We start from the raw sequence: 104,939 nt of genomic DNA on the forward strand, positions 1-104,939 counted from the left end.
ATAGAGACCTAAAAAATGATCACTATCATTATTGTGAATAGGTTTGTTTAAATGAATACAACCCTTTTTAACTTTTATAAATACCATTTATAAAAGTAAATTTATTTTTTTATTTAAAATCAAAATCATGTCTTGTTTTCCCATTCTTTAAAATTTTTCACAATTATAAATAAGATTCAATTTTGTTTCCGAACATGTATTATACCGTGTTATTTTGTTTTCTGTAAATTCATTTGTATATCTTTCTGGTAAATTTAACATATATTCATCGTTTAATACAACACTTATTCTTTTTCCAAACTTTGTATCAATCATTATGAACTTATTTACTTTGTATGGTTTTCCTTGTTCCAAATCATTAAATTTTATAAATGTATATCCATTGTTCATTTTATTTAAAGCATCTTTAAAGTTTTCCATTTCCATTTCTTATTTATATTAGAAAATATAATTTTTTTTATTTTCAATAATTTTTTTTAAAAATTTTCTATTTAAAAATTTTTTTTCAATATAAATATAAAAAATGAACGAAACTATATATTGTCTTAAATGTAAAATTCAAACAAAAAATATTAATGCAAATAAAATTCAAACAGTTAATGGTAGATGGAGAATTTCATCAATATGTTTTAAATGTAACACAAATAAAAGTAAATTTATAAAAAATCCTACAATTGGACATAATATTTCCAATAAAAAATTAAATGACCCAGATAAAATGATATTAGCTAAAGAACTTCATAAACCAGTTAGAAAAAAATTTCCTAAACGAAGAATAATTACTAAAGGTATTGATGATTTATGGGCTGCTGATTTAGTTATAATGAGAAATTATTCTGATGAAAATGAGGGTTATTCTTATATAATAACTGTTATAGATACGTTTTCAAAATTTTCTTGGGCTTTAGAACTCAAAAAGAAAGATGGAATTAATGTTTCAGAAACATTTCAAAAAATAATAAAACAAGCTATATCACAAAATCATCAAGCACCAAAATTACTCCACGCAGATAAAGGTTTGGAATTTGAAAATAAACATTTTAAAAAAGTTTTGCAAGAATATGGAATTAAAATGTATCACACCCAAAATGAAGAAAAATCGTCAATTATTGAAAGATTTAACAGAACATTAAACAGTAAAATGAGATTACATTTTGAAGTTACAAATTCTAAAAAATGGATTAAAATTTTAAAAAGTTTAATATATGAATATAATTTCAAAGACATACATCGATCTATTGGTATGAGACCTTGTGAAGTAAATAAATCTAACGAAGATGAAGTTTTTCATAAATTATTTTCTACAAAAAACAAACCTAAACCAAAAATTAAATTTAGTGTAGGTGATAGAGTAAGAATAACAGCTTCTAAAAAAACATTTGGTAATAAATATAGTAATAATTGGACAAAAGAAATATTTATAGTTAATGAAATTTTATACACAAATCCTATTACTTATAAAATTATAGATTTAAACAATGAAGAGATTATAGGGAGTTTTTATAACCAAGAGTTACAAAAAACAAAATTTTAAATGATATTTTTTAATAGAAATTATTCTATTAAAAAATTGAATGTAAAAAAAAAATAATATTTTATATAATAAAGAATGGATGGATTAAATAAAATTGAACCTTTAGTTAAAGAAATTGATATCAATAATAAAATGGATGTATTAAATAAAATTGAATCTTTAGTTAAAGAAAATGATAACAATAATAAAAAAATATATCCTGCTAAAACTTGTGATAAATGTAATTTAACAGTTAAATACAGCAGTTGGTCTACTCATTTAAAATCTTATAATCATCAAAAAAATGATATAGATCAAACAGTTTTACCTTTTAGATTTAATAAAACATACAAGGGTATATCAATTAATCAATATAGACTAAAAAATTTTAATTATTTGAAATTAATGCGAAATAATATAAAAAGAAGTATAACAAAAAATAAATGTTATGTGAAATTTTGTGCTTTTGAATACTATGAAAATTCTGTGAATGTTAAATATAATCTAAATAAAATTCCAATTGATGGAAATATTTTCATTATTAGTCAAGGAGATGTTGATTTTGGAAATGGAAAGCCTTATGTTTCTAAACTATTACATTCACCAACTTGGTTAGAACTTTGTAAAATAGCTAATGAGCAAATTATTACAACAGGTGATTATACTCACCTTTTTCTAGATGATATTAAGTTTATTCAAGATTTAGGAAATATTAAAATATGTGAATTTTTTATGGGATCTTAATATTATTTAAATGTTATTTTTAATAAAAATTATTTTTATTAAAATATTGAATGTTAAAAAAAATAATATTCTATATAATAAATGGAATATATAAATAAAATTGAACCTTTAGTTAAAAGAAATGTTAACAATAATAAAATGGTTAACAAAACTTGTGAAAAATGTAACTTAACAGTTAATTACAAAAATTGGTCTAGACATTTGAAATCTATTCGACATCAAAACAATGATCCAGATCAAACAATTATACCTCGATTTAGACGAACATACAGAGGTACAACAACAACAAATGTAAGAACAAGACAAGAGAGCATACAAAGACCTGCAGATAAAACTTGTGATATTTGTAAGATAACTGTTAAATACAACAGTTGGTCTAAACATTTGCAGTCTATTCGTCATCAAAATAATGGTATAAGACCAAGAATATCAAGAGAGCCCAAAGCACATAGAGTTTTTAATTTTACTGAAGAAATGTTTGAAAAAAACAACACGATTCGACCTATTTTAAAAAATGAAGAAACAGCATTTCAAAGTAGATTAAAAACTTATATTATTAAAAATAATATGGGTATTAAAGATATACAAACATTTTTAAATCGTTTAGATAATCCAGTAATAGGACGACTTAAACAAGAATTAAAAATAAAAATAATAAAACAAACAAATTTAAAAGTAAATATTTGGTTGTATGCTATATATAAGAGAGGTACTAATAAAGAAAATATGGAATATGAGGAAAAAAGTTTTAAAACATCAAATAAAATTTTAACAAAAAATTCTAACTTAAATGATTTTTATACAAATACAAAAATTAAAATTGTAAAAGAAGAAGAAGATTTTATAATGAAAAAATCTCAATGGAGACTTCATGAAATTTTAAGTTTGGGAATAAATATAAATAAATATGTTCCTTTTAAGGGTTCTTCATATATTCCATTACCTAAAAACATTGGAAATAAAAAAGCTATTATAAATGTTAAAAATAAAGATGATAAATGTTTTCTTTGGGCAATACTCTCTGCTTTACACCCTGTTGAAAAAGATGGACAAAGAGTAACTAAATATAAAAAATGGGAACATGAATTTGATAAAGAATTTAAAGATATTGAATTTCCAGTAAAAATCACAGACGTTCCGAAATTTGTTAAAAGAACAAAAGATATTTCTATTAATATGTTTTGTTTAGATAACAAAGTAATTGTACCTTTAGAAACGAATGAAATCGAAAAAACTAATCATATAGATTTATTATATTTGACAGTGGATGATAAGGATAATAAAGGACATTATTGTTGGATTAAAGATTTAGGGAAACTAGTAGGAAGACAAAACACTAAAAATACTAAAAAAAGATTTTACTGTAAAATGTGTTTAAATAGTTTTGGTACAGAAAATATGTTAAATGAACATAAACATTATTGTACTAATAATAAAGCAGCTAAAATAATTCTACCAGAACCCTATAATAAAACTTTAGAATTTGAAAATTATAATCATTCATTAAGAGTCCCTTTTGTGATTTATGCTGACTTTGAATGTACACTTCAACCAATATATACTTGTCAACCAAATGATACAGAGTCTTTTACAAAATGTTATCAGAAACATATACCTAATAATTTTTGTTATTATATTAAATATAGTAATGGTGATTATAAACCACCTGTAAAATATTCTGGTCCAAACGTAACTAAAGAATTTTATGAATGTATGAAAAATGAAGAAATACTTATTTCTGAAATATATGATAAAATAGTTCCTATGAAATCATTGAATGTAGAACAATTAAATAATTATAATAAATCTAATAAATGTCATATTTGTGAAAGATATTTATCAGATTTACCACCAATGTTAGAGAAAAAATTTAAAATAATTAAAGACACTATTGAATATTATAAAAATACTGATGATGTTAAAAATTTTAAATTGTATGAAGATAAACTTAAAATAATTAAAGACACTATTGAATATTATAAAAATACTGATTATGTTAAAAAATTTAAATTGTATGAAGATAAACTTAAAATAATTAAAGACGCTATTGAATATTATAAATTATTAAATATTATAAAATATTGTAAATTTAACAAATTTATTTTGAAACAAAAAAGTAAAATAAAAAATCTTATAAAACAAGTTCTTTGTCCTCAAACGGTTAAATTGTATGAAGATAAACTTAAAATAATTAAAGACACTATTGATTATTATAAAAATACTGATGATGTTAAAAAATTTAAATTGTATGAAGATAAACTTAAAATAATTAAAGACGATATTGAATCTTATAAAAATACTGATGATGTTAAAAAATTTAAATTGTATGAAGATAAACTTAAAAACGAAATAGAAAATAAAAATAAAAATATGAGAAAAGTTCGGGATCATGACCACTTAACTGGAGAATATAGAGGAGCAGCACATTCTATATTATGTAATCTTAATTACCAAAATCCTCGTTTTATTCCAATTGTTTTTCATAATCTTTCAGGTTATGATGCCCATCTATTTATAAAAGAATTTGGGAACGATACTGAAAAAATAAAATTGCTCGCAAATAATGAGGAAAAATATATTTCTTTTTCAAAAGTGATATCACGTGTAGTAACTAGGAATGGTAAAGACATAAAATTATCTACAGAATTAAGATTTATAGATTCATTCAAATTTTTACCTAGTTCTTTAGACAAATTAACAAATAATTTAAGAAATGATTCGAAATTAAATTTAAAAAATAAATTTAAAGAACTTAGTAAATATTTTCCTGAAGAACATTTAGATTTAGTTACTAGAAAGTTAGCTTATCCCTATGAGTATATGGATAGTAAAGAAAAATTTAATGAAACATGTTTACCTCCTATTGAAAAATGTTATAGTTCTCTTACTGATAAAAATATAACTAAAAAGGAATATGAAAACTCACAAAAAATTTGGAAAGTGTTTAATATACAAAATATGTGTGAATTCACAAGTTTATATAATATGATTGATGTTTTATTGTTAACAGATATAATAGAAAATTTTAGAGATATTTCTTTAAAAAATTATAAATTAGATCCTATGTGGTATTTTACAACACCAGGATTTGCGTGGAATAGTATGTTAAGAATGACAAAAGTAAAATTAGATTTATTAACAGATGTCGATCAATTGTTGATGTTTGAAAATGGAATAAGAGGTGGTTTATCTCAATGTAGTCAAAGGTATTCAAAAGCAAACAATAAATACACGGGAGATATATTTAAAAAAAAAGAGGAATCAATATTTTTAGAATACTTGGATGCAAATAATCTTTATGGGTGGGCAATGAGTAAATATTTACCTACTGGAGATTTCAAATGGGTTGATAATCTGAATGATTTTAATGTAATGAATATTTCTGATGAATCATGTAAAGGTTATATTTTAGAAGTCGATTTAACTTACCCTAAAGATCTTCATGATCTACATTCAGATTTCCCTTAAGCACCGGAAAGACGTTTTGATGACAAAAAACTCCCAAAATTATTAACAACTTTGTATGACAAGAAAAAATATATAATACATTATGAAACACTAAAATTATATATTAATTTAGGTTTAAAAATAGAGAAAATTCACAGAGTGTTAGAATTTAGTCAATCTCCTTGATTAAAAGTGTATATTAATTTTAATACTAATCTCAGATCAGAAGCTAAGAATGAGTTTGAAAAAGAATATTTCAAATTAATGAACAACAGTGTTTATGGACGTACTATGATGAATGTTCGAAATCATGTTGATATAAGATTATGTTCTAATGCAGTCCAACTAGAAAAATTAATTGCAAAACCAAATTTTGATCGAAGAACAATTTTTACAGAAAATTTAGCTGCAGTTCATATGAAAAGATGTAAAATAACTTTCGAACAACCAATATATGTAGGAATGTGTATTTTAGATTTATCTAAAATGTTAATGTATGAATTTTATTATAATATTATAAAGAAAAAATATGGAAATAGAGTTAGATTGTTATATACAGATACAGATTCACTTATATTAGAAATAAAAACTAATGATTTTTATCAAGATATGAAAATTATGTTAGATCATTTTGACACTTCAGATTATCCAAAAGATAATATTTATGGTTTACCTTTAGTTAACAAAAAAGTCTTAGGCAAGTTCAAAGATGAATTGAATGGAAAAATTATGACTGAATTTATAGGTTTAAGATCTAAATTATATTCACATCGAATCTTAGATACTGAAAAAGAAATTAAAAAAGCTAAAGGTGTTAAAAAAAATGTTGTAGAAAATAAAATATGTTTTAATGATTTTGAAAATTGTTTACTAACAAAAAAATCAAAATATATTAAACAAAATTTATTTAGAACTAAGAAACATGATATTTTTACTGTAGAACAAAACAAAAAAGCTTTAAGTGTTTATGATGATAAAAGATTTATTTTAGAAAATGGTATTGATACATTAGCTTGGGGACATTATAAAACAAAAATAGACAGAAATGATTTTGTAGACCATCTCAATACACTAATTAGAAATCAAAATCAAAAAGATTAGAAAAATATATAATAATAACGTGTGCCCCATTTGGGTGAGTGTTAAATATAAATTTCTTTTTAATACATTTTTGCATTTAGATTTTTATTTTTAATATAACAATTATATTAAAAAATATTTTAATTATTATTGCATTTAGATTTTCTTAAAAATATTTTGGGGGATCATGGCATTTCAATTTTTAATTATTAATAACATAAGTTTTGAGAAAAATATTTTAATTATTATTGCATTTCGATTTTCTGATCTTTTTGCACATTGCTTTCTTTGTGATCTTTTATTGATATATAAGACACTGCGTCAGAACATACATATATATACTACTAATATTAATGCCAAAAAAGGTTGAATGGGATACAAATGGGCTGTTATTTTGGTTCAATCCAAATAAATAATAATTAGAGCCAAATAATATGAATACCCCACAGAATTGACAGCAATACTATAATATACATAATAATTATCAGTAAAAACGTAATGAAGCTGTTTGAGCTCGTTTAACAATATAAGAACAAATGAATAATAATTTTATAGTTACTCACAATATGTTGATGCGTTGACTTTCCAGTTAATACCTGTTGATCTTAATACAAGTATACAAGCTGACAAGACAGTGTTATAAAGCCAATATAATTTAACATCACAATAAAATAAAAACAACATATTTTATAATAAATAAACTTTACGCTTACGCATGTTAATAATTAATTAAGTTGGCGAATCGCAACTGCGATTTAATAAAGAGCCGTGGTGACTTTCACACATTTGAAATAATAAAATATTAATACCTTTTGATCGGCATGTACCAGTTGCCCTTAAAAGTTTTTTTTTTTATACCAATTCCATCCAAATAACCAAGAGCAAAATGTACCAGTGGCCCTCATATGTTAATATATACACGATTACAATATATAGCCCTTAAAATAGGGGAGGTAAATATACAAATAATAAATACAATTATATATAAAAATAAAGTAAAATAAAGAGTTTTTTTCTTCTTTTTAAATTATTATTTAAATAAAATTGGCGCAAATCAAAACATTTAATATTTTATCATTTCAAATGTGTGAAAGTCACCACGGCTCATTATTAAATCCACTCCACAGCTCATTATTAAATCGCACCACGACTCATTATTAAATCATACCACGGCTCATTATTAAATCTCAGTTGTGATTCGCCAATCTAATTAAATATGATCATGCGTAAGCACAAAGTTTATTATTATAAAATATGAAAAGAGTTTTTAATCTTGTTAAATTATTATTTAAATAAAATGGGCGCAAATCAAAAGGGTTGTTGACCAGTTGCCCCCCCTCCCCCCACGATAATTATCGGTGTTTTTAAAAATATACCAGTTCCCTCAACCAAATAAACTAGTTGCCCCCAACCGAATGTACCAGTTGCCCTTATATGTTAATATGTACAAGATTACAATATATAGCCCGTAAAATAGGGGATGTAAATTTACAAAAATAAATACAATTATGTATAAAAATAAAGTAAAATAGTATAAAATGATAAAATTAAATTTTGATTTTTGCAATAAATATAATGATATATTATACAAATTATATGGATAAAATGAAAATTGTAATAATAATAATTGCTTACTTGGTGCAAAGCGAGATGAGGTGAAGATTTCATCCAACTCAGAGCGTAACTTGGTGGAAACGCATACAATTAGGATTAAAGCCGGATTATATGGATCCAAATTCAGAAATTGGAAAATGGCTTCACTTAATTTTCGGTCATTAAAATTATATTATTCAATTTCTGAATATTTGGATCCATATAATCTGGATTTAATCCTAATTGTATGGGTTTCCACCAAGTCATCACTCTGAGTTAGATGAAATCTGCACCTCAAACGCTATTATTTTTATTAAAATTTTCATTTTATCCATATTATTTGTAGAATATATCATTATATATATTGCAAAAATCAAAGTTTAATTTTATCATTTAATAATATTTTACTTTATTTTTATACATAGTTTTATTTATTATTTGTAAATTTACCGCCCCTATTTTACGGGCTATATATTGTAATCGTGTATATATTAACATGTAAGGGCAACTGGTATATTTGTACAACACCGATAATAGTCGTGGGGGGTGGGGGGCAACTGGTCAACAATCCTTTTGATTTGCGCCCATTTTATTTAAATAATAGTTTAACAAGATTAAAAACTCTTTTCATATTTTATAATAATATACTTTGTGCTTACGCATGATCATAATTAATTAGGTTGGCGAATCACAACTGAGATTTAATAATGAGCCGTGGTGACTTTCATACATTTGAAATAATAAAATATTAAATGTTTTGATTTGCGCCCATTTTATTTAAATAATAATTTAACAAGAAGAAAAAAACTCTTCACTTTGAACGCAAATGCGTCTAGAAAAATATAATGATAAAATACCCTTGCACATACGTTGGCTAACAAAATGAACAAGACAAACGTATATAAATATAATAATATAGAAACAACTATATTATAATCATTTAGTTTTCTATGGACCTAAAAATAAGAAGAACGCTTCAAACAAATAAGCAATTGCTTAAGGAGGTTTGAAAAAACAAGGATTATAACCTTAATTGAACATAGTAAATAAATGAATATGAGTTATTGGGTTAATGATGATAATATGTTAATGTTAATAATGATCGAAAAATACTAGCATATAAATTACCGAATACGGTTAAATTATAAAATATTATGTTTGGCTTGATGACGGTGCGCTAGAAATACGAAGACTAATATTTTAATCCTTGGTCCTACAACCGTGATATTATATTATAAATGTACTTATTTCGCGTAACGACCAACTTTTAACTCGTCGCAATTGCCCACATTTCGACACACCAATGACTCTAAGCTTGAAGATTTGACCAAGTCAAAAAATTCGACTCCACCGAACGTGTCCGGTGCCCACATGTGTTTGGAGGTGAGACTATTCGTCAATATTGCGTTAACGATAAAGCAGTTAGACAGGACTTTGGCCGTGGGTAGAACTCCGAAACTGGATTTTTCCGTCAACACGCCGGTTAACAACTCCACTTTCTCCACGGTACTATACAATTTTTCCAATTCAATCGCGGTTTCGACGTTGCCGGTCAGATCGAAAAAGCTGTTATAAGCAGGCAGCCCTAACCGTCTTCTGTAGTTATTGAAACCCTGTAAACATTGTTCTCTCGAGAGTGTCATTAGTGTCTTGGTAAGCTGTCCAGTCAAGGAGCCGTCATCGTGAGCCGTGGCTATGCGCATCTTTGAACTCATCATTAATTGCAGGGCGTCTTTTAAACCAGCTTCCGAAACTTGACTAAAAGTATAGTAAAATCGAATCGTATACACGTATAATGATATAATAATATGTGAGTGTTGTTGAAATCGCTTATTTTCTGAAACTATAGTTCTCCGGGGACTAGAACAGTTTCCCACATATTTAGTTTCACTTCCCTAGCGTAACTTATAGTTTCTGGTCACCATCTAGGGTTGTATAATACGGGTAGCTATACTAGTTGGTGATTATAATTTATAATATCATAGTTTGAAGCGTATTATATTTTTATAAATCATAATGCATTCTTTAAAAAACATATTAAATGTATCATTAGTTACAACAATGTGGCTATATATTATGCAGGTACAACAGACGTATAGTACCCACGAATAAAAAGATATCTAAGATTGCGTAGAGTCAAGTTTAGTCGATTTAGAGCGTCTATGATATGCTTGTCATTATTTAATTAAATGTCTTATGGGGATTGAAGGCGGTGATTTAATAAGGGGTCACGTATAGGCAATTCGATGTCTTATCTCATTACGCAGTGTGGTTGTGTGCGAAGTAAATGATCATTAGTGTGCGTAGATACGTTCGGAATCCGTCGTATGTCACTCTCGCACGCACACACACATATCAATAAATCGAGAAAAACGAAATATATTCTACTATGCATCACCTATAAAAACTACCAAAAGCGGTAGTAAATTAAACATACTTCCTGAAGTTTGATTGTAATTTCAAAAAAAGGGTCGAATTCATAAGCTCCTAGACTATGCTTTGTAGGAACCACTTTTTTGATATAAAACCCAAAAAATCCAAAATAAATATAAATGTAATGCAATTATTTCATGAGATTTTTTAAAAAAATGTCCAAATTTTATGGTCCTTTAAAATTGAAAATTGAAAATCGACTTCCTAGAAAGCCTAGTTATTTTGCTAAAGAATTCATACATATATTAAAAATTAATATAATGTGTGATTTACCATCGCTTATCGGTGTAAAACGTACGAAAATACGTGACATGCGGTCCCCTTAAGGATGTAAGTGCTGGTTTTTGCAATTTTTCGCAGTGTAATAAAAATTAAAAATGATATATTTTAGTCGCTATTTTAATAATTATAATATCAGCAAAATTTACTTCACGGGAAAAAATCTCACGCATTATTGATACGTCGAAATTTGATAGTTTGTTTTTTATCTGAAAGATAATTTTATCTAGGATCAAATCCCGAATTTTAATTTTACTTTAAACATTGCTGGACAAACACGTTTGAAAAGTAACAAATATTGTGCATTATTCAAATGCTTATTTTAGCTTCTATAATAATATTACAGTTTTGAAAATCGGGTTTTGATCGGAAATCCAAAATGTTCTATTCTTTTAAATAATAAACAAAATATTAACGAAATCCAAACAGGGAGGGAGAGTTTTGCCCATAAGACATGTTTTTGTATACTAAAAATGCATCCGCTCCGAAGTTCTAAATGTAAATCATTAACTACCGTGTTTTGGTACATGCAAATAGTTTTTTATACATTATATTATATACCCCTGTTCGGGCGGCTCTGTAAATCACTGATCAAACATAATATTCGTAAAGGCCAAAATGTCAAGTGGACGTTTCTTAAGTTATTATTGATGTATCCATAAAAAGTCTCAGGCTGACCTGGTGTTACTGTACGATGTCAAATTCGTTGAGCTGTATTGAAATTTTTCTGGCAGATTTGATACAGCCATCATAAAGTACAGTTCAATAGGTTTTCCGGAACCACGGATGTTTTCTATTTGACAGTCGTACATTTCCGGTCTGAGTTCCAAATTTAAGATTTCGGTCATCATTATGTTCATCATTTGACCGGTTACAATCTTCCTGGCCTTAGTATACAGCTCTTCGTGTGTCCACAATGGCCACTTCTGTGACAACTCGTCGCACAATCGGTTGTGTTCACGTACCCAGAGGGTCGACAGTACGTGAAGCATTGTGCTTGTGTTCAACATCTCGGCCCGTTTGAATATCCGGGCGATCATTCTGCTGAGCTGTTTCACAAATCGTCCATGTTATTAATTGAAATCATTGCAAAACACAACATTTTTGAAGAAATAGTATTTATTATCGTTACTTTTTTTTTTAAACTAATTTACTTTCATGAACGACGGCATACAAAAAATATTTTTACCGAGCATTTCGATGTATTACAATTAAATTACGAACGAGTACCTACAGACGTACAGTTAATTTGTTTAAAGTATATTAATAGTTAAATTATCGGATTAGCAGTTACACATGTAGTTCCGTCCATTAAATAGACATTAAAATATACTCATAGGTATAATAAGTGCAGAACTATAGTTCAGCTTCGGTATTATAATTTAAAACGTACCTATATGTATATGTTGTCATTCAGAAAAGTAAAAATTTAACTTTTATCCAACAATTTTGTTTTGTATAAAATAAAAGCCTTGCTCACCCACGACCTGTTGGTCGAAATGCCTTGTGTCAACGCTTTTAAGTAAACGTCTGAGTATGGTGCGAACGCATGGTTCGTCGCATAATGTTTGTAATTATTAAATTTCCGTGTTTTGAGCTTACCGCCAGAGAACGATCTCATCGATCTCTCCGACGCAGCGTCACTGCCATACAATTGGGAAGCCGTTACCTATAATATTAAGTGCGGACAATACATTATTATTAATATTCAATGTGAGTTTTTTAGTGGTAAGGACGTTACATCGCTTTAAACGAGCTCGTGTCATAATGTATTATTGTAATTTATAGGTATTAGCTACTAACCGTCAAGTTAGAATTTACGTCGGAAAATTGTAATACAAAATATTGATAGAACGCGTCCAACAGCAAATGTCTGGACTTCCGATCCGGTATGGACTGACCGGAATTCCGTCTGAGAATTTTGCTGTACAGTGTTTTCACCGGCGGTAAAGTTTCTGAAAAAATTAATTTTCTGAATTTCCTTTTAACAAGTGTTAATAACTGAGCGTTACTATACGACGATACATTTCGTCAATAACAGACAATACGCAGTTTTACGTTGTTTGTGCGAATATGTATTTTATTTTATATTATTATAATAAAATAATGATAATATATAATATAATAGTGAGGCATAAATATTTACTGTCGTTTGCACAACATTCCAGTGGACATGCTGGAGGCAATATTCTGGCGGAATATACACTGGTGTTGGCACCAGCGAACACGTTTTCTAATCTGTTCACAACTGTTTGATGGACTAATCAAAATTATATATATATTATATCATGCTATTATAGTACGGTTAATATTATTATGTAACATGTATACGTAAAACTGAAATAATCTATAAAACATATTTTAACTTCTTAATACACTCAATCAATCGCTGCAAGCTAAATTATAGATCTTGTTTAATTTGCATTACTTATGCATTAAAAGTTACAGAACAACGTTAATTAGGTACATTTTGTGAGGATAATATAGAATTATTTTCTAGATTAATGATTGTAAACCCTAGTCTTGGAAAAGAACCAATATTAACAAAGTGGACAATGTTATAAAATGTACAACTGCTGAAATGTATACAAACATTAAAAAATATCGCTAATCATAATATATAATATTTAAAAATTATATAGAGTTCCTGTAGGGTTTTGTTTTTAATTTAGGTTGTTAAAATATAATATCATACTATATTAAAATTTTAATAAATTAAAGGGCAACCACTTAGCAAGGCTGGGAGAGTTAACGATTTTTTTAACTCGTTAAATTAAAAGTTACTCGTATTTTTTTTCGTTACCTCGTTAAGTTAAGAGTTAACTTTGAAAAAAAGTAACTTAACTTAGTGTAAAGATAAAATTTGCTATTTTGCAAAAATAAAAAATTCCAGACACATAATATGGTTTATTAGATAGTTTTTCTTTACGCTCAAGAAAATTACTGGGGAAATTTAAAATGATACATCAAAGCAAAAACCCATTCAAAAATGTGCATTATTCTTCGGACGAATATTAACTTAATATAGATACGTTTGAAATAAAATTAACTTAAAGTTAACACGTTAATCTTGAAAAAAGTGACTTGTTGAGTTAAAAGTTAACTTGGAAAAAAAAGTAACGAGTAATTAACTTAACGTTTTAACTTAATTTTAACTTTTAACTCGTTAATGCCCAGCCTTGCTACTTAGTATATTTAATATTATATAAGTACAGTGAAACCCCTGAAAATTTGTTGTCCACTTGTAGAAAGTTTGTTCCAAAATAAAACTGAACTATTTAGGAGGATGGGTGGGGTAGTGTTCATTAAGGAAGAATTTACTGTCTATATATTTCATTAAAGAAAATAACCTTAACTTGTTATATTGTAACTGTAACTTACAAGCGTAATTGCTTTTTAGCTGGCGTCCCAAAGTGAACGGTAAAATGCTCCACCACATCGTCGGCCTGCCTCTACTGACGTCCAAGTGTCCAAAGCGAAACAGTGTTACCGCACGTGACATAAACGACACGGGTTCCTCTGAGGTTAGGAATAAAATGTTATGACAAATATAATTAAGGTTTACACTACTATTAAGCATTATATTATATCATATTAGTAAAATTATCTATACGAATTATCTATACATCGCCAAATTTATATTGTAAAGGTAAACTGGTACACGGTTCAATATTAATTATGTAATTACGCCACCTGACTCAGTCACGAAATCTAGTTCTAGGCAAGAAAAAGCACTCGATATTTTAGCAGATTTAACGAAAAAATTAATGGGGCTTTCATAGTTTATCAAATGTAATTGCTAAAGTAATAAATAAACTGTACATTTTTTTCATTCTTTTATTTTTATATGTGTATAATATGTTATATAAACATTAAATAAATAATTTGCTAAAATTCTTAACGCTTTTTTTTACGTATTTCATGATTGCTTTTTTGTTGTGTAGGTTTTCGAGTGTAATTTTTTCCATCCTTACAGGCTACAGAGTTTAATATTAACTATATTTTTTTTACCAATATAAGTAAATACCGATAGGTACCTACTTTGTTGCAATATTTTGTAGGCAACGATATTTATTAGTTTTCTATTCGATACCCAGTAAATCAGTAAAATTATCGGTACAAATGTTGCGATAATATAACAAACCTACCCGAGTGTATAATAATAATATGTAATTTAATAAACCACTGCGCTATAAAACTCACGGCAGCGTTCGCCGACGTAGTCTGAAGTGCACCAGCACGATAATCCATTTTCCTCGGTGTACATCCTGATTCCGCCGTTTTCACACTTAAAACCGTCTATCTCTTTGCAATATCCAAGTTGTCTCTGGTAATCTAATTTTTTATTTTATTTATTTATTTCGTCTCCTTAGAACGGTTGGGAAAACTCACTTATTTTATTATTTTCCAGATGAACGACTATCACAAGTAAAATCATGAAGATAATGGACTTCACAGCATATGGGATATCTAAAAACAAAGAAACGTATTAAGTTTTACATAATATTACAACGGAGACAATACTGCGCGGTCTCGGTCACGCGGCATTTAAAACACCCCATCATTAACCCATATCATTATGAAGATGTCACTATGTTAGCACACTATTGGTTTTCTTTGTCTCTGATCCACACGCAACATAGCAAATATTTTACGTTAAGCAGAACGATCTCTGTTTTATTACATTTAATATTATAGTGAATTCACCTGTTGCCAAATTTTAAGTTAAGAACAACAGTTGTGTCCATATGGCATTGGCTATTTTATGATATTTTAGTTTATATAATATTATGCGAGTTATGACCGTTCAAATTGTTTAAGAATTACAACACCGATGAAAAGCCAACGCAGGGACACGGGTAATGTTCTTAGCTAAGAGTTTGATAATAGGTGAAGTCACTCCAATATTATATGTACTTATTTGCTGTGTTGCGCATGGGTCAGCGAGAGAAAACCAATAGTGTGCTAACATAGTGACATCTTCATAATGATATGGGTTAATGATGGGGTGTTTTAAATGCCGCGTGACCGAGACCTCGCAGTCTTTCGGCGTGCAGCACTTGAAACACCCCGTATACGAGAGCTTTGTTCAAATAACGGCGATACCGCGGTCGTAGCTGTACATGCGTATTATGCTCGCGAATACATAATATAATATTAATGGCCTGCAGCCAAACTCGTGACTACCTACTATATTATTATCACAGTTGCGCTCCGGTATCGCCACATATTGAGTAATGGTTACACCTATTATGCATTTAGGTTTCCAGGACTTAAAAAATGGTTATTGTCTTATAGTGAGACTTTAATAACTCGTAACAATATTGTAAGGGTAATTTGAAAGCCTACATTTTAAAACAAATACGCCAGCAGGTTTTTTAGTAAACGCGTTTATTTTATGCACACAAATACAATTAATACAAATGGAATACAAATTATTACATGGTTCAACTGAACATAACTAATACATTACTAAGGCCGGACGGGAAGGTCATGTCAACGTACCTACTACCTACTGCATATTATACAGATAACGGAAGAGATTCTCAAGTCCGCCGCGCTACAGGCTTGAGGACGACGGACTTCAAAATCTCGGGCGTATGTAATTTATGCCAAAAACAACCTCTCCAACAAAATATTTATGTAATTTGCGCCACATCTAAAAATTAATTTTGGTAATTTGTGCAATTTTTTAAGGTTGTAGTTTACGCCACACAAAACTTAATAAAAGGGCATTAAGTAATCGGCGCTATCGTTAACTTATAAAAATTGTAATTTGTGCCACTAAATAATCAAGTTCATTTTAATAGAAAATCAGTAATAATATAATAATTATAAATAAATGTATATAAGTACTCTATGTATATTATATAAATATATTTTTAATATTTGACTACTGTAAATATCATAATATACTCAAGCCTGGGCAAGTTCATGATAATTTTTTACTGAGTTAAGTTTAATTGATAGTAAACATTTAAAAAAGTTTAAAGTTAAAAGTAAAAGTAAAAGTAAATTATGAACATTTTCAATTAACTTATCTTAAGTATTATTATTATTTTTTTTTTAAATATATTTATAAATACCCATTCATATGGTTTAAAATAATAAAAATCATAAATATTGTTGGATACATGAAATAACCAATATATGAGCTCATATATATATTTGTTATACATTATATGAGCATAACCTAATTGATTTTAATTAAGAAATAACTTATTTATGGCGAAAATATTTAATGATATTATGTTCTTAATAATTGTACATTTGTGATTAAATTTAAATTTAACTTTTAACTTAACTATAACTTTTTAATTCGTTTATGCCCAGGCTTGGATATACTACTGTTCAATATTGTTCGATAATTTGACAGTTGATATTGTTTATTAGATTAGACGTATTCGATCTCTCCTCTACTTATATTATTAGTAGAACACAACAATTATATTATGTCCAGCACGCATTGGTATTATCGTATTTTCGATGCAATGGCAGTAAATTTACCTGCTGGTAAATTCCGACAATTAAAATTGAAAGTGTGTCGCAGATTACATATTCCATTTCGTTTTCCGTCGTAGCACAAATTACCAAAATAAATATTTAGAGGTGGCGCAAATTACATACGCGCTTAAAATTTTGGCTCAAATTACATACGCGCTTAAATGTACCTATTGGTGGTGCAAATTATAAGTAATGGCGCAAAATACCATCGCTGAAAAAATCCTCAATTTTGGGTATACGGCGGCAGAAGGTTTTCACCGCTTTCCTCACGGCTCCCCGAGCTCCGGCCACCTCGGGAGTGCGCGGCTTCTGCACGGGGTTACTGGGGAACACCGCCGTGCCGGTCGTCATCGGTGGAGGTGACCCGAAATATGCAGGAGGAGAGGGCGGTAGCCTCGGGACCGGAAGTACCGGTGGCGGCCCTGAAGCTGGTGTAAAGCCGGACGTCGGCGCGGTAGGTTGGTGGCATAACGCATTCGGCGTGTTTCGCTCGAAACTGTTTACCCCAGCCGACGTCACAGCAGCGGCGGCCGTCGCACCCGAGACCAAGCTCCGTAACATCATCGTGTTGTTCATTCCAACAATTTCTGATGAGTGTTTTGTCACATCTCCTACACGGGCACACGGCATTAGTAATTTTTATTATCTATTAACCGATATTTTTCTATATTTTACTTTCGAGAATTGAGACCCGTATTTTCAGTCTGCGAAGCTTGCAGCCGTCTGTTTTTTCCTCTGAGTTGTCTGTGTTTCCTAAACGATCGGAAGCGACTTATGTGTTACACTGTTATGGATATAGTCAGGTCGGTATATTATATAATATTACTTTCTGCGGACGTCGTCTCTGCGTTTTTCATCTGGTCGACGCTTTCTATCAAATGGTTTAAACCTTTTTTAACGTGAGATACTTCCAATCTCAAGCTGTTGAAAGATAGGCGCTGCTCGTCGACTGTTTGTTTCAAGGTGTATATGGCGTCAGCCACGTGATGTTTTAATGCCAGGCAATTCATTTCACATACTTTGAATTTATGCTGAAAATCAATTCAAAACCGTTTATCAGTACCGCGATATTAATCGATTGTTATTAAGTCGTTATTCGTTTCATACTTCTATATCTTTGAATGCCTTTTTATCTACAGCGTTCATAGACAGTTCTAGAAAGAATGGAATTATATGAAATATTTAAAAAATAATACTCAACAATATAATTTAATTATGTGCAAGACTATACCTTCTATTGATTTCGTTTGTGTCGTTTTATTCAAGCTTTCATTCCTAGTAGAATTACTAGTTTCTGAATAGAAAAACTCATCATTTTCGTCCTATTAATATAAATAAGTATTTTTATAATATAATACGTACTACTTAGTTTGTATTACAACTTACAAATTATAAAATACGGAAAGTACTATTTGAACAAAAAATAAATAATTTTTTTATTTAATACTGAATCATAATATATTATAATACAGATTTAAAGAAATTTAACCACCCTCGTATCCGCTCTACCTGCAGCTTGCCTCTAACTTGGCTACGCTAAGTAGGTAAGATACGCCGAGCTATTTCATTATTATAATATTAACCTACATAATATGTATTATATTTTGTTTACCTCCAAAACTTCTTCCATATTTCTTGGATCACGTTTATTGGTGGTTGGGTTTGTCCATCTTGATAAAAAGAATGACATTGCAGCTAAATTGATGCAAGAAAAAGATATTCCGTACGAAAATTCTTTTAAGCAATATATTTTTCAGCGAAAGTTCAACAAAATGAAGGTTCAACGTTCAAAAAAATATTATGAGCATTTTGTTTATATGTAATCCGTAGTCATGTATAATTTATATCATGTTATGTTTTGATGTTTAAAAAATTAAACCAGATAATATATTATTATAACAAACGATATTATCGCTTAATTTATAAAGTCTTTGTTTTTTATAGAACTGCATTCACAAATTATTGTTATGAAAATCTCAATATGTATAAATTACGTCCATGCAGTTTCAGACTGGTAATTGATACCGGGATGCAATCGAATCCCGAGCCCCGGCTTAGCTGGGCCCCATAGGGCCCCTGGGGGGGGAGGGTGTATGTCAAGTATTTGTCGACTGAAATATTATAATTTATGCCGACTGTAAAAATGTCGACCCGTAATAAATTTCTTAAAATAAACTATGTGAAGTACCTATAAAAATTCCTGGTTTTTCTGTATAATAGGTTATAATATATCTGTATAATTTCCCTTAATAATTAAAATTTGATAAATATTGTATTAAAATCATTATAAAAAAAATTTAAAAAAATTGAACTAAAACATTTTGAACAGTTCTATGCACATAGTTATGTTAGTAAAATAAAATAGCTGATATTTTGTTTTCCATAGCCAACAGGGCCGGGGGCAATGGGTCGTCACCCCCCCTCCCCCCCTTTGAATTTTTCGTAATTATCAGTCGGCATTTTCTTAATAACTGAGAGCTGTCAGAAATTATACGATTTGTTAAAAGCTGTTTTCCTAGATTTTCTTAGGTTATAATTTTGATAGTAAAAAAAAAACGAGAACGGGTCCTCGTCAGTCTGCAGTATTAAATTTGATTTCTAAATCAGTAATTACAGATGATGACACTATTAATAGTTTTCTATGTTATGAAAAATTTAAAATATAAGTGGATAAGTAAGTAAGTAAGGAAAAGTATAACTCCTTGTTTTCCTTATTTTCATTGACTTCGATTATATAGGTACGCACTTGACAATATTTAAGAGTTTACTGATTTAGAAATCAAAATACTGCCGATTGTTATACATATTATATAATACCTATAGTAACTTTTTTAGTACCGTCGTCTATGGAAAACAAAATATCAGCTTAGCAAAACGTCTTGAACCTACAGTTTCATCGACGCATAAGTAACGCCATACTTTAAGGCAGGGGTCGCCAAACTTTTCCACCAAGTGAGCTACATTAAAAATGTCAAGTACCCGATAAGCTACCACTATTCGTTTACATATACTATTTATATTATTACGTGCAGCATAATGTTATTGTCCATCGGAAAATCGTATGTTCTTCTTCGCTTTCAAATACTATATTTACTGAGTATACACATCGTAAAGGTGTGTTTAAGTCATAGACCTTATACTAGTGGACGGTGTATACATGGTTGTAGGGTAGTGTAGTTTGCGTTACAGTGATATAATATATTATATTATTATATATACAGTTATAGGCTATACATAGAGTATTGTAACATCTAGTGTGCGTGTGCGGTGTACGGTGACTACTTTGCAGTGGCGGCGTGAAGCAAATATAAATGCTCGACCACTACCATCTAAATTTTATCACAAAGCCCCGTGGGTCTTACAACAACTAAAATCATTCTAATACAGAGCCAAGTGATGTGACTAATAATCAAACGAATGCAGGGGTCTGTAGAATTTTTTTTTAAATATAGATAAATGTAGAAAATTAAAAAAGAACGGTCAATATTATTTTATTTTAATAAACCAAAAATTGGTTTGTTAAAATATTTTCTTGTTTCCTTAACACAATCAATCCACCTCAGTGTTACCACAATACCACGTTATAACCTATACACTATACAAAATATGTTAGTATCTTGAGGGATGTTATATCCGTTCCACGGTTCCCGCGAGATGTACCACCACCTAATCGGTCGTGAAGCAATTGCCTCAAGAAACACCCTGTCACGCCGCCACTGTATATTGTACACGCATTAATTATATTAATTAAATTTATAAAATATGTATGTATACATTTATAATGTGTTCATTTCATACTAAATAAAAAACTAATTTTCGAATCTCTACTACCATCATAATAGTTACGCTTCTAGGGAGTAGATATCAATATTTAAAATTGTAATTAATTAATTAAGTTAAAAGTAATTGTTTTATCAATATGAATGTTTTGATGTTAAATAAATTAAATAAATAAATAAATAATGAATATACAATATGTTGTTATATGATATTATACTAATTATTTTTGCAGCATATAATATAATCAAGTTCAAAGCGAGCTTGTAATCAGTCATCACTTTTTCATTGCCACCTATCTACGTAATTTGACCATTAATCGACCATGTGATCACATATAGTACAAAATAACACATCCACTGCATACAGCGTTTAGCGATAGTAGCTTATACTTTTTGAAGACCAGACATTATGTGTCTAAAACTTTAGTGTTGTAAAGTTGTACTGGAATTATCGTTTATTGCATAGTGTTATTTGAGTAACTATACAGTGGCTTACATTTAGCATAATTTATGCTTAACATTTATTGATTATATTTTTTAAATATATTTTCTTTATAGTCTCAGCTCACTGTTGACAATGAAGGTACGTATTCCTGGATCATATTCATGTTTAGTTTTCGTTACGTAAACAATTTATTAAATATTAATAAACAGGTACATGAAAAAATAAAACATGTTTTTAAGACATTATTATTATAATTAAATATAAAATATACTCAAAAAGTTAAATAAATATGGTATACATCTAAAGTTAAGAGGTGTGAACTGTGAATACAATGTTAAACTATATGAAAAAGTAATTTAATCAAAACAATAATCTGACATTTTGATAACAATATTTTTCAAACTGTTTAATTTAAATTGAACTTTTTTTTTTTTGCGGCCATACTAATGATTATGTAAGTAACAAACGGTATTTAGTTTACATAACAAACACATTTTTTTTGATCACTTTACTTTATAATTAGTTATACTTAAATATATTATAATTTTCTAAACATTATGAAATATTCAGAAAATGTTGATTAATTATATTATGTGCGATTTATAAAAATATAAATTAAGGAAAATTATCACTGAATTAACAATTAGTATACAATATACCAATTACTAATACTTAAATATATTATAAGTTTCTGTATATAATGAAATATTCAATAAAAAATGTTATAAAAATATAAATAAATATATTATAATAATAATAAATAATTATAAAATAATACAATTTATTTTTGTTTTATAGATTTTTTTAGGCTTGGTCAAAAATCTTAAAAATGTATTACAATTTACAAAGTTACTCTTAAATTACACTTATAGAGATTTTAAAATATTGAAAATGCTAATGGTAAAATTTTTATAATAGTTTGAAGTTAAAACTTTGTCAAAATTTGTAAAAATCACGAACATTTTAATAATTGTTTTGTAGCTAAAAACTCAATTAATTTTTAATTTTATTAGCTAGTTAACTGTGTCACAAGATTCTAATTCTAGTGCTCGGTTGGATTACTTATCGCTTGACAGAAACATTGTATATTCGTATCTCCTAGTATACCTATATTTTATCATTAAAAACGTAGAAAAAAATCTAAAACTAAAAATCAATAAAATTAAAATCAGTTAACATTAGAAAAAAATGTATGTTATCTATTAATTCGACTTCAATAATATATAATATTATCACTGACCTTTGGCATTCGGGTTTTCCTATTTCTTGACTGACGTTCTGTGGCGGACGTTATATCTGAAGCAAATCACAGCTAATATAATGGACTTCGTCATTCAAAATGAATAAAACAAATACAAATGTAATGTGAAATAAAAATAATGTGTACTAAACAATTATATACGAATTTCAAGAAAAAATAGACACTTACTTTCGACTTTTTCGATATTTTTACAATAAATTTATCCATTTTAGCAAGTTGTCGAAACCCTTAATTTTGAATCGTTCGCGGATAAGAAATAAAATAATACAAGTGTCAAAAATAAATGCATGTATAAAACAAACAAATAATAATTTTAAACTTTTTTTTTTCCGAGTATAATCACTACATGGGAACCGAACTGTTTACACATTGCTTAACTCCCATGCAGCATCGTTTATTTAATAAAAAATGTACACAGCTTTGTTTTGGGCTCGCATGAGTCGTGATTTTATAGTACCCCCCGAGCCATGATGCCTCACGATGTTTTTTTTTATTTATTTTTAACAAACGGACACAGGAACATAGCCAGGTCGAGCCCATGCTATGCTCCCACCTTATTAACATGAATCGCTAACGCTAGGATGGGTCCTCTTCGCGAGCCGGCCGGAGCCCGTCGCTCTCATTTCCCGTACTGAGCTTCACCCATTAGCCACATTTTCCGCAGCTTGTCGAACTCTCTCCTCTGTCTCCTTTAGCGTTAGGATGTTTTCCACCATTTTGTAGAAGAGTCTAATAATTTTAAACTATGAAACACGTTTTCACTATCAGGTGCCATTGAGATTCGAGTCCGCCGATCACAATAAAATATAAATATAGGTACACTAGCCAACTCGTCACAGCTTCGCCCGTGATTGGTTGTTTATTTTGCCTCCGGAGGATGATATGTATAACTTTTTATTCAAATTTTACGTTTAATGTGATCGGCAAGTAAATATAAAAAATGGTTAATGAAAACGTATTGAAATGTTTCTAGCGGTATTAATGATAAATATATTTTTATCAAAAATAGCTGATCCCGTGCACTACGTTGCCAGTTAAATGTACCAACTCTATATGACTCAAACTTTGTTCAATCCGTTATTTAATATTCGGTGTATGGTGTTCAAAATTTATCTTAACTTTTCTGTTGCCTGGAATAAAAATTCTGATTTACAGCCGTAGATAATCAGGTAGGCAATCTGCGGACCCAGTGCTGTTTGTACGTAAATATATGATTTAACTCTAAAGTATCAAAGTTATACAAAGTTTGTCGTTTTAACTTAATTCCACTTACGGTAGATTAATATAATCAATTAATACAATATCCTAACCTAACCTAACCGTACTAAAATCCGATGAATAAAAATAAACCAAATTTAACTCTTTTTAAATTAATCTATCTTCTTCCCAGAGGTCTAATCTACACACAAAAATTCATTTATATATATCTATATATATAAATATATTGACGAAAAATAATAATACAAATCAACAAAAATGCAGGATTAACCAATAGCAACCAATATGTAGTATACTATTATTATTTTAATCTCCGACAATAAACTAAATTTTTTATTATTTAGTTTATTTTTTTCTGAAAAGATGGCGCCACTTGTATTTTTGACATCCCTATTTTCTACTTTTCTGGTGGATTTTCCTAAAGTGTTCTTTCATAAGAACCTTATCCTGACAATTACGAACACAACAAAAAAAGAATCAACCAAATCGGTTCAGTAGTTTCGGAGTTCATCCCGAACAAAAAAAAAACCGACTTCATTTTATATAGTAGTATAGATAGGAGTATTGGTGTACGCCCCCCCAATGCAAGAGATTATTTTTATCGATAAAATTCTCGGAACAATTTTATTCTCGGAACCATTATTATTATCTACACGACGACGACGACGAACAAAAAGGATAGGTTGCTGGTAGCTGGAAACCCGCGGGACGCCGTCCCGCACAATACGTATTGACAGTGAATAATTATAATCGTTAATTACTCCACTAAAACGCAACATTTTTGAAAATCCTTTCTTATTGTACGGTGAAAATATAAGAAGAACCTCTATTCCAAATTTCAAGTCCGTACGTTGAGTAGTTTTTGAGATACAGCGATCAGTGAGTTAGTAGTATTTTGATTTTATATGTATACATAACTAATTATTGACTAACATTATCGGACTTTATTTATGCCTAAAACCTACTCCGTGATATCCTTTTTGATTTAAAAAAAACTGCATGACAATTGGATAAGAAGTTTCGAAGCCAAACCGTAACAAAGATTTCCTCTTTTGCTTGATTTCAGTTTTATATATAAAGATATTGGTATAATAATAGAAAATGTTAAAGGCCCCTGCAAACCCTATTAATTTTTCGTCAAAACGACCTTTAGCGACTGACAAAATTAAAGTACTTCTAGTGGTTTAATTTTACAAATGTAAAGATGTTTTAATTGGTCAACAAGTCTACTTTGCATCGGTTGGAGCATATTTTTTAATATATTCAATATTAAAAATTTATAAAATATAAAATATTTATTCTCGTCAAGAATTTACTAAAATTGAAAAAGTGCTCCTACCGATGCAAAGTAAACTTGTTTACCAACACAAACATCTTTACATTTTTTAAATCAAACCACTAGAAGTACCTTAATTTTTGTCAGTGTGACGGCTATTTTACGTCCATAAATTTGTTTTCTAATGACTTAAAATGACTTGTGCATGTGCGTGCGTGCGACCATAAACCAGATAATAAATAACAATGAAGTGTAAATTGATGCGGGTCGCGGGTGATAGTAGGGGAGTATACACACACTAATGATCATTTACTACACACACAAAGACGATCAGTAATCGTAGGAACGAAATAATTGCCTAAACACATCTCCTTAATAATGACACATTTGCAGGGGCCTTAATAACAAAACTATAAATAAACGTGGAAAGGATATAATATTATAATAATTCCAGTGCTTCTCAAAATATAAATTAGTTAATTTATTATTATATTGATATTTCAATTTTTTGAAAACTGAAATCATGATATTTCGAAATCACAAAAAGATACTCTTGCAACCCTATGAACGTCAGTTACTCTCTGACGTTTGTCGAGTTTAGACCTATATTGAAACGTTCGGTCTCTTATCTTTCCGTATCTCTTTCTAAATTTGTTTTATTCAGTTTATTGTGTTTTGTTCAATATTCATCTAATGGCTACTACCTTATCTTGTTTTGTGTGTGATTCTTGCTTCGGTGATTTGGATTCTCCAATCTACTGTGACAGCTGCTCTCAACCTGCTCATACCAAATGTACTGGCCTTTCTGCGACCGAAATAAAGTGTCTTGCACTTAAGAACAGAAATTTAAAATATTTTTGTATTTCATGTGATAAAGGTTTGAAAGAATTGCCCGATTTAAAACAACTTATAAAAATGCTTATCACTGATGTTGAAGACTTGAAAGTTAAACTACAGAAAACTGGTACGACCACATCATTTGACAATGATTTTATAATTAATGAAATTGCTGATCGAAACGCTCGAGCCTCCAATCTAATCTTTTATAATGTTACTGAAAATGTATCTAACCAGGTCGAAGTCCGTATAACTCACGATCTAGAACAGGTAAATAGTTGTATTCGTTCAATTATCTCTGAAGCTGATGCTAGACCGGTGCCAGTGAAGGCCATTCGTCTCGGACGTTATCGTAATGATAACAAACCACGACCATTAAAAATAATCTTCTCTTCGCCAGCTGATGCGTTTGATGTTATCAAGTGTAAGCATAAGCTTTCACGTCAAAATTTGCCATCTCAAATTACTATCAGCTCGGACCGTACTCAACTTCAAAGAGACTCCATGAATAAACTACGTAATGAACTAAATCAACGCCTTCCAAGTGAGCCTGATTTAACTATTAAATTTATTAGAGGTGTTCCTAAAATTGTACTAAAAGAAAAAAAGAACAAAATTTTTAAGGTTGCATGTTATTTATCAAAATGTAAGGGGCCTTAGGACTAAATTAGATTTTTTTCGTAATTCAGTATACAATTGTAATTCTGATGTTATATTTTTATCTGAAACCTGGTTAAATAGTTGTATAAGTAATAATGAATTAGGTATTAGTAATTATAACATTTTCAGATCTGATAGATTAACTGACAACTTTGTAAGAGGGGGTGGAGTTTTGTTAGCAGTTTGTAATACTTATAAATGTGAGCTTATTCCCACGGATGACATACCAAATATTGAACATATTTTTGTCTTATTAATTGTTGGCAATACTAAGTTCATATTATGCTGTGTTTACATCCCTCCTAATTCTCCTTATCATATTTATGCTCAATTCTGTGAACTTGTTGAAAATACTATACATTTACATCCTAATACTAATATTTTACTTATAGGTGATTTTAATTTATCGAACTTCACTTCCCAAGATAATGAATTATCCCATAACCCAGCTATTAATATTATTAAAAACAGTTTTATCAATTATTTGGATCTTGACCAATATAATAATGTACTTAATTTTCGAAATGAAACTCTTGATTTGATATTCTCAAACTTACAAATACACACTGTGCGGATTGGAACCTCATTAACACCTCTACCGGATGCTTATCATCCAATACTTGATTTCATTTGTGAGGATCGTACTACTACTGGTATCTCAATCTCAACCAATCCTATCATTTATAATTTTAAAGCCTGTAACTTTAATAATATTTGTTCTTTCCTTGATAACTTAGATTTTATATCGAGTCTTAATTCAATTGATTTGGATTCATCTGTTCTAAAGTTTCATGAAATGATACTTCATTCTTTTGATGTTTTTGTTCCAAAAATTCAGTTGAATACCAACAATGTACAAAATACTATCTGGTCGAATAAATCGTTGAGAAACTTAATAAAATTGAAAAAATTAGCTCACAAAAAATATAAACTAACTAATTCTAATATTGATTATGTCACTTTTTCAGATCTGCGTAAAAAATGTAAAAACTTATCGGTACTAGCTCATAATCAATTCATTTCTAATTTAGAGCTTAACATTAATTACAACATAAAATCATTTTGGAAATACATTAAATCACTTAGATCAAATTCAAATAATATTCCTGAAATAGTCTTCCTTGATAATAACAAATCGAATACCATTGAAGAAACCTTAAGCTTATTCGCTACCTACTTCTCATCTGTCTTTGTTGATTCAAATTCAAACACCGACTACTTTGACATCGAAGCTCCAAATGATTTTAATCTTAACATTAACTCTTGGAATATTTCAGAAGTAGAAATCTTGGAAGCGCTTGGTACTCTAAATGCACATTCAGGTGTAGGACCAGATGGGATACCACCTTCGTTTTTGAAATCATGTAAACATTCTCTTATTAAACCGCTACATATTTTATTTAACCGGTCACTTAATCAAGGTATTTTTCCAAAACTATGGAAAAAATCTTTTGTCACCCCCATTTTAAAATCTGGTAGTAAAAATAATGTTCGTAATTACAGACCAATAACTAAAATGTCCTTAATACCAAAAATGTTTGAAGCAATTATCACAAAGAAGTTATCATCATTACTTTCGAATTTAATAAGTCCTTCTCAACATGGCTTCTTAGCGAAACACTCTATCTCTACTAATCTATTAACATATCAGTCTGATCTCATACAATCCTCTGAAAATGGTCACCAAGTTGACACCATCTATACCGATTTCCAAAAAGCTTTCGATAAAATAAATCATTCACTTCTTTTATACAAGTTAAATTTTTTTGGTAAAATTTTTTGGTATTTCTGGATCGTTTTGGAAATGGATTGCCTCATATCTGCACGATCGAACACAAGCTGTAAAAATTTCCTTTCAAATTTCAAAAGAGTTTCAAGTGTTATATGGTGTACCTCAGGGCTCTCACTTAGGACCTCTTCTTTTTTTATTGTTTATAAATGATTTGCCACAAATTTTCAGTAATGACGTAAAAGTTCTTCTTTTTGCTGATTATGCTAAATTTTATACCCAAATCAATTCAATTAATGATTCAATCAATTTACAAAATAACATGCTTAAATTTTCAATTTGGTCAAAAAATAATTTTCTTCCGTTAAATATTGAGAAATGTAAAGTTGTCTCTTTTACTCGTTGTAAACATCCTATTGCTTACAATTACTCTTTAGATAATATAGTGTTAAATAGAGCTTATTCAATAAAAGATCTGGGTGTTCTCTTTAGTTCAGATTTATCCTTTAAACTAAATCATGAGCATATGCTCAGCAGATCTTATAAAATGTTAGGATTCATAAATAGGAACACTCAAAAATTTAAAAACCCTACTACAATAAAAACAATTTATTGCTCCCTTGTACGATCTGTTCTTGAATATGCATCAATAATTTGGAGTCAATCGTTATCCAGTCATATTCATGATCTAGATAATATTCAATTTAAATTCTTAAAAAGAATCGCCCATATGAAAAACATACCCATTTCTAAAAATTCTATTACGCCAGTTCAAAAATTAGTAAACTTAGACTCCCTCCAACTAAGACGTCAACTATTTGATATCATGTTTGTATACGACTTGCTTAACTATAATGTTGTAAGCCCTGAGCTTCTAGCTCAGGTCAATTTCCGTATTCCCTCCTTCCACTCGAGAAATCATGATCTTTTTGCAATCCCATTCTTTAAATCCAATTCAAGTAATGATTCATTCTTTGTTAGAGCTCTGAAACTTGCTAATTTAGTCTCCATCTCCTTAGATTTTTTCAATACTCCTCGTGATACCTTTAGATTTAAGTCAATTATGTTTTTACAAGAAACCTTACAATCTTAATATTAGTACTCGTAGATCAGTGATTTTTTATTCTTTATTGTTTCTTTATTGTTTTTATGTATTTTATATTTTTAATCATTTGTATACCTACTTTATATTTATATACGTTTTATTATTACTTAGTGCTATGCTTAATAATTATTATTTTCTGTAAAATTTTTTTTTTTTCTATACATTATTGGTCTATATACCACTTTAAATTTTGTAAAAGGGCTAGTCCCGTTGAATTCTAAATAAATAAATAAATAAATAAATAAATAAATATTTTCAGGGGTCGCAAGTGCGACTCCGTGCGACCCCCAGTTTACGCCACTAGGTGAAAGGCACAGGGTATGGGCGAATCTTGATCGGTATATCTTCGGACACGGTAAAGCGGCACATATATAGCTGGTTAAGTCCAGGCCACTGAAAATGTGAGTGAATTCCTGTAGAAGCCAAAATAGACCTTGTCGTTGTTCAACCGTAATCTCGGCACCATTCGGACATAAATTCGTTGAGACGATTTGGTCCATCTCTGGGACATGCGTGGTTGTTAATACAGTTAATTAAAAATTTTAAAGGTGGTGATGAAAACCTGTCCAAACTATCCATACATCAATATGAAGAATAATAACCAATATGGCATAATGAATAATAATATAAAGTAGGTACAGGAATACCGGTCACGATGTTCAAAATATATAGCTACAAAAAGAGTACATTACCCATTACCGCTATGCCCTCCTATTGTGTCACCCGATAGCACAACGGTGAAAAGAGGCTCTACTCCTCCATGTTCGGGAAACGACGTATAAAAATGAAGTGTCGTCCGTCGGCTTAGTCAGTCGCAACGCACAAAAATATGACAGGTGACGGTGCCAGTGGGAGTATATGGAGATAGAGAGAGAGAGAGAGAGAGAGATTGAGTGAGTGAGAGGGAGAGATAGCATTGGAGTAATTATTTAAATGAATCGGCCTATATTCTTATATAGTATTCAGAAAAATTATACACGGTATCATTCGGGTGTGGCCCAGACCATGGAGACGATAGCGGGGAAAGAGTGTTTGGTCGTCGATCGGCGGACTTCGACCCACGGGACAAGAAACGCTATCGCATGCACACGAAAACAATATTTTAAAATAACTGCCTAATATATAAAATCAATATGTTAAAATGGTCACCTAACTCTGGTCGTCACAGAACGTAAACGGAAAATGATAAATCAAACTTTGGAATACCGATACCCACCATTCACGGTAAGGCATTTTCTATTTTTGCTTCTTTTGGAGGTGAATATGGGAAACCAAAACAATATTTAAGCCAATTCCCAATATTTGTATTTCTGTTATTGTACTCAACTACTCGAGTAATAGGTAATTGATTATTTGTTTGAATGTGTCCAAACTAATTTTGTGCCGAGCAAAAAGTACAAGTCATAATTTTACGATCAGGATAAAAATGATACCCCCATACTATTAAATTTTTTGAACTGTGTTACAATAATAAAGAGATGATTATTAATTCATAATATTTATCATCCTTAATAATCAATGGATTTGTATAGTATCAAGGAACATACTTTCTACAGTTATTGTACTATTATAGTATAATAGAAATGTATTGTTTTGTAGTAATCATAAATTTATATAAATAATATTTGTTTTGTATTTGTCCTGGTTTTAGTTGTATGTATTGTTGTCTGTTACATTGCTGTTACAAGTGACATCGACTTTAGTTTTTGGCGAAGAAGAAAATATTACAAGTCAAAAACACCTTAGTGAAATTGGTGAAGTGTTTCCTAAACCTCCAACTCGACCATCGCCGACGGTTTTTTGTATATGTGTACCATACCATTTGTGCAGAAACAAGACGATTGTTCGCAGGATATCAATAGATATTAGGTATGTCTTATCACTATAATTTTATATTTATAGGACTAGGATGACATAGAATGCATTGAGTGCATTATTTGTTCTGTATGGCATAAATGAATATCATTACATTTAATCTACAGACCTAACGAAGAACCGTGTCCTAACTCCTTAGACGTGTGCTGCTACGATCAAATAAAACCAAAAGATACTCCAAATATATCTTACTATGAACATCGTACATTCTGTGGCCATTGGAACTCTGCTGGCGTAGGATTAGGAATAAATGGACACTCCAATGACGATGCACAATTCGGCGAATTCCCCTGGATGATGGCAATTCTTAAATTAGGAGCTAACAATTCTAAAACTCACCTGTGCGGTGGTTCATTGATTCACCCAAAAGTCGTGTTGACAGCAGCCCATTGCGTGATTAGGTACAAATTTTAACTTATTATTATTATTTATTGTATTTAAAAAGTTATACTGAAACTTGCAAAAACTATATTATTGCTACCTTACGAATTTTAAACTGTGGACTGTAACAGTGGACTTAGTTTTAGATATACAAATATAGAAGTAAGGTTTTTCTTCAACTTTAACTTTTTATTTATGCGGTGTTTGGCAGTCGAACGCATACTGACAATAATTTAGATTAGATTAATACACAACCGCTCTTTCCAAGCGATAATAAGCGACAAGAATTGTCAATTCAGTTTACAATTAAAAGGTCAAATATACGCGTCAACCATATTATATTGGTTGTTATTGTTAATGCATACATTGTTTAAACCGATTTGTACCTTTTAAACGTATGTGGACAAAAGTTGGTATAGTACCGTCGATATTTTATAAACATTTAATACATCTATACTAATAAACAGTGATGTAGTCGTAATTTTTTTACTGAGTATACGTTTTAATGTGCTTGATATGTAAACGTGGGGGCTTCTCCCCTCCCCCCCCCCCCAACCACTATATATACTACGCTATTACTAATGATATATTTATAATTACATACACTTTACTACTACCTTACCGCAATTGAGTCTCTATAGTTTACAATCATACTCCTAAAATATATGATTATACATTTAAATTGCTTATGATTACCTATGTTAATTTCTTAACCCCCCTATCCCCACTTCTTTTTAAGTCAAAAAACCTAAATATTTATTAATATTTATAGCCTTAAATGTATACTCGGTAGTATATAAATTAGGTATCACAACTTTGAATGACTAAAAATAAATGAAAATATCATTTTTTGTAGATCAATTGTTATATTTATGTAATTATTGTGTGACACAGTGTAGGTACATAAAATAATATTTTTTGACAAAATTATTTTCAGTAATGCATGTGACCGTGAATCTCAGCGTCGGCTATCGTTATCGATAAGCTTATAATTTTAGACGTATAATATATATATATAATAAATAGAAATCAATGCAATGAAGTTAAAAATAGATGTGTAAAATGTAAAAATAATAACAGTTCCTAATGAACATGATAACAAGGAAATATGTTTGGTATTATTGATTATTCGTTAATACTATTTATATTATTGATTTATAGCTATACAGTATACCCGTATACCTGCGTATCACAAATTATATTATAAGTATACGCATCAACCAAAAACTGGAGAAGTCGTTATACGCCGTATACCCGCGTATACGCCCCACTACACCACTGCTAATAAATAAAATGATAGCGTTTGTTTGTATGTTCGGGATAAACTCCGAAACTACTTATTCAATCGTTGTGCAGTTTTTTTTAAATTAAAGAGGACATCACAGAGAAGGTTTTAGCTATAAATTTAGTCCGATAAAATTAATAAATAATTAACTGTAAATAATTAGTTGTTATTAATTAAAATAAACGTGTAAATTGTATACCTATATATATTAATATTATACATATTGTGCGGCACGGCGGCCTGGGGGTTTCCAACTACCTGCAACCTGACCTTTTTTCTTTGTATTAATATTTTTCGTCAATATATTTATATATATAAGGTATATATAAATTAATGTTTGTGATTAGATTAGACCTCTGTGAAGAAGATAGATTAATTTAAAAAGGGTTAAATTTGGTTTTTTTTTATTCATTGGATTTCAGTATGGTTAGATTACGTTAGTATTGTATATTAATTGATTATATTAATCCACTATAGGTGGAATTAAGTAAAAACGACAATTTTGGTATAACTTTGATACTCTAGAGCTAAATCATACACTTACGTACAAACTGCAGGGGGTCCACAATCTACCGTAGGTAGATTGCCTACTTGATAATATAATGCTGCGAATATGAATTTTTATTCTGGGCACAACGGAAAAGTTAAGATAAGTATTAAACACCATACACCGAATATTAAATAACGAATTTAACAAAGTTTGAGTCATATAGAGTTGGTACATTTAACGGGCAACGAAATACACAGGATCGGTTTTTTTGTAATGAAAATATATTTATCATTAATACCGCTAGAAACATTTCAATACGTTTTCATTAACTATTTTTATATTTACTTGCCGATCACATTAAACGATAAAATTTGAATAAACAATTATACATATTATCATCGTCCGGACGCAAAATAAACAACCAATCACGAGCAAAGCTGTGACGGGTCGGCTAGTTATTTTATAATATAATTCTTTAACGAATATTCTAAAAGTTATATTTTATAGAGCTTTATCTTCTTGTTATTTTTATTATTTTAAAATTTTAAATAAGATGAACATAATGTAATTTATTTGTAATTGATTATTTAAAAGATTTATTTTATAGTTGATATAACTATACTATATCAATAATAAATAATGTACAATTTTAAATTGCGTTTTCACACTTATTTATCAACTTTCTGTTAAATTAAAACAGTACTGTTTTTATAGTTATTACAGTTATTATAATAGCTGTTATTGATCCTAAAAATTAAAACTACTAGTGTCGTACTCAGACACTGTCGATTTTAAACAGATTCAAATATTTTAGTTTCCCAATAGGACAAGACAATTATTTTCTAAAAATTGAAATTACGACATTTAATAAAATATAAATATTTCCCGATATAGTTATGTCTGTATATTATCTGTCCATTATCTGTGTATAATAATAAATCATATCATTTTATGCACATAAGTTATAGCTGTATATCCAACCTCATAATTCAGTTAGTATTTTGCGTATGTTTTAAATGGATAGCGGAGTATAATATAGCAGTTTTTACTTACTATAATATAACGTTATGGTATTACTAGTTATAATTAAATGTTTTTTTTATTTTTCACAAAAGCAAAAACCCAAAAGATCTAGTAATTCGCGCTGGTGAATGGGATTTACAAACGGAAAATGAACTGTTACCGTCACAAGACCACGAGGTTCTGAAAATAATCAATCATGAAAATTTTGACCCTCATGTAATTGTGAACGACGTGTCACTGATCATTGTCACAAAACCGTTCTTACTCAGAGAAAATGTTGGTACTCTCTGTTTGCCCAGCCCGAATTATGTGTTCGATAGACAAAGATGCTATGCCAGTGGTTGGGGAAAAAAAGTTTTCGGTAAGCATGGTAATTATTAACTAATATAATACATAACCAATGTGAATCGTGTTGATATATGTGAAATATTATTTGTGAAAAATATCTACGCTCATTTCTGAGGCGAAATCGGAATTCTCAACATCGTCAACCAGTCGACCTAAAATTACATATTGTTTCATCTTAAATTTTCTTATTCTTCTTAATTTTTTTTAGATTCTGATCGAACGTATATATTAATGTCTTGTATTTACAATCATGTGTGTTTTATATTATATTATATCTTTTCTTATTTTTCGTCGTCAATATTTGGGGTAGTAAAAATCCTCCATCAGCATATTTTCTGATGGAAAAGTAAATCTATTAGGTGGCTGGTGCATTCAGGAGATAAAAGTTAAAAATTCTCAGTAGTTTTCGAAAGCGTCGGGAAAAATAAAATAGTGTTTAAACGGGCGTCACTCTGCTGTATAGTAGATTACAATTGGGTCATTGTAATGTTATGAATTTAAATGAAATGATATAATATCATTGTATGCGAAAAACAATTATGAGCAAAGACGGTCAGTCAGTCTATGATATATTACTAAGTATATTTAATGATATTATTGTGAATAAAGTAATTTATTTACCTATTCTAGTGGAGTCTTATTTTACGATTTTAAACAGCTCAAAATGAGTCAAAATATTTTGAAAATATTATCAAGTATAGGATTTGATAAATTAAACATATGATATCAATTTAAAGTGTATACGGTTATTCGTTTTCAAATTACAACAAAATAAGAAACTCGGTACTTGAGAAATCGAGTGAATATCCAATTTGGTAAAAATTTGAACATCAAACACTCATAAAAATCAAAAGTAAATTAACAAAAAACACACATCATTAAACCAATACATGTATTGTTCCGCTCAGAATCTAAAATTAAACCATAATATTATAGAAAAAATGTTTTTATATTATTTTTATTTTGCTTTTTTTTAAAAAATATTTTTAAGCACTTATTTCGATGATTATAAGTGATATAAGTCCCATATCCTGCTAAAAAATATACAGTCAGAATACTGTGAGACTATTTTGGGAAAAACAAGATACTTATGATGCAGATTTAATAAAACATATTGTAATTAGTGATAATTTTCATTTTCCCTTTCTGGAGAAGTAAACTTCAAAACCATTCATTATTGGTCTTACTCTAATTTTCATGTGTTAATGTAAGCACTTATTATATTGAATTTTAAATGTTAAGTTTTCATGATTTAAACTTTATAATTACATAAAATATAGTCAATATAAATATTGGTACCAAGCTATCTTTTTACTTTAAAGTGAGTTAATTCCAGATTCCCAATATTATTTTAATGATAATTGCATATCATTATTACCTAAGCCACCTAAAAAATAATCAAATTAATATATGGTATTGTATAAGAAATGTAACTGCGAAGAAAAAAAGGCTTTACACCAAAATCAAATACAATTTTTTTGTAGTGTGTGTCAAGCAGGGACCAAAACCGGAGCCGAAAAAAACCGGTTAACCTTAAAAATTTAGGAACCGTAACTAGAACCGGAACCTTTATTTCCAAAAATGAAAAACCGTAACCGTAACCGTAATCTTAATTATAAAAAGGTTATTTAGGTTAGAGTAGACTAGTTATTTGGACTAGTAAAAGTAAGACTATAGAAATGACTATTTTGTTTGTCCGTTTGTAAGTTCAGAAAAATAAAATAAAAATCTTTTAATGTTTTTATTATTTTGTGTTGTGAATTGTCACACTTGTTTTTAACTTTTCATAATACCTTCTATTTTCATGAAATAATTGCAATTAAAACATGAATAAATAAATTATTTTAGACTATTTTTTTTTTTAAATCTTTAATAATCAGAAATCAAAATTAACCGATAATAACCGGTATGACCGGTTCTAGAACCCTTATATTTTTTTAGAAAACCAAAACGAAACCGGAACCCTTAAACAAATTAATTTAACAACCGAAACCGGAACCGAAAAACCCTATAAGTTACAGTCCTTGGTGTCAAGAGTAACCGACTTAAAGTGTATAAAAATATGAATGATAACAATGAAAATAATAATGAATATAATGAATTGAAGTATGTATTATATTTTATATACGTATAATAAATTATGTTTACATTTTTTTTTCTATTCGTCGTATAGGTAAATTAGCCGCAAATCATGTAATTTTGAAAAAAATAGATTTGCCGGTCGTGCCACGTAGTTCGTGCTTGGAACTGTTAAGAAAGACCAGGTTGGGTATGGATTATATATTGCCCGAGGGTTTCATCTGTGCCGGTGGAGAAACAGGCAAAGATACTTGTCAAGTAAGTGTATTCTAACATAATACATAACACTATCTACCGCTCTAGTCTATACTGACCATGAGTTAAAAACACTTGTAGTGATATCTAATAATATTTATTTGTTATCTAAAACAAAAAATACGTTAAGGGGGTTGGAGCATAGAATATTTTAAGGAGTAATATTTAGGCAGTTTATATTATATGTATATTTAAACGGTGTCATTTTGTGAGTAGTGAATGAATATTAGTGTGTGTCCTTATCGATCAAGAACAATATCACTCAAGCACATGCATGCACAGGTCACCAAATTAAATTTTTACATTTTTCCGTTTTTAAAATTGGTACAAAATAGCTATAAGAGAAAGATTTATTTAGTTATAGATTTCCATGACCCGATTTAAATTTTGAAAATATGTCGGTATTCGATAACTTTTTTACTAGGTTATGTAGGAAAAATAATTGATGTTTTAAATCTGAATGTAAGTGTATAAAATAAAAACACTTTCATATTTTTTAAAAAGTAAACATATTTTTTAAGCCTTATTAAATACAAAAATCAAAAATTTGTTCCTACATAACCTAGAAAAAGGGATACTGAGTTCATACGTAGGTATTTTTATAGTAATAATCGGACATTGGGTAGGTAGTATAAAAACTTTACTAATCGTCCGCTTATTGGTCTAAAACTACAAAAAATGCTCCAACCACCTTAATACAGATTTATTTATTTTGAAGTAAAATATTCTAAATATTTTTCAAATGTCTAATAAATATTAATCCTAGTAAAATGTTATATGTTATAAATGTATATTTATATTTTGTCAACCAATTCATGAATCACATTTCTTATAAAACATCCTTCACATTGAAAAAGAATACAAATCACATTTAAATCATGGCCCCCCTATAGTTTTAATTCATTTTTTTCTTATAACTCAAGATAACAAACTATTTAATTAAAACGACTTCTTACATTTGTTATTATTTTATATTTGAACTTTGAACATTACTTACCTATATTATATAGTATAACTCGTTGTTGTATCTAATTATTTTTTATAATATTTTGCTTTTTTTTTTTAATATTTGATAAGATTTGTCGGTGGTTTTTCCCATGGCATTAAATAACTATTGATAAAATCGAAAAATGACCTCTTTAAAGTACCATCTTGATCCAATTTGCTAAAAGATAAAGTACTATATGTTGAAATCAAAGCACTCCTTCTGGTAGAAATTTTGTATACAGGATAAAAAAAAAAAATAAATAAACACCGTTGTAAAACCACTAGCTTCCTTGATCCGTTAAGAATCTAAAAATGTGAAACATTGATCTAAAGTCATTTTTTTAAAATTATAAACGTTAGTTCACAGGTTACACAGTAATCGATTTTCAGTTAGTTGTGTTTTATATTTTATGTCTCTTTCATACTTGTATAGCTATATGTATTATTTTATTTACAGTACACCCAGTACAGTCACAGTTGAGAAACAAAATGTATATAGGATAATATAGTTGAAACTATTTTTATGTATATAATATCATTAATTAAAAATAGGTTGGACAAGTCACAAGTAGGTACAGTAGTTGTCGAGCATTTTTTGTAATGGATATATTGTTAATTCGAATTCACTAATATATCACTGTGTATGAAAAAACGGTTCTGAGTGGAAATGTTGAGTCAGCCTATCATTCTTGTATAAGTATAATAACATTTAATATTTAAAAAAAAAAAATGGGTAAGTGGATGTCACTCTGCTGTACAGTAGGGTACAAGTGGGTCACTGTATAATGAATTATATTGAATTTAAGTTAAATGATATAAATATCATTGAATATGAAAAACGATTTTGAGCTGTGACGGTTTGTCAGTGGGGATATTTAATATTATATTTATATTGTTATTACTTATTAATACGGTAACTGGTAAGTTGAATTAATATTATAAGATTACAACAAAATAACTAAAATCGTTATTCTTGGTTATTTAATATGTAATTTCGACAGAATTTGAACATAAAATAACAATAAAAAAAATGGGTTTTTATATTTTTGAGATATTTTGGTTACAGAATAAGCACTACTTACGAGGAACCTCGTCTGATTTTCAATCCTTAGTTATAAAAGTTGCACATTTTATAAGTGTTTAGCTATTATGTACAACAGCCGTTTGATAACCGTCTAGCTTGCTAACCACTTAAATTAATTAGATCGGTTATTCGGTTGTGTGGTTTTTGTTAGGTATTACCGTATCTTATATATAAAAATGAATCGCAAAATGTGTTGGTAAGCGCATAACTCAACAACGCCTGGACCGATTTGGCTGAAATTTTTTTTTAACTGTTCTGAATTACCAGGAGAAGGTTTTTATGAACGAACATTTTTAAAAAGTCTACCGAATAAGTAGAAAAAGTGCAAAAAATATTTATTGATGTCTGTGATTTGAACCCGATACCGTTAAAATATAAAAAATAAATTAAAACTATAATATTTTTTTGTTGCCATGGAAATGTTAAAGACAATATTTATTCAATTTAATTGTTTGAATAAAATATAAAAAAAAATTACTGGGAAGACCTTAAAAAAATTTGTATTAAAAAAACATAATAATTTAATTTTGATATGCCTCCTATATGACGAAGCAATTTAGGTAGAATAACCCGAAATGCTACCAACCAAGCTAATTACCGATCTAACCAAAGTCCACAAGAACGTGACGACAGAAATGAACGTGAAAGAATTCGGATATCACAAACGCGTGAAGTGCGAACGCGAAATTCAACTAATAATCGCGCAAACTTGAATCGAGCTGCTTTTAGTTACGATGTGTCAATTGACTACAGTAACTACACGTGTGTTGTTATTGGTTCTATGAACTCAGTTTGCTCATATTGTAAGGCTTTGAAATACAAAAACGAGGCCAATGGTTTGTGTTGCGCAAATGGTAAAGTGAAATTGATACCATTGGATCCACCACCTGAGCCGTTGTACTCATTGGTTTCAGGAATAGGAACAGATGAGGTTGTTATCAAAAACATGATACATGGTCCATGTGGTACTCTTAATCAAAATTCACCGTGTATGATGGATGGTAAATGTTCAAAACGATATCCAAGGACGTTAATATCAGAAACAATTACTGGCAATGATGGTTATCCACTGTATCGTCGCTGATCAAGAGTAGACAATGGAAGAACAACAATTGTCAAATTAAATAAACAAGATATTGAAATAGATAATCGTTGGATTGTTCCATATTCACCAATTTTATCAAAGACGTTCAAAGCACACATAAACGTTGAATCTTGCCATTCAGTGAAATCTATTAAATACATTTGCAAATATGTAACCAAAGGGAGTGATATGGCTGTGATTGGAATTAGTGCAGAGAATTGCAATGATGAAGTTACCCAATACCAAATGGGCCGCTATGTTAGTAGTAATGAAGCAGTTTGGTGAATATTTTCTTTTCCCATTCATGAGAGACACCCTTCAGTTGTTCATTTAGCTGTGCATTTAGAAAATGGACAAAGAGTGTATTTTACACCACAGAACGCAGTACAAAGAGCAGCTCAGCCACCTTCTACTACATTAACCAGTTTCTTTGAGACATGCCAAAACGATGATTTTGCACAAATATTGTTATATTCTGAAATGCCAAAATATTATACTTGGAATAAATCCTCGAGGAAATTTATACGACGGAAACAAGGAAAACCAATTCAAGAATACCCAGATGTATATTCCACCGATGGGATTGGTCGAATTTATTCAGTACATCCCAGCAATGATGAATGTTTTTATTTACGACTGCTATTAGTCAATGTACGTGGCCCAACATCATTCCAACATTTACGAACTGTTGATGGTGAATTGTGTGGATCCTACAGAGAAGCCTGTCAACGTTTGCAATTGCTAGAAAATGACGATCATTGGGATCAAACTCTAAATGATGCTGTAATATCATCAAGTGCTCAACAAATACGAACATTGTTTTCTATAATCATATGTACATGCTACCCATCAAAGCCAATCGATTTGTGGATCAAGTACAAGGATCATATGTGTAATGATATTTTGTATCAAATACGGAATAGAATGGGAAATCTAAATATATAAATCAATGAAGAAATTTTTAACGAAGCATTGATTTCAATTGAGGACATGTGCTTGATGATGTTAAACAAACTATTAATTCAATTAGACCTGATCGCGCCCAATCGTACAATGCATGATGTTTTTAACAAAGAGGTGCACCGAGAAAAAACGTATGATCTCAACACTTTGAAAGAATTAATTCAAAAAAATCTTCCACTGTTGAATGAACAACAGAAGTATGTATTTGATACTCTTATGAAAGTAACAAATGATGATACTGGAGGGATATATTTCTTGGATGCACCTGGTGGTACAGGAAAAACTTTTTTGATTTCATTAATATTAGCAACAATTCGTTCACAAAATAAAATTGCACTTGCACTTGCTTCCTCGGGAATTGCAGCAACTTTGCTTGAAGGTGGTCGAACAGCCCATTCAGCACTAAAATTGCCATTAAATATGCAAAGCAATGAATTTCAAAGCTGCAACATTTCGAAGAAATCTGCAATGGCAAAAGTTTTGCAGCAATGTCAATTAATTGTTTGGGATGAATGCACAATGGCACATAAAAAATCGTTGGAGGCTTTAGACAGAACATTAAAAGATATACGGGGCAATTATAACCTATTTGGCGGTACAATGATTTTATTAGCAGGAGATTTTCGGCAAACATTGCCAGTGATTCCACGATCAACGCCAGCTGATGAACTTAATGCATGTCTAAAATCATCCAATTTGTGGAAACATGTCAAAATACTTTATTTAAACAAGAATATGCGTGTCGAGTTGCAAAACGATCAATCTGGAAACATATTCTCTAAACAACTGATAGACATTGGTAATGGCAAATTTCATGTAGACATATTGACCGACTGCATTAACTTTCCTCGAAGTTTTTGTCAGTTAACTCGATCAAAAGATGAACTTATTCAAAAGGTGTATCCAGATATTGCTCGCAATTACAGAAACCATGATTGGTTGAGCGATCGAGCTATATTGGCTGCAAAAAACATAGATGTAAATGAATTAAATTTAAAAATTCAAGAACAAATTACAGGTGAATCGAGGATATATAAATCAGTTTATTCGGCAACTAACCAAGATGATGTAGTCAACTATCCACCGGAATTTTTAAACTCACTGGATTTACCAGGATTGCCACCTCACAATCTTAAATTAAAGGTTGGATCGGTTGTTATAATGTTGCGAAATATCAACCAACCGCGTCTGTGCAACGGCACACGGTTAGCGATAAAAAAATTACTGAACAACGTGATAGAAGCAACTATACTGAAAGGAAAGTTTAAAGGAGAGGATGTTCTCATACCATGCATCCCAATGATTCCGACTGATGTGCCATTTGAGTTTAAACGCCTACAGTTTCCAGTGCGGCTTGCTTTTGCTATGACCATAAACAAGTCCCAGGGGCAATCATTAAGTGTTTGTGGTATTAATTTGGAAAACCCATGTTTCTCACATGGTCAATTGTATGTTGCCTGTTCCCGTGTTGGGAAACCATCAGATTTGTTTGTCTGTGCGCCAGGTGATCAAACAAAAAATATCGTATACCACAAAGCACTACAATGAATATATAACTGATTTTTGTTAATAATTATAATTGAAATGATTAACAAAAAAGTAATTCCTTACTTATAAATGATTATATATGTTTTATTTAATTATTTTTTATTCACAACGCACTATCACCAGGGTGACGGTTCTGTTCAGAAGAATTTTTTGCGTCAAATATAACATGTGTAGGAACAAAAAAATTGCAAAATTAAAAATATACTGGACAGGACGAGTCAGGTGACGGGGAGGTGATACACAAATATGTAATTATATTTGTTATTTTTATTCATTGAAGAGGTACGATTTTTAACGAATAAATTTTGAACACCATACACCGAATATTAAATAACGAATTGAACAAAGTTTGAGTCATAAAGGGTTGGCATATATTTAACGGGAAACGAAGTGCACGGGATCAGCTAGTAATATATATAAATGGCTTGTGAAGACCGCCTGGCATATAGCGCCCCAAACACAACGGGAAAGGTAGGGTGGAGTGTGTAGCTCTGTAGTTGGTGGCCGTATATATGATGTTTGAGCCGTAACCTGGTGTGTTTTTGGCATAGTTCACTTTTGTGACCTATCTTTTTTCATCAATCATAATTTGATGATTGACTGTAGGTTAAGTGGTTCTTTCTTGAAACCGTTTTTCTGTATATGATCTCGTATAGATCTCAGATTGTTATATTTGGATACTATAATGCCACTTACAACGTGTAACATAGGACATACACCATTCAATATTTAAATATTACAAATTAGGTATGTTTCCAAGTCTATTTGCGATGCATTTTCCTGGCCTAATGACTAATAGTATACAATTATGTCTATAACCTCTTATTTATAAATATATTGTATGAATAGGGAGACGGTGGAAATCCTCTGATGTGTCCAATTGAGAATAGACCCAAACAGTTCCAACAGGCCGGAATCGTGGCGTGGGGAATTGGATGCGGTAACGAGATACCAGGCATGTACGTGGATGTGGCCTTGTTTAGAAACTGGATCGATGAGCAGATGGCTAAGGAAGAGTTGGACACGAGCTACTATGATCCTGATTACTAGGGCTCGGAAGTTGTTGCATTTGCTTATTTTTATTGGGCTATTCAATTTATTTATTGCTATGTAAGCTTGAAATTATTTTCAAGACACTACAAAACACATTAAAATTCTATATAGTGCATATTTCTGCATATTTATTGATGTTTTAATTTTAAGTTTATATTTTTTAATTTTACCTCAATTACCTTAATACTCAATTAATTTTTGATTTTACACTACACTATTCGACGTTTATTAAAAAAACTATGATATAAATAGTTAATAATAATTCAATATCAAATTCCAGTGCTGATTGTTCAAGAGATAAGTCTGTTTTATTTGTTTTACATGCTAGTACCCGTCGTAACCTGTTTTAAATACGTTAAAATATTTTGGTTATTAGACTAGATTGGTAATCGTTCCAAATAACTGATCCATATTCTAAAATTGAACAAACCAAAGAAAAATATAAGATTTTTATGAAATTGGAATTTATAAATGTATCAAAGTTATTTTAAAATTGAATATATTTTAATATTTCATTATTGGAAGTCATTTATATGAATTTTATTAATATCTGTATACCTATCGGTTTAAATAAAAATATTATGTTCATGGTATTGGTAAAAATTCCATAAGGGCAATTTAACGAAACAGGCCCGTGGTGTAGCAAGATGGGAAAGGACCGCGGAGTAGTATATAAACCATAGGGTAATAACTAATAAATAATAATAATATTTCCACTGACCATTATCCATATTACATTATTTATACGAAACGTACATCCACCAAGGGACCACTATTGTTCGTTATCCATTGGGGGGCCCCTGCTACCCCTTAAACCGGGCTTGTGTGAAAAGTCCACATCTATATATCATAAAATACGCGTAAAAGATTATTCCTGACCTTTGACCACGAATACCTTAATATCTCTCTTTCATTTTGTCGTATATACTATACAGAATAAAAAGTTGCAAATAAAAATTGTATAGAAGAGAGAAATATGAACAAGGTTATTGCATTATTTTATCATGTAAAAGTGACTGTTCTAGCCGTATACGAATTTACGATCCATATTCAATTGTTGACACGTAATTTTGCAATGTGATTAAAATTCTTAAAACACGGTGGAACTGCCGGCCAATAACGATATAATAATACATTATGAGTAACAGTACTCATAATGTATTATTAGTACTACTGTTCGTTAGCCAACATGGTAGTTTCTTATTTTAGTACTATTTTATATTTCATAATTTAAATTTAAAAGAACATTTTTGGCACAAAACGTATATAATATAGAAACTTACAGAGTGTAGCAGAAATATCAGAAAAAAAATTGATACTTCCTACAGTATGAAAATTATATGGATGATAAACAATTTATGAAATACCTATACTCATGTCAGAAAAATCCCAAAAAGAATATTTTGAAAAATAAGTTATTAGTTATTACGTTATATGCAAGAAACTAATTTACACTTAAAAAAAATATTGATATTTAAAAAAAATTGCGGAATATAAACTACCTACTTGATTTAAATAAACGTTTTTATCATCAATATGTGTCTATATTTTAGATTTACAAATTGGCTATTTTGAATTTTTTATACTTTACTTGTAGTTCAAGAGTATATAAATTATTAAAAACAAATAAAATAAATACTAAAAAATAAATTAGATAGGTATTTAAACGGAACATAATGATCTTAGTTATGTTAAATTTAAAAATATTATTCGCTTCTACTTTAAAGTCTTAGTCGCCCTAGTTTACCCTAGTCGCCGAGGCAGTTATTACCAATAAAATAGTATATAAATGTTCAATAATATAATGATAATATGAATATTATGATATATATATAATATGAAAACTGTTTTGCATTACAATCGTGAACCGTTCAGCTATTGTACAATGGCGTACATTTATTCAATATTAATAGCCACTATTTATTTCACTGTACAATCACCTATGACTTTAAATGTCTTAGCTTTTATTGTGAGTCGAATGATTATTGTACTTGTTGTGCACTTTATTCATTGTCAAAATATGGTATCTCCAGGTAAAATATTTAAGAGAACGTTACACCGACATTTGATGTCTCCGTATTACAAGTGCGTAACACAGTAAAATTGTACGCTCAGCAGAACACGTTAGTTCCGTTAGTTTCAAAATTAGAGCGAATTGACCTCTTATAAAATGTTAAGGTAAGATTATTATCCAGGCAATTACAAACATCATTACAAATATAAAGTACACGGGTATTTCCAATCAAATGAAGTAAATATATTCGTTTTGAATTGTTTATAATGAAGACCTTTTATAATAATTAGAGTATCATACCGGTCGAGATGATTAAATAGTAACTGATTAACATTAATCAGTTATACATATATATATATTATTTATAATATTATGTTCAATAAAAAAAAATTAATCAAAATTGTTTGATAGGTGTTTAAAATAACTTTGTACCGACCTTGTATCAATCATTACGCAAATCGCTCCTAACTTATTTTGCATAAGTAACTACTAATTTTTAATACTACGCAAGTGGATTTTCATCTCGGTTTCATTCATCTTCGGGAAACGCTGGATGTATGTAAAATGTAAAGTTTACTTAAACAATTAATGCATCTATTATAAATACGTATTTTAGATTAAACTACAAAATTCAGTAAAAAGTATTAAATAAGTATTAATTAAGTACACAAAATAATCGATTTGCAAACATATTTTTGCCACAGGCTCAAGATAATAATAACGTTTAATGTGAAAGTATTGAATTAGATTTATTGCCACGTAACGAAAGACACTACATTTTTTATATTATCCTCATTCCTCAGTCTTAAAAACTATTTTAATATAAAGTTTTTAAGACTGAGGATAATATAAAAAATATAGGAAAGTCGATTTCATGTTACGACAAATTCAAATTGTTTTTCAGAATACTTATAAGCAAGTGTTGTAGCCAAAAAAAAATTTTTCGGGGGGGGCACTTAATTTTTTATCTCTAGCCTATGAATTGCTAGAGTATCTAATTATGACCCTTTTGTTCATAAAGTATATCTACACATTTTATAACTATATTATATTTATATTAACAACCTTGGTACCAACATTTAATATAACAATATTGAATGTACTAATATTATCGTAAGCCATATGTTAATGTATTCATTAATATAAGAATATTAATATATTATCATTATATCAAAATGTGTTATAAACAAAACATTCCATTTTTTATTCGAATATTATTAAAATTTACTAACAAAAATACAAGATTATATTAGGGCTGTTGGAAGCTGGTCGTTTTTTGTACATTTAGATCAATAAGTGGTAAAAAATATACTTCTAGAAGTCCAATTTCATTTTCGAAAAAATATATGATTTTCTCCGATTTTTGTCTGTTTTGTAGGAAATTCATTTTTAGATTCTGAGCGAAGCGATGAATGTATTGATTTTACAATGATGTGTTTTTTTTTTTATTTTTTTTTTTATTTTTGTGTCTGTCATCACCTTTTAGGATAAAAGTTTATAAATTTTTATTGCGCTTTTTGGGAGTTTCGTGGCACATGTAAGTTGAACATTTTTTTATCACAACATTTAGTGACGTGACTGCGCGTATGTACGTTACTGAGGTCCAAGAATCTTAGCCGTCAATTATCTTTAATTACATCAAGCGTTCGGAGAACTCACACACACTAATTATCAGTCACTACAAACACAATCATATAGCACTAACAATGGATGTACAATATTTCCTAAATCAGACCCCTTCAAAATGGTTCGCTTTTGACAGCCTTAACTTTTAATTTTTATCAAACATATAATATAATATAAAACAGGCCAAAAAAAATTTCAGGGGGGGGGGGCACGTGCCCCAAGTGCCCACCCACTGGCTTCGGCACTGATAAGCAATATTATAATTATAGCAATATTGGTGCGATTGGCATTGGTGTGTATTTTTATATAGGTAGTATAAATATGTAGTATTAGGTACAAAGTTGACCTTAGTCGAATATTTTACGTCACTTTTGGGGCTGTGGTACACATACAATTGAATAAATAATATTCAAATGTTATTGCCATTTGCACGAATATTTATGGGGTGAAGCGGCTCAAGTCAAACAAGACACAGAGTCGACTACCTTCAATTATAGTATTTCTTGGAAAAGTACCGGTAAATTAACGAATTCTAATAGAACTATTGTCTTTTTTAGTTTTTATTCAAAAACTAATAACCTAAGGTACTTGACATTTCCATAAAATGCCTATTTTATTATTATAAAATTATAAATTTTTCAAAATATGATGACTAGATTTGAGGTATTTATATATATTTTAAATTTATTTATAAACAATTATAAATGTCAATAAAATTGAATTTGAAAGCTTGACGATTTAATATAAGGTATCTCGTGGGTTATTTGGTTTACTAATGATTTTTTATAAGTATTTTAAGTTAAAATTTTGATATCATTTATCAAATTGAAAATTTACAAATATACAATTTTGTAGTTAAGAAATTATAAAATATTTAATTTTTTTTAGATAGGATTGAAAATTCAAAACAAGGATTTTCATAAATAGTTTATACCAAGCGTGCATCTTGCAGCCTATAATTACGGGGGAAGGGGGGGGGGGGGGGGTGGATTATAAATATGTATACATATTTGGTATATAAATATTTGTATATATATATTTATATATACATACAAAAGTACTTAATGCAATAATTCATTATTAAGTTTAATGAATACTTTATTTTCATAAACTGTATTGAATGTCTTTATTGAAATGAAAATGTATAATTTAGTCTAATTATAATAAAAGAAAAAATTGCAACAATGAACAGATAACCAAATATATAGAATATAGATATTATAACTAAAGAATATAACCCAATTGACGGTCGTCGTCACTCAGTCGGTCATAATAATAATAATGTTATCGATAGTTTATAAATTTATGGTACTGCACCACACTGGATCCGTATTATAATTGTACATACTAAACAGATCTCTAATGAATTTATTTTACATATAGCGCATATGATCTACAGTTAATATGCAATAGTACATGGCTACTTATATTATTAGACAATCTCATGATCAATTCTGCAGTTGTATTTGATTTATTCAAGATGACTGCTCTCAAGTAGTCAGTATGCGAATATATACATAATATATGTATTTAATAGTGTGTGTGTGTGTTATGTACTTAATTCATATATGTGTATATATTGTAATTTGAGTATGTAGTTATGTAGGTATCTATAGAATAGGTATACTATATGGTGCACTAAATTGTGAATTATTTTATTATTGACACATTATGTATTGTTTATAATATTGGTTGATTACATTATATGGCTAAACGTCAATTATACCTCAGGTTGACAGGCACAGATTGTGCTTGATGGCACAAACATGTTTATTTGTACTGTACAATGTACATTAGTACATTACTATATTATAATAATATGTACTTCTACAGAGATTCTATTACTTATAATATAATATATTACATACATAAGTTAATGATTTAAGGTAGTTAGCTATACCATGAGCACATAATATAGATTGAAGAAATATTAATTCATTCAATTAATGTAGTGGTTATCACTTTACTATTACTTATTACAAATTATTATTATAGGTACCATTAATTATATAGGTACCTATATTAATTGTACATAGATATTTAATTAGCAAGACAATTCCATCATTATGGAGGTGATACTAAGCAAATGTTAAATGTAATATAATATATTAATATACAGCTACTAATATCATAATTTATTTTAATTTACAATGCAATATTAATGTTAATGGGCTTTTCAATATATATCATCTGGATTAATCTTTACATTCTATAAGAGGTGTAGTCGTAGGAGTAGTAGTGTTCACACAGATCCTCCTCTGCTGTCGGTTCAAACGGAAAAAAAAAAAAAAAAGAGGTGTAGTCGTAACTGATTGACCGAGTATCAACATATGTACAGCCTAATGGGTAGACTTGGAATCTTGATAGCAGCCAATAAGTACCTTTGTTTCATAAGAATCTAGATCAAAATATCCAATTTTAAAAATGTAGAAAAGCATTTTTATAAATAGAATGTTAAAATGTAAATTAATACAATATAATACTAAATTTTTAATAAAAATTAGCTCAAATATTTTTTAATAAAATTAGCTGAAATATTAACTTCTACAATTTCAAGTATAGAAAAAGTTTTTTAGAAAATATAAATATATAGGTACACAGATTTTGTGAGTTGATTTTCTTCTTGTAGGTAGTACATAAAGTGAACTAGAAGCTTTTAGCTCATGGCAATAAAAAACAAGAAAAGTATGTTGTTTACGAAATAGATAATGATGATTGATGAAATTATTAAAATACTCAAGTCTAAAAGCACACTATTATTGAATAAGATTTCTAATTAAATATAATAATATTGTAACATTGATAGGTAATTCAAATTATTCACTTGTATTGTGTTATATAGGTAGGTACTTAGAAGTTGACAGTTGTCAATGTGTAAACTATTGTAATTTGAAAACGTTGCTGTTCAAAGTTTGTATCAATGTAAAAAAAATATATATAAAACTATATACTATTATAGTATTATTGTATTAAGATATTTAATTTTGATCGTTTGTATTCAGATATTTAATTTTGATTGTTGATTTTAAGTAATACGTTATTATGTAAGGAATAATATAGATACAAAGTAACCAAAATATATTATTAACTATATTAACTATAATTATTAACTAACTAGGTACCGAATTATTTTAAAATTGTGTTTAGAATTATAGTGTATTGCTTTGTATAAAATAGGTTTAGAAACCGAGAAATTAGCACGCTCGTAGAGTGATGTTTTCTTAACTTGTTTATATTATGAGTCTTCTTTTGATTTCCTTACTCATGTAGACATGTAGTCATGTATATGTATTTAATTGTAAATAGATCTTTAAGTACCTAGTGTTTTTGTGGTTTATTTATTTGGAGACATTCAGGGAAACATTGTGCAGCAACAATGAATTATAACTCGTTAGTTGCGTATTACATAATAATATAATATAATAATTATCAACCTTTTCATGACTATGGATCTATAATTCATAAATTCTAGTCTCTAGGTCTGGACACTTAGTGGAAAGACGCATGTGTTGTGATGATTTGTTCATACTTCTTATAGCTACAGTTAAGTCCTAAGTGGATCTTTCTGCCATTAACATTTTATGAGCAATAGGTCATGTTGGAAATAACAATTTATAAATCGCTTGTAATCTCGTGAATCTATCAATACAACAACACTACAGATCAACATAAATATTTGTTCCATTATACTTATATGGTTATATGTGAGACAAACAGATGTTGTTAAATCACGCACATTTTTATGTTTAAGAACTATAAGTTAATATTTTATTATTATATTATAACGCATTATTTTTCGTGCGCCAGAATAAATTTAAATTTAAAAATTATATTTTTTGCCGTGTTTAGATGGGTGATGGAAATATTGTATATTTATTGATCGTTCATCCATTGTGTGTATAATTAGCTGATAGATTAAATATAAAAATAGATTGTTTTATAAATAAAATAAAATATATATATTTTCGTTTTTGGTATAATATATATTATTATATAATATCTACAGAGTGTACACCTAAAAATATTAAAAAAATTCACAGCTACTACAAACAATTAAAAAATAAATTTTCATTATGAATACAATTCAATATAATTATATAGAATTATATTATATTTCATATAATTTGTAAACGTTGCTGTTCAAAGCTTGTATCGATGTATATAGTAGGTAATACATTTGGTTAAAATGTAATATTTAGTAAATTAGTAAGTGGGCAGGTAGGTACTTATGTATTTTCCTGGGCTAAAATGTTATCTTATAATCTATGTACTTAGTTTATTGTTTTACATTTTAACCTATATTTTATTTTATATTATTTAAGTATAATGAAACTTTAAAATGTTTGTTTATTTATAAAAATGTGTTTCTACATTTTCAAATTATTTTGACCGTTGGAGATTTGACCGATTACTATTTCATAATGCACACTAAGTATTTTCCAAAATTCGTGTTCTGAAAATGTGCTCACACTGTCACACAAGGCTTTTGAGATTCACAATGATAATTTTTAATTTCTTTTTTGTTTACCTATAAACAGTTGCCATTTTTTCAAATTATAAACTAATAAGTTATAACTATTAGTATTTAAATTTTGTATATAAATGGTTGCCATTGGTTACATATTATATTGGATATAGGTACAATCAATAATTAGTAGGTAGACATACGGTGTATAAATAATTAATCTTATTTGCACCCTCTTCATTTTTTACTTCTTTTAGGTATAAAATATAATAATTATTTCATATTTAAATAATGTATACAAATAATGGTCTCAAATATGGTTCAAACATAGGCTATGGAAGGAGGGGGAGGGGCTACATTCTCATATTTTTTTACTCTGGTAAGACTGCAAAAATTGAATAACAATGTGTAATAACATAATATATATCCGGACTTTAGACTTTGACGATGGTTGTTATCACGTCATGTTCGTATTAATTTGTGTTAATGATAAATTATAATTAGGAAATTAAAAATATTTAATCAAGGTCTTCCCACAAATGCTAGTAAGTTGCTAAATGGTTCTCAAAAATAATTCAAGATTTTTAGATGTATAAACGATGCACATTGAGAATATGAATATTAATAATTATTAACTAATAGGTTAAATTGGGACATTTTAATATTTACCTACTTCACTTAAAAATTAAGAAATTATTTTGTCAGCTTGAAAGATAAACCGAAATGACGGATATCATCAACAAAGAACAGTTGAAAATTTACCCATAAAAACAAATTCATTCGTGACCAGTTGATAAGCAAATTAATGTAATTTTTCCGCCCACTGATTAATAATTTGTTTTTATATTACGTGAGTATATTATTATCTCAATTATTCAATATACATATTCCCAAGTCAAGAACCAATATAGAGAAGTGGGGTTTATAATTTATAGTGTGTTCATATATACCTACTATATAATTATCTAACTTAAAAGTTTCAACAAATTGTAGGTCTGTAGACTACTGTTCTACAAGTATACCTAGTGGTTTATCGTAAACGAAAATAAACTAGGTATTAGTTTGAATAATATTGTATTAAAATTATTTTAATAATAATGAAAAGTTATACAAAATTACAATGTTTTTTAACTGTGTTTTTATTATGTTTTGTAAATTCGGGATACAATGTAGAAATACTAGGATTGTATGAAGGTAAGTTTTGTTATTTTTATTGTAGTGTACATTTCTAAAGTATTGGACGGAAATAGTCAGAGTGGACCGATTGGTCTTAGAACAATGTTTATTTTCTTTGGAATATAATGTAAGAGACAAGAATTAAACAATATAAAATATGAAGTTTATAAAATGTAAATTTTTGCTTATGAGATTAATCATTGGTACAGATATAAATATAAAATATAGTATTATTATTTAACACGGCGCGATTAACCTTATGTTAGATTCTGAGCGAAGGGAAATGTTAAAAATACAATATAGTTACAATTTAATAAAAAGTACCGTAGATAATATATATGAAATTTTCAATAAAATATATTTATATTATTATCATTTATTTTTCAATATATTTTGACTCATTTTGAGCTATTTGACATTTTTGATTATTATTAGTTTTTTTAGATTCTGAGTGGAACGATGAATGTATTGATTTTACAATGATGTGTGTTTTTTATTTTTTTATTTTTGTGTCTGTCATCATTTTTTAGGACAGTAAAAATGCATAGATTTTCTTCAACAGTATCTTTTATCCTTTTATGATAGGAAAGTGAATCTAGTTGGTACTTTGGGGGGTCAAATTAAAAGTTTTCCAGTAGTTTTCAAAAGTGCCGTGAAAAACAAAAGAAAAATTTAGGAAAAATGGGAATTTTTACGCAAAATCTGTTTTAGAGAAAATCAATTTCGGTTTTTGGTGTAACACTAAAACAAATTAACGTATATACATGAAATTTTCACTGGTTGCTTATATTTGCATTTTCTATACACGATAACATTTTCCAAATATTTTGACTTATTTTGAGCTGTTTACGGACATTTTCAGTTTCCAATTTTATTAGTATTTTTTTCTATGGATGTCAATTTAATACTAGTCTCTTACTACATATTGTTACAATGATATTTGAAAAATATTAAAAATCTTTAGTCACAGTTTTTATTTATAAGCATTTAAAGTTCAAATATTGACAAAATACGGAAAAATCACGAAAATTAACAAATTATTTTGAGTTGAGAATACATACAATTTTTTCTTTTTAAATCTAAGATTTGAAAATGTAATACAAAATTCCTCGTAAGTTTTTGTTTGGTGGAAATTGAAAAAAAAGTTGAGCGTAAATCCAAGTAATTGTTAAAATTGCAAGGTACCTACTTTTCTTTCAAAAATCAAACCTATTTCAGTATATTGGTTAATGTTATTCAAATTCAAAAATCAACTTTAAAAGTTTACTTTATATTTTTATTAAAATTTTGTCGTGTTATTATTAAAACTTTGGTTGTTAAATATATACCTTGTTTAATTAATATAACTAAATTTGATTTAATTATACATTTCTGCTTAAAATAAAATAATCTATTTTCAAATTGTGGCTCGTGAAAATCCATATTTATTTTTTAGACATCAAAAAGGTTGATTGCCTCTGATTTAGACGCTTGTAAATGGTAGATTAAAACTTTAAAGACAACAATCTTAAAATATCCGAAATAACTCAATAATTGTAAAGGCGTTTTTAATACGACTTCTTACCTACTTAATAAACTTGTTATAATACTTTGTTTGAATCTTATTTATATTATTTAAATATTGAACAGTAGTATACAACACAGTCTAAATGATAAACAAAATATCGTTTAAAATTTTCAATTTTGTCTATTTATATTATAGTATTAACAAATAACAATATCAGTAAATTGACTATCAAAATATATTGAAATATGATTCTATTTATATATCATTCATGTTGAGGTGATAATTGTGGCAATGGAGAAACTTCCAACTACATTTGTCGGAATTGGGAAAATTGTCCAGTTCCAATCGAAGAACTTAGGAGAAATATTTACCCTATATGCTCTTTCAACGGAATAACTCCAATAGTTTGTTGTCCGCCAGAAAAAAATATCCATAATCAATTTACTATCACAACGATTAAACCTGCAAGCATAAGTCCAATTTTGAAAACATCTGCTGCCACGGAAAGTATGTAAAGATAATCTGTTTAAAATTGTATTATACATATAATATTTCATTTAATAATTATTCTTATTTATTTTAATTTCACACATATTAAAGAGTGTAAAGAGTATTCAGAATTAATTTATTTTAAAAGAAAAGACCCAGTATCCTTTTCATCAAGTGAGACACATTTCATCACAACAATTGATTGCTATGATGCCAATCCTTTAATTAGTGGCGGGGAAAAGGCTGAACCAAAGGAATTTCCTCACATGGTGGCAATATGAAATTTATGATATTATTAATTTGCATTGTACCTATATTTTATATTTTTTAATTACAGGCATTGTTGGGTTTTGGTGAAAAACCAGACAATGAATCATGGTTTTGTGGAGGATCACTAATAAGTAATAGATTCGTACTAACAGCAGCTCACTGTGAAAAAACCGGTAATATAAATCCGTACGTATACTTATGCAATACTTACATATTATTATACATTGTATTTATTTTATAAACTGTAATAGAAATAAGCTATAACTATATTTTCAGGTCATATGCGAAATGGGCTCGCCTAGGTGAACTAGACTATAACTCAAAAACTGCCAATGCGAGACCTACAGACTATAAAATAGTAGATCGCATAATACATCCAAATTACAAACCACCTTCTCTGTACAATGATATAGCATTGTTTCGTTTAGAAAGAGATGTAGATTTCTCGGCATATGTACGACCTATTTGCCTAAATACAGATAATACATCAACACCTCCAACAGTAATGGCTACTGGTTGGGGAAAAACTGCATTAGGTAAGGTAGTTTTCAATTATACTCAATATATAATTTGGCACCTAAAATTAAAATTTAAAAACATTTAGATCGAAGAGTTAGCCCACATTTATTAAAAGTACGACTAAACATAATTTCGACGCAAGAGTGCGATGATAGTTTCTCAAACATACAAAACAAAAAAAAAAAATTAGGAAAAGGAATAGATGAAAACTCGATGTTGTGTACTGGCAAAACAAAAGATCAAAAGGACACTTGTGGAGTAAGTAATTTGTATTTCTGCATCATAAAAATGACTTTAATCACAATTTATTTTCACAATTTTATAGGGTGATTCTGGTGGGCCAATTCAAATAAAACTCAATGGTTACAAATGTATGTATTCACAATTAGGAATAACATCATTTGGACTAATGTGTGGGGATACAGATGCGTCAGCTGCTCATACACGAGTATCGAATTATATTTCATGGATTGAAGGGATCGTCTGGCCAACAACGTAATAGCGCAAATTGACTAATATAATAATCAAGTATAGATTTGAGTTAGATGTTAATAATCTACATTTTAAAGTTTGAAATCGTATAATTGTATTCATAATGAAAATTTATTTTTTAATTGTTTGTAGCAGCTGTGAATTTTTTAATATTTTTAGGTTTACACTCTGTAGATATTATATAATATATATTATACCAAAATCGAAAAAATATATATTTTATTTTATTTATAAAACAATCTATTTTTATATTTAATCTATCAGCTAATTATACACACAATGTATGAACGATCAATAAATATACAATATGTAGACGACCCTTGCAACTTATGTCCCTCCTGCGACATCTAAAATATTGTGTTACCTGATCAGCACCCATTTTATCAAAAATATACTGAAATCCTTCGTGGCATTCAACTGCTTTCGATCTTATAGATCCACATCCATGTTTTAATAAATTTAAAATAGTAAATACAAACAAGGTACGATCTCGTTCACTATGAAAATTCAAATGAATTATTTGAAGTCTCGGGAAAAAAAGGTTAGGTTAGTATATAGTACTAATATTCACTAATATCTATTTATAACAATATTTGTATCGTATGATCCATTATTATCTTTGTCCATGCCTCTATGGTATGATTATCCTTTGATCAAACCGCCACGCCAATACGTCAGAGAAAATTCTGTTTCCAAATTGATTCGAGTTATATATATAAATATATAATATTTATGTTTGTATATTAAAGTCTACTGAAGTCTTTAAAAATAAACAATCGTAACATACTTATTACAATATATCAATATAAATATTCAATTTTATGTTATTACATACGAATAAGAAAATAGAAAATTAAAATTGTAATATGCATTGTAAGAATTTGGAGTTTTGGCACCACCAAAAACTACCCACGACCAAAGGGGAACACTTTGGTCGTGACCTATGAGCCGCACCGCGTGTGACCTGAGGGTCAAGTCGGTGGAACTCATAGTTTTTTTTACACGCAACAACAAATGAATGTTGAGGATTTATGATGGGAAAAAGAAGAAACGATATTAATAAAAAAAAAATGAAATAATGAGGGTGAAGTTTTAAAGTAATCATGAGGTTTTTTATTATTGACATAGTAAATAATAGTTATAATAATATTGGCCTTCACACATGTGAATAATAAAGAATGAGTATAATATAATAATTGGGCACATGGCAAGTGTGGGAAAAAGTATAATAATGAACCTGTCGTCATCATCATTGGGATGATGCACAACTATGTTATTGGATATAATAACAAAATTCAGGCCCACGGGAGGCTGCACGCCACATAAATCGTGGTGTGCCCTCACAGGGTTACCTGGCATATACGATAAAAATAAAATATATTGAGTCCAAGTATGCTTTTTAAAATAAACCGGAACAATGGAACTTGCGACAGCTTAGGAAAGGGAGAAATAAAGGACCCGCGTCTTGCGACGCCTATAAATCGTGCTTTAAAAGGGGGGGGGGCATAGGGAAAATCATATTACGATATTTGACAACGACCGACGATTTGTGCTGTGTTTTGAGTGGAGATTCGGAGTCTGGTCTGCTTGGGGCCACCAGCGGCCCATCATTGTAGCTTAGCCCATCATGGCGGTGTTTTCATAAAAAGGAACCGGATTCAAATTGATGGCGTTCGTGGTCGGTAGTCGGTTGGTCATGAGGTTTTTTTCGGTCGATGGTCTCGAAGCGCTGACGGCATCGGCAGCCGTGGGCAACGGCGTGTGGACACTAAACACTGTAGGTTGTGGTGGTCGGGGGATATCTGTTACACTGCGATCGTTTACGCATTAGCGCGCGATACTATTTGTTATAAATGGCTATTTTATGAGAGTGGGTACGCGCAACCGTGGATTGTTTCTAATGAAATAATGTGCCAAAAAATGCTGTGATGTTACAGCATATTAATATGTATTTGTCTGTAAAATTAATTTCGTCTTCAGTGGCTATTTCAATAAAAAATGTTATAGAAATCTTTGTAGCTTACTTAATTTGTCCAGGTGGCATTACTTTTTGTATGCCTTTCATCCTAATTGATCAATGTAGGTACCTACACACTTTGTAGTTTGTATGAATTTTAATTGTATTTTTTTACTATTTATTTCATACTGGGTACGAGTGTACGACCCATTAAAATTCAGCATACAAGACCGTGAATTAAATATAAATTCGGGGGAGGCTCTAACATTTGTTTAATGTAGATATGGACACTCATCATTTTTACGTTCAAAATATAAAAACACTTTATTCTCGTGATTACTGCTTTGACGAAAATATACAATTTTTCCTAATACAATAGTCAATAAACAATATTCACCACTAAAAATATTTGATTTTTAGAAAAATTCGGGGGGTCATCGACCCCCTCAGTTACGGCACATATTTTGGTTTCACAAGTAATTTTACATTGACAATATAATAGGGACCCCAGACGGCCAGACTTCACGATACAATTTTAGAACTTGGATAGTTTCACGCTGATAGTTAGGTATCGATTATAAAATAATATTAACCTGGGTATTTGAAATGTATAGATTTTATTGATATTGATCTAATTATTTCAGGTAGGTACCAATATAGTTGCTTGTATATATTTACGTGATACTGTTCAAGTTGAATCAATATGTTATAGGTTTTTTGTGTAACAGTGCATTTTAATTCAAATTATGTGCTTGTTTTAAATGTAGGTTAAGTATATAGTAAAATGTAGTAACTGTGATCACAACTCACAGTCCTGCTTATAACTCCTTAAATAAATAAAAATTAAAACAAATAACTGTTTAGCGTTTACTTAAATAAACTTGTTTTTTCATTTAAAACACAGGTACCTTATTCATTTTTTACGACAGGATTTTATACAAGCAAATGCATTATAATTATATCCTCATAAATATTTTTTCTGCAAATTTCATTTTCAATATTGAAAATAACAAAACTATTTAAATGATTCTATGTTGATCGCGATTTTTAAAAGGCAGATTGTTGGGTAAAAAAAAATTGAAAATTTAATGCAAGGCTAGGTACTACTATTTTGTGACAATTGAAAAATATTAAAAATCCATGGTCACAATTTATTTTATAAGCATTTAAAGTTTATATCTTGACAAAATACGTAAAAATTCCGAAAATGTTGATAATTGTTTTGTAATTAAAAACTCAGTTAATTTTTAATTTTATTACCTTTAATTAATTTTATTAGTTAGTTAACCGTGTCACAATATTTAATTCTAGTGCTTGGTTAAATTACTTTTCGCCTGACAGCTACATTGTATATTCGTAATTAAAAATATTCGTTCAATAAAATATAATATTACCACTTGAACTTTGTCACTCGGCTGACTATGTCTGTCACTATGACTGACGTTCTGCGGCGGACGTTATATCTGAAGCCAATCACAAGTAATAATAATGGACTTTGTCATTGAAAATTGAAAATGAACAAAACAAATAAAAGTGTGATGTGAAATAAAAATAACACCAATATATCCCGTGGTTATTTTTGATATTATTACCGGGATTTTTCATTCTGTGCGTGATACGATAATATATAGAGCAGCTCAAGTGATTATACATTACTAATTTTAAATATTAAATTATAGCTAACTATTAAAATTTAAACCAACTAAAAATTGAATGATGGATTCACAATGCTTAAATATGCCTCTGAATGTACGAGTATAATATTAGTACAAGTAGGACAATAAGCAGCGAAATGGTGATTGGATAGTAATCTAGAGTGATTTGTATGGTAAGACACTGAATGTAGGGTTATTTAATTGAGGGAAATGGCAAACTGTCGATCCGATATTATTTCCGCGAAAAGTGTACCGTTTCATCAGGGTGGTCAGACTGGATGATTGAAAAACTTTGTTAAAGTACTTACTACCTACTGATGTAAAGTTTTAAAAACGCCGAGAAAAACAAACCTACAAAGCCGCAGCCTTTATAGCAGTCCTACTCACCCTTCTTTTAATTTCTTCGACTGGATGTGACAAAAACCAGTCAGTTCAACCCCTTCCAGGTATAAATAACCTACCTACACCGCTACTCCTTCACTGCCCTCCTAAGACAAAAGGCAGTAAGCGACAAAATTTGAAAAATGAGTTTATTATATCAAAGTATTCGATATTTTAAGACGAATTTTTTGTTTCCTTAGCAAAATACCGTAAATGCAATAGATTGTATAATAAACGTGGTTAAAAATATAGGTATGTATATTTTACAAATATATGAATGATACTAAGCAAAAAAGCAGTATCAAACACATGCTAAGCAAAAAGGCAGTAACTGACCACGGTGTTTTCGTTTATTATTGATGATAATTTTCTATCCGTATCACACAATATCATATTATAATAATTTATAAACATACGCAGTTAACCATGGTCTTATAAGACCCCGCTGTTAACATTCTGGTTGTTTTTAATTCTATGATTGTATTTGGCCCATCAACCATGATTATATTATATTATTTTATATTATTACATAGTTATGCTAATAAATAAATGTTGGATTCTACAGGAAGAGTTATTTAAGAATCATTAATGTATTATTTTATTTTGATAATATGATAGAAATAACAAGGTGATTCAGAAAAAGTTTTTTTTCTCAAAACTACTACATTGTTGCTTACTGCCTTTTGGCTTAGGAGGGCAATTCACATACCAGTTTATCATAATATATCTACCATAATATGTGAACAAATCGTTTTCACATTGGCAAATATAAAATTGTTATACCTTAATAGAGTTAATAAACATACCTAACATCATAAGTCATAACTTAATATTATGTTAAAAGTAAACATAAGTTTATAACGTTTCATTTAAAATTGTACTAAAATTTTAAGGTATTAATACAAACTTTATATTTAATATTTTTTGTTTCACATTAAAATCTGTATTTGTGTGACTATAATAATGATCCGTATACCTACTAGTTACACTGATAACATTATATTATGTTTCATAAATCATAATATTATTATAGTAATTATTGTTTATCAATTTATAATACTATAGGTATATGTAGATATGTATTCAATATGAGTACCCTTTATCTACAGAGATACAGTTACTAGTACGAGTAGTGAATAGGTACATACTACAAATAAAACATATAGGCTCTAATTCATACAACTTACTGACATCACAGCTGGGCAACTTAACGATTTTTTTAACTCGTTAGGTTAAAAGTTACTCGTAATTTTTTTCGTTAAGTCGCTAAGTTAAAAATTAACTTTGAAAAAAAATAACTTAATTTTCAAGTCATTAATTTATTAAATACAACAAAATAAGAAAATCGTTACATGAGAAATCAAGTGAATATCAAATGTTGTAAAAATATGAATTTCAAACGCTCTTAAAAATTTAATTTGACTTTCTTGTAGACATTTTTTTTGATAAGTTAGTCAAACTTATAGATAATCATGTATTACATTTTCAAATCTTAGATTTTAAAAGAAAAAATTTTATGAATTCTCAACTCAAAATAAATTGCTAATTTTTGTGATTTTTCCGTATTTTGTCAAGATTTGAACTTTAGAAGCATATAAATAATAATTGTGACTGTGGATTTTTAATTTTTTTCATCTGCCTTTGAAACAATAACCTAAGAGCCTTCTATTAAATTTTCAAACTTTTTAAACAACAAATAAAATTTTATTGATATTTATAGAAAAAAAACTAAAAAAAAAATGGAAATTAAAAATTCCGTAAACGGCTCAAAATTAGTCAAAATATTTGGAAAATATTATGGTGTATAGAAAATGCTAATATAAACATTCAGTCATAATTTCGTGTACCTACGGTCATTTGTTTTAGAGTTACACCAAAAACTCTTTTGTTTTTCTTTTGTTTTTCACGTCGCGTTTGAAAACTATACTGACAAATTTTTACTTATTGCGCGCGTCGTTTGATTTTGTTGGGGGTGTTTGCTGATAATAATTTTTGACGCCTGACCATCGGACAGTGACTATTAAAATTTAAAACAGTCGTATTTTCTTGTTCACGTAAACCAGACCTCCTAATTACTTGGCTCTACACTCACGGTCTACTATACAAGTGAGTTAATTTAATTAATTAATTAAATAATTATTTATACAATTGTATCACGCGCCATTTTTATTTGATGTTAAAAGTCAATATATTTTTTTTTTAATTTAGTACTAACTTTACGCCAATGTTGTCATCGTCCCAGTTTTTTCCCATCAACGCATTTCGACGTCCACTAAACCGCGAATAAAGTGAGTTAATTTAATTTTTACACTAATAAAATAATTAGATATTTTATTAAAATAATAAAAATATCTAATCCCACCTAATGGTTCACGCATACGTGGGTCATCATCATAATTTATTTTTTATCTAACAAATATTTTTTCTGCCCTCAGTTTAATATTGAAGAATGTGCTTTGGCTCTATAAATTCGTTAGTTCTCAAATCGACTCTCCTGAATTACTACGCCTAAAACCTTCAAACTTTCCTTCCGTTAATACCTACTGGTATAACGCACACAATTTAACCACAGTCAACTCGTTAAAACATTTTGATTCTCATAATGACGACTAAACCAGGTTAAAAAAAAAAAGTCTAATCTAGGGTCTATCTCATTTTAATTTCAGCTTACATAAAATACATATTTTATTAATTCAAACTTTGTTCGTTAATCATTATGTCAATTCTATATTAATATAAGTTATTAAGTATGATAATGTGTTTACTGTATGTACTGTAATGAGCTCAATAGGGCGTATATATTCAATAAAATATAAAATATAGACATTAGGGTGACATTTAACTAATTCAGTTATAAAGCTGTATTTAAAACTGAGTATTTATAACTTCATATTTAGGTTAAGCCGGGAGTCAGGAGGGAGCCGGGAGGGTATGTGTATGCCTATATGAAGGAGAGAGATGTAGAAAAAATTTAATTCGTTGGAACATAATCAGGATCATAGTAGATCGTGCTCAACTTTTCCTTAGCCATCTGCTCATCGATCCAGTTTCTGAACAATGCCACATCCACGTACACGCCGGGTGTCTTGTTACCGCATCCGATTCCCCACGACACGATTCCGACCTGTTGGAACTGTTTAGGTCTATTCTCAATTGGACACATCAGAGGACTTCCACCGTCTCCCTATTCATATAATATAATTTATAGTTATAAACAAGAGGTTATACACACAATTGTATAATATTAGTCATTAGGCCAGGAAAATACATCGCAAATAGACTTGGAAACATACCTAATATTTTGTAATATTTAAATATTAAATGGTGCATCATGTTACACGTTGTAAGAGGCATTATAGTAGCCAAATATAACAATGTGAGATCTATACGAGGTCATATTATATAGAAAAACGGTTTAGAAAAAGAACCACTTAACCTACAGTCATAGCAGGACTGTCCCGAACGGAGGGTGTAAGGAGTGTCTTACCACCATGCGTTCAAATGTATATATCAGTTAGCACATTAATAAATTTAATATTTGCGTTAGCACTCGGAAAATATTAATTTTTTTTAAAAACATCCATAGATTTGTATTTTAGATTCTGAGTGGAGCGAAGAATTTAATGATTTTACAATTTTTAAAATAACCCTTGTTTGTACAATATAATATTGTATAATGTTCAAAGTTCAGGGCTGGATTGGTATGTATCGGCCCATCGAGATTTTCACTTCTAAGCGACCTATTTACATATTCAGAAGCTCAAAATTATGTCTATAATTATTACGAGCTTATAGGTGGCCCAATCGTATTTTAAACATGAATTTATTTTCACTCACACTCCACGACCGCCCCACCGAGATTTTCTCGGTAGCTCGCCTAACCAATCCGGCCCTGTCAAATTTCAAACCTAAAATAATAGTAAATTAAGGAACTCCATTTAATTAAATAGTTTGTATAGTTATAAGAAAAAAAATTAATTATCACCTTAAGGCCATTATTTCAATGTGAAGGATGTTTCATTAAAAATCTGTTTCATGAATTGGTTGACAAGCTATAACTTACTATACAAGTAGCCAGTATGTACTTAGGTACGTTCAATATTTTACTTTGCTTATTTAAGATTTTTAATTTACAGGACATTTGAAAAATGTTTAGAATATTTTACTCTAAAATAAGTTAATCTTTATTAACCTTTTTTTTATTTTAGATACTAAAATACCAAATACATTATAATTATTATTATATATCTCAACAAACGTTTTTACCAAACTCGTAGGCTGTCTTATATGAGACTATAGCGGCAGATATTGTTATATAATATTATTATGTTATAAACTTACTTGACAAGTATCTTTGCCTATTTCCCCACCGGCACAGATGAAACTCTCCGGCAATATGTAATCCACACCCAACCTGGTCTCTCTTAACAGTTCCAAGCACGAACTACGTGGAACGATCGGCAAATCTATTTTTTTCATAATTACTTGATTTACGCCTAATTTACCTATATAACGACGAATAGAAAAAAAATGTTAACATAATTTATTATACCTATTTTTGAGGAGCTGAACGTTTCGCTAAAGGTGTACACATAGGGGTATTTACAAATGTCAAATGAGGGAGAAGAGCACAAACAAAAACATTAAATTATACATATTGATAACTCTCATTTACCGTTTAAAAATGATGCATGTATAATAACGATACGCCATTTGTTTTCTCCCTTAAATACACCCCTAGATATCCATTTGGTAACTATAGGTGCTTCATATTAATTGTCCATATGAGAATGTCATTGTATTATTTTTTTTTTATCATATTATATATTTCGTGTTCAAATGTAAGTTATGTTAGGTTAGGTTATGTAAAGTTCACTGGAGTTTGGTAAGATTTTTCACGGAACAAAACGTTAGGATACTGGTATCAGTGTGTATTTCAAATTGTTTGTGGTAAGTTCCAACATAACGATAAAGTAGTATACATAGTTAAGTTCCCACAAAACTGAAAATATGTTCAATTATTTACTTCATGATTCATCACAAGTCATCGGATTGCTGTTTTAGGAGTGTATTGTTATATGTTTATAATTTTCAGAAAGTTTATGTGAAGTTGTGTAATATTTTTTCTATATATTTCTATCACAATACACTATTCATAGTAAATCCTATTTGGCTATACAGGCTGTATCTTGTGTCTTTAACCTTAAAATTAAATAAAATAATAATAATAATAATAGACAGCATCGTATTTGTAAAATTGGGCCAATGAAGCAAATTAGCTGAGGCAGCACATTGTAATCTATATTTAAGAGGGCGCTACATCCGCTTGTGTTGTCTTTGTCTTTCAAGAGCTTAATATATCAAATTTACGCTCAGCCGATCACGTTTTCATCGGTTAATTTAAAAAAATTAGAATAAATCGATCTATTATAAAACTTGATATTAAGAACATTCACTGTGTTCGTGAGATGGTTTTTACGATAGTTGATTATAGTTTATTATAGCATATAATATAGCGTAAACTAAAAATGCTCATAACTCACTTAAAAACTGAATAATCGTAAACAACCAAATCATCACAGATAATGTTCTTACCATCAAGTTTCATAATAGGTCGATTCACTCTTATTTTTAAGTTAACGGATCTAAACGTGATATGCTGAGCATACATTTACTATGTTACGCACTTGTAAGACAGAAACCACTCTATGGACATATTGTGAATAATTGTTATTTTATTTTGTGTTAAAGATTCAAAGATAGGTATCAAGAAAGGTATCTTGTATACGATATTTGTTTTTCAAATGGCAACGACTATATTTTTTAATGGATTCTGGTAGGGTTTTGTTTCTAAATATTTTGACAGTAAAATTTCAATTTTGGTTCTATAGTTTAATAATTATGCTCCTCTAAAGTTTAATAAATTAATTAATATACCTACTTTTAAATAAAATAATTGGTATACATATAGCTAATTAATTTGTTGTTAAAATATTTTTTAATATCATTGCATATATTTGTATACACTTAAACACTGAACACACTCCACAAAAAAAAAAGTATTTGATTTTAGGATAAATGCCTTTTTTTCTTCGCAGTTATTTTTCTTATATAATACCATATACATAGCTGATGTAAACATTATATTAGTTAATATTTTCCAATTCTCACCGAATTCTTTTTTGCCCCAACCACTGCCGTAGCATCTATTTTTAGCAAATACGTAATTCGGGCTGGGCAAACAGATAGTTCCCACATTTTCACTGAGCGAGAACGGATCGATGACAATGATCAGCGCCACGTCGTTCAATAATTCGTCTGGCTCGAAATCTGCATGATTAATTATTTTCAGAGCTTGGCCGTCTTGTGATGGTAACGGTTCGTTTTCCGTTTGTGTATCCCATTCACCAGCGCGAATAACTAGTTCATTCGGGGATTTTCTTTTGTGGAAAATAAAAAACATTATACTAACATTATTAATTATAATCAATAATACAATAATGTAATAAAGTATATGTGAAAACTGCTATATTATGCCCCACTATCCATATTAAACATACGCAAAATACTAACTGAATTATGCGGTTGGATATTCAGCTATAACTTACGTGCATAAAATGATACGATTTATTATTATACACAGATAATAGATATATATCATTATATTAAAACTGTTTCTATTGTATCTTTTTTTTAATTCTTTGATCTGTTACCCACTATAAATATTATGTATCTATTATTTATAGTAACATGCTAATGACCAAGTTGTCGAAGCAGAAATTTTATAGATTTCAAGACCAATAAGAAAAAAAATATATCATTATATCAGGATAGGTATATTTATATTTTACTAAATTACGTAACTGTCATTTTTTAGAAAATAATTTTTCTGACTTATTGGGAAACGAGAGTGTTTGAATCTGTTCGAAATTAACAGTGTCTGAGTATGATACGACTAGTAAGCATTTTTAGGATCAATAACAGCTATCATAACTGTAATAACTAATAACTAATAACAGTACTACCTATTTAAATTTCACAGAAAATTGACTGATTAAAGATAATAAAGAAAAGTAAAAACACAATTGAAAATAGTAGATAATATTAATGGTATAGTTATATTTATCATAAAATGAATCATTGGAATACTCAATTTCAAATAAATGATAACCCTCTAAAACATAATGTTTGTAATATTTTTAAAGAATTATTTTGTAAAGATACGCATTATTGCATTAAATGTATCGAAAATGTCGACGGAAACCATACCAACTTTTGTTCATAAACGTTTTGAAGGTATAAATCATTTTAAGCAACGTATAACACTAACTAAAGTAATATTGTTGACGCTTATATTTTACCTTTTAATTGTAAACCGGATTGTTGTCGCTTATTATCGCTCGCGATGAGTGGTTGTGTATTATATTTATATCTATAAATATCTAATCTAAACCATTGACAGTATGCGTTCGACAGTCGCGTAAACTGGGGGGTCGCACGGGGTCGCACTTGCAACCCCTAAAAATATCATAGGGTTGCAAAAGTATCTTTTTGCGATTTCGAAATATCATGATTTCAGTTTTCAAAAAATTGAAATATCAATATAATAATAAATTAACTAATTTATATTTTGAGAAGCACTGGAATTATTATAATATTATATCCTTTCCACATTTATTTATAGTTTTGTTATTAAGGCCCCTGCAAATGTGTCATTATTAAGGAGATGTGTTTAGGCAATTATTTCGTTCCTGCGATTACTGATCGTCTTTGTGTGTGTGGAGTAAATGATCATTAGTGTGTGTATACTCCCCTACCATCACCCGCGAACCACATCAATTTTCACTTCATTGTTATTTCTTATCTGACCCACATCCATAAGTCATTTAAAGTCATTAGAAAACCAATTTATGGGCGTGAAATAGCCGTCGCACTGACAAAAATTAAGGTACTTATAGTGGTTCGTTTTAAAAATGTAAAGATGTCTGTGTTGGTAAACAAGTTTACTTTGCATCGGTCGGAGCACTTTTTCAATTTTAGTAAATTCTTGACAAGAATAAATATTTTACATTTTATAAATTTATAAATTTTTAATATTGAATATATTAAAAAATATGCTCCGACCGATGCAAAGTAGACTTGTTGACCAATTAAAACATCTTTACATTTTTAAAATCAAACCACTAGAAGTACTTTAATTTTGTCAGTCGCTAAAGGTCGTTTGATGCAAAATTAATAGGGTTTGCAGGGGTCTTAAACATTTTCTATTATTATACCAATATGTACCTATATTTATATTTTATTGTGATCGGCGGACTCGAGTCTCAATGGCAGTTGATAGTGAAAACGTGTTTCATAGTTTTTTTTTTATTTTATTCATTTAAGTAATTTACAATCTATACAACATTATGTACAATGAGCAAATAGGATATTTAATATAATATAAAGTAGCAGAATTTAACATTTTTGGTTTTTGGGCAGGCACTCAGCAGCACCACCCGACCGAGTACATTTTAGATGTCGTGGTTTTTTTTTTTTTTTTTTTAGTAGGTCTCTAGGCCACTGTCTTTTGAGTCTTCTAATTACATTGCCAGGAAGTGAGGTGGAAGAAAAAGGTTTCATAGTTTAAAATTATTATTTGTTTGTTTTATACATGCATTTATTTTTGACACTTGTATTATTTTATTTCTTATCCGCGAACGATTCAAAATTAAGTGTTTCGACAACTTGCTAAAATGGATAAATTTATTGTAAAAATATCGAAAAAGTCGAAAGTATAAGTATCTATTTTTTCTTTAAATTCGTATGATTGTTTAGTACACATACCTATTTAGTATGCATTAAGTTTAAAGTTGCCCTTAAAATATATTACTGATTTACATTATATTAAAACTACAATTTTGACAATTAAAAAATTTATATTAGATCTGTAAGTTATTTTTTAAATTAATTATTAAGGTAATATTATATTATTGAGCAAATTAAATTTATTTTGGTATAAATTTTTTCTACTATTTTGGTACTAATTGTTGTACCTGCTTATTAGAAAAATACTAATACAAATTCTGAGAAAAATGCTAGCTTATCTAAAGAAAACCTCTATTCCCCAGGAAAAGATCAAAAATGGTAAATATAGTGAATAATTAATTTCATATCGTATAATTAGTATTCGTATACAATTTATTGAAATTATATTTATATTAATTTAATATCATTAAATATCTAAGGATATTTTGTTAAATACCTACTTCTACCTTAATTAAAAGTGAAAATTCTGTAAATAGTTACCTACGTAATATAAATAATATTAAATGTTTTGGTTAATTTGTGTAATATAATAGTGATAAATATGTATTTAAACATACAAATACAAAAATAAATAGTACATAATATTATAAAAATCTAAATGGCAGCTGTTATTTAAAGTATACATTTTATAAAATAAAAGAATTGTTGTATTTTATGTATTCATATATTCTTTAAGAAAATTAGGTATACATATTTTATTGACAGTAGTCGGTAAGTAATTATTACCCTATTAATTATAGTGCATATTCATAATATATACCAATAGATACAATATGATATTACAATATGTGCTAAGCCTTTAAGGTTAAAATAGTTTTGTTGAGCTTACACTGTACTTGTACAGTACTTAAATATAGAATAAAATAGAACATTTTAGGGAGGTGTGGATGGCTAAGCCCCCCAAAAGTCTGTCCAACCTAGAAACTTATTGCAACCCTTACAATTGAGCCCAATTTACGCCACTAGCATTCGACTACCAATAGCTGTGTAAATAAAAAGTAATAGTTTATTTCATATCTAAAAAAAAACCTACAGTAAAATAACAATAATAAAGTATTTGCAAGTTTCAGTATAACTTTTTAAATACAATAAATAATAATAATAAGTTAAAATGTGTACCTGTTCACGCAATGTGCTGCTGTCAATACGGCTTTTGGGTGAATCAATGAACCACCACACAGGTAAGTTTTAGATTGGTTAGCTTCTAATTTAAGAATTGCCATCATCCAGGGGAACTCGCCGAATTGTGCTTCGTTGTGGGAGCCTCCAGTTATTGTGGGTTTTACGCCATGAGGGTTCCAATGGCCACATATCGCACGATGTACAGGGTCAGGTATTTCTGTAGGTTTTGATTTCATTGATTTATAGCAACACTTTACAAGCATACCATCGCACTGTAAACCTCGTCCAGACCTATAGATTCAATGCAAAGATGCTCATGTATTCCCGACAGAACGAATAATGCACTCAGAGAATACATAAATATATAAATTTACCGATTTTTATACAAGAAAATCCCTAGTAAAAATATTTGGTGAAAATGTCAAGTGTTTAAAACTATTGGGTTTTGAGGTACACAGAAAAATTAAAATACATTTTTTCAACAATTAGGTTTGCATATAAAGTAGGTACCTACCATTTTATTCACTTTTTTTCCCCAACACTTTCTATTCAACAATTTTCAATTTTGATCTCCTAAAATCACTATCTACATTCACTTTTTTTATCGGAAATGCTGCTGATGCATTTATTACTATAAAATCGAATTCCAAATCATAAACCTCCTCAAAATAAATTAACTTACATCATTGTTAAATCAACAATCTATAATCTAAAATAACACATCAAAATGGTTTCTTCTGAACCTACAATTTGATATGGTATGAATTAAATGTGAATTCGATACCGACTAATTAAGTAGTTCAATATAGGCAATACAATATGAAGATTACTTGCGTACTAGGCTACTAGCCTTGTAGTTGCAATGTGTTTTGTAAATAACATTATAATTTCATGTATATCATAATAATATTCTATTATATTATATATATTTATATTTGTGATCGCGCATGCCTATAACACGTAACTTTCGCACGTATTCATGCCACACTGTCACACCCCAGAACGTTTTATTTTTTTTTACAATATTGTAGTTATGTTCTTGATTGCGAATGATATACTTTATCTGATTACAAATGGTATGAACGTTTGCAGTCTCTTTAACATAAAATTGTGTTGACATGTGAAATCACACCACAGACCAAAGTTAGAATATTCTATGTGATTCTAATCCAATAAATATAAAATTATAGTTATAACTTATAAGACATACGTACCTTTCGTCTATTAATCCTTTACCACTTGTAACAATCGTTCCGTTTTCGCACAAATAGTATGGTACACATTTACAAGTATCCGATGGCATTGTTTGAGGTATAGGTGTAGACATCTCTCCCAAAATTGTCTTATCGATATCTTGCGTTGTCAAATCCATATCTTTAGACGCTTTTGATTGCATTGATTTATAGCAACACTTTACAAGCAAACCATCGCACTTTAAACCTCCAGACCTATAGATTCAATGCAAAGATGCTCATGTATTCCCAACAGAACGAATAATGCACGCAGAGAATACATAAATATAGAAATTTACCAATTTTTATACAAGAAAAACCCTAGTAAAAACATTTGGTGAAAATGTCAAGTGTTTAAAACTATTGGTTTTTGAGTTACACCAAAAAATTTAAATACATTTTTTAACAATTAGGTTTTCATATAAAGTAGGTACCTACCATTTTATTCACTTTTTTTTCCCAACACATTCTATTCAACAATTTTCAATTTTGACCTCCTAAATTCACTATCTACATTCACTTTTTTATCGGAAATGATGCTGATGCATTTATTACTATAAAACCGAATTCCAAATCATAAACCTCCTCAAAATAAATTAACTTACATCATTGTTAAATCAACAATCTATAATCTAAAATAACACATCAAAATGGTTTCTTCTGAACCTACAGTTTGATATGTTATGAATTAAATGTGAATTCGATACCGACTAATTAAGTAGTTCAATATAGGCAATAAAATATGAAGATTACTTGCGTACTAGGCTACTAGCCTTGTAGTTGCAATGTGTTTTGTAAATAACATTATAATTTCATGTATATCATAATAATATTATATTATATTATATATATTTATATTTGTGATCGCGCATGCCTATAACACATAACTTTCGCACGTATAAATGCCACACTGTCACACCTCAGAACGTTTCATTTTTTTTTACAATATTGTAGTTATGTTTTTGATTGCGAATGATATACTTTATCTGATTACAAATGATATGAACGTTTGCAGTCTCTTTAACATAAAATTGTGTTGACATGTGAAATCACACCACAGACCAAAGTTAGAATATTCTATGTGATTCAAATCCAATAAATATAAAATTATAGTTATAACTTATAAGACATACGTACCTTACGTCTATTATTCCTTTACCACTTGTAACAATCGTTCCGTTTACGCACAAATAGTATGGTACACATTTACATTGACCCGGTGTAGCATCCTGTCCTTGACCAGAAACTACAGTCACTGTAACTTGTAACAGCAATGTGACAGACAATAATACAGATAACTAAACCCAGGAAAAAACAAACAATTATTATTATTAATAATTCGTGATTATACTACAAAACAATAAATATCTATTTTCCTATCGTAGAAAGTATGTTCCATGATATTATACAAATTTATTAATCATTACCTATTTATTATTGTAACACAATTCACAAAATGTAATAGTATGGAGCCATAATATTATAATACTTAGGTAGGTACTTTTTAAATTGAAATCCAAAATAATAATAGTGCCTATAATAAGGCTCTAACATGTAATATATAACAAATACTGAAATACCAAATAATATTATTATTCTAATAATCCTTTCAATAACGATGCAATTACATACAAACAATAAAATTATATTAACGTATAAGTTGATACACAGTCATAGGCGTGTCTACGGTGGCAGCCTAGGGTGCCTGGGCTGTCCCTGCAATTTTTGAAAGGTGCCGGTCAACCTAGTTTTAAGTCAGAAGGGTTACAACATTTATTTTATTTTAAACTTGACTTTTTTGTGGGTATTGTTATAATTACCATTTACTTACAAAGATTGATATCCTGACTTCCGAAATCGGAAGAACCTACTATAAAGACTTTAGACAGGCGATGACGATAAGTATTTTTGATATTATTGTTGTATTATTTTTAATTTGTAGCTAGGTGGTGTAATCCAAGGCTGTAGATGAATAATATTTCTGAAGTTACTGTAGATTATTATTGTAAATAGATAATTTAGACTTTTTTTAAATTATATAAATATTTCACTGTGGAGGGGGCTTAAAAAAATACGGCTTTGGGTGTATAGGGCTTTTTTCGGTTCACTAATAAGGTAACGCCGATCATTAGCTAGGCTGCCCCTGCTGATGAAGTCTAGTTCTTTTCCTTTTACTCGACGATTTACACTCGGTCACAAAACCTGTACATTTAGTGATAAGAATGAATAATATAAATCAACCGTGATACCCTATAAACAATCATGTTTTTATTTATCAAGATCAGTTGGCTAACTCAACGTTGCTAGTTGTATCAACAAGTGATACACGTTCACGGGTAAACTATATAACTGTGATATCTGGTCATCTCAAATATATTATCAATTCAATATTATTTTCAGGTCTTACTTCATATCAGGCCCAATTTTTACAATATTGTGTATTCGACGGATTTTTCATGTAGCGATTTACTTATTTTGTTGTAATTCAAAAACGAATAACCGTAGACACTTGAGATTTATATCATATTCTCATTTTCTATACACAATTTTGAAAATATTAAAATACATAGACACATTTTTTTTTATAAGCATTAAAAGTTTGAATTTTGACAATATTTATCAAATTTAATATTTAAAAATGATTTTGTAATTTTACTATAAATGTATAAAATTTTCAACTTTTATAGCTAAGGACTTAAACTTTAAAACAAGGTTCCACGTAAATAGATTATATTATATAAATTACTTTAATCACAATAATATCATCAAATATACTTAGTAATATCATAGGCTGACTGTCTGTTTTCGCTCAGAATCGTTTTTCTTATACGATTATTCTTTGAGCCACTTGTAACCTTCTACAAAGCGACATCCACTTACCCACCTTTTTATGATTGAGTACGGGATACACTTAAATTATTTGTATAAGAACTTTAAAATGTAATTCTAAAATTGTAGAATTTGTAAAAAATATAATATGAATTAGGTAAATACAACTTTAGTAAGAACTATGATTTGATTGTTTTCAAAAACTGCAATCAAGGAATACTTGTCTAGTTGTCTGCCACTAATTTAAAATAAAATAAAATTTGGAACAAGAACATAATCACATGCTAAAACAGTGGCGTATTTACGGAGAGGGGATATGGGGGATAGATCCCCCCCTTGACCTTTTTTTTGTAAAGTTAAGTCTTCTAATTTTCTGTATTTCTCAATATGATATTACTCTTGAGTATGTCTGTTTGCTAAATGTTCTAGCCGTGGTAATTTTACTGCTTTCATATACTATAATCGCCTCTAATCGTTCGCGGCATATATGCGACTATCGGACAACAAAATAAATACCTCTATGGTAGTATTGTAATGATATGCTCACACACCCTTATAATAAACTAAAATTTTACAGAATAACAAACAACGGCCAGACTGTCGCTTGTAGAAATCGGTCGCATCAAATAAAACCATTGACAACGACAACTAAGATATCGACACGCACTCATAACAATATTACGTAGGATGTGTGTGACCTTATTTTATGCTGACGCCAAAGAATAATCTAGTTCCCAGGCCCACGATAAGTTAGTGACAAAGCCACCACCACTCTCTGGTCAGCATCCTCGCGTCCGTCCCTTAAACCAGTGCATGAGCACCAACCACCAGAGTAACAACCTCTCAAGAACCAAAAAAACCGATTTCAACGAGCGACAACTGGACTTCTTATGCAAGCAATAATCAGTGCGTTCTTTAATTCAATTTGTGAATTTGAAGTATTAATTTGCTTTATTTAAAACCTAAAACTCCTACAATATTATCTACAAACAACTCGAATCAGGTAAGACATAATATAATATAATATTTTATGTTGATTGCAGTTAATACATTCTATGTGCTTTTTTTCCATAAAATTATATTGTACGGTGTATTTGATCTAATTCTCGAATACACGATCTCGAGAGCCCTCCGAACACCTGGAGGAAGGTAATAGCGTAATTTTACTACTCTAACTTTTACTATTTTAATATAACTATCGACAGGAGTCGTATTTATATTTTTATGTTATCTTAATTCTACGTTATTACAGTATGGTGTACTGTATTTTTTACTTTTCCAGCATACATTATAATAAACCCGATAAACAGTCGGTAAATAAAACAAAATTACCATGAAGACCGTAGATTTACCATAGGGCGTAGGTTTATTTTTAGTGACTGAAGTGTAGTTAGTGACTGAAAAAATTGTATTCACCTCTGTGTTACATACTTTAAATGTTTGTGATAAAGATTAAAGAGTTTTATCCAAATATTCATGAACTCTTCAAAATATTTTGTACTTTGCCTGTATCAACTGCTACACCTGAACGATGTTATACAAGTTTGAAGAGGATGAAGTCTTACCTAATAAATAGTATGACAGAAGTAAATATTTTATCAATTTTCCTATCTAATATTATATAATAATTATAAATTAGGTAGTAATAAATTATTATACCGAATATGATATTATGGTTTATGAAATATAAAGTTATTAGTGTAATTAGGATACGGATTATTATTATAAATAGTCATACAATACAGATTTTAGTATGAAATAAACAATATTAAATACCTATATTTAAGATTTGTCTTTAATATTTATACAATAATTTAAAAGTTAATTAGCTATCTAACATAAGCAAAAGTTTGTATAATAGGTCATATATTAACACCTTATCATTTTAGTACAATTTAAAATGATACGTTAAAAACGTATGTTAATTTTTAACATAATATTAAGTTACGGCTTATGACATTATGTTTATTAACTTTATTAAGGTTAAACAATTTTATATTTAACAATGTGAAAACGATTTGTTTGGATGATAGATATATTATGATAAACTGGTATGTAAATGAGTAGTCGAGTAGGTAGGTTATTTATAGCTGGGGGGAGAGCAATCGATGATTTAATGTATAAATGAAAAAGATGGGTGAGTGGGACTGCTATTGACACCATTACCACACCTTCAAAGGTTTGTTTTTTTCGGCATTTTTAAAAACTACACATCAGGAGGTAATAGGTACCTACTATATAACAAAAATACACATATTATATTCAGTTACTCAATCTTCCAGTCTAACCACCCTGTTGAACAGTACATTTTTTTGTTGCGGAAATAACAATCAGATTGACAGTTCGCAATTTCCCTCAATTAAATAACCCCACATTCAGTGTTTTACCATAAAAATCACTCTAGATTACTCTCCAATTACCATTTAGCTGTGAATCCATTATTCATTATGTAGAGGGTCTCAGTTTCAATAGTTGGGTATAATAATACATCATTTAAAAGTAGTCAAGTAATTCACTTGAGCTTCTCTGTATATGTTTATCACATGATATATTGGGTTTTTGTCTATTTCACATTGCATTTTAATTTTTCTTGTTCATTCTAAATGACGAAGTACATTATTATTATTAGTTTCCGATAAAACTTCAGCAAGGGAAAAGGTAAAACCGAATGACAAAGTTCAATTGATAATAATGTAACGTTGCCACGTTGGTTAACACTATAATTAACTATCTACCTAATTGATAATTATTTTTTTGTTTTATCACTCAACTCTGTATTATTATATACAATGTAATTTTAAATAAGCAAATAAAATAAAATATTCCTCGATGTACCTAATATGTATTATTTTAGTAGACACAAATTAAAAAAAATTGGAATTTGCACAATCTTAATGTGTGTGACCTCTGAACTTTAGATATGTAGTATTGTACTTATATTTACTTTTTGGGTGTATTTTATATTTAATTATAATGATTATTATACTAACTTAATAACTTTGATTCTTGAATCGGGCCGTCTCGGATCGGATCCACTTCATGGTGTATCTATATATATTATATATTTATATAAGTAAATGAAAATAAATCACCGTAAATTCCAATTCCGATAAACCATCATATCCTAAAGTTTCTTCCTCTTTCAAAAACCATGTACAATTCTCTTATCATATTAAAATTTTTATTGTTAAGCTATAATAGTTGTAAAATAAAATAAAAGTGTGAGAGAGTGTGTGAGCCCACCATTACACTCTGGGGAAGTAAAACTTCTTTTACAAGTAATTGGGCCCGTGAAATTATAAGTAAATTAGGGAGAGAGTGAGAAAAATCAATACAATAAAAAGAAAACACTGAAAATAGTGACTATTGTATTTTCAAAAAACACACTGAAAATATTTAATTTGAAAAAGGAAAAAAAGTATGTTTATTAACTGCAATCGATTTCATGTATTTCAACGTTCAGAATTTGATTTTGGTGCAGGCTGAAGTTCCTGTATTGTATCAATAACATCCCTGTTCTTTCTGTTGTTTGACGATCTCAGTCGTGCCCGATAGGGTTGGATATAATATTATACTACACTCGTTTCAGGTAAAGGTCGAAATTCATCTCGATTTTGTTTTGCTTTTTTTGTAACTCCGTATTCACACTCCTCGGCTTTCTTTTTACTTAGTAATCGTAACAACTATTATATATGCAATGTAATTGATTTAATATGTAATTTACGATAGACATTTTTGTTTATTAATGGTTAGGTTGCTATGTGCAAATAAACAAACAAACGTGTCGTTTTATTTTTCATTACGATTTTTTTTCCACCCACGCCTCAAGAAAGAAGTTCTCTTTCAAAAAGTTTAAATTGCTTATTTATACCTATTATTTATTATTACTTAAGAAATCATTAATTTATATTTTATAGTTAATACTAAAAAGGTGGACAAGTGGGTGTCCTTCTGGTAGAAATTTTGTATACGTAATAAAAAAAAAAACACCATTGTAAAACCACTAGATCACTCACTCCACTCAGAATCTAAAATGGAATCTGAAAATGTCCGTAAACAGCTCAAAATAAGTCAAAATATTTGGAAAATGCTAATATAAACATTCAGTCAAAATGCCATGTACCTACAGTTGAATTAATATTATAATATTATTATTTTTTATTCGTTTCTATGGTGATAAACAAAGCGTTAGAAATTAATATCTCATTTTTAGCGGTTTTTCGGTGGTTTTTCCCGTTGCATTAAATAACTCTTGATAAAATCGAAAAATGACCTCTCTAAAATACCATCTTGATCCAATTTGCTAAAAGATAAAGTACTATATGTTGAAATCAAAACACTCCTTCTGGTAAAAATGTTGTATACAGGATATAAGAAAAAAATAAAAAAATAAACACCATTGTAAAACCACTAGCTTCCTCGCTCCACTCAGAATCTAAAATTTTAAAATTTTAAAAAAACACATCATTGTAAAATGTTAAAAATCAATTTGATGATAAGTTAGGTTACAAATGTAGTCAATATAATAGAGACAACAGGGAGATATTGAAAACGTCTTTAAAGGCGTTATAAGAGATTTAAAATATTTTAATGCTATACATTGTAATATTGTATAAGTAGTATGCAATAATTATTGAAATAGAAAATATTCAAGTACCTATGCCATAATTTATACCTATTATTAAAATATATGATTCATTAAAATTACTATAGAAGAACGAGCTTAAAAGATAGTCATGTCTCATCAATAATATTTTGAATATTATAGTGTACTCGGGTGTTTTCACCTAAATCTTATAGGTACTTGCTTGGTACTAGCACAGTTAGGAGTACACAGTACACTTCGCCTACAACGAAATAATTTTTAAGGTATGTATAAATAATAATAATTACCAGACGGTTCATGTTGATTGTTGGCTAGTGAGTGTATAGTGTTTTTCGCAAGACGAGTTTAGCGGACGATGGAGAACTGTTAGTAATCTTCGGGTTGTTACCGCGATTGTTCGTCGGACGTCTACAGTCTACTGTCTTATAAACAAGGTCTACGGGTGGGATTTTCTTAAGCTCGAGTGTAATATGCACAATATATAGTGTATCATGATTTAATGACTGACCTATGAAACATAATATAGATTACTAGATTAGTAACTGAGAACTATAAAAGGTTATAATCATTTGAAAACATTTATGAGCTAAAAAAATTCATAATGTTGGCTAATTTGTCTCTATAACCTCAACTCTGTATTATAAAAAACAACTAAAAAAAAAGCCAGCCACACTCAAATGTAAAACTCTGATACATATTATCAATTAATATGTTCATTAAATATGAATAAAGCATACAAAATCATAGACGGACTCAGAGTTTAGCATTTGAGTGTGGCTGGCCTTTTTTTCTTGTAATTTTTTATAATACAGAGTTGAGGCTATAGACAAACTAACCAGCAATATGAATTTTTTTTAGCGGATCTAGGACGTTTCGGCGCGGGCGATTTGACGCAGACATTTCGGCGATATGTCAATTCGACGATGTCCGTTTCGGCGAGTGACCATTTCGGCGAAAATTAATAATAAAAAAAAAATGTAATATAATGTAAAAACGTATCATATAATATAATAAGTAATTTTAAATCATAAATAAGTCAAAATAATTATAATTATTTATAGGTAATACAGTTAAAAATTTTTAAATACCACAGTCACTTTAAATCATAAATAAATACAAATCTTTAGAGTTATGTATAATTGAATATAGTAAAATGTATATATATATGTATACCACAGTCCCTTTGAATCGTGAATAAATAAATCAAAATAATTATAATTATTTATACCTATAGTTAATACAATTAAACATATAGGTACAACATTATTATATAGCGAATATATAAAAAAAAAATTATCTACAATTTTATTTTAAAGCAATATTATTTTTATACCTCTTAGCAGTCCCTAAAATATCCAAATTTCCGTACTACACACATAATAGTCCCAAATCGGTCAAATCTAAATTATTTCTAGACAAACACTAATATAATATATACCACCGTTCACTACTAAGCTGATAGTAATAAAAATAACTACTCTTAATACCTAACAATGAATAATAATAACCATGACGAAATAATTTTAGATTCTGAGCGAAGCGATGAATGTATTGATTTTACAATGATGTGTGTTTTTTTTTGTTTTTTTTATTTTTATTTTAATTTTTTTATTTTTGTGTCCGTCATCACCTTTTAGGACAGTAAAAGTGCTTGGATTTTCTTCAACAGTAACTTTTCTGATAGGAAAGTGAATCTTGTTGGTACTTTGGGGGGTCAAAAGTGAAAATTTCCCAGTAGTTTTCAAAAGCGACGTGAAAAACAAAAGAAAAATTAAGGAAAAATGGGAATTTTTACGCAGTCTGTTTTCGAGAAAATCGATTTTGGTTTTTGGTGTAACTCTAAAACAAATGACCGTAAGGACATGAAATTTTGACTGAATGTTTATATTAGCATTTTTTATACACCATAAAATTTACAAAATATTTCGACTCTTTTTGAGCTGTTTACGGCCATTGTCAGTTTTTAATTTTTTTAGTTTTTTTTTCTATAAATATCAATAAAATTTTATCTGTTGAGTAAAAAAGCTTGAAAATTTAATAGAAGGCGCCTAGGTTATTGTTTCAAAGGCAGATGAAAAAAATTAAAAATCCTTAGTCACAGTTTTTATTTATAAGCATTTAAAGTTCAAATTTTGACAAAATACGGAAAAATCACGAAAAATAGCAAATTATTTTGAGTTGAGAATTCATAAAAATTTTTCTTTTTAAATCTAAGATTTGAAAATGTAATATAAAATTACTCATAAATTTGTCTACCTTTATCAAAAAAAAAATGTCTAGAAGAAACTTAAATTAAATTTTTATGAGCGTCTGAAATTTATGTTTTTACAACATTTTATATTTACTCGATTTCTCATGTAACAATTTTCTTATATTATTGTAATTAAAAAACGAATGACTGTAGATACTTGAAAATTTCACTGAATGTTGATATTAGCATTTTCTATACATCATAAAATGTTGAAAATATTTTAACTCTTTTTGAGCTGTTTACGGACATTGTCAGTTTTAAATTTTTTTAGTTTTTTTTTCTATAAATATCAATAAAATTTTATTTGTTGGGTAAAAAAGCGTGAAAATATAAGGCTCCTGATATATTGTTCTAATAGCATTTGAACAGTAGTTAAACATAGGCACAATTTTTTTTTATAAGCATTTAAAGTTCAAATTTTGACAACATTTATCAAATTTATAATTTATTAATTATTTTGTAGTAAAAAATGTATGAAATGTTTAACTTTTATAGCTAAGGATTGAACATTTAAAACAAAGCTCCACGTAAATAGGTTATATATAAATTACTTTATTCACAATAATATCATTAAATATACTTATTTCATAGGCTCCTATCATAGGCTGACTGACCGTTTTCGCTCAGAATTGTTTTTCTTATACAGTGATATTATATCATTGAATTCAAATTTAACACCATCCATTACAGTGACCCACTTGTAACCTACTGTACAGCAGAGCGACATCCACTTATCCACCTTTTTTTAATAGTTATTTCGTCATAATAATAACTATAATAAGAGTATTAGTCGTAACAACACAAAATATTGTTTACTGTGTGTTTGTGTAGTAGAAAATAATTAAAATGTGGTTTGGCAAAAAACCATAAATATATAAAAAAAAATGTGAAGATATAAAATTATACATTATATTATTATAACACACTTTTCGTACTACACACAATTTTAGGGACTGCCTCTTAGAAATATCATTTTATTTCGCCTATCATAATTATTTACTTATCTTTTATCTGTGTCTTGAAATGTTTTCAACTTCCTTGGAGGACTATTTCCCGACACAAGATTTTCCTAGTACGTGTCACGCACGGCTTGAATTTTTTTGAGATTCGCAATGAAGGTCTTTTTTAAAATTATCAGATCATCCATATCGATAATCGTGACCACCTTATTATGTAGTAATAATAACAATAACTTATAGTAATAAAGATAACATTTCTATACCACACGCCATACGGCTAGACAATGTTACAGATAAGTCAATTATTGCCAAATCACCGAAACGGTCACCCGCCGAAACGGACATCGTCGAATTGATATATCGCCGAAACGTCCCATTCCCGTATAATATGTAATATGTACTTGCAGAATATGTCAATAGTGTAGACATAGCAAAACCTACTTCTATACAAAGTGTAACAGAAACACCTGAACAATTAAATAACTTTTGTTCTTATTATTTAAGTATAAATTTTATTTATTTTTAATAATTTATAGACCCTTGAGCTACAAGTAGAGTATGAAAAAATAATATTACATTTTTTTGGAAAAATTCAAAATAGCCAATTTGTAAATATAATTTCAAATTTGTAGACACATTTTGATGATAAAAACGTTTATTTAAATCAAGTAGCTAGTTTATATTTCAAAATTTTTTAAAATATCAAATTTTTTGAGTATAAATTTAATTTGAAACGTATTAAAAAATGTTATCTATTATACTGTAAAATAAATAAATTATATAATTTGAAAATAGTTGCGCAAAGGTGTTCTGTAATACAAGCTTAATGAATTCGTTAACACATTCGTATATTTTATTTATATTTAGATAGTTATTGGTGTGAATGAAACAATTTAAAAATGTATCGTTGAATAATTACTGAAGTTATCTAAAATAAAATTATCTTTATATCATTATACAAGCTGATGCTGCACGGCGTTGCGCATGAAAAATGTTATAGGTATAATGCATTAATATGCAGTGCTTTTTAACACTGTTATTGGGCTGTTTTTATCATAGTATAGTATAAGTCTAAAATTATATCAGATCATAAAAATTATGTCATTTACCAGGTGATATCTACCTATGGACCTACGCATAAAAATAAATAAAATGTATTTTTGATAGAATAAAGTACCTATAGGTTTTTAATATTAACTATGTAATAATAAATCGATCTATACACAAAACAATTGTTAAAACCCTATACTGTAAAGGGGTGTGTTATTAATTGTTAATTTAATTTATTATAATGACCCTAGGTAGATATTTAATGGTGAGGGGATAAATGTTTTTATATCCGAAAAAATCAAAATCAATCCCATTAATTTGAGTTATTAAACTTAATTTTTCCGTCAATGCAAAACGTAATATTATTAAGAATGTATTAAACATAAACATAAACATGTTACGTCCCAACTGACGTCGATAATAATATATACATCAACGCATAAATGAATACGTGATGTACTTGGTTATGATGTGTGTTTACTGTTTATTTAACAAAGTACAAAATTACAATAGTATAAACCATAGTGGGGACTGTGAGTGGTGTCCCTAACCGTCTGACGAGCCCTTGTCATGGGCTCGTATATAATATATAATCGAGTCCTTTGGAGTGGGTGGTCGTAGTAGTGGCCAAATTCGGTCATGAGGCAGAGTTCTGGTCTCGTACTTGGTATTCTGGTCGACTCGCATCCTTCCGTACGAATATTGAGACTTTCCCGAGGAGAGACGTGTGACAACACTTTTATAGTTTATTTGTTTATGGCCCCTGCAAATGTGTCATTATTAAGGAGTTGTGTTTAGGCAATTATTTCGTTCCTGCGATTACTGATCGTCTTTGTGTGTGTGTATACTCCCCTATCGTCACCTGCGACCCGCTTCAATTTACACTTCATTGTTATTTCTTATCTGGTTTATGGTCGCACGTACCCACATGCATAAGTCATTTAAAGTCATTAGAAAACCAATTTATGGACGTGAAATAGCCGTCGCACTGACAAAAATTAAGGTACTTCTAGTGGTTCGATTTAAAAATGTAAAGATGTCCGTGTTGGTAAACTAGTTTACTTTGCATCGGTTGGAGCACTTTTTCAATTTTACTATTTTAGTAAATTCTTGACGAGAATAAATATTTTACATTTTATAAATTTTTAATATTGAATATATTAAAAAATATCTAAAATATAAAAAATATGCTCCGACCGATGCAAAGTAAACTTGTTGGCCAATTAAAATATCTTTACATTTTTTAAATCGAACCACTAAAAGTACTTTAATATTTGTCAGTCGCTAAGGTCGCTTTGATGAAAAATGAATAGGGTTTGCAGGGGCCTTAATACTGTGTTCACTACGCTCTTACAATGATCTCAGCATGTTATGTTATACTAATTTCCTTATTAATTATATCGTCAAATACTACTAGAAACGTGTGCTACGTTGTACATGGATAATAGGTACGTAACAAACATAAATATTTAATATAATATAGATACCTAAATATTATTATTTTAAAAAAGTGGGTAAGTGGATGTCACTCTGCTGTACAGTAGGTTATAAGTGGGTCACAGATGTACGCGATGTGCAAACAGTTACACGCTATAATAATATAAATACAAATTTTTTTTTCTTTAAAATATCAAATACAACTATTTTGATATTTAGCTCAGCGTAGTTAAGTTGGTTATACCAACATAACTGTTGTACGCGATGTGCTAACAGTTAAGGTCCACACACTCTAGCGGTAGACGGTATGGTAACGATACGGTAAACAATATTTTATTTGTGGAAGTAGCTGCGAACGCATCATACACTACCTGAACTTTAGTAGTTGTGCTCTCAGGCTTGAGAACTGCATGATGTGGAATATAGTTGGAAGGCGAGATTATAGTCTCGGTTGAGTCGATGCATTTCATATGCCAGCATCGAGATAATCTTGCATAGCTGCGTTGTACTGACGTACTATTGCCGAAGGTCCCCAGACTACTCTAAGCGGATTTCGAATTTGTGTAAACGTTGCATGGCCAACGTTCGGGACTGTCCAAGGTGCGGTGGGTTTTGTATGAATGGAAGATGAACCACAATGAACGTCAATGAACGTCCATCGGTATTGTCCGAGTTGCGGTCGCAATAGACGAATTGCGGTCTTAATAATATTGAAGGTAAAATTAACGTCTTAATTGCGGTCAGTATCCGGTTATCGATTATCCGATGAGCTCTTATCCAATTTTCGATAATATGCGATGTTGCCAAAATTTTGTAATTTATTATTTTCAAGGTCCATTTCAATGCCCCCCCCCCCCACTTTCGAAATTTGAACATCTGACCACTCCAAACGTTTGTGCATCGTTTGTGCAGAAATGTGCACCAAGTCCAATCGTTTGTGCATAAAAACTGAAAGCTCTATCCCTAAAACAAAATGGGGGGCCATTGAAACGGTATGTTATACCCAAAATACGTATTATAAGATGTAACAACTAATAGTTTTTAGGTTAAGTTGCGTTCGGTTGTATACGACTTAAGCAGTTATTATATTAATTTATAACTTTTTATTTTTAAGTTAGTATTGCTAACCTGTGGTTATAATTTATAAGCGGTAGTTATGTTTTTAGATATTTTAAATTAAGATTTTTGTATTTGTATTTTAGAAACACTGGTATTTAATTTTTAAATAACCTAGGAATATTTAAAACATAATATTATTATATTATTCATATTATTATAATACAATATTTAAATATAATATATTATGAACCTACTGCCCTACTATTTCTAGACGTTTACATGGCAATATTGAAAACATAATAATTATTAATCATATTTTTTTACCGCAACTAGGATTTTTACCTATTTTGATATTTAACCTGTTTTGATCCCGACCGCAACTCGGATTTTTTTTTTACCTGTTATAATCTCGACCGCAACTCGGTATCAACCCGTCCATCTGGTCTCCTGGTAGTTGTGACGGTGTACAGTTCCTCGCATTTTATATTTTCGGGGGTCTGATGCTGGATCTGTGGTAGTTCCTCCAGTTCCCAAAAACGACGTAGCATTGAATTAATACTCTCCAAGGACGTAATTAGTGTGGTGGATGACACCATTGTTGTAGTTCCGGTAGTACCCATAAGTGTCCATCCGCAACTTTACCTTCTCTTCGACCACTTCGAGTAACATAGGGAACAACATCGGCGCCCAGTAAAATATTCACTGGCAGCGGCTCGTCGTACCTGGGGATCTGCTAACTCGAGTCCCTTTAGATGCTGCCATTCGGATTTCCACACGTGCTTTGACGGTAAGGTTAGGTTAGGTTAGGTTAGGTTGTCCACTAGGCGCATGGACGAGAACGCGCTGTCACTCGCATTGAAATTACAGGGTTCTACCTAAATAAACCATCCTCTAAACGCGGAAGCAGAGGCAGCTAGTCTGGTTGAAAATATATCAACAAAGAATGAAATAATTATAAATTATAATATTCTAATATTATAGTAAATAGTACACAAATAACAATATTGTTTTAGACATTTAATAAGATGTAATAATTGCATAAAAAGTTACAAAAATAAAAAAAGTTAACATTTTTAATAGGTAGGTAGGTACATCTAAAGAATATAATATAATACTTAAAAATGATTTATAAACAAAATATACAATATAATTCACTTTATGAAATTGAACTATTATCATTTAAAATTGTAATTCCATATTATTCTGCGACTTTTGCCTATGTAAAATACAAAATCATAATTATAAAGAAAAGAACTATAAAAAGAAAATAACGTGGTTTTGGGTAAAGTAGATTTTTTGAGGGACAAGCGGCTTGCGCCACGGAGGCAAACAGTGTTATGAAACAGAGGGGAAACATAATGCATTACAAAACGACTACAGATGTCTTGAGATGGTGACTGATCAGGTGAGTATGACTTCGCCCGTCACGGGCCCACGATGGTTGTATTAGCCCATCATGGCGAGAGTATTCACGGTCGTAGGATAAAGATGTCGGAGATGTTCGTTGTAACATTTACACGCGGTTGTGTTCAGTGACAAAAGCGGCGGTGTGCGGGGACGTTACAATACAGAGGCTGGTCATAGTCAGAGGTCGAATAAATAAGTCATGACAAAAAAACTTTTTTTTAGTCATGGGAGGTATTATAATAATAAGATCTTAATAAAATATGCTCAACATTCCGTGACGTTACAAATTGTTCAATATACCTATTAAATTTACATTTACATTTGCATATTGGGAATCTATTTGAGATAATTAAACAATTATTTCTCATCAAAAAATTCATTTTTAAATTGAACTTATTCTAATTCTAATTTAAATACAGTGTGACATGTTTTACATTTAAATTTATAGTTATATTGAGACTCCTTTTATATAAAATACTATTTAAATTTATAACTATTGTTTGTAACATTTATTGCTAACAAATAATAAATTATAATGCAACAAAAATATCACTCATCAACTCTTACACTGTGCATTTATTGCATAGGTACCAAAAAAAATATTCAAATTTATTATAATTATTTATTAAAATGTATTTATTTTCTATGAAGGAGTTATGCCAGGTGTAAATAAAAATAAAAATACTAATATTAAAAATAAGATACTTTAGGGGCGGACAGGAATCCTGGCCGATTTGATGGTGGCAGTTTTACAGTTGATTTTAGTGTAGACGTTTGAGTTTTAGATTGTTTTGATGCCATGAAGGATGTTGCAGCTTTTTTCTTTGGGCTAAATTATTTAATAAAAAGTTATCATAATTAATAATTTGTATACATTTGTATACTGCATTTGTTTTAATTCAACATGTTCATTAGTTAAATATTATCGCCTATATGCAATAATGTACATGCATTTTAGTGAACAATAGAATTGAAGAACCAATAGTGCGATCAACAATTTATAAAACCTTATTTATTATAAGATAATATATTTTGTAATAAAATATAATTAAAATATGATAATAAATGCATTTATATAACATATTGTATACATACTTTTTACTCTTTCCTCTTTTAAACCTTTTATTTCCTCCTTTATTTGAATGATATGTTTTTCTTTTGTTCTTATTGTTTACTACGCCAGTGGCCATATCATCAAAGTATGGACAATCTGTACTAGTTTTAAGCCAATCTCCTCCTTCCTCTTCCAAATTATTTAGTTCATTTTCATCACATTCGGCAACTATTAGTAAATAATTGTTCTTATTATATATTAATTTTGTACAAACAGTATTAAAATAAAATGATAAATTTAATTTGTTTTTTTTTTCTTGCAGTGTTTTATAAAGATAAAAGTAAAAGAGAAACTGGTAATATGGTTAGTTAAAAAGAAAAAAATATTTAAAACTTACCATTAAAGGTAAAAAAAGTAGTATATAAAAATTATAATTTGATTTTAAGTACTTTGAGTCTAGAGAAAGTATTTAAAATACTTTGTTCAAGTACTTTTTTCAGAATTATTTAAAATATGTATTTGAGTACTTATAAAGTATTTAAATACTTTTACTCAAGTATTTTATAAGACTGGACTGAGTGAGCACATGGTACCTACTCCTCAACTAGCAATTACAATTTTTTTTTTTTACCGAATTTATTTGCAGCTGCTTCCTGTGTAATTTCTAACAATTGCCTGCCATATTTTTCGAAATTGGCCTTAGTCACTCCAACAATTTTTAACATTTCTTCTTCAGTTTCTGGCAAAGAGTAAGACATCTCTTGAATGGCCTGTAAATGTTATAATATATTGAAACCTAATTCGTAAAAATGTTGGTAATATATTATTTTAATATCAATATTTTGACCACCAAACATTGTTGAATATAGTACACAAACATTTTCAAAGCCCCCTCCCCCCCTCTTAAATATATTATAGAAACATTTACAATTTTTTATATAGTGAAAAACCTGGGGAGGATTAAACAAAACTGGATGATCCATTGTTTAAATACCAAAATAACTAGTACTATTTTTGTATATACTGGAGGATAAATGAATTCATAATTATTACTAACTTGAATTGTCATAACAGCATTAGTGTTCACATTTAATGAAGCCGCTAATCCGCGACAAACGTCCATCAGATTTTCATAACACTTCTCTTGGATTTCTTTTAGAACAGTATTAACTGGTGTGTTTGAATTTTTACTTGTAGTTTCAATATTTAATTTATTCTTTGCAGCTGATGCTAATTTTAACTAATAACATATTTAACATGTATAGAATTAAGTCATCAATAAATAAGTTTTGTTAGTTAAATTTTTAAATTACTTTTATTGAACCTCGAATGAGTTTGTCTGCTTCTGGACCAACTCTGACAAAGGCGTTAATAATATCTACTTTAGAAGCAACCATTTCTTCTCTCAAGTAACCTTCTAGGACTAATTTATGCATCAAACGCTCTGCGTCAAGTCTATCCCATTGTTTACCACGTCCGTGTAAACTCAATTTATCATGATCTAAATTATAAATTACAAATACATGTATTATATATAATTTTAAATACAATTTAATATAATATTATTGAAACGGATAATATAGAATAAAACTTACTGTGTGTTTTTATTTTTTGATTCGAACTGCCTTTAAATATGTCAATAATATGTATCAAAGTAAAATTATTGTTCCAACTACCACCTCCTGAACCACATAATTCTTTAATTGTTTTTACTATTTCAATACTATCTTCTGTTATATCAATATATTTAAATGCCGACTAATTATATTTATAAAAAATATAAATAAAAATAAAAAATATTTAAATATAAATATAAAATTGTAATTGTTAAATATAATAATTCATTAAAACGTATAGGTAATGCATTTTAGGTATAATCAATATTTACCTTATTTTGACAATTATCACATGCTGTTTCTTTGTTTGAAATACATTTATTATCATCAAATGTTTCACCAAAATAGTTAAGTTGTAAAGTTCGCCTGCAATCTGCTTTGTTTTCACAGTATGACACTATTCTGAACAGATTTTGCATATGTACTTTTTTCGATTCGTGATTTCCACTGTCATCCACTGAAATAACAAAACAAATCAAAAATATTTACTTATTTATTTATAATATACTCAGTATAAGTTGTAATATAGTAAAATGTTTTATTATTAGTTATTAGTATTAAACAAATACTAAAAAAATGTTAAAAAAACTTATGAACTCACAATCACTTTTAATGATTCAATTTAATAGTGCATACTTATAACACTGCACTAACCACCTAAAACATAAGTACCTACTTTAATATGAAAAATAAATTATAAACTTTTAGTATGCATCATTGGCACAAATAGGGGAGCTTGGGGGACTTAATCCCCCCAAATGTTGGTCAAGTCCCCCCAGTTCAAAATCTAGTTATTAGTATTAATTATTATATGCTGTGGTACTAAGCAATATGGCCTATGGTATGCATTGATATTGTTGGCCAGATTTATAGACGATACTTAGAAAAATCTTAGTATTATCTCAACTAAAACTAGAAATTGGTATTTATAAATCAGACCTATGATATTTACTAAGAATTATCTTAGTTATATTTTAACTTAAATAAATCCTAAGTTTTGGTATTTATAAATGGTACTTTGAATAATTTTAAGAAAAACTTGAGTAAAAATGTAGAAATATCTAAGGTACCTACTAATCATGCTTAACAGTCACTCAACAGACACAAAATTAATAACTTGGTATAAAATAGTTACTTTTATACTATAAAATTGTTGTTCGATCTTTTATAAAAAGTTGATAATTTTGTTTCATTTATTTCTTACTATTTTAATATCCATTTAACTATCTTGATTATCTTGATGATGACTTAAACTATGGTTGGCTAGAACAAACTATTTGTGTTCCTAAACGATATTTAAGTGATATGCAAGACTCCATTGAAGGGTAAGTAATTTTGAAATATTTTTTAATAATTCCCCTTTACAAATATTTATTAGTAAACATTACTAGATTTTCAGATTTTCAATTTTTCCAACGGTTTAGGTTTCCAAAATATATTGTGTTCGAAATAATTTTACCTGTGATATACTTGGATAATATGGATTGCAATTTTGATAGACGTGGGTTAAAAATGGATAATATTACAAAAGTGTTAATTTTCCTACGTTTCTATGCAAGTGGAAATGACCAAGTATTTGAATGCAATTTAAATGAGTAATTATGGTAAGATTATTGTTAATTTAATTTTATTGTTTTATAGAGAGTCAATGAAGATACATTAGGATATTCACAAGCTTCGGTTTCTATTGTAGTTAAAGAAGTATCGGGATTACTAGCTAAATGTGGAAAAAAGCACAATGCCCCAAGCATGCTCACTCCCAGTTTAAGATTTTAAGTAGAGTGATAAATGTATTGATTTTACAATTTTTTTTTTTTGTCCATCATCACTTTTTGGCAAGGCTGGACATTAACGAATTTATAAGTTAAAAGTTAAGTTATTTTTAACTTATTAACTCAACTTACTAGTTCCCTGTCTTAATTAACTTAACTCATTTGTATCGACGTTACTCGGTAACTTATAAGTTATAATCAATTTATATTATTTATAATATTCCCAATTCAGTTAATTTTGAATTTTCATATCATCTAGAAAAATGATTTATATAAGTTATAAATAAATAACACTAACATTTAAAAATTATAAAAATAAATATTACTGGGAAATTTCATGATTATTAATAAATGACCCAAAATTTTGATAAGTACAAATATAATGAAGGGAAACCAGTCCCAAATTTCTCACTAGGACTAAATTTGTGTAATGCAATCATAACATAATCGTAATGTAATGTATCTGTTTTTCCATATCAATAAATAAAAATATAATTTTAGGTACCTACATGAGTTTTCCTAACATAAATAAACCCATAATTTTTAATTATTTGCTAGTAATTAACTGATATACAACTATTTTGGTATTAATATGATGAAAGCCTAATGTCCAAATATTAAAATAAAAAAAGGTGGATAAGTGTATGTCGCTCTGCTGTACAGTAGGTTACAAGTGGGTCACTGTAATGGATGGTGTTAAATTTGAATTCAATGATATAATATCATTGTATAAGAAAAACGATTCTGAGCGAAAACGGTCAGTCAGCCTATGATATTATAGTCATATTACTAAGTATATTTGATGATATTATTGTGTATTAAGTAATTTATATATTGACCTATTTACGTGGAACCTTGTTTTCAATTTTCAAAATTCAAACTTTAAATCCTTATAAAAAAAATTGTGCCTATGTATTTTTAATATTTTTCAACTGCTATTGTAAACATATATCAGGAGCCTGGCATTACATTTTCACGCTTTTTTACCCAACAAATAAAATGTAATTGATATTTATAGGAAAAAAAACAAAAATATTAAAAATCTGACAAGTCCATAAGCAGCTCACAAAAGTCGAAATATTTTTAAAATTTTATGGTATATAGCAAATGAAAATATAAACATTCAGTAAAATTGTCATGTATCTACAGTTATTCGTTTTTGAATAACAATAAAATAACAAAACCGCTACATGAGAAATTGAGAAAAATATTAGATAATTTATCAAATTTAAAATTTAATAATTATTTTGTAGTGAAAAATGTATAAAATGTTTAACTTTTATAGCTAAGGATTGAAAATTGAAAACAAGGCTCCATGTAAAAAGGTTATATATAAATTACTTTATTCACAATAATATCATCAAATATACTTGGTAATATCATAGGCTGACTGACTGTTTTCGCTCAGAATCGTTTTTCTTATACAATGATATTATATCATTGAATTCATATTTAACACCATCCATTACAGTGACCCACATGTAACCTACTGTACAGCAGAGTGACATCCACTTACCCACCTTTTTTAATTTAATTTAATTTTTTGGTAAAAAAGTTAAGTTATTTTTTATATTTTTATTTTTAAAACAATTGAGTATGTCCATTTAATAGAGTTTAGTTTTGTGAACATTTTGATTCATCAACATTTTATTTTTATTAATTTCATGCTTTTTAATATTTTTTTTAGTTCATAGGTAAAACGGAAAAAAAAAAACGGTTTTTGTCCGGACGGCAAGTTCCCCTCACCAATGAGTATATCCTAACGAACACCCTGTATATATATATATATATATATCAAACATATTTAAGTCAGTGTCAAGTGTGCCACAGCTAAATATAATTAGGACTAGTGTGCTGCGAGGGAAAGAGGTTAAAAAATGCTGCCTTAAGTAGTACACAAAAATCTCAAGAATTTATAAATAGGTTAAGACTTTAAAAATTTCAAAAATAAAATGTTGAATAGCACCTAAATTTTGAATAAAAATGGCAGAAGGGGAAGGGGCATAGTTGGTGACTTACTATGAATCACTTGGTCAAAACAGATTACCGAGTAAAAACCTACTAAGTAATGAAAAGATTAAAATGAAAAAGGATTATTTATACTTGCATTCAATAAGTTTCCGAATGCGATGCATATCTTGATAACTATAGTAAAGAAAACAATGAGATGTCTTTCCATCACGCCCAGCTCTCCCAGATTCTTGATAATAACCTTCGATAGACTTAGGTAGAGAATAATGAAAAACATACCGGACATCTGGTTTATCAATTCCCATACCAAACGCGATTGTAGCACATACCAACTGAAAAAATAATTGAAGAACGATTACATATTTCTAACTTTTTAGTAAATATGAAAATTATGAAATTCGTTTTGATGGTTTTGATAACACATGAATAATATTAAGTAATAAGTACATTGACTTTGTTTGTGATCCATTTCATTTGAACATCATTACGTTTAGGATCGGCTAGACCTGCATGATAGCTAATTGCTTTGATTCCTTCATTGCACATATAAGTGGCCGTATTATCACATTCTTTTCTTGACAAACAATAAATTATACCAGACTGGTTTTTATATTTTTCTTTGATGAGATTAGCTATTTCTGCCATAGCAGATTTTCCTTTCTTAGGAACAACTTTATAAAGCAAATTAGGCCTATTAAAACTGGATAAAAATCTGAAAACAACAGTTCAATATACATAGTACATGGAAAGAAAAAGATTTTCTTCACAAAAGTATCTTGTAGATTCTTTTCAAAGCATGGTTATTTAAAACTACTTTATATTACAATTTTGTTCTACTGATCTGCAACTGGTGTAATACATCTTCACGGACACGAGTTGTTGCAGTAGCAGTTAGAGCCATAATTGGAACATCTGGATACTTTTTCCTGAATTCTCCCAAACGTTTATAATCTGGTCTAAAAATCAATTGAATTTTTTATTTGCAATCAAGTACAATATATTATATACAAACCGAAAGTCATGACCCCAATGAGAAACACAATGAGCTTCATCAATAACTAGACGAGCTAGTTTTCCACGACAATGCAAATTGTTTAAAATTTGTCCTAGTTTCATACTAGCAGCAATTTTTTCCGGTGTCACATACAACATTTTTAAACCTTTTCAACAATATTTTAAGAAGTAATATACTAATATACTATCTCAAATAATAAAAATAATGCAAATTCATTTACCTGGTTCAGACATACATAACTTTGTGAAAATTATGTTTTCTTCTTCAGGCTTCATATTACCCAACAAATGTGCTGTTGGAATCTAAATATAACATAGTTAATAAAATAACTTAGGATAGTAAAATTTATATTTACATCTAATGATTTCAATTTCTCTGTCTGATCAATGACTAATGATTTCAAAGGTGAAATAACAAGTGTAACTCCTTTGGATATTACTGCAGGTAATTGATAACATAATGACTTCCCACCACCAGTAGGCATCAATACAAAACAGTCATGGCCAAGTAATGCTGCATTAATAGTTTCCAATTGATTGGGACGAAAATCGTGGAGACCAAAAGTTGATCTAAATACCTGTAAAATACATAGTGGTATTACATAATAAACTATACTATATAAAACAGTATAGTAAAACTTTAATTGATATACCGTACAGTAAATAATTCTCTTGAATGAGGATAATTTGTTTTGCTGAATTCTCCTTTAGAAACTGATATATTTGAGGAAGACGTTTTATTCAGACTACAGTTGGAGGCTGCTTGAGAAGTATTCCCATAAGAAATATTACTGGCTAACATTTAAGTAAAAAAAATTAAAATTAGTAGAATTATTTAAAAGTACTATCATTTTTGATTTATTACCTTCTTCACAATTAAACTGGGATGACAATTTTTTAGTCTCATAATTGTTATGGGTATTTAGATTGTTGTTGTAAACTGAGCGAATCTGAACATCGGGCACAGAATATGAATCAAAATTATTGTCATTGACAATAGAGTCCAATTCATTCACACTTAGACGTTCTCGGGTATAAATATCAGTATTAGAATTATTTTGAAAATCTGATCGACCATCAAACCATTTATTAGAATTACTATTATTAGTCACATTAGTGTGATTATATGAGGTATTTAATCTAGAATTATAAGTATTAGTTGTTCCATATTTTGGGGAATTGAATGTTTGTTTTTCATTATGAGAATTGGTTGATGTATCAAATCCGTTTGAGAATGATGTTCTGGATTTATTTTCAGGATTACACAAATTGTTATTACTTGAAGTTGTTGGTTCATTCATTAAACGCGTCTTACCAATTTTTATTTTATTTTTTATTTTTTGTCGCATTCTCTTAAGCTCAACCAAAACTGAAGGGCTTTTGAGACTAGGAATAGAAAATACAATAGTATCTGATATGTTTAAGATTATATTATACACCTCCTCTAACATATCTAATTCTAAATTTTTCAAGCTCATCAAATGATTTTCTAAATTTGTAATTGGTATCTAAACAAAAATAAACAATTTTAGATCAATACACTTGTTACACTGTCACCTAACATAACCATTATTTGACATAGCTTTACAGTTAACAGTATTTTACTACCACCTAGATGCCATAACGTCTTATACTAAATATATATTTTCCATATTTATAATATAACAACACCAGGGTTGGCACGTATAATAGTGTAATTAAACACATATTATATATACTTATAAAACGTATAAACGTACAGTATAAAACCACTTATATAGTTGTATACGTTTTATACTGTATAAAAGTTTTATTTATATATATATCTGCACTGAACAGCAATCATCAGGAATAATATTCACCAAGTTGATGTGATTAGTTTGTTTGTTATGAAATTAATTACTATACCCATTTTCAAAAGAGAACATACCTATCGGCAACCAATTTATGTCAGGCGGCGCGCATCCCCCCCCTCCAATTTCCCATTGTTAGCGCGGTCACGTGATTCTCAACGCACCAATCGAATCATTCGACATGCGCGAAAGCGGTATATTCTCTTTTGAAAACGGGTATAGGTTCATCTTTATTAATAACTACATTAATATTTTTAATAACAAAAAATAAATTTGTTTTAATTTTATTTTATTCTAATTTTAAGAAAATTCACCAAGTTTATGTGATTTGTGAATTTTTTATATTAATTTACAAGTTCAATTGGTATCTAGTATCTACTTGTTAAATTTAAAATGTACAGTATTACCACTATTGTAATAATATTAAAAAAAAACAATGTATTCTTATGTTTTAGTCGTTATACATTTTTAAAAGTTTCCGGTCATTTTATATGTGTAATATTAGTGTAATGCATAAAACATTTTATACACAAATATTACCAACCCTGAACTATACTGCGTCCAGCAAGAGAACGTAACTGGTCGGTGATCAAAACTCATAAATTACTACGCATTCCTGCATGGTTGGAGAAATTTATCTTGACATGCGCGAACGAGTTGCATTCCCTCGCTGAACTCGGTATAGTTTAATTGTTTTCTATAAAATGCAGTGTTTATCTCAACCCTTTATCAATACTTACGTCGGAAATTGTTTCACATAATAATGAATTATTATTAAGATCATTAAGCCAAATGCCCAATTCTGATGATCGATTTTCTACAACCAAATCATAAATAATATAAAGAAGATAACAAAACACATGTCTAATGAATAAATAAACACAAACCTGTATTAATAATGAATTCTCCACTATTTTTTGGTGTTTCACTAATGACATCCTCAAAATTGAGTGTTGAAACAGTAGAAAGTGACAGGTTTTTTTTTAACTTTTGAGGAGTTGAAAATAGTGTTTTTGTTAATGTTGATGGACTTTTGGATACATCAAAATTAATGTCATTACTACCTTTAGAAGTCTAAAAGTAAATACACAAATTAAAATTTCAAATAACACTCACTATTTTGCTAATGTTTAAAAATGTTAAACAATATGAGATTATTTAAAACAAATTATTAAACAGTTTCTAGTTGTGCTATACATTTAAGTCTTCTAAAATAAATATATGGTTCAATATTTCAAATATAGCAGTAAATAATATAGTTTTTGTTTAAATTGTAATCAAATAGTTAGTTAGAATAAGCAGTTAGCACAAAAAACTATATTAGATAGGTTAAAATTATTTTGTTCTTAAATCAGTATAAAATTAAAAGTAGGATTTCCAAAACTTAAGCATCTTTCAACATACTTATTGAAATTAGGCCTTTGGCAAAATAATTAACTTAGTACAAAAAAAATCTGTATACATTTTTTACTTACATTATTTGAATTTAATGATATTGGTTTTTCTGGACTATAAATAATACTGTCATCATCATCATCATTATCATAATGATAACAGATGTCATCTATTTTATTCTTTTGAACATCTTTTGAAAGTTCTGACACAAAAAAATAAGCAATTTTTAATTTTTAATTTATAAATATAATAATATAGCATTTTTTGCTTTCTTTGTTTTATAAATTGATTATATTCAAACTATTTTTATAAATAAAGTATAATATTTACCTAATCAAGTTGTAGATACTAGGTATAATATGTTTATACTGTTTTTTTAGTAAAACAGTAGGTTTATTAGTAATGGTTATATCTTGGTTATATCTAAGGATATTATACACATTTCAATTTGAATTTTGAATCTCAAAATTCACAAAATAAATATATTACGATAAATATATTTATCTTTTGGGTCCATAAAATATAATAATTAATAAACTAATAACTTATAATATATAATGTAGACAGTGGCACACCCAGGGGGGAGGGATCTTTGGGACTGAAGCTCCCCCCAATAAAAAAAAAGATAACATGTATTAGATTATTCATTATTATAGCATATTGTTGTGTCACAAATATATAACAATGATGAACGATGTTTTTTTTTTAAATTTGTTTATCACGTTAGATAAACATTAATAGTTTTTGGACCCAAAAGCAATACTTCTAACAAAAATTATTATTAAAAATTTAGGTGTAATTGTTTATTGGTGTGTAAAGAAAATAGATAATTTGTAAGTCCCCCTCCCTCCCCCAAACAATAATCCTGAGTGTACACCTGTGTACTGAAGTACAAATATAATATATAATATTTCAATAACTTCCTACACTTATTAAATGCATGTGAAATAATTTTAATGTAGACCTGGGTATAGTATTAATTTAAGATAACAAAATTGTTCAATTTCATTTACCTTTTGTATCACAATATGTAGTTTTTTTAACTTTGCCATTTTCTTCATCACTATCTATCAAACTTACTATAGATGATTTGGGTTTACTGAAACAAATAAAACTAAATATGTATTTTTTTATAACTCATTCTTATTAATCATTAATTTTATTGTCTACAGACATATTATCTTCGCAAATTAATAAGTTTAATATAACTTTAATTTACACTATATTGTATCATTAATATTTATGTTATAACGCTTTATAAAACTTTTTTAAAGGCTGGAGATAATTTACATAAGTAGTAGGTACAATTTTCATGTATATTTCCTTATGGTACAATTCTGTTGTGGGACTATTTTATAGTTTTATCTTGTTCTTCTAGTGTTCTTTACCAGTATTGAAAAGATGTTTATTATGTGTAACACGTTTACCAGTGTATTAATGTATTTTTACAAATTGCATACATTTTTTAGGTAGGTGCCTACTGCATAGTTAGGTAGTTTACTCCAGTGATAAATGATGATATAAGACATTATGAATTTATTATTAGTTTTTAAAGAATAATATTCATCAAAGGCAGTGTAAATGTACATACCACCATCAAATATTGACCTAATAATTTGTGTAAAAACCAAAATTAGAAGGTAGAGCTAAAGTAGAGATAAGATGAAGAGAAGGTTAAAGTAATTAAATATTATTGAGTAATTTGATTTTTTAACACTGATTTTCCCATTGATTTTTTAATTAACGACACGAGCAAACTGCATAAATATAAGCCTGTTTATGCTGCCACCTATATATCATATAGGGCAGCCATTATGTATTCATACCATATATGTATTTATATATACTAATGATTTACATTATCAAAAATAGGTATGAAATAGTTATAGAAATAAAATCTTAGATAAAATCCGTCTTTAAGGTTTTCAATATAGTATTTTTAGTATTAAAAACATGACTATTTAAATGACACTTAAGTGATAAAAACCGCTCTTACCATTGATTTCCTTTCGATTCAAGTTTGACGTTTGTAGAACCAAGACGTTTTAAAACGTTACTTGGTTTTTTTAAAAAAAATTCCATATTTCGAATAAGTATATTGAATTTAACAGTCTCAAACAATATTCACGAAATGATTCATTATAACTAGAACAAATTCGAAATAACTGAATACAATACTTTACATTTTACATCTTACAAATTCCAAAATTCTTATTGAAAATCATGACAAATTAAATTGTCATGTTGAGAATTGAAAAATTATCATGGTTTTAATAGACAAAGATTAGGATTTTATCACAGAAAATTATTTGGCGCCAAATTCTTCAAAATTGATAACAGTATTGAAATTTATAATTTTTAATTAAACCGAATTCTCCATAGATAATAAAAGAATGGATAGGCCACGATGAAAGATAGTGGGATAGGCCCATGGTTTAAATATTTAAGCCATGGATAGGCCATTCCTATATTAATCCTTTATGTACGAGGGGTTTGCGTGCCGGAATGTGGATGAGAAACTGACTGCTTTTATATGGTGCTTCTCACTCTAGCAAGGGATTTTATCATTATTTTATTAAGAGACCCCTTGTAACATTCATGCACGTGTGATAAGATGTCATTTTCTATCCATTCTTTTATTATCTATGGAATTATTCCTATAAACCCCTTACTGGAATGAGAGCACTATAATATAATAGCAGTCCGTCTCTCATCCACATTCCGGGCCGAGACCATTTTTTTGTTAATATAGGAATAGTCTATCCATTCTTTTATCATCTATAGTCCTAACCAACCATGTATATTGATTGTTGGTACCACGAAGACTAGAATATTCTATTCTTCAAGTTGTCACATTATTTGATCCGAAAACAATTTTTGATAATATATTTTAATGCAGTCGCCAGTCAAGTATATGACTTCCAATTTTAAAAGCATTTTGGTGGGTGTTTCAAAATATTCTATGTTTTTAATGTTGAATATCTGCCTGCATTGGAGGATGTTGTTCTTACAATTTTACAAACCTTTTTTTCATAATATTCATACAAAGTATGTTAATTAAACAAGTTTACTATATAAGTACTTAAGAGTTAAGGGCTAGATCATAATACATTTGTTGTTAATTAACTATTTATTTTCTTTGTAGTCGCTTTCTATAATAATATATTTATTATTTTAAATAACTATATTCATTTATATAGTAATAATTAATATTATACATCTACATTATTTATTTTATTTTATTTTTTAATGTAGTTACATGTCATATATTTTATAATTATTAATAATGTTTAATTAGATACCAACCTAATCACTTTATTAATATGTACTAAATTTGTCCTATGTGTTAAATGTATAATACATTATACACTTAACATCTATAATGGCTATAGTTATAATTTGTATACAGGTTGAATTTATTATTATGCTCGATGCTCATCCTATTTTTATGCTTAAATTATGAATGTATTCGAATTCTGATTTTTGGAATTCTTAAATACACTTGAAGACAATATTTTTTGCCCCACTTAAGGATGATCCTGTGATAATACAAACTTCCGTTTTTCACCGACCTTTTTCATTTTTAATTATTAAGCAGACTATTTATTAGGAATTTAAAATATGGTACTTAAAAATTCTGAAAATCAGAATTTTGCCATGCTTAAAAAATCACCCTGTATAATAATTTTTGTTATTAATATGTGCCCCCACAGTTCTATAACTATAACACAGCTATATATATATAGATTTGCCTAATATTATATTATATAAAAATGTACCTAGACATTTTATTTCTTAAATTTATGCATCTATCATTTTATTCATATATTACTAAAAATGTGTATACCTATCTCTTATGATTATTATTTTTATAAATAAATTTGATATTATGTAAATTATTATTAAATAAATTCTTTCAAATATAATATACTTGGCTATTTTTTCATCGATTTGTTTTAACTACAGTCTACACTTCTACAGTAAAAACCGTTTAATATGACACAGATTGTAGTGACATATTAAATTTTAATAGATTGTACCTATATTGTAAAAAAGTAGTTTTCAAAAGTGTCAGAATATACGATTTATCAATAGACTGTATGGGTACCTACTGAGACAACAATATAGTATTATTAATCTTTATATTTTATATAGGTACATTATACAACTCATATATTTTATTAGTAGGTATACTTACACCTTTTTATTGTAGTTTCTACCCTAGATATAGGTACCTATTAAATATTTTGAAATTATATATTTTACTATAATTATTATTTTTGATTATAACATAAATTATAATATTATATAATAATACACTTTAATATAAATTGGTTGTTATCAAGACTCACAGTCTTAAGACGTACTCTTTTCTGGACGTTTTCAAAACGGATTAGGTATGCTTAAAAAAATACATAGTTGACAAACCCATGTGACAAAAAATAGGAATTATTCATGTTTTTTTAAAATAACTTTTTCGAAAAATATTTGCAATATATATAATGATAAATCATAAAATTAAGCATTCATAGTTCTTGCGGATGTATATACGTCATAAATCTTTTTTGATTAAAATCGTGTAAATAATTTAATTCAAAAATCGGGTATCACTAGTATCAATTTTATCTCGAATTGTATTATATTACGTATAAGAATCACAAGGTGCAACCATAATGCATTTTGAAAATTAAAAAAATAAAATATAAAATAATGTTGTAGAAAGAAGCTGGAAACAGCAGTTTATTCCAATTTAAAAATTATAATTCAATTAATATAATAACCAGGGCTTGCAAACGTTATAATAACGTTATGATTATAACGTTATATTTGATAAAAAACGATTGAAATTTGTAAACGTAATTATAACGAAAAACGATAAACATAAATAAATAAATAACACAAAACAAAACGTAACGTTTAACAAAATATATGATATATCATTAAACAAAACATAACGCAAAACGGTATATATTGTATTCCATTAAACAAAATAATTAATTTCCAATTATTTAATAATACTTAGTATTATTCAATTATTTATTCGATCCAAGAATTAATTTTATCCCGTATCCGGCCTATCCGAGAGATCCCGTATTAGATTTATTTTAAAATTTAATAAGAAGGTATTAATAGAATAATTTAATTACCAATAGCTAATAATAGTGATACTCTGATAATATTGTACTGTACTATCTGTACTACGGTCGGAATTTATACCATTCAAGTTATTCAACTATTGTGTTCGGTGATCAGTTTGCTCAGATTTGTTCAGTCGTCAGTGTTTGTGTAATTGTATATTTTATATTTATTATTTTATAATAAAGTCCTTAGAGCCTAGGCAATTTATTAAATTCAATAATACATTATCACTTATAACTTAAGATTAATTATCATCATACTGTTTTATCATTTATTTTGTTTCCATTTCTTTACGAACTATGTATATTGTAATTTAATCTGTATCACTGTACTCTATATTTTGTAAATAATATGTAATTGGGTTATCTAACCCATTTAATTAAATAAATAAAATTACACAATACCTACTTAAAACTCAGAATAGGGAAATTATGTCCCCAAAAAAGGTCATAGTCATATACTTTTTAATTGCGGCCTGTGTACTTTTAAAACGGGTATCTAAATGCTTTTAAATATTAAATAACGATAAACGCAAAAATTGTATAACGTTTTAATTATGAATAACGTTAAACGCAAAAATTGTATAACGTTTTAATTCTGAATAACGATAAACACAAAAGTTGAATAACGTTTAAATTTTGAATAACGATAAACTCAAAATTTGTATAACGTTTTAATTGTAAATAACGTAAAACAATATTGTTTTTCAAATGCAAGCCCTGATAATAACTATTAAATTCATAATTGAATGATTATTCAGAGGTCACTTGCAGAGAATAAAATATAAATGCCAAAAGTATAAATGTAAATTAAATTAAGAATAATCCTGAGAACAATTAAAAAAAGGTGGATAAGTGGATGTCGCTCTGCTGTACAGTAGGTTACAAGTGGGTCACTGTAATGGATGGTGTTAAATTTGAATTCAATGATATAATATCATTGTATAAGAAAAACGATTCTGAGCGAAAACGGTCAGTCAGCCTATGATTTTACCAAGTATATTTGATGATATTATTGTGAATAAAGTAATTTATATATAACCTATTTACGTGGAGCCTTGTTTTAAATTTTCAATCCTCAACCATAAAAGTTAAAAATTTATAAATTTATAACCACAAAATAATTAATAAATTATAAATTTGATAAATGTTGTCAAAATTTGAACTTTAAATGCTTATAAAAAAAAACTGTGACTAAGGATTTTTAATTTTTTTCATCTGCCTTTGAAACAATAACCTAGGCGCCTTCTATTAAATTTTCAAGCTTTTTTATTCAACAGATAAAATTTTATTGATATTTATAGAAAAAAAAAATAAAAAAATTTAAAACTGACAATGTCCGTAAACAGCTCAAAAAGAGTTAAAATATTTTCAACATTTTATGGTGTATAGAAAATGCTAATATCAACATTCAGTGAAATTTTCAAGTATCTACAGTCATTCGTTTTTTAATTACAATAATATAAGAAAATTGTTAC

The 104,939-nt window shown here is 28.8% G+C and overlaps 6 protein-coding genes across 6 annotated transcripts; 3 read left to right on the plus strand and 3 right to left on the minus strand.

Annotated features, from left to right (window-relative positions):
• Positions 1–9,621: 9,621 nt before the first annotated feature.
• On the minus strand, positions 9,622–12,710 carry LOC132945686 (prostaglandin G/H synthase 2-like). The gene is made up of 3 exons (XM_061015449.1): positions 12,570–12,710; positions 11,768–12,138; positions 9,622–10,135 (listed from the first exon to the last, which is right to left on the minus strand). The coding sequence occupies exons 1-3, from the start codon at positions 12,708–12,710 to the stop codon at positions 9,622–9,624; spliced, it is 1,026 nt and encodes a 341-aa protein (XP_060871432.1).
• Positions 12,711–21,720: 9,010 nt separating this feature from the next.
• LOC132944675 (phenoloxidase-activating factor 2-like) lies at positions 21,721–44,507 on the plus strand. The gene is made up of 6 exons (XM_061014142.1): positions 21,721–21,955; positions 31,555–31,772; positions 31,886–32,179; positions 35,050–35,318; positions 37,479–37,642; positions 44,155–44,507. The coding sequence occupies exons 1-6, from the start codon at positions 21,950–21,952 to the stop codon at positions 44,353–44,355; spliced, it is 1,152 nt and encodes a 383-aa protein (XP_060870125.1). The 5' UTR covers positions 21,721–21,949; the 3' UTR covers positions 44,356–44,507.
• On the plus strand, positions 37,651–44,121 carry LOC132944673 (ATP-dependent DNA helicase pif1-like). Its single transcript, XM_061014140.1, has one exon. The coding sequence runs from the start codon at positions 41,785–41,787 to the stop codon at positions 43,303–43,305; it is 1,521 nt and encodes a 506-aa protein (XP_060870123.1). The 5' UTR covers positions 37,651–41,784; the 3' UTR covers positions 43,306–44,121.
• An 8,918-nt stretch (positions 44,508–53,425) lies between the features above and the next one.
• LOC132944674 (serine protease snake-like) lies at positions 53,426–57,153 on the plus strand. Its single transcript, XM_061014141.1, has 7 exons — positions 53,426–53,657; positions 55,423–55,653; positions 55,747–55,904; positions 55,973–56,091; positions 56,182–56,441; positions 56,510–56,682; positions 56,750–57,153. Exons 1-7 carry the CDS (start codon positions 53,561–53,563, stop codon positions 56,921–56,923), a joined length of 1,212 nt encoding a protein of 403 aa, XP_060870124.1. The 5' UTR covers positions 53,426–53,560; the 3' UTR covers positions 56,924–57,153.
• Positions 57,154–63,549: 6,396 nt separating this feature from the next.
• Positions 63,550–79,971, minus strand: LOC132945236 (phenoloxidase-activating factor 2-like). The gene is made up of 7 exons (XM_061014915.1): positions 79,794–79,971; positions 73,209–73,369; positions 72,054–72,287; positions 70,837–71,130; positions 67,081–67,349; positions 65,251–65,414; positions 63,550–64,093 (listed from the first exon to the last, which is right to left on the minus strand). The coding sequence occupies exons 1-7, from the start codon at positions 79,803–79,805 to the stop codon at positions 63,881–63,883; spliced, it is 1,347 nt and encodes a 448-aa protein (XP_060870898.1). The 5' UTR covers positions 79,806–79,971; the 3' UTR covers positions 63,550–63,880.
• Positions 79,972–87,206: 7,235 nt separating this feature from the next.
• Positions 87,207–100,577, minus strand: LOC132945096 (recQ-like DNA helicase Blm). The gene is made up of 20 exons (XM_061014732.1): positions 100,320–100,577; positions 99,337–99,422; positions 98,404–98,525; positions 97,816–98,002; positions 97,669–97,745; positions 95,962–96,604; positions 95,755–95,891; positions 95,453–95,674; positions 95,318–95,399; positions 95,095–95,242; positions 94,907–95,038; positions 94,530–94,794; positions 94,219–94,414; positions 90,612–90,796; positions 90,319–90,481; positions 90,037–90,224; positions 89,781–89,963; positions 89,355–89,493; positions 88,765–88,951; positions 87,207–88,498 (listed from the first exon to the last, which is right to left on the minus strand). Exons 1-20 carry the CDS (start codon positions 100,403–100,405, stop codon positions 88,360–88,362), a joined length of 3,567 nt encoding a protein of 1,188 aa, XP_060870715.1. The 5' UTR covers positions 100,406–100,577; the 3' UTR covers positions 87,207–88,359.
• Between the last annotated feature and the right edge of the window lie 4,362 nt (positions 100,578–104,939).

This window comes from Metopolophium dirhodum, chromosome 5 (genome assembly GCF_019925205.1).
Source record: "Metopolophium dirhodum isolate CAU chromosome 5, ASM1992520v1, whole genome shotgun sequence".
NCBI classification, from domain to species: Eukaryota; Metazoa; Arthropoda; class Insecta; order Hemiptera; family Aphididae; genus Metopolophium; species Metopolophium dirhodum.

Bases quoted from the DNA above. Each gene is read 5' to 3' on its own strand.
- LOC132945686 (XM_061015449.1), bottom strand. From the start codon at position 12,710: ATGAGATCGTTCTCTGGCGGTAAGCTCAAAACACGGAAATTTAATAAT. The intron at 12,139-12,569 runs GTGAGCAAGGCT...TTTGTGAAACAG, and splicing joins TTTCGACCAACAGGTCGTGG to CTCAGCAGAATGATCGCCCG. The intron at 10,136-11,767 runs GTCAGCCTGAGA...CTATACTTTTAG, and splicing joins ACATCGTACAGTAACACCAG to TCAAGTTTCGGAAGCTGGTT.
- LOC132944675 (XM_061014142.1), top strand. The intron at 32,180-35,049 runs GTACAAATTTTA...TTTTCACAAAAG, and splicing joins GCAGCCCATTGCGTGATTAG to CAAAAACCCAAAAGATCTAG. The intron at 35,319-37,478 runs GTAAGCATGGTA...TTCGTCGTATAG, and splicing joins TTGGGGAAAAAAAGTTTTCG to GTAAATTAGCCGCAAATCAT.
- LOC132944673 (XM_061014140.1), top strand. From the start codon at position 41,785: ATGTGCTTGATGATGTTAAACAAACTATTAATTCAATTAGACCTGATC.
- LOC132944674 (XM_061014141.1), top strand. From the start codon at position 53,561: ATGAAAAGTTATACAAAATTACAATGTTTTTTAACTGTGTTTTTATTA. The intron at 55,905-55,972 runs GTGGCAATATGA...TTTTAATTACAG, and splicing joins CAAAGGAATTTCCTCACATG to GCATTGTTGGGTTTTGGTGA. The intron at 56,442-56,509 runs GTAAGGTAGTTT...AAAAACATTTAG, and splicing joins TTGGGGAAAAACTGCATTAG to ATCGAAGAGTTAGCCCACAT.
- LOC132945236 (XM_061014915.1), bottom strand. The intron at 67,350-70,836 runs GTACACATTTTA...TTTCCACAAAAG, and splicing joins GCAGCACATTGCGTGAACAG to AAAATCCCCGAATGAACTAG. The intron at 64,094-65,250 runs GTAAGTTTATAA...TTATATGAATAG, and splicing joins TAGGCAAAGATACTTGTCAA to GGAGACGGTGGAAGTCCTCT.
- LOC132945096 (XM_061014732.1), bottom strand. From the start codon at position 100,405: ATGGAATTTTTTTTAAAAAAACCAAGTAACGTTTTAAAACGTCTTGGT. The intron at 95,400-95,452 runs GTAAATATAAAT...TGTTATATTTAG, and splicing joins AGAAATTGAAATCATTAGAT to ATTCCAACAGCACATTTGTT. The intron at 90,225-90,318 runs GTAAGTTTTATT...TTTATAATTTAG, and splicing joins TCAAAAAATAAAAACACACA to ATCATGATAAATTGAGTTTA.